This window comes from Chelonoidis abingdonii, chromosome 1 (assembly GCF_003597395.2).
Source record: "Chelonoidis abingdonii isolate Lonesome George chromosome 1, CheloAbing_2.0, whole genome shotgun sequence".
NCBI lineage: Eukaryota > Metazoa > Chordata > Testudines > Testudinidae > Chelonoidis > Chelonoidis abingdonii.
The window spans coordinates 207,146,556-207,253,470 of record NC_133769.1 but is presented as its reverse complement, the minus strand read 5'-3'; the positions used below and the strand labels follow the sequence as shown (position 1 = coordinate 207,253,470).

General features: G+C 42.2%; 1 protein-coding gene across 1 annotated transcript; it reads right to left on the bottom strand.

Annotated features, from left to right (window-relative positions):
* Positions 1-12,537: 12,537 nt before the first annotated feature.
* On the bottom strand, positions 12,538-84,109 carry PCP4 (Purkinje cell protein 4). The gene is made up of 3 exons (XM_032788799.2): positions 84,014-84,109; positions 56,962-57,013; positions 12,538-12,881 (listed from the first exon to the last, which is right to left on the bottom strand). Exons 1-3 carry the CDS (start codon positions 84,020-84,022, stop codon positions 12,754-12,756), a joined length of 189 nt encoding a protein of 62 aa, XP_032644690.1. The 5' UTR covers positions 84,023-84,109; the 3' UTR covers positions 12,538-12,753.
* Positions 84,110-106,915: the final 22,806 nt, after the last annotated feature.

Below are 106,915 nucleotides of genomic sequence, written 5' to 3'. Positions count from 1 at the left end.
AAAAAAACAAAAGAGAGATAAAGGAAAAAATCAATCAGGTTCTTAAAAAGAAAGCTTTTATTAAGAAAGAAAAGTAAAAATCATGCTCTGCCAAAATCAGATGGAAAATACTGTCAAGTGGAATCAGATTTCATATAGCCTGAGGAACCCCCTCTAGCCTTAGTTTCAATAGTACTAGAAGCAAAGTGTAAAAATTCTTCTCAGCTAAAAAGGAACATTCTACAAGTGAGAATAACCAAAATAAATACTAATCAACCTTGCTGGCTGTTACTTACAATTTTTTGAAAATGAGAGACTGATTCAAAAGATTGGAGACTGATATGATGTCTGGTTCCCTTTAGTCCAAGATGCGAACAACCCCCAAACAAAGAGCACAACAAGACTTCCCTCCAACCAAGATTTGAAAATATCTTGGCCTATTGGGTCCTCTTGTTCAGGTGTACAGCCAGGTTTTACAGAGCTTCGCTTAAACCCTTACAGTAAAGAGCATAACCCTTGAACATAGTTGTTTAAGACATGTTACAGTGGATATGTGATCAACGTCACCCTGAAAACTGGAATCCATCTTTACACCTGGTGCTTTCATTGAGGGAGGGCAGAAAAAAAACAAAAGAGAGATAAAGGAAAAAATCAATACAGGTTCTTAAAAAGAAAGACTTTATATAAGAAAGAAAAGTAAAAATCATCTCTGCCAAAATCAGGATGGAAAATACTTCACAGGAATCAGATTCATATAGCCTGAGGAACCCCCTCTAGCCTTAGTTTCAAGTAGTACGGAAGCAAAGTGTAAAAATTCTTCTCAGCAAAGACAGGAACATTCTTACAAGTTGAGAATAACAAAATAAAACTAATCCAACCCTTGCCTGGCTGTTACTTACAATTTTTGAAATGAGAGACTGATCAAAAGATTGGAGAGCTGATCATGACGTCTGGTCCCTTAGGTCCCAAGATGCGAACAACCCCCAAACAAAGAGCACACGAAGATCTTCCCTCCACCAAGTATGAAAAATATCTTGTCCCTTATTGGGTCCTCTTGTTGTCAGGTGTACAGCCAGGTGTTTTAACAGAGCCTTAAACCCTTACAGTAATAAGTAGCATTAAACCCTTGAACTATCTGTTTAAGGACAATGTTCACAGTTGATATGTGAGTCAACTCACCTGAAACTGCGAATCCATCTTTAACCTGGTGCTTTCATTGAGGGAGGGCAGACATGCTGCCCACTTCTTGTTTACAATGTCACCTGAAAGTGAGAACAGGCATTCACATGGCACTTTTGTAGCCGGCATTGCAAGATATTTATGTGCCTGATGCGCTAAAGATTCATACGTATGTCCCTTCATGCTTCAACCACCATTCCAGAGGACATGCATTCATGCTGATGATGGGTTCTGCTCAATAACAATCCAAAGCAGTACAGAAGCATGTTCCTTTTAATCATTTGAGCAGATGTCACCAGCAGAAGGTTGATTTTCTTTTTTGGGTTCTGTAGTTCTGGCATCGGAGTATTGCTCTTTTAAGACTTTGGAAAGCATGATCCACACTCCATCCCTCTCAGAATTTGGAAGGCACTTCAGATTCTTAAATCTTGGGTTGAGTGCTGTAGCTATCTTTAGATATCTCACATTAGTACCTTCTACTAATTTTGGTAATCTGCAGTGAAAGTATACTTAAAATGAACAGCATGAGCTGGGTCATCATCTGAGACTACTATAACATGAAATATATGGCAGAATGCGGGTAAAACATAGAGCAGGAGACATACAATTCTCCCCCAAGCAGTTGAGTCATAAATTTACTTAACATATTTTTTTTTAATGAGCATCATCAGCATGAATGCATGTCCTCTGGAATGGTGGTTGAAGCATGAAGGGACATACGTATGAATCTTTAGCGCATCAGGCACATAAATATCTTGCAATGCCGGCTACAAAAGTGCCATGTGAATGCCTGTTCTCACTTTCAGGTGACATTGTAAACAAGAAGTGGGCAGCATGTAAACAAACTTGTTTCTCTGAGCGATAGGCTGAACAAGAAGTAGGTCTGAGTGGACTTGTAGGCTCTAAAGTTTTACATTGTTTTATTTTTGAGTGCAGTTATTTTTTGTACATAATTCTACATTTGTAAGTTCAACTTTCATGATAAAGAGATTGCATTATAGTACTTGTATTAAATGAATTAAAAAATACTATTTCTTTTATTTTTACAGTGCAAATATTTATAATAAAATATAAATATAAAGTGAGCACTGTGCACTTTGTATTCTGTGTTGTAATTGAAATTCATATCCTGTATTTGAAAATATGGAAAACATCCAAAAATATTTATATAAATGTTATTCTATTATGGTTTAACAGTGTGATTAATCGTGATTAATTTTTTTAGTCACATGATTAATCATGATTAATTTTTTTAATCGCTTGACACCCCTGCTAATATCCATAGATACGTGCATTAATGCTGAGTGGAAAAATAGTATTGTATTTACCTATGACAAAATTATATTCTATGTATTTCCATTCATCTCTTAAAAATGATTGATAGTATTGAGTTATTTACTGTAAATATGGGACATCAGTGAGTAAGTAGATATTGTGACAGAAAAATTCTACTAACATTGCCTTTCCTTGTAAATAATTATTTTATTTTCCCCATATATGATTTATCTAAATCCATTTTTAGCCTAGCTGTAGGGGATGCTAGATCATTCTGCAGAGTCTGGTAGGTACCATATCTCAGGAAAATTCTAGGGACCGAACAGAAGGAGATGAGCGATCAAATATTGAGGTTTTCATTTTTTATTCTAAAACAAAATGTATGTTATAAAGCTGTGATCCTTAAAAATGTGCCAATTGCTTTACAGAACTTTAAAATTTTACAGTACCTCAGGACTTCCTGTGTTGCCTAGGTATTGCCTATAAACAGTACTGCCCAGTTTTGTTTTAGATAACTATGCAGGCAATACTTAGGTAATGCTCTAATTAATGTGACTTTTCCAAAGGCAAAACCAGTATACTTTTAAAGGTGACCAAAGTACTTCCAAACCATATTGAGCTGGGAAGAAGCGATACTTTCTCGAACACAAAGGTCCCATGTAGAAACAGGATAACTCCATGTTTTTTTTAATGTGTTCATGCTGTTGGAAATTGCAATGAGTGTAGGTTGTAGCTTACTATCCTGGCAGCTGGGCAAACCTGTGCTTACTGGGCTGCCTCTTTACCAAGCTTTAGGCAACTGATCTTAACTCTAAGAACATATGAGGAATGAAAGACCCTTGAGAATATGGCTGAACCACTTATCCTGTGTGAAGATGTGCTGAGCCAGATCCTCCATCATGATCCAGCTCTTATACATCACTTTAGTGGCATGAGCGGCCAACAGAAATAGTCCCTGTGGAATACCCCAGCATAAGGGGGGTTCACTGAGCAACATACAACTGCTATAATGACTCAATGCTGTGCGCCCCACTTGCAGTCCCTGACTTAGGGGGCATGCTAGTGTAAATTGGTATCAATCAATTACTGCAATTACACTGATTTATACTAGCTGAGGCTCTGGCCCATCGTAATGGTACTGTAGCCCAAAATTCTACACTTTCTCATCTAGCAATCTCTCACATACAACTTAGACTGTGACCTTGCAGGATCCCTTACAAAACAGCCCTTGAGGGTAAATAAGCAAATACCTGGAACTGCCCTCTGAGATCTCCCAGAAAAGAATAAACAGAGCCTATAAAGAATAACTCCAATTATATATGTCCAGGTCTATGGGCAAATCTGAACCAAGAAGCAATGGGTGACAGTTTTCGTATCCTATTACCAATTGCCTGAGCCATCCCATTCCTTACTGGCACTTGATAATATAATGCATGTATGTTAAAATTAACAATGAGTAAAGCTGTACCCCGATATCTAGTTCCATTTCCCTTATCTTATCTTCATGTGCTGGAGGCGTAGCTGTTTCAATGTCTTTATTCTTGTCATCCAGTCTGTGATTATAGAGCAGTCTTATCTTATATAACTAAATGACATATTTAGTACTAACAGCTTTTCCTTCCTATCTTTTGCTGTTTTATGACCTACTGTAGATAATCTACAGCATTTTTAGCACACTGGATTAGATGTACTCTGTTGGTTTCTGTCATTTTGCTTGTGAAGCGTTCTTACTAATAAGCAGGCACTGACTCAGCCAGTCAACACAGTGGAGCTCTTTGTTCAGGATGTGTTACTTTGGAATCATGAGAAAACAAAGGAGCTTCCTTAGTTTAGCAGAACTACCCCCTTCTACATGGTGGCAAGGTTTTTGTCTGGATTCTGGCCAAAACTTTCCAAAGTGAGTGGCAGTCTTGGGTTTCTTAATTTTCTGAGTGCCCAACTTGAGATACCATAAAGGGACCTGATTTTTCAGACAGCAGTGAGCATCTATCCTCTGAAAATTATGTCCCCTCAAGATGTGTCAGGATGGGCAACCAAAAATTGAGGTATCCAAAAATCAAAAAAATTAGGCCAAACTCTTTACAAGTTAATACTTTTTATAAGGTTTCTTTTTACGCATCCCAAAACATATGAGCTAGAAAATTTTTCCAACTTTCTTCTTCTAACCCCGAATTAGCTGTTCAGCTTCAGTAGTTTTTCATGAGATCTAAAGCCTGCCTGAGCCACCACCTCTCTCTTTATGTCATGCCACCACAGTTATGACCAACAGAGATGCTCTAATTGTGTTTCCCCTTGATTTAAAGCAACAGGCTGGTGGTAGAATTAATCAACTGAAGAGCATAGTGTCTTCTCACTAATGCATCAGTCCAAAACAGCGTGACCTGTGCATGCTGCAAGGTTTATCCATTTCCATGGGCTTTGGAGGCCCTGTTTGTCGGGACAGGAGTGTTGTGTGTGTATGAGTTCTATGGTGGTGTATTGGCTGCTGGTTTTATTTAATTATGTATTTTTAACTTGGTGTCAAGGGCACCTAGAGACTGGAGAGGTGTCTTCTTGTATCTATAAATACAAATACATAAATAGACTTCAAACGTTACTTTGGAAACTAGATGTGGGGCCTCCATTGTTAAGAGAAGTCTAAACAATTAGTGAATCTAAAATATTCAAAACAAATTTCTCCCAACAGATTTTGACTCTAATATCCTGCCCACCTTGCCATGGGAGTCCCACACATGAAGAGAAAGCAGAATATTGGCATCATGATTTATTGTGCAGGTCTAAGAGGAGAATTTAAGCTTAGTATAAATCAGACTTTAGAAATAAATGTCCTCAAACTGAACCCCCAAACTGAACTCTCTAAATTGTGGGGAAGTTTGAAACCAGATCCCAGTGTTCTTACTGGTTCCGGTCACCATTAATGGGCTGAATCAAAACCCTGCCTCTAAAAACACACATCTACAACTTTGGGAAAATTAAGATTGAAAAATTCCAAATTTTGCATCTCTGGCCTATCTTTAATAAGGGCCATTTTAATAAGCATGTGACACAGAATTCCTTCTCTGTCCTCTGTCTTGCTTTCGGTGTGGGACAATGATTTGCTGTTGGACTATCAGCTCAGTTATGCTGCCTGATATGTTGTGCAGAAGATTTAAGTCTCTACCTATTTCTATGATGCACTCTGACCACTCCTTGCCTACCTGCATAGGACAGGAAAAATATTGGGTATGTAGACTCTCTTCCCCTTGCTACTGCTGGAAGCAAGGATGGAGGGATATTAACATGGGCATGGTGTGTTGGGGGACGGGGTGTCCCACTCCCCGTTATGCTTCTGTGGCAGCTGCATGTGGCTCGATCAGAAACTGGCCCAAAGAAAGTGAAGATAAACTACAGTTGATTGTCTGAAAAATATATTGCACTGAAAAAAATAATAATCCTAGTTTCAATAAAAATGCATTTGTTCAATACCAGTCTGTACACTTTGGGGGTTGGGACAATATTTTTTTCTGCCTTTGGAAGTGCTACCACAATTTAAGATTTTGGCTTTGTTGTTGTTTTATTATCATCAGTATTTTATTATCACTATTAATATTCATATAGTAAAGCATTTTAAGTGAACTAGACTTGAATCCCTACTGAAATGTTGGTGATTAAAGAAAAATAGCAATATCATTTTGCCTCAACTCTAAAATAAATGTACCTATTTTATGTATTTTCTGGGGGGACCAGGTCACAATACCCTTAATCAGGTGAAATAGTATCTTACTTTACAAATAGGCCTATTGACTTCGGTAAGGGTATTTACGGTGTAAACTACTATTCATTGTAAATAATAGTGTCACAGTCTGGCCCCTGTACGACAGCATACCACACTGAAAGCGGGTAGCAGTCCTCAGGCTTATTTTATGGGTTATTTTTAGATAAGCATATTCAGACTTTTCCCACCAAGTAACTCATCATTGCAAGGAGAGAACAACCAACTCTTTTGAATAAAAGACGTGATCCAAACCTTTTCTTAAGTTCAAAAAAGTTCATTGGTGTTTCTGCACCTGGCTGAAATAATTAAGTACTCGAAAACACACACAAAAGTGTGATCTAATTAAAATTCCCTCCCAGGTTACAGGGTAAACAGCTGTGGGTAAAGGGTATTTTCCTTGATTCCTGAACTGTTACAGCATTACAAAGTTGTACTTGAGCTAGAAAGATAGAAGAGGTACTTAACAGCCAATACATTCTTTTAAAAATGAAGACAACTGTATAGAGAATGGGAAAATATAGACTAGACACTAGGAACACAGAGAAGCTCTGGGACTTAATGGAAATAATAGTGAATATGAACCAACAAAGTGACACTGTCATGAAAATGCCAGAAACCATATAGATCTGTGGTAAGGGGAGTATCGCATATAGAATAATCAAGGGAATTATTTGGCTGTGCTTGGCATTGGTTATGTTTCAGCTGGATGGCAGCATTTAGTTTCAAGTGTGTAGCTAAACTGGCAGAGTGCACAGGATAGCAACAAAAATTATAAAAGTTTTGGAATATGAGACCTGTGAGGAAGGTTAAGGGAACTGGGCATATTTGGTCTACAGCAAATGAGTATAAGTGGCACAAGGAAGATTTAGGTAAAATACAAAGAAATCTCCATAGCTTTAAGAAAAGTTCAGAATGGAACAAGCGGCCAAAGAAGTGTTTTATATTCACCAGGACTAGAGCTATTGAAGGGTAGGAGTCCATCTGTCAGGGACAGTTTAAGGGTAAGAAAAACAGCAGTGCCACATTATAGGAGATGGACTAAGTAACCAACTCAGAGTTGGACTGTGAGCACTATAAATGTCACTGTTAATCTTGGCTTTCTTTTTAGATGAGTTTTGAGACCTTTTCACTGTGAAGATATAAACCAGTGGTCCCCAACCTTTTTTGTCTGGCGGGCGCCAGACGAAGGACCGTGGTAGCGGTGAAGCACCCGCCGAAATGCCGCCCCATTTCGGCGGCGACACCTCTTGATGATGTCACTTGTAGGCAACAAGCAGCGTCATCGAGAGGCTTCACCACCGAAATGCCGCAGAAATTCGAGGGCGACGCCTCTTGATGACACCGCTTGTTAGCAAGCGGCGTCACCGAGAGGCTTCACTGCCGAAATGCCGCAAAATTCGGTGGCATTTTGGCGGGTGCTCCACCGCCGGCCAGGGCAAATTTAGATGCCCCTGTGGACACTATGGCGCCCGCGGGCATAGAGTTGGAGACCCCTGATATAAACTAATGTAACCCAATCATGAGGCCAAAATATTAGATTGATTTTACCTTGGGTGTGTCTCCATTTGAATTTTTAACACACATTAATTAACAAACATGATTATAATTTCTAGTGTACACAGAACACACACACCTATCCTGGATCCAACATCTGTAGAGTTTCTACAGTAGAATTTACAATCAGGTGAGGTAATGTGTGTTAAAATATGACTAAAATGTCAAGTGTACACGTATCCATTAGAACCATAAGTAATTAACGAACCCTCTTACAGCTTCCTAATAATCAACTTTGTGTCTGTAACAGCCATGGCTAAAGGTTTTGCAACATTTGAGAGGATCCCAGCTCAGTGTCACCCACTCTGGCAATAACAGATCTTAAAGCTGATAAAAACTGTCCCACTGCCACTGCCTGTAACCTCTGGCCAGAAGAGACAACTTTATTTAAGGGACTAAACATGGTACTGAGACCAGGGGACTCCAGCATTTCAATCCTAGCTCTGACAAAGACTCCCACTGTGGTGTTAATCAAGTCATTTAATCTCTCTGCCTTAGTTTGCCTCCTGTAAAATGGGGATAACAATTCTTACTTATTGTTATTACCTCACAGGAGTTTTGTTCTGATTAATGAGATAGGACCGGATCTAAAGCCCACTGGATTCAATGGGAGTCTTTCCACTGACCTCAGCAGGTTTTGGACCAGGCCCCAAATGTCTGTAAAGAGCTATATGTGTTAAAATTCACCAAAATGCACCCAATCCCTCTGGCAGTAGGAACCTCCAGTTCCCTTATTTGTTTGAACAATTTACCCTGAAGGGAAAAAGCTTTTATCAAATATTGGTAACTACACATGGATCCTAGCACATGGGCAACACTTCTGTAACAGGAAACTGGGAGACCTGAAGATTCCCTCTCAACACACACAAAATTTTATTTAAAATGAATCAGCTGCGTTTGGTTGTATCCCAACGAATCATCTAACTAATCTCCCCAAATCCTCAAGCCAGCCCAAAGCATAATAGTGTCATCATAGTAGACAGCAGTTGGGTATTTTTGGAGACTGAAGAAGAAAAACTTGTTTTGCAGACCCCCACAAAAAGGGTAAGAGTAGTTTGTAACAAATTAGCATTTCCGTTCAAATGATTCTGTGAACTTTCACCCAGACCCCTTATTTACTACATTTATTTTCTTTTTATTCAGCAAAGCTCCTCTGCTGTCTGCCACCCTCCTCCCCAATTCATACTTCTCTAAATATCTTTCCTGACATATTTACACTGCTATATTCAGCCAAGATATTTTGGATCAATTTCAAATGTGCTGCAAACTGATGTATTTCTGGCTGAATTAGATTACACAGTCGCTGCTGAAATACATTTCACTAATCAGATTTGATGAAAAGTCTGCTCTGCAAGCAATCCAAAAGAGTATTTATTACTGCCTATGCACTGTGTATATATAGTTGAAACTATCTTTCCAGTTACTCAGTCTCTTAACATTGCACCCTTACATTCACTGGGCTTGATTCCCTGGCTGGTTCTAGATGGGTCACTTTATACTCGAGAAGGTGAAAGCCAAAAGAGGTGCAATTTGCATAGTCTAGCAAGGCTTGTGGTCATCTGCATTATATAAGATGTACCAATACAAAGGGAGACAGGCATATTTTTTACTGCTGCATCCAGAACAACGTCATTATTAATTATTTAGCACATGGCGTGAAATAAGCACAAACAAGACACCTGTCTATCTCTTACTTGGATGCCAGAACTGGGGCCTGGACAGGATATTCAGGAACACTACCACAACCACACATGGGCTGCAGGCTACTTTGTGGGATAACAGGTAGATAACTGTATCAGAAAAACCATTGGTCATAATGCAAGTGAGGCACCCAGGGGTGGCAGTGCACTAGGGTCCCATAAGGCAGAAGAAAATGTACTGTTGGCCTGAGAATGGACAACATGTGCAAGCAATCCAGGAAAAAAATTAATAATGTGAAGAGCACTTTGCAGATCTAGAGGACTTGCCAGATCCTTCATAACAAGGAAGAGACAGGCGTAGGCGTAGTAAACAGAAGGAAGTTCCCTTATTGAGGCTGCTGGGCTCATGCAGACACTGCAGTTCCTTGGCTGTCTAGCTCACAGACATAGGAAGACAGGTTTTATTACCACACAGGGGCCTAGTCTACACTGGAGCGGGGGGAGGTGTCGATGTAAGATACGCACCTTCAGCAACGGGAATACCGTAGCTGAAGTCGAAGTATCTTATTCCAACTTACCTCCCGTCCTCCTGGCAGAGGATTGACGTCTGTGGCTTCCCCGTCGACTCCACTACTGCCGCTCGCTCTGGTGGAGTCCCAGAGTTGACAGGGAGCGCGTTTAGGGATCGATTGCTATCCGCCAATAGGACGGGTAGTCTGGACTTACCCAGGATCTGCCTAAATTCTGATCTGAAGTAAACAATCATGGAATGAGTAGCTGACTATTCCACAAGCCTTCCCCATGAAGTATAGGCTAACAATAAAACGTTTGTACTTTGTCCTAACTACAGTAACCAGGCATGTACACAGCTATCATCATAAAAAATAAGCTGATGGGTTTTTTTTTAAAAAATGACTTAAGCATTTGATCCCTGTCTCCATGACACTGCTGATTATTCACTGATGAATTTGAGGATTAACCGTTTAGTGGGGTCATCTCACAGGAATCATTAATGTTGCAGTCTCTGGAGCTGCTTATGGAAAGATGGTATCTTCATCATTTTCTACCTTGTGATTGTCTGGAGGTTTTATCCATTGAATTCACAGTTAAAATCCCACACATGGCAAGGGTCTAGATCCGCTCACCCCACTGTCTACTATTACATTATCTTTGACCCATTTGTGATAGGTACTTTTTTGGGGCTGATGTCCTTCTATTCTCTTAGAGCCTCTGTTGTGGAACAATCTTTCAGATTACCTGTTGGGACCTGGGTATTTCAGCAGCAACATAAATGTAATTGAGATATTAGCTATTCTCAGCTAGGAAACTCCCAGGGCAAGTGAATTAGAGTGCCAGCTTGGTCTTTGGAAGTAAAAATGAGATACAAATGAAAATTATAAGCATAGCCCCAAGTATAGGGCAAGTTATTGGCTGAATATAGGTCATGTGCTTCAGAAAAGTATGCCTATGTCTGCAAACCCCTCCCACAGCCCAACAACAGCTATATTTGCCTACTGAGGGTACAGATTTGTGACAAGGAAAGCCTTGTTTAAAACTGTTCTGACTTGAACATGAGCAAAGAACCAATGAAAAGCAAGAGTTAGGTGTTAGAATGTTGCCCACATGGATGGGAGTCTGCAATGAAGCTGTGGTATAAAAATACTCTGCTATAAAAGAATTGTCTGCATTAAAGTCTGTAGTGATTAATCCAAATGTCATTCTCTCATGCCTTCTTGATTGTTCCATTGTGTGGCAGACTTTATTTGTGAGTTGCACTCTGATCTTGAAGCTGAAAAATAGTCCTGTTGTTGAAAGGCCAGTAATCCATTTACCAATAGCCCTAGTTGCTGTGTTTCAACAATGAAATGGTTTTCATTCTGCCCCAACCATATGATTTAACCATGTGAGTTAAATTACTCCAAGGGGTAGTGGATAAAGAATAAAAGCCCATTGCTTTGCCCAGAGCTTTTATCCAATTAAAGAACTATTACAAAGTTTATGCTATTTCACATGACATAGCTCACAAGGTTAATGCAATCCTTTATTATTTTATTTTATAAAGACTTATTGACTTAAACAAAATGGTATTACCACAACCCAAAACCCATTACAATTTTAAAATTATCATCCTGAGGCTCTTATTATATGATGTGGTATCTTTCTTTCTTTTGAAAGAAAAATGGGAAATCTGCATTCTCTACGTTCCACAGCCTGAGATTACTAGGCTCATATTGGCAAGTGTTTTGTGAAATTTCTAAAGGAGGTAAGTAACAGAAAGGCATCAAAGCTAGAGACAAAATATGATCTTGTGGTTGAGGCACTGAACTAGGATTCAAAAAATCTTAATTTATTCCTGGCTCTTACTTACTTTGTCAGAAAAGTAGTGCTTCCCTACCTTACAAGGGTGCTATGAGCTAAATGTATTAATGAAAAGCTAACATACTTCAGCGACTGGGTGGCAGGGAGGTGGAAGGATGATCACATAAAGTACCTAGAGAAAGAGAAAACTGTAGCAGGAGGCAAAGCATATGTTGTGCTTTACTTAGCAAACCATGGGAAAATATAGAGGGTCAGGAAAAATACATTCATTGTTTGGATAGGTAATGAACAGTTATAATCAGGAAAGAAAGAGTTTAGAGGGGAAAATCTCCCTCTACATCAAATCTCTGAATGTGTATGTTGGTGGGAGGTGGAGGGGGAGGGTTATTTCTAGAACTGTTGACTTCTGGCATAAGCTGTGTAATTCTGACCGGTAGGATCCAAATGGGGATGTATTATGTTCTCTGTTTTTGATCTTGGGACCCACTGTGGGTGGTGATTTCCTCACCTGAACCATTTTATTGTCCGAATTGTGAGACGAAAAAGAATGGCTCATCTGCCTCCTCCATACCACCTCCTGTCTGTGATTTTTACTTTCACCTCATTACAGGAAAAATCATTTTATTGTCACATTTGACTGGCAGCTGGAATTCTCTAAATGAGGTAAGCAGGGCTCAGACATGTTATATCTTCCCTCAGCAAAAATCTCTTAATATACAGTGCTACATTATGTCTCCAAGCTGTAAGTGAAGAGGAAAATAGGTATCTGAACTGGATTTTTTTGCAACACTGTGCTTGCTGGATTAATATAAAGACAAATAAAAGAAGACATTTTAATTACTTCATCCTAACTTTTTATTACTACATCAAGTAAAATGGTGAGTTACAGAAGAAAAGGGATTGGAGATAATCACAAGGATGAAGCCACTCACAAGCTCATTGTTATATACCTGCCAATAGGGTTTTAAATATTCTGTACATGCATCTTAGTTTTATTTAATAATTTCCTGACAGATCACCTCAGAACTACCACTTTAAACTACAAGGTAGCTACTAAGACTGGGATCCTGCCTTTTTCTTCTGGAATTTTCTGAACTGAGACTGTATCGCCACTGCAGCCCGTTCTGTCTCTGGTGCGTCCATGTCTATGTCAAAGTCCTCTTGAACTTTCTTCTGTCCATCTGTCTCGAGAAAATGAAAAACAAATTAATATTAATTTGAGAATATTATAACCAACTGCACCATGAGATGGAAGTTGCTCCCCCGTTTCTCTCACATAGTCTGTCTATGAAGCCATAAAGGCTATTCAAGAACCAGAAGGCAACTGTGACAGAGTGCTGAGTCCCAGCAGCTGAACTAACATTCTGGTCACAGAAATTCCAATGCTCTAATTGGTGCTCTAATTATAGCAGAGTTCTCATTATAAATAAGATCTATTTATTTGATGTCTGAACCAAAAAAGTTTTGTTTTGTTTTCAAGGTTATTTTAACCTTTAAAAGTATTTGTAATAAAACTGGCATAAAATTTGAAATGAAAAGTCATTGTGAGTTGAAAAGTCAAAATGTTTTCTTTTGAAAATGTCAAAAGGAAACATTTTGACTTCTTTGGAATTTTTGTTTCACTGGATTTGGGAGTTCTGACTGAAACAATATGGCGAATTCAACATGAACGTGCACAGAGTTTCAACCTGCATTCTTGGGAGGTGACCAAAAAAAAAAGCTTCATCCAAAAATTTTCACTGTGCTCTACTTATAAAATGTTATGGCCAAACTTAGCACCCAGTCTTACAATGAACTGCATGCCAACAAATGTCTATGCCTGCATGGAGCCCCAATGGCGTTAGTAGGGCTCTGTCCATATCCAGGGGTCCACTCATTCAGAACAACTTGCCTTGTCTTGCCTCAAATTGTAATCTACAGTATATTCAGGGCAGAGACCATTTCTGGTGTTTCTATATTTTGTAATTTTATCATGAGTTTTACAATATTTGAGGTGTTTCTTAAAGCCCTACATCCTGGAGTCATGGGACTACACCAGAAATTCAGCTTTAATTGAAAAAGAATAAGGAAGTAGCTAGCTCTCACATTAGCAGAGATAAGCTTAAAATATGAATCCTAAAGATGCAAATGTCCTAGAGCAGGGATCGGCAACCTTTGGCACATGGCTCGCCAAGGTAAGCACGCTGGCGGGTTGGGCCGGTTTGTTTACCTGCTACGTCCGCAGGTTTGGTCGATCGCAGCTCCCGCTGGCCACAGTTCTCCGCGCTACAGGAAGCGGTGCAGGCCGAGGGATGTGCTGGCCGCCGCTTCCCACTGCTCCCATTGGCCTGAAGCAGAGAACCGTGGCCAGTGGGAGCCACGATTGGCTGAACCTGCGAACACGGCAGGTAAACAAACTGGCCCAGCCTGCCAGGGGGCTTACCCTGGTGAGCCGCATGCCAAAGGTTGCCAATCCCTGTCCTAGAGCAAATAAAAAGCATGCCAAATATACTATTCTTGAAATCTCATGACTGTATTAAAAATCTTATCGTTAGGGGGTACCTAATTCATAATTTTTGAATACCTGGGGTGGAAATACTTCATGTCTTTTCAACTGTTTACTGAAGTGCCTACCACAGTTTAGACACTATGGACTCCAACTCAGTGATTCTTACACTGAGCAGAACCTTAATCCCAAACAATCGTACTGATTTCAGTGGAACTACTCAAAGCAAGATAATCTTCCTCATGAGTAAGGATGGCACAATAAGGTCTTCTATAAATAATGCTTGTTATTAATAAACAAACGTGTTGACATTATTTTGTTTTTCTTTTTTATTAAGAAAATTATAACAGATTTATAAAACAAATTCTGAAATAAATTATTTACATTTCAAGAGCTCTTTATCTATCTTTTCTTGTTACCCCGTCTGTGATGGGGCCTCTACCCCACACAGGTGAACAAAGAATTAATAGGAGTCAGAGCTCAGTCCACTTTGCTGCATCTGGAGATTATAATGGGCGTGATTTGTTATCAGACCCAGCTGGGGAGAACCTGGGTCTTCTTTGTAAAGGAAGCAAGTGAAAGCTACAGAGAAGGTCCAGGAGAGAGGACGTAGGTAGTTCCCTGACTCTGGAAAGAGTCTGGGAAAGGCAGATTGGAAAAGCCCACAGGGATGGAATTAATCCTTGAGGTGGTCCTGGAAATGGGGCAAGGAATTGAGAGGCAGTCCCGCGGGGTTGGTGTTCTGACAGGGAAAGAAGGAGCTGAGAGGACCTAAAGAGAAACCTGGGAACCAAAGGAGAGGCTGTGTTAAACACAGGCTGTGGGGAGGCAGCATGAGGGACTGGGAGGTAGGATGTGGCCTGCGAACACTGGCAGAGGAGTAGAGGGTGCAAGTGCACGGGGCCATGCAATTTAGAGATTCCCTGAAGGCTAGACATTTTATATCATTTTTAAGGCTGTAAGCTTGTCATGGTGTGAAAAAAAGTCATAGATAGTGTTTTTCCATTTGCTCATGACTTTTGTACGTGTCCATGATTCACCCTGCAGTAGCAGCTCCTTTTCTCCTGTAGGGCTAGAACTGGTGTCCTACTCTATGTATTGTAACCTGGTATGCAGGGTCACAGCACTACTCAGGTTTAGCCCACCCAACTTTCCATCATGAGTGGGGCAGGTAAGCCAAACTTCAGTGAGTGGTTTTATGACTTGGAGCACCTGCTCACAGCATTGCTTAAGTCTGGCTGCTCCAACATCACGATGACCTGTTTGAGATCATACAATAATTTTGGTTCCATACTGCAATCAAAAGGTTAATTAAATTAAGGTTACTTGGTGGAAAACTTAATCCCACTAGTATTACTTTGCACTTCTAAAACCCTTCCATCCAAGAAACTCAAAGCTCTTTACAAACATTCATTCATTGATCCTATGAGATACAGAAACATAATTTCCATGTTATACATGAGGAAATTGAGGCAGGTATTTGCACAGACTCACACAATGTGTCAGTAGGAGAACCAGGAACAGAGCCCAGCTCTCATAACCTCTAAAGGTATGCCTGCCTGGTGATTAAAAAAACGCATGGTGCTGAGTCTCAGAGCCCAGGTCAGCTGGCTCAAGCTTGGGCTGTGGGATTATAAAGATGCAGTGTAGATGTTTGGGCTTGGGCTGGAGCCCGGGCTCTGAGATCCTCCCTCCTCACAGAGTCTCAGAGCCCAGACTCCAGCCCAAGCCCAAACATCTGCACTGCTAGACCCACAGCCTGACTTGAATCAACTGAACTGGGCCACCCACAGTCACCCCACAGGTTTTTTTATCATAATGTAGACATACCCTAAGCCATACTTGCTCCCCATTACAGAAATATGAGTTTCAGTGCCAGGGTCCAGATCCACAAAGCATAGGCACTGACTTTTATTTTTCCCCAGAGATGCTCCACCTCAAGGCTCCACCCTCACTCTGCCTCTTCCTGCCCCAGCCCCAACCCCTCCCACGAGGCCCCCACCTGCCTGCCGCTCTCTGCCCTCTCCAGTCCTTCCTGAGCCTCCAAACAGCTGTGTCTGGTAGGTGCTGAACACTCACTATTTTTTTCTGTGGGTGCGCAACCTCCAGTGTGCTCAGGGACTTGGTGCCTCTGAACAAAGGAAATTAAGTGTTGCAATGTTCACCCTAACTTTTAGGCTCCTAGCCCTTTAGTGGCACCTACAAAGCCTGGGTTACATGCCTAGGATCCCTATACAATGCATGTGCAGAGATAAGCACTTGAAAACGGGATCCACAAAAGCCTGCCTGAGCTAGCCAAGAGCAGGGTCTGACAAGGAGGCTGTGTCCTAAGCTCTGCCTATCTAGGGAAGTTAGGCACCTGTATCTGGGGTCAGTTAGGTACCTATGTCTACTTGGGAGCCACCTGAAGTCAGGTACCTAATCTGTTACTTACAAGAACAGTGGCGTCACATAGTGCTCTGACATGATGTGTCTATGATAACATATATGTTTTGTTTTAAAATCGTTATAAACCCTCAGAATTCTGGGAATTAACCAACCACTAACTGAAGAAGGTTAAGAAGAAATTTCCCCAGTAGGCAGGTTATTCCATAATTATCCATTGTGGGATTTCTAGAAGCTCCCTCTGAAGCATCAGTTGACCACTGTCAGACACTGGATTTGGTATGTCCCTATGTAGAATGAGTCAGATGGACACAGGTGGTCTTGTTTTCACAAGGGGTGGGGGGGAAGGGTGTGTTCTTAACTTGAGCTCGCTAACTCAGTTGAACTAACTCGAGGTAAAATCTTTAACATGACTGACAACTTCTGTGAAAACTACACACTGCATTGTCTTTTGTAGGATTTTACTGTAAGTTGGCTAACTTGGGTTCAGATCACACCATTTTCCCCGTGAAGACACATTCTAAGGGTGTTCTATGGCTGTCAGCAACATTAGACTTCCCATGGAGCATTATGTCCAATCTTAAATGCAACATAACATTCACAAACCACAGACTTCCAGGTTATTAAGACTTGTCCACTACTGACATGCTCAAATGCTGGTACCGATACACAAACTACAAGTTTCCCCTCCTCTGTCCAAAGATTATCCGTCATCCTCACTTTTTTTATTCTATATGGGCAAGTTAAGCTGAGTCTCCCATTTATAACATCCCTCCAAATGACTTCACATAGTGAAATATCTGCCAGCTGCAATACTATATGAGCTGTACTGGGCACTTTAGACAGCACCTCCATCAGTAGATGGTGCTATAGCCTTATCTTAGCATTAAGCTGTTGTCTTGTATATTATGTTGTTGTTGTGATCTGGGGTGATTAGCAAGTTCAGTCTTCCTGCCTGTGTGTGCTGGAGTTGGTACTGGAACTTGCAGAGTTCAATAAATCTCTAATTCTGTAAGTGAGTATTACAGAACTATCTATTCCATTTCCAGAACTAGAATGTTGCCCACCTTTTGTGCTGCAGAAAGTTATAATCAATAACCAATACTAGGTGGATAATGAAACTTTGTCAGACTCTTCCTGTAAAGAGGCAAACAATCCTTGTATACACTGAGGCTTCCCAGCTAACTCCTGAGAAATGTGGTGCAAGTGTAATTACTCACAAATTCCTTTGGCTAACTTCTTTCTTTACTTCTCAAGTCTGTACCAAAATGAATGATGACAGCACAGGAATATGGAAAAACATTAGATTTTCCCCCCAAGCCATGAATACAAAACAGCCCTATGAGGCATTAAAGCAAGGGGGTATAGGGAAATACATGTTTCAAACACTGTTAGAAAATTAGAGAGTTAAACGTAAGAATTTCAATTCACTCTTTGCTCTCAGAATAGCTTCATATTGCCATAAATGAAGCAAAGTTTGTTTTTCATTTCCTCTAACAACATTCGGTATGAAACGGTACTGGAGCATGGGCTGAAAACTATAAATAGTAATGACACTTCAGACCTTAAGTACCACACTCTCTCCTTGTCCCAGTAAGGATCAACAGGAGTTACAGAAACGTGGGTAGAATATACCCCCAACGAATACATTGTTTTCACGGACTGAATTGCATTACTTAGCAACTGGCGCAACTAAGGGATAGGGAAGAATGTCATCACCCCCACAGAAAGCTAGCTCATGTAGGCACTTTACCTCTAGTAGGATCAATACCTCCTTTAGTGGCCCAGTGCTCAGAGGACTACACAGGCTGCACCATTCTTTATGCTCCTCTGACCCCAGCCTGTTAAGCCAGCCAGTACAGGCCCTGGTTAAACGAGACCAAAACTGAAGTGGGGAGCTCCTCATTTCTGATCCCATGGATGTTTCATCCATGTGGTAAAGTGATGGTGCATCATCTTGTGTGATAGGACAAGAGAATACTTGACCAAACTCCACAGCAGTTCCCATGAAGGCTCATACTCTGCCAAAGAGTGTGGATTTGTGCGCAGAGTGTGGAGCAGCACAACAGGCAGATCATGGTCTTCCCAAAGACCCTCTCCATTATACAGGGCCAGGAGAGCCGAGAGAACTGACAAGACCATTCTGTTTCCCCTGGATTCAGGCTAAAGGAGGGAAGCCGGAGACAGACTTTCCATCTGTCCCTGGAATAGAGGGGGAGCTGGAGGTGTCAGACAGCTTCTTTCCTTCTCTATCCCTCTGGATGAGAGAGGGAGCCAGCAGAAGGACATCTGACGAAGGATGCATCTGATGAAGTGGGTATTCACCCACGAAAGCTCATGCTCCAATACCTCTGTTAGTCTATAAGGTGCCACAGGACTCTTTGCTGCTTTTACAGATCCAGACTAACACGGCTATCTCTCTGATAGCAGAAGGACAGATCTTGCAGCTGAAGAAAGGAGGCAGATAGGGGTATCAGTTCAGACAGTTTTTCTCCCATCAGATGCTGGTGCTGATCCACCCACTGGCAGGAAGGTTAGAGCCCGATAAAACCCCAGCCAGGACAGCACCACCTGCTCTTCTGATGCAGGACTGCAGATACCCACCTCATATGTTTCTCATTTACCAGACAGTGAACAGCAGGAGTGATTGGGCAAAACAAATATGGCAGTTGACAATTTAATTGGAAAATTAAAGTAATGCACATTGGAAAAAATACCCTAACTAATATCATACAATATGATGGGGGCTAATTACTACAACAAGCAGGAAAAAGGTTGTGTGAGTCCATCGTGCATAAGTTCTCTGAGATGTCCACACAGTGCGCAGAGGTGGTCAAAAAAAGCAAACAGGATGTTAGAAATCATTATCACACATGGGGGACCGAAAGCCTGATGTCCGGATCCAGAGCTAAAGAAAGGGGATGAAGAAAAGAACTAGAATATATAATTGTCCTTATAGAAATCCATGGTTAAACGCACATCTTCAAATACTGCGTACAGATGTGGGGCTCCTCACTCTCAAAAAATATATTCTGGCACTAGAAAAGGTTCAGAACAAGGGCAACTAAAAAGGATTATGGGTTGGAGAGGGTCCCATATGAGGAAAGATTAAAGAGGCTAGGCCTCTTTCAGCTTGGAAAAGAGGAAGACGAAAGGGGGATATGATAGAGTAATATAAATTCATGAGTGATGAGGAGAAAGTGGATAAGAAAAGTTATTTAACGTATTCCCATAAGAGCAAGAACAGGTGTCACCAAATAATTAATAGGCAGCAGGTTTAAAACAAATAAAAGGAAGTTCTTCTTCATGCAGCACACAGTCAACTTGTGGAACTCCTTACCTGAGGACGTTGTGAAGGCTAGGACTATAACAGCGTTTAAAAGAGAACTGGATAAATTCATGATGGTGAACTCCATGAATGGCTGTTAGCCAGGATGGATAAGGAACAGTGTCCCTAGCCTCTGTTTGTCAGAGGATGGAGATGGATGGCAGGAGAGAGATCATTTAATCATTGCCTGTTAGGTTCACTCCCTCTGGGGCATCTGGCATTGGCCACTGTCGGTAGACAGATACTAGGCTAGATGGACCCTTGGTCTGACCTGGTACGGCTGTTCTTATGTTCTTAGGAGGGAAACTTCAGGAGCTGAGCTCTTCCACGCCCAGAGAGAACACTGTTTCTGGTGTTAGCAGAGTCAAGCTATGTTCCAATATGCTCCCCCTTTTCCTTAACCGCTGCTCAGCATCACTCACTAAAAGATACCGCGGAGCTCACTGACTCAGCAATTCTACCTTGCTGTTCTCGGTGATGTTAGGCTCCTCTGAACTTGATTGATATCAAAGCATGAGCTTCTGTAATCTAACCGGCTCAGCAACTCTAGCTTGTTGGGGGTAATTTCAGGCCACTCATTTCTGAGAGGACTCTCCTTCTATACTTCTAGTTTGGTGGGCTGATGTCAAGGCTCAGGCCTTTATGGTCACCAGGTCAGTAGCTTTAGTGAGTCAAGGAAAATATCTGTGAAACTACTGGTTACCACCAATCTTGCTTGTTTGCTTGGTCAGAGACCAGGTTTTTGTGTGGTTACTGCCTTACTATCTCCACCTTATTGGGCTGGCCTTATCTTCTATAAGTTCTATGGGTCAGCTCCACAGTTGCCACCTTTCACACGGTAAATAAGCACCCTGACTTTCACAATAAGCCAAAAATCAAGCTAATCCCATTTCAAAACAAGTCCAAAACAAGCCAATTCCTAAGAACCCCAACACTCTATGTGACTAGATCCAGCAGGTTGCAGTCTGGGACTATGGTGGGCCCGCTGTGCACCTCTGACTCTCCCCCGCCCTTGATCCTGCTGGCTGGAAACTGATCAAAAAAAAGCAGCAACAAACTACAAGCCAAACACGCAGCAAGCTACAAGACAAAAACTAGCCAACAAGCAACTCACAGGCCAATTAAGCCAAAAACAAGCCCAATTGCTGCGTTTTTTCATGGGTTTGGCATGTCTGGCCAGCTCTTTTAGCTTCCTGAGTTGATATCTAGGCCTAGATATCTGGTTGGCTGATCCGATGTCAAGACACAAAGTTCTGTGAGCTCCATGGCTCAGCTACAGCTTGCTGGGGTGATGTAAAGAGACAGCCCTCTGTGAGATTCCTGGCTGATCTTCTCCAACTTGGTGGACTTATGTGAAAGACCAGAGTGCCATTCTGGCTCAGCTCTTGCCTAGCTTGCTGGTATAATGCCAAGGCATAGGTCTCTGTGAAGTTATTGCCTATGTCAGAGCAGCGTGGCCCTATCTACTCCTTACCAAGTTTGAGGACACAGCTGGGTTGCTGTGCCTTCACATCCCTGCAGTTTGAGAGGTCAGTACATGGATTTGGAGGTGAGGGGGAGGAATGAAGCCCTCTCCCCCAACCCCTGTACAATGGCATATGAGAATCTAATTCTAAAGATGCGCATCAACACAATAATTTCATTATTTTAAAAGAAGGACATCCCTACGAACTGGCTCAGGAGTTAAAGAAGAGCTTTCCTATCCATGCATTTAAAATTCTACAGGGTAGCGTATACACGGATATAATTTTGTTGTAACCATTCTGCTTGGTGAGATGGAGTTTTCTCTGCATGTCAATATATTGGTTCTGATTTCCTTACCTTATGGTATTAATAATTTTACATTTTCAAGTACCACTTTCAAATCTCAAAGGCAACCCGTTCTGTTTGAGAGTATGAGATTGGGTTTTGTTTTATTGTATTTTTTTTGCAGTAGTTGGTTATTTTGAAGGAAACAGGTGCCTGAATGGTATAACGTCCCCACAGTAATCACCGCCTAACCCTGAACAGCAAACCCCAGAACCTGCATCTCTAGTATGACTGCACACTCAGTGTGAAGAGAAATAAAGGTTGTGACTAAGTGATAAGGTTAAATCTACAGCTATTTATCTGACCAGCAACAAGCAACTCTTTAATAACCCTAGAAACAAGAGGGAAAAGGAATTAATATCTTTCTGTTAAAACTGTAAATTATCGTTTGGTATAAAGATGACTTTATTAGTCAGCCAGAATCCTTTTTTCCCTCAGATTGACTTTTACTTTGGTAATGCAGTGTTTTTATCTCAAATGTGAAAAATTAGTTTTGATGTAGGACAAAGATGGTGGTTCTTTTATGTGTTTAAAATGTTTTTTTCAGCATGAGGCCTTTGAAGTGTCTGATTAATATTTTTCCAGTTCTAAAAATGTTAGACACAAGATAAATGCAATAGCTGAAAATTAGGTATAATTGGATAAAATATAATGACACAGAAAGAAACAGTCATGAAGATAAATTTACAAAATTCTATTTTAAACTATTATCTAGCCTGCTAAAGATGATTTTCTTCAACAATTAACATGATGACAAATATTGTTTCTACTGAAACATTAATATTTCAAGTCATTTCTTTCTTCAGCAATAATTGTATTAATACACCAATTATAGACTTCTTAAAAGGCTTAAAAATATGCGATTGTGCTAGCTAGGATCTTGGAGCGGTTGTTGGTTTAAAGTTATATAATTAAAATACCAATATAGGGATTCTACTTCATGCAGTGATGACCAGATAGAACATGCCAATTGTAATGACCACCTCAAGCTTGTAATCTCATCAGATCTTATTAGCTAAGGTTGTGCCTGATCAGTCCTCAAGTAGCTAGCACACAGGAAAAACTCAGGGTGCCACAGGATATAATAATAATTGGAGATATACCAATCTCCTAAAACAGGAAGGGACCTTGAAAGGTCATTGAGTCCAGCCCCCTGCCTTCACTAGCAGGACCAAGTACTGATTTTTGCCCTAGATCCCTAAATGGTGCCCTCAAAGATTGAACTCACAACCCTGGGTTTAGCAGGCCAATGCACAAATCACTGAGCTATCCCTCCTCCAGGAAGTAGTGTTGATGGTCATGTGACAGCACTCCCTCTTCCTTCTGAATCACTACTGAACCAATTCCTGACCAGCAGGTACTATGCTGTTGAAGGTGTTACACTTATGATATGAAAAATCAAGGTTCTCCTGACCACTTTTAATCAGCTCAAGGTCCTGTGACACTCTTAACAGGAATATGAGCATTAGCCCAATGTACTGGACAAGTTTAAACTAGGAATTTTCATGCTGCCTTATTAAATTCCCTGTATTATACTTTCTGCCAAAGCTGTTGTACAGTATTGCTGTATATAAATGAACAGCTACACTGTTCTACCATAGAACTGGCTGCATTGCAGTAATGTGTGAAGTGAACCTCCCTCTCACCCTACTCAGGTGTATTGTAAACTGCACGAAAATTACAAGCTATCACTTTAAATGCAAGAGGTTTCATGATCCTTTATGCATGCTAAAGGGGTCTGTAGGGATGTATGCAGTCTGGGCCGAGCAACACTCTGTCTGCAGAAAGCCAGCCTACAATGTTTCATTAGCAAAAAGTGAGGCTGAATGGAGATTAAGTTGAACAAGAGCACTGGTCTGTACATGTTGCTGAGTGTCTTCCAGCCTAACTCCGCAGGTTCCAGTTTTCCTGGCGTCCCATCAAGAAGTCCCTCCAGGGAACATTGGCTCTCTGGCTTCAGTTCCATTGATCAAGATTCATATTTCCTAATTTTACAAATATTTTTACATAAACACTCAAAACAAATTATCGACACCCAGCCCCCCACTAGCGTCCATAGTGCACACCATGCCGCTCACACTGGGCAAAGCTGGAGACTTTCCACACAAAATGTCAATGTCATATATTGGGCACAAAGTGGAATGACTTCATTTGTAATGTGGTTGTTTATGGTCACTCCGGTCTACAGACTGGAGCGACCATAAACATCCACTGGAGCAGGCATGTCTCTGACTGCTTTGATCTTGTTGGGATCTGCTTTCAGGCTCTCTGCTGTGAGCAAACATCCAATATATTCACCTTCACTGTTTGAGTTGCATTTTTTTCTAGGCTGAGTTTTATGCTCTTTTCCCCATATTACTGTAGAAAAGTTTATAGTCTTCTGTCATGATCTTGTTCAGCTTCTGTATCATTTCTCCCTTTCCCTACAGTGAGGCTAACATCTGCAAGTGGAACCTTGTGAACATTTGTGCTCTGCTCTGTCCATATGCCTTAGTGTCTTCCAGCCTAACTCCCTGTGTTCCTTCCTGGTATCTGATCAATAGCAGTCCCTCCACAGAACATGGGCTTTCTGACTCCAGTTCCATTGAGCATGGTACAGAGAGTAAGGTGGGTTGAGTTGTTCCTCTGTCTGAGGGAGCAGTCTGCTTTGTTTCTCTTAGTTTGGGGTTCTTGTGTGCTATTGTTGTGAATTCTAAGAAATAAAATAGGGTTATGTTGCAACATTCCAGCAAGAGTATTGTATGTTATCTAACTTCACTGTGTATCTATTGTGAAACGGAACATATTCTTTAACTGATTAATATATTATTTCTATAGTGGTAGTGTCTAGGAGCATTAGTCATGAACTGGGACGCCAATGCATTAGGTGCTATGCAAACACAGAATAAGTCTCTGCCCCAAAGAGTATACAATTTTATGAAGTACACTTATACTTTCAGAATGTAACATTTAAAAGTAAGACCTTAGTCCTTACTCAAAAGTAGAATATCGAGTCCTTTGGAAGATTGTGCCACCCTGGACATCTAACAAATTTAATTAAAATGATTTCAAACAAATTATTAATTGCAATGATCAATGGCACCCAAGGCCTTGATGAACAACACCACAAAAGAAGTATTCATCCTCAACTCTGATACAGCTTCCTTCATTTTATGACTTCCACATTTCTCTAAGAATGCCTCTTTTGCTTTGGCTTTCACAAGATAGTACAGTGAATAAACTCAAAGAAATGGAAGTGAGTATGAAGCATCATACAAAAGCAGCAGAAAAGGTGACATACACTGCAAAAGTAAGAAGAGACAAGAAAGATGACACGGGTTACAGGAGAAAACTAGTCAATCAGGAAAATGGGGACTCAGAAAAACTCCAGCATAGAGTCAAAGGGGGCATCTTTAAATAACAAATTTCAGGAAAGAGAGGAGCAAAATGTTATGCTGCTCCATCTTCAAACTACCAAATGAGGACAGTTTCAGGAGACCATTGTACACCAGGATAATTCTATTAGTAGCTAATGAGAAGTTAAGTTATAAGAAAAAGTTAAACTAAGCAATTGTGATATATTAGAACTTGTAACAGTCACAGTGGTATATTTGTCTCTTAGTAAAGGCTATCACTGTATGTTGATTGTAATGTAATTAATTGTACAGTCCATCAGCAGATAGTGCAAGGCACAACACCTCTGGGATTTGTCATTTATAACAAAGTAATTGTTGCAGGGAGTGATTTTATAACCTCTACATTTTATGATATGATATCAATGAATAGCTCCCAAATAAGATTATATAAGGGTATTTCTTTTATTGGACAGATTAAGAATAAAAGTGAGGGGGGAAATATAAGACATCACAAATTACCATTGCTGATTTTAAATCTAAACACTAAAAGTTTGATGTCAGTGACATCAGGCACTGCAGCATGTTGCTGATGTCAAAAAGTTGTCATGGCACAGCACCAGCCTAGAGGAGCCAGTGCTCCAGGAATTATTTTTCTGGAGAGAAACTAGCAGAAGAAGGTCTGGCCATTTCCCCCTGCAGCGCACTATGTCCTGCCAGCTGAACCCAGGAAATATGGACTCGATTGGATTGGCAGCGATGTGATGATGATTACTAGTAAAATCAGTGTCACTGTATCCCAGGCTCCCATTTTGCCCAAAGAATGCCAAATCAGCACCAAGGTGATTTGGTCGCAGCCTGGGCAAAGACTGTGGAATAATACACATCGGTTGATTTGAAATGAACAAGGGATACTCCTTGAATGAGCATATAAACTGACCCCTTTTAAGAAGTTTATTTAAATCGCCTACAGTAAAAATGGCATTCACTAAATGGAGGGTACTGGTTATTAGTTCCTTTAACTCCCTTGGAAACTGATACCCCATAGAGTCTTCTTCCCTAGAGCAAAACAACTTCTGCCTGTATCTTAGGAAAGCGCTAGATAATTTCCTGTGTTTTTCTTTTGTCTTGCCCATTATTTAAACAGATGAATCCGCTTTATCTCGGCCCCTTTCTCAATGTAGTACTAAAAGATGATGAGAAGGAAGCATATAACTAGATAGTATCGTAAGTGGACTCCATGGAAGTTAAGGACAAAATTATGTGCAGAGGAAATGTTTATTCTGTTTAATCTGAATATACTTCACGTTAAAAATGATAATTTAACACTCACAAAAGATTCTATATTTACTGCATTAAAATCTCAAACCCCTTACCTGCCCCAGAAAGGGACAGATTTAAAAGAGACAAAGGTAGTTCATGCTTCCTCATGTTATCCCAACCATGTGCTTCAAACCTAATGCTTGTGGTGAAAGGATAGCTCAGCATATTGACAGTAAGGGGGTTGATTAGGGGAGGTGACTTTTTACCAAGTTCTTTCACACTTACTGATTGGTCAGCATGTTTTGCTGCCTTTTTTGCTGTTGAGCAGTCAAATACATCAGCGCCTTTTATTCTCCTTTCAGTTTAGATCAAGGATATGAAATGTTAAACCTGCTGATAGGATATAGGTTGAGTATTTTCATGAACAAAAGTTATGCTGACAATTTTGAAGTTAACTTGGCAAGTTTTTCATGCTTCTGTAATAGGGGATTAAAGTTAATGGCACAGTGATTAAGAGAAAATACTTCATGTAAACAAGGACCCAAGTGACACTTGTTGTGGAAACAATCGTGGAATTGACTGCCTGTGGTGAACACAAAAGCTGCTGTACTATTATGCTAACATTAGGCCAAATTATGGCTTCTCTTATGCTCATGTGCTGTAGGGTGGAGAGGACTCTGGGGGAATTTTCTTATGTCTAGCACAAATATGGGAAAGGCAGCCATGACTGATTGCAGGTCTGAAGACAGCAAGACAGAGGGGACTGAGTGGGTGTGTCTAGTAGGACCACAGCACAGCCTATTTGCTCACTAGAATGGACATGCTGGGCAGGGGGATGCTGGCTAGCCCTTTCTACATAGGCGCCAACTCCATGGGTGCTCTGGGGCTGGAGCACCCGTGGAAAAAAGATAATGGGTGCTCAGCAGCCCCACCGATCAGCTCCTTCCCTCCCTCCAGTGCCTCCTGCTTGCCGGTGATCAGCTGTTCAGCAATGTGCAGGAGGCACTGGGGGAGAGGAGGAGGATCGGGGACAAGAAGAAGTAGGGGGAAGGGGGGGCGGGAAGAGGGGAGGTGGGAGCTTGGAGGAAGGGGTGGAGGGGGGGCGGGATCTGGGCAGAGTGGCAGTCGAGCACCCTCTGAGAAATCAAAGTTGGCGCCTCTGCCTTTTTAAAGGTACAGCAAAGGATGCTTCTCACCATGGGCCTGATTCAATGCCTATTGAACCAAGAGCCTCATGTGGCCTTTAGATAAGTCCCCATATTGTCCATGTGCAAAGGCAGAGTGAGTACCTCCAAGCACTGCTTTTCAAGTAGGGAATCTTCTCCCGCTCCCTACTGGGACTCAGCCATCCTCCCTGCCATGCAAGGGTACCCACTGAGTTATGCATGGAACATTGCTTGATATTAGCTATAAAAGTTTCACATGAAAATGGTATAAATATTTATCTTAGTTTTTAAAAGCCCAGAATGGGCAAATCATTGATTCAGTGTTAAGTATTGGTAAACTTACACAAATAGCACATGACACATTTTTGACACTCAAAATTCACACAAAATAAAGGATTATTAGTGGCCACGAGAAAGAATGTGAGAAGTATTACTCCTCCACATAAAACACAAATATTAGGAGCTCTTAAGAAGATTAAAATGTATTTCTGACCAGTCTAATACATGCATTTCCAACTGGAATCTTGAGGAACATGCTTTACAAAGAACCCACCAGGGCAAAAGGTAAATTTCCTCCCATAGAGGTAGCAGAGAATACCTATTGGCACACAAGACAATTTATACTTAAGTGCAGGGGGAAAACAATGACAATTAATAGATTCTCTAAAAGACTAGAACATGAATCAAAAAGGGCACAGTGTCCTTCTCAGATGTTTGTTCATTACTTACAGAACGTTACTACATTGCTGGCAGATGCCTGGAATTCTAACAAGTCAATACTAGAGCTCTGTGGGATTTCTCTCTCTGGCCTTTTGTGTCTGTATTGAGTGAGAGTTGATGGTATAGGGTAATGCAATTTTCCAAGTCTTTTTTTTAAGCAAGAGAGACTAATGAGCAAGGTCAGGCACCAAAGGCACTAGACAGAGCTTTCTTCAATCATTTCTTTTTTCCATCTAATGAAAAATAGAATTTCAACTTTTCTTTTATATAGGGGGCATTGAACCAGCATCTTATTTTGAACTTGAGGTTTTTTAGAAGAAAGTATGGTGCCCCAGGGACTTAGGGAAGGATTGTGATTGTTCAAAATACAATGCCTTCCTGTGTTCCCCTTTGGATGGAGAGATTCCAGACTGCCCCAGTGTAAGGTCTACCTTCAAGACACAATCTACCCTTACACTATATACAGGCAAATAAACTGTAGTAACAGAACTTTAAGGGTGATACCATGATCGCCTGTTTTCTGGAGTCTGTCCCTGGTTAGCTTTTACCTGCAACCCTTACACCTTCTCCAGGCACCAGAAAGGAGAATATGCAGTGATGTCAAAAAGGCGGAAGGACTTTCTTAAGCTTTGCTGAAAGTTTAGCAAATGGCCACTGAGCATGACCAGAAGTAGCCTTATGGCTTTTATTAGTTTATAATGGAAAAACGTATTGTTCCATATCTCAAGAAAGGAGGATGGATTTTGCTAGAACCTCAAAAAATTAACCTTCAGGCAGAGAAATGCTATGAAGTACTAGACTAGTAATGCCCAGAAAGGGATTTCTTAGGGAAAAAAATGTCCACTATTTTAGATTCTTGTGGATTCACAATATTTCTGTGATATTCAAAAGGTGAAAAAATCATCTATTTTTCAATTAAAACCTTTGCAATTAGGAAAATGGAAATGTTTCCAGTGTGAAAGGGATAGGAAAACAAAGAAGATTGTGGTGGTTGTGAGTTTTTGTCTATTTGTTTTCACTTAGTTTTGACTTGGTGTCTTTTTTTCAAAACTGCAATTTAAAATCTATTTTATTAGGGAAGAGTGGGCATTGATTTAACAAAGAACTTGCAATCACAATTAGAAACATATTAAACTTAGTAGGAGCCTAATTGAATCCAAGAAATAAAGGCTTTCCCCTCAACTAAGTGGTGTTTGTGTGCGTGTATGGTGAGTAAATACATCAAAACGAAAGTTAAGACTATTAAGGTGGCAAAGTTAAGTACTCAGAAGTTAAGAAATACCAGTATTAAGGATGCCTGGGCAACCTTAATTCAGCTCTCTTGTGCATGTGCATTATGGTTATCTTTAATCACATGATCATAAACTATTCTTCCCAGAACCTCTGCCTCCTACAGTGGACAGGCTGGATGGTGCTCAATTAATGAACAAGGTTTAATATTTTGTTTTATCTTCATTGTTCAATGTGTGGCTCCAGGCCTTATTTAATGCACACAATTAAAACCCTGCTTTGAAGACAGAAGTATTAATTTCATCCTGGCCTTTTCTGTGGCACTCATCACTATAGTGTGTTTAATTAATGAGTGTTTAATTAATCTTCACAAAAGTTGGGTAAGGTGAGGGGATGGTATTATCCCCATTTTACAGATAGGGAGCTAAGGCACAGTCAAAAGTGTCTGCTAATTTTGGATGCCCAATCTGAGACTCTTAGCATTATATACGTGCAAAGCACAGCTCCTATTAACTTCAGTTGCCATTGTGAGTACTAAGAACTTCTGCAAGCCAGACCCCAGGATTTCTAGTCAGGCCCTCAGAAAATGAGGAACAGACACTTAGTGACTACCTGGCACCACACAGGAACTCTGTGGCAGAGTAAGAGAGTAAATTCCAGATCTCCAGGACAACGGTCAACTGTCTTACCAATGAGACCCTCTTTCTCATCCTGCAGTGCCCTACCTCATTCACTAAAAACCTTCCAACTTATATAACAAATAAGGCAGCCACCCCCATTGTATGACTCTGATTCATCCCCTGAGCTGAGTGAGGCTGGGGAACTGTGGAAAAAATAGTATGTGATCATTTAATTAGAGACTGTATCATGATGCATATATATAAGGGGACTGAATTAGGGTTGCATGGGCAACCTTAATTCTGGCTTTTCCTAACTTTTTACATGGCAACCTTAATGTTCTTTTAACAAAATTTGTGTGTATGTGCACACGTGTGCTATTTCCTAGGGGTTTTTTTTAAATCAAACAGAAATTCTATCATGTGGAACCATTTTGACATCCATCCAGATCATAAGCAAAGTTGGAACATTTGGCTCCACCACCCTAACCTCCGTCATTTGCGCTCACAGAGTGACTGAAAGCAATAGTAGGTTGTCATCCTCTACTTGGATCACCACCAGAGGATAAAGCCACACTGAATAAGGGAGCATGAAAGAGAGAAAATGTTCTTGGATTCTGCTAGAGCTGCCTCCCAGCTGCTAAGCACTTTGTTAATGGTCTTAGACACCACTGATCCCTATCTGAGAACTTGGCTGGGATTGTTAAACAGTGGACACTGCAAACTGGCAGGGCCAGTGCTTCCATTAGGCGACCCTAGGCAGTCGCCTAATGGAAGCACCTGGCAGTCGCCTAGGGTGCCAGGATTCGGGAGGTGGCATTTTGTGCGCTCCCCACGGGGCTCACTGGAGCTTCCAGTTCCGCTCCCGTCCCGCCGCCGAAGAAGGACCTTCTGCCAACGTGCCGCGGAAAACAGCGGCAGGCACTTGAGCAGCTCAATGACTGCCGCTGTCACCTGTGGCATTTCGGCGGAGGGTCCTTCTGCGGCACGATGGGAGTGGAACCGGAAGCTCCCGCACACCCCATGGGGAGCGCACAAAATGCCGCCCCCCAAATTCTGCCTAGGGCACCAGAAACTCTGGCACCGCTCCTGCAGACTGGTGGCAGCTCCAAGGTGATGTCCAGTGCACAGTGGCACTGACAGTAGTTTCTAAGTGATAGATGGCTCAGAGCAGTGGCAGTATCTTTGAGGGGATAGATGATGTGGAGCAGTGGCAGAACTAGACAACTTAGGTTGAAGCCACAGAGAGAGCGGCAGCCCACTCAAAGGGACTCTGATTCAGGACTCCCTACCCATCAATTAAAGCTGAAATCACCCCAGCTGGATTAGGTAGTAGAGCCTCAGAAGCAGCCCAGGTACACACTGAATTGGTCTTACCAGCTGAAACTCACTACCTGATGTAGCCCACAAAAGCTTACGCTACAATAAATTTGTTAGTCCCCAACGTGCCACAAGTACTCCTATTATTTTTGCAGATACAGACTAACAGGGCTACTACTCTGATACCTGGTGTCAGTGAGCCCCTTCTTGGCCTCTGCCACTAGAATGCTCTTAGGGTCACACTGAGGCCAGAAACACCTGTTTCCATCTTCTGCGGGGCAGGAGACTCACCTTTCCTCTCTGAGTCAGACCTTGCTATGGCCCTCCGTGCTTTTGTTACCGGTAGACTAACTGCAAAGGTATCCCAGAAATTTCAGCTCGCGAAAAATACCTGCCTGCTTTCTAAGCAGAGTAGCCTGGTGAATGTATATGACTCCAGTGCTGTGCAGTAGCTGCTAGTAAGTAGTCTTTTGGCTGATCCTGGCTACCTCAAAACCCAGAATGACCTGGACTCCACCTAGCTCAGAGATCATCTCCCCATTTCTGACCTGCTACATATCCTGTGCTTATATGGAATGTTTAAGCTAATGGTTAAAATAAGGAAAAAAAAGCTGAAGGAAACTGGAGGCAGAAGCCCTGACCTTCCAGTATGTTCCAGATGAGGTAGCCCTAAAGCGGGCTTCCCCAGTCACATGTGATTCCTCCTGCAGCTCCTACTCCACACTCTCTGCCTGTGACAGGCACCAGGGGTGTGTTCAAGGAAAACAGGTGTGGCCAGGACATTGGGATCTGGCCATCCTTGGCTGCTACAATGGAACCTTGGGGACATAAGCAGCCAGTGTAAGTTAGCTTATTTTTCTGACTGCTCAGATTTGTATTGGGAGTCCATCCAATAAAAATTAGCCCAGGATCAAAAGATAGCAAAGGTGGCTTAAAGCCACCTTGTATTTGTCACTGTCAGAGATTCCCCAAGTTCCACCTGATCACTGTCACAAAGTATTATAAGCCACACCTCTTGCTCTGGGCTTATTGATAAGTACTAGTTCCATTTCCTCTGTTGTTTGGTCTAGTGGCAGTGTCTTCCAATTGAAAATTTTGTTGCTGAGCTGGGTCAAGGAGTGGTAGTTTCTCATATTATATATAGAAGAATGGTTTTTGCTTTTAACCAAGCCACACACAACGTATGCAGATACTATGGTGCCATGTAAATATTTATAACAATTAAATGAAACACTGATATGTGTAAATTACAGCGCAGTGTGAAAAAACTTGCAAGTAAAATATCAGCGTACAATTACTCTCATAAAAATGAAATTATTTTGTGCCTAGCAAGATAAGATTATAATAAATTAATATGGTTTGAATATACAGTGAATCACAGCTTCTTTTTAGAAAATATTTCCTAAGTACAGTAACTCTTCACTTAAATTCATCGAGCTTAATGTTGTTCCATTGTTATATTGCTGATCAATGAGGGAACATACTCATTTAAAGTTGTGTAATGCTCCCCTCTTACGTTGTTTGGCTGCCTGCTTTCTCCACAGCTGGCAGCCTCCTTATACCCCCCCGCCCCCCGAAGCATCTCCCGCCTGCTGGCAGACCCCCGCAGATCAGCACCTTTCCCCTTCTCTCCCCATCTCCTGCCTGGCTTGCGCATTTTGGAGGCAGGAGGGAGGGGGGAGGAATGAGAGTCCCCCTCCCTCCCCTGCCTCCTGAATGCCACAAGCCAGCTGATTGCCCTGGGCAGGGGGAAGGCGCGAGGACTTGGCGGGCGTCCCCCCTCCCTCTCACGAGAGGCAATCAGCTGGCTTGCAGCGTTTTGGAGGTATGAGGGAGAGGGGAGGAGCGAGAACTCAGCGCGCAGGCTCCCTCTCCCTCCCCTGTCTCCTGAATGCGGCAATCAGCTGGCTTACGACATTTAGAAAGGAGGAGAGGGAGGGGTAGGAGCAAGGACGCAGCATGGGAAGTAAAGGGGAAGGAGGATGGGGGGGGAGAAGAGGCAGGTCAAGGGTGAGGGCTTGGGGGAAGGGATGGAGTGGGCGGGCTGAGGGTCGAGCCCTCTGCCCCGGTGATTGCAGAGTAGGGGAAGCTGCCCTGGAACCTAACACCCCCCCCCCCATTTACATTAATTCTTATAGGGAAATTGGATTCACTTTACATCATTTCACTTAAAGTCGCATTTTTTAGGAACATAACTACAACATTAAGTGAGGAGTTACTGTACAGGAGCAATGATGATCTTTTACTCAGAGAAATCCCATCAAGAACTACTGTAACAAAGCAAAGCTAGCCTGAGCTTCAAACTACAAAAGACAAAGGTCATGATGCTTAGGAAGTTAACGCACCATTAATGTACAGTATAACTGAAGATGTGCTGGTAAAAGAGTCTCTGACTCAGATTTTGTGTGAGAAAGAGATGCACTTGTTCCAATACTTTCTCAGATATGAGGGCTAGGGGGAGATTTGTGAAAGTAGAAACTATTTGGAAGAAATTGTCCATTTGTGATTATAAAGGCTAACACTCTACCATGAATAGCAATTTGAGATCTTTAATTTAGATTAGAACCTTGATTGTTTTTGGACTGACTAGAATAGATAAGGAATAAATTCCAAAATCATGTATAAACACATTGTGTCCCTGGATATAAGCCCAGCTTTTAATATGCTTGAAATTCAAACATGACTATTTTTTATATTGCCCCATATTTACTGTGTTACTAATAAAGAGTTTTCTCAATTGTCTATTGGGAAGTATCAGTTGTTTCACTGATAACTAATCAAGAATTAACAGTTTCCATATGCAGAGCAGATCAGTAATCTATGGGACCATATGGATTATTAAGACAAATATAATGCTGATGGAATTCAAAGCGCAGAAACAGAACTCAAGTATCTAATTTATTGTTAATTATTACTATTAAATAGTATTAGTGTCATTGCACACAATTGCTGGAAGTTCTGATCTGCCAGTTCCACACTTCGGTGTGCCAGCTATCTCCTCACACAAGCAGCTCTGTTCCCTCTCTCATGGCACCTCTTACACCTGCAGTGTCATCCCTGACTCTGTAGGTAGTCAAGTTTCCTCCTCTTTTGAAAATTCTACCTCAAAACCATGTTGTTTCTACAGTCCCTCCTACTCCAACCCCATTGCTCTAAACTCTGACGCAAGTGAAATAAAATTGGAAATAATGTACAAAAGCTAATAGAGTCAGAACCTTTTTGTATTGCATCATGTTGAGCACCAGCCCCAGCCCTGCAAATGTTTACACACAAGTGGACCCATTGAGTTCAGTGGAATTTTTCGCATGTGGACAGTTATTCGTGTGCATTGTGTGTGTGCAGGGTCAGGGCCAGAAATAGTAAGCTTACTTTGTTAAATTAACAACAACGATAATGGTACTGGGGTGGTGGTGGTGGGTTATTTAGTGCTTATGAAAACAAAGAAATAAATATATTGGACAGAGACCAACATAGTATGGGAACAAATTTTTCCTGTACAAACTTCCCACTGTATGTGAGAGGCAATATTATGGGTAGGCCACTGTGTAAGGTGCCATGTCCACTGAGGAAAGCCACTCTTCTCACTGCCATGGTGATGCCATCTTCTAACTACCTTCTCTGTCCCACTTCAGTCCTTCAGCTGCAGCAATACATGGGGCTCATGACCACCCTGGCCAGCCCTCCCTTCGGCTGGCTCTCTAAGCCTGTGAATCTGCCAACCACTGGCAGCAATCCCTTGACATGATGTCTTCCAGCATGTGCTTGCCCATTCTCCTTCAACCACACACACATACTGCCAGCACCTTCCAGCCTACTCCTTTTGGAAGCCTTCTGTTCTCCTACATTATAGCTTAAGTCACAGCCCTTCAGTTCGCCTTTTTCTACTTTTGTATACAAGGATTCACATGCATTATAATGGACTCAGTCATAGTTTTGCCATGAGCACCGAGAAAAGGACAATCCATGGTTGCCCTGCCCCTGGATCAGACCAGAAGGCAGCTAGTGACTCTGAGTAGCTGTGCTTGTCAGCGTGGTGAGGGGGGCGATGCAGCCAAGACTCTGCCCACTTGCACCAGGGCAAGGGCTGTAGCAGCCTCCCTAAGGCTTCTCTGTTTCCCATGCAGTGCAATTTGGGATTAACAAAAAGGGGTGCTAAACACAAGCTGAGCTGCCCTCTGAACTTATGTCAGTAGCTGGAAATATGCAGTTTTCCACTTAGCTTAGTGCAACTATTGGCTTTGGGACTCACATGCAAACTTAGTATCTTTTGTGCTGGTTACTCCAGTACCTCCTCTAAAGCAAGATGATAAACACTGGGAAGGATTTTGGGGTAGATCTGGAACTAAACATGATTACTCAATGACTGAGAGGGGGAGCGAGAAGATAAAAAAAAACTCACAGGTAAGTAGCTGGAGGGTCACTGAGTCAAGAGGGAATAATAGAAGACGGGACCCAACCTACGATGGATCGGAACACTAAATCTCTTCTCTGTCCAGGACACCAGTCCAACTGGAAATAGCCTTAATTTCAATTCTAACCTGTCGCACTTATGCCATTTGAAATGCTGGCACTCCCTTGAGCAGGGACTTCCAATTATACCAAATTACATAGTGATTGTAGAGCATCAGGCTAAATGCATTATGCCAGCAATATGCAATATATTAGAATCATAAAAACCTTTAGAAGATGATTAATAGATTATCAAATTATTAACAGAAGAACTATATAAATGGGGAGGCATTTTTCATTTCCAAAAACAAGTCTTCTGTGGGGAAAGAGTAGTTCTATGAATTAGTTCATGTATTCAAAATAAAAGTGATGTTGCTGTTTTAGAATGTACTGGTAACTAGTGTTGTGTACTGATTTCTTTCCTTCCTCATTTTTCACTTCCACTAAATTAGAAAGTAAATTGCTGGGCTGCTCCACTTTTATCAGGCTTTTCAGACATATGCTGTTAGAGGTTTTGAACCCTGAGAATCACATCGTGTGCTAGTGTAAATCAACTTAGCTCCATTGATTTACACCAGCTATGAATCTGCCCCTGATTCTGCATATAAACTCCCATAGAGTCCCTAAAGATACTGAGCCAAATTCATCTCTGATGGAATGCCATTGACTTCACTGGGTTTGTCCTATGGATGAAGTTGGCTCATACTCCCAAGTCAGCAGCAAGACAGAATCCCAACAGTGTGTGGTGGGAAGGTTTTTAAATGTTACCTCTGTCATTTGAAAGGAGCAAGTCAGTAGGTGTCAGGTATGTGCCAATCACAGGAAGCGGTCTCATTGCTTCTGGTATGTGGTGAAGCAGCACACTGATAATTATAAGCTGACTTCAAAACGAAATATGGTACTTGTCAAGGGCATAATTTCAGTTACACCCTTACTCACTAACATTTGACAGGTACTTAAACACATTTCTGAGTGAGTTAAGCAGCAAAAAACTGATGACATGTCCAAAGTTTCCTTTATTTCAATGTATAACTACTATAAAAAAATGCCCATTCTGGGCTCTAAGGCCCAGATTTTTAATATTGCAATGCCCAACTTATTTAGCAGCCTGAGTCTCATTTTCAACGTGATTTAGGGACTTACGTGTCTAAGTCTTACTGAAAGGCAATGGGACTTAGGTTCCTAAGTCAGTTAGGCACTGCAATGGTGTGACTAACAATGCCTAAATATCTTTACAATCTGGGCCTAAGTGACTGACATAATTAAAAGTACAAATGAACTAAGACAGACTCTTACCCAGAACAGATTCAGTCACCATGAATTAGTGGGGAAAGCTGAGGCAAAGAGCACAATGCAAAACCAGAGTGTGACAGAGGAGAGACTGAGAGAGAGGCACTTTCTGCTCTAATTTCTGAAACACAAGGGTGTGTGAGAAAAGACAGTACTTGAGAAGCAGTGCGGTCTAATGGCTAAGGCACTCAACTGGAAGTCAGGTGACCTGGATTCTATTCTTGGCTCTATGCTGACCTGCTGTGTGACTTTGGGCGAGTAACTTGACCTCTGTTTCTCCACCTATCCTTTGCCTGTCTTCCCTATTTGGGGGAAGGGGTGGCAGGGACTCTTTTACTCTGTGTAGGTACACTATCTAGCACAATGAGGCTCAGTTGCACTAGACACTTTCATAGTACCGTCATAAGTAATAATAATTAATGAAGCTATCTTCTATCTTTCTATAGGCTGCCTCCCACCTGTGTGCTGTAGAGCCACTGCAGTTCTGATTTTCTCACTCCGTAACAATGGTGCAGGGACCTGAGCCAGGATTTCCCATGAAAAGTGCTCCTTATGACTCTCATTTTTCAGAAACGGACTTGAACTTTTGCGTATGCCTGACTTGCAAGCATGCAATGGCCAGTAAGCATTTACAGAGTCACATTCACATAGGTATGTATGCATTCAAATCTCCAACTTGCACGCATGCCTTTGGTATTGAGCTCCCAAAAGTGTGGCTAATTTCTTTGAAAATGTGGACTTATCTGCTCCTCTGTGCCCCATTTTAGATCTCTTCCAAATACAACCATACACACAAGCATAAGGAAACAAACACAAAAATCTGTATAAACTAATCAAACTATTGCTCCTGCAGTCTGAAAAAAAGAGAGAGACAAAGACAGTTATTGTTATCTCTATTTTTAAACACTTGGAAGGCACTCAGACACTATGATCTTGAGGGCCATATAAGTACCTACACAGATTTGCTGCAGGAGCATCAGATGTGAGGATTTTTTTCTGTCCCATATGTTCTAGCTAGCTGGCTTTCTGCTGAGGGGGCCTTTAAAGGAAGAATGATAGAAATTTCTTTTAAAAGGTTTAAAATTTCAAATAGAGTTTGGGGAGTTGAAATAGTTCTTGTGTATTTTTTATTCCCTTGGGAACTTCTGAGTTTGGTGTGCTTGCCTGGGAACATTTCATCAGATGAAAAAGGAATCTTTCTGTTCCAGTGTGTTGGGTTGGGTTTTTTTTTAAACAATGTCATTAAAAGTCACATCAGGTAAACATACACACACTTTATATACAATGCTGTATTCTTTGTATTAGGGGGTGTATTTATTTGATGGAGTTACTGCAATCCATGATAAATGATACAAGAACTGAAAACTTCCTGTGCAGAGAGAGAACACTGAGCAGACTATACAGTCACTGCTGTGCTGATTTACTTGATGCAACTTTTAATAAGGTACTGGTTAAGAAAAATGTGGAATTCAGAGTTCTCTTTATTATTTGATGAAATATTCAGCTGCAATGTAGCAATAAAAAGCAAAATGACACTAAACATGTCAAAGAAGAAAGAAACAAGAGCAGTATCTTCTCTCCCAGATGCTATATCAATTTTTTAAATCATAGATTTTTTTCATATTTTTTCTTAATATTCCCTCAGTCCTCTTCAAAAAAAACACATCATCATTTTGTGTATGTGTGTGTAATTTCAGAAGGTGTGGATTGTACCCCAAAACTTGTGTTAACACTGAATAAACCATATATAAGCAATTGTTTTTGGTTTAAAAGTTTTGGAGAAGATTCTTGACTGCTGATTTATCCCTCTAGGTAACTAAGCACACAGTGCTCCTCTGATCAGAAACTGTACCTAGCCTTGCATCTCAGAAGTGGAAACTCACCTAGGAGAGGAAATGCAATTCATTTGTAACTCCGTCACACATGGAAGATGTGAGAACAGCCTAAGAGCACTAATATAAAGGACAAGATTGGCTAAATCTAAGATATGCTGGCTGAGGTGAGGAGATAGGAAGGAGGAAGACAGTGGAGATACTGAACATCTAGTTGAGGGATCAGATCGGATGACTAAAGGAGTAACAGTCATGGGGAGGACATAAATCTATAAAGACCTGTTTGGTTTAGCACCTGGTTACCTGCGTGACTGGCTGTCCTCCTAAATGCTGTCTCAGCAGATAAGTCACCTGGAGTGTTGTTTCTATGGTCCCTAGATATGAATGGCTGGTGGCTCAGTATAGAGCCCTCAACTTTGGAATTTGCTTCCCACATTGGTCTGAAAGAGACTGAGTTTGTGGACCATTAGAGCATGGGTGCAGGGCCCATCTGTACTCTCGACGTGCGACTGTTAGGAATTATATACATAATGTATGGTTAAGTTACCTATGGCAAGTATTTAGATACTTTTTTATGCACACTTAGTTAAGGTGTTGTATAATTGTAATTGATGTCCATGTGCCGATGGATGTTCTTGAGAGGGTATTTTTGCAACTTTAAAAGGTGGGCTTGGACATGAGGCCAAATTCTGTGCTTACTGACACATCATGCATCCCGATTGACATCAACTGGGCTTGAAAGGGTATAAGGTGGTGCAGAGTTTGACTGCTGGAATCTGTGAATCAGAAGTGGAAAGGAGGAGGAAGATATGTGTTCCTGATTTGGACATCACATTCTGGAAAACACCACTTCTAAGGAGAGGGCACTAGTAAAATATAATGATGAAAACAGTTGAGGACATGTGTACTGCATGGTCACTTCCCCCTGCAACTTTACCTAAGACCCAGGAAGCTCAATATTAATTAGTTTCAGACACTGCCACCTTACCTAATTAGTAACTGGTGCCATGGGGTAAAATGCCAGAGATATTCTTTCCAGACTGAGGCTGTTTTACACTGATTCAGCAAATGCCTTCCAGAACTTTTTTCACATGAGCAGCATGAGAGAGAAGGTCAAAATAAACAATGCTGTAGTATATAATGCAGTGTGATAGCTCAGTCATGAACCTCCCTTGTGACAAAAGGACATGACATCTATAGCTAATGTGACAAAGTTCCTCCTCTACCTTGGTGGGTCCTGTGCTTATTGGCAGATTTGCTCACCTCAGTGATCTTTCCCTCTGCTGGAACTCACAGTCTGATCAGGAGTTGCGAGGTTTGGGGGGAACTCGGGCCTGCCCTCTACTCCGGGTTCCAGCCCAGGGCTCTGTGGATTGCAGCTGTCTATAGTGCCTCTTGTAACAGCTGCATGAATTACAACTCCCTGGGCTACTTCCCCATGGCCTCCTCCAAACACCTTCTTTATCCTCACCACAGGACCTTCCTCTTGCTGTCTGATAATGCTTGATTGTCTGATAATTCCTCAGTCCTCCAGCAGCACACCCTCTCAGTCTCAGCTCCTCGTGCCTCTTGCTCCCAGCTCCTCCCTGCCTGACTGGAGTGAGCTCCTTTTTAAACCCAGGTGCCCTGATTAGCCTGCCTTGATTGGCTGCAGGTGTTCTAATCAAAGTAGCTATCTCGACTGCCTTCTAGAAAGATCTTAATTGGCCCCAGGTGCCTTGATTAACCTGGAGCAACTGCCATTTGGTTACCACGGTACTAGGGATTTGTTAAGCCTGGGGCTAACATACCTGTTCCTCAATACTTTACTGTAGCCATCTGGCCTTGCCCCATCACACTAAGCAAATACTACAAAACATATTCCATGAATATTCAATGTGAATATGTAAGCAAATTAGCTTCAGAGGTGTTCCCTTCCCTTTTGAGTTCATTTTCCACAAATAACAAGGTTACTTGCAGGACTGCACCCAGAAATAATAAGTGTTGAGTGTGTATTGGACACAGCAATTCTGTAGCTGTCCCTGGTTCTCAAGCTCTCCTACGTTGTGCAAGTACTCCCTAAGTCCTTGTTTGGACCAAGCCATTACAGAATGGAGTGCTGACTACAGTGCATGGGAATAGCTGGTTGGAGAGTTATGATGGATATCTCCATGCCTATTAATAATTCACACAATGATGAGAAGCACAGCATGATGACTTCTTTGCATGTGTTGTAAAATATGGCATATAAGCATTCATATTTCAGGGAGTTCAGATTGTGTTGTTTCAAATATGAAAGAAGAAATATAGATAAAAACTGAAACAGAAGTGATGGAATGCAAAATAGCCCATAGCCTGAGTTCTTTAAGCAAAAGTTCAGTTGTGGCCATGGCATATCGTAACCCTTGAGGACTATGAGATCCAGACCACAGTTCCACTAGCATCTCTATGGACACACTCTGAAGCAGAGACCATATATCAAATGAGTATTTGAGAAAGGAACAGGAAGTTGGAAAGAAGAATGGCATTTGTTAAATGATCATCTTAGCCCCGCAGGATGGGTCTACTCTACCTGCCAAAAGAGTTAACGAAAACTGTCCTGCTTTTCTCTTGACTCAGCAGCCCCAGATAGCTGTCACAATAGTCACATGAAAATACATACAATTTGCATCTGATGAAGTGGGTATTCACCCATGAAAGCTCATGCTCCAAAACGTTTGTTAAGTCTATAAGGTGCCACAGGATTCTTTACTGCTTTTACAAACAATTTGTAATTGTAGTTATTCATAATGTTTGATGGTAGAGTTGAAATATGGAGAAAGTAATTTACAACCATACAAAAATAATAATTGTGTACCTCATGCGCTTTCAGAAGATAAGTAGGGGGTTTATTAATAGCAAAAAAGGATGTTTCCAAATTTAAAGACAGAGCCCACTGGTTCTGATGCAATTATTCCCCTGCAGAATGTGCTAGGTTGTAAAGAGTTGTTTGTATGGTGACAGCTTGTAATTTATATAAGAAGAATGTAGGATGATGTGAAATGAGGTGAGCGGTGACAAGTGCTGAGCTATGGAAAACCTCTTTGTGACATCCCAAGACTACTAAGCACAAGGAGGCCATGCACCTGGAATGGATAGGAAATAAGTAGTACTTCTTTGACTACTATTTTCCACTAGAATAGAAAGGACACTTAAAAACACACTTTGACAGATTCACCAACATTGGTAAACAAAATGTAAATTACACCTCCCTGCACTAGACTGGCTCCATGTGCCCAGGTGAGATTTATACCATGCGATGGCAAGTGGTGATAGCATTTCTGTTTTCCACCATGGGGGAGCAGCTTTAAGTTATGGCAGGGGTGCCATAGCAGCTCTGCTAGTAGAGACTGCTGAAGGAATACCATGAATCAGTAAATCTCCTGCCAACAGTGGCAATGCTCCCTTCTTAGCCAGTGCCTCCCTCTGTCTGGGCTGTGCCTGGCCCTCTGTACATCTTCCAGTCCAAGGCTGGTAGTTCAGGCTGCTTTGAACCTTCCTACTGCCAGGGCTCTATGCTTGAGTTTACAACAACTGAAGCTGGTGTAAACCAAAGCTTAATCTGACTTATGTCTCGGAGAGCAGTGCCACAGTCCAGTTAAACATTGCTTTCTTGCTGGTGTCCTCAGTTTATCATCTCTTGTTCCCCTTTTTCTATGGGCAGACTGGGGACCTTGTTCAAATAGTGGCAGCTGTGCTGAATAATGAGGACATCAAACATGCTGACTTCACAGGTAGCTGTGTTTAAGATGATATGCTAGTTCAAGTCCTGCAGTGAAGACAGATATAAATTTAGGGCAAAAATTTCAAACATAAGTGAATATATTTTTAGGTCCTTACACTCATATTTAGACATCTAAACTAATGTGGCCTGGTTTGCAGAAATGTTGAGTACTGCCAACTCTCTCTGAAATCTGTGGGGAGATGCATCTGCTTTCCGCACCTGTGCAAACCCAATCATTTTTATTTAAGTGCCTATAGGGTTTAATAGGCTATTTGGAAAGATTACTAATGACAAAATATCAGTAAAACAGAGAATGATTTTTTTCACTTTTCTGTGTATGTAGCACAAGCAACCTTGTCTCCTAAGAACATTAATTTATTGTGCCATTTTCCTAATAATGTTATTCTTCCCCACTCTTGGATAACAAGCTGAAATACTGTAGCTTCTTAATAGCACTATTGTAAATATTGGCCAAGAAGGCTACTCGGGCCTTGTCTAGAGACCACTGAAGTCAATGTGAGTCTTTCCATGGGCTTCGGATCAGTCCATGATGGTATCACAATGGTAAAATTTCAGTCTTCAGCGTGACTTGATCATAACCTGTAGAAGGACACTAAGCCAAGCCACGGCTACTTACAATTGTCAGGCAAGATAAATATCTTTAATGATCTAATCATGCTGCCACTGAGGTCAATGTGACTTTTGCGACTGGGCTCCAGCTGAGTGGTATTATTATTTAATATTTCTATTTCAGTAGGATTCAGTGGCCCACTTTGTTAACTGCTGCACATACACAAGAGGAGGACATGGTGTTGTGTGTTACACAGAGAATTGCCAACTTGAAATGTTCTGCAGAGAAATTCTGTCCTGTTTTGCACAGGTAGCCTGGGAGAAGAGACCTTTTTCTCCACACCCTTCTCTGCTGGACTCACAGAGCAGCGTGATAGAGTACTAAAGAGAGCAGCAGAAGGGAAGTCCAGCTAGTGCACCATGATTCCATGGGGGTCTAGTCAGGTCCCTAATTTGTTAGGAATATGATTTATGCACATGATCTCCCTCTGCTACAAGCCATCCTACTCTGCACTGGCAAAATAGTTCTTGGAACTACTCCGCACTGCTCCACTGCATCCTTCCCCAAATCAACACAGCTCACGCCAGTGTTAGGTGCTGGGAGGGGATCTACTGCCTTTTCTGAAGCCCACATTCTGCTGTTGCTCCTCTTCAAGAACCAACAAGCAATAGGGTCACCACAAAGCAGTCCCAGATGAGTGAATTTGAGGCTGTGACTATATTTCTCAAATGATAAAGGAGTCTTCCCACTGGGAGATTGGAACATGAGAAGTCTCAGCTGAGGAAGTCAAAATGAGATGTTGCTATTGCAATAGGGTTGCATCTAGTGGAGATCAGACCAGAACATACTATCATGAGTATTTACCAAGATGTCCACTAATATAAAAATGAGTTTTTAACACAGATTTCATTTCATTGTATGAGTTGTGCTGAGAGCAATGCCATTCATGTCTTCAAGGAGAGAGAGAGAAAATACAATGGTTCTTATTTCTGTTGGAAAGTTTTACACAGTTTCCATTAATTGAAAAATGAGCACCTTGTGATTGAACATAGAAGCAAAGTCTGTTGTTCCAGTGCTGGAGTGATGTGTTGCACGTGTGTTATACATTTGTACAAAATGAAGTTAATAGGCCTGCAACTGTCCCATTAGTTTTGCTTATAAACAGTTGGTAGTTACTGTAGTTACTGTTGGTAGTTACTGTAAAAGACAATAAAAGACCAGATGGGCTTGAAATACCTCCAGACTTAGTATTGTTTTTCTACCCATAGAGAAGGAAATGGATGGATAGAGGGAGCTGATAGAAACAAAGCTTTCTGCTGTGGTGGTAGCTTTCTGGCAGCAAGACTGAAAACCATAGGAAAGTGAGGCTTTCCACTGGGGAGGGGGTAGTGCTCAAACATTTAAAGGGACAGGACATCCACACTTAGTACCTGTGGGTCCAATAAAAATACCTCTAAGAAAATCAAACTTGCACAGAACTCAAAAAAGGTGTTTGCTAATCAAATAAATTAACCTTCAAAAAGAGCAGCTGGAACCAAACTAAATCTTGTCCCATCACCATGCCACTGCAATCAGTATGTAAAGTATGAAGAATAAGAAAATGAAAGGAAAGCAGAGCAAAGAAATGGGCTTATTTGTCCCACAAAATGCCCTTTCTTTATTGGAAACTGTGATGGGGAGTGAAGGGGTTAATCTGGGCCTGAGAGGCCACTTATGATACCTGGCTGCCTCTGGAGGGAGAGGCAGGCTTCACTGATCATGAAGCCCAGCAAGGCAAGAATAGACTGGTTAGTATAAAGCCAGGGAGTTTAGAACAAAAATGGGTTGCAGGGAGGGAGTCTGCAGTCACTCTCTGGGAACAGAGAGGTGGTGAGGAGAACACCCAGGGTGGAAAATAAACCCTGGGATTCTAGGTCTGAAAGAAGGGTCAAACCACAGAAGTTAAGTGGAGGAAGCCCAGGGAAATAGCAGGAAGCAATGGGATTGGGTAGATCTTGGCTGCCAGTTATAGGGTCCCTGGGCAATGCAAAATGGTACAGGATGGATTTGGAACAGAAGACTGCCTGACATGGCATATGGACAGTTTGTCTGGTGGGACCTTTGTTATCCCAGAAGGAGGGGGAGTACAACTATATAGTGACCTGACCAGAAGGCCAAGTAACAAAGAGAGTGCACCCCATGTCACGGAGAGAGAGAAGGGTCACAGATTCAGTGAGCGTAACCAACAGAAGGGGGCACCAGATGGCGCACAAGCTAATTCACAGACCTAGCCACAAAGAGGCATACCTGTTTCACATAAATCTTTCTAAGCATATGACACATCAACAAATAGAACAGCAACAACATGCATATTGTTGTATACTTCTGCTATGGGCCCAAAATTCATTTCCCACAAACATTGCAAGAACAAAACTTCATTTGCACCAGTGTCTGCAAACAGGGATCTGAACATGATGAATCAAAATTCCACTTCTAATTCATCAGAATGCTTGAAAGTAATTATTTCTATGATTCACCCAGTGCTAGTTTCCAGTACATCTTCCTGGTCCTCTTAACAGATCATTGGCTGGTGGAGGAAGAAGGGCAATGACTCAAGTTCCCTCTAAGCTGCACAGTTGCACAGCAGGCTATACAGGCGCACAGCCACATGGGCCTGGAAACGAGAGAAGTAAGGGGGTGGATGAGGAGGGGAGCAAGTTGGGGCATGTTGGGTTGCTACAGGCCTGTCCCCTGAGCTCCTGCCTCTGGGAAGAAGCACCTTTCTCCCGGAGCTGCTGCCGGCAGAGAGAGGGCTCAGGGGGAGTTTTCTGGCCCCAGCCCCAGGGCAGCCTGCACCCCAAATGCCTCATCCCCAGCCCTACTCCAGAGCCTGCACCCCCAACCAGAGCCCTCACCACCATCACACCCCGCAACCTAACGCTCTGTGCCAGTCCTGAGCCACCTCCCACCTCCTGAACCCCTCATCTCTACTCCCACCACAAAGCCTGCACCCCCAGCCAGAACCCTCACCCTCTCCTGCACCCTAAGACCAACTCTCTGCCCTTGCCCTGAGCCCCCAAACTCCTTATCCCTCATCCCCCAGCCCGAGACCTCTCCCTCCCCCAACACCGCAACCCTCTGCCCCAGCCCTGAGCCCCTTCCCAAACTCTGAACCCCTCGGCCCCAAACCCACCACACATTACCTCCATATTAGTGCACACAAAATTAATTCTGCATATGCATGGGAAAAAATAGAGAGAACATTGGCAATGACTGGTTTTAATGTGCTGTTTTCTTAGCATGACTCCACAGCAGGGCAGCCTTCAATAAAGAGAAGGGGTTTCTTCCTTTAAAATGGAAAGCATCATCTTGACCCTGGAGAGAGCATCAGCAGAGATAATGGATGGCAGCAGCAGCAATGGAAACATGCTTAGGGTGTTGACATTTTCCAGACTTCCAGCCAAAACATATTAAAGGATGCTGTATAGTGTGTGTAGGTATGTATACAATATATGCACAGCTTCCAAAGGAATAATTCACATTTGCTTAATTAACTAGGAGTACCTACAATACACAGTTTATGGAGCAAGATCTAAAGTTGTGGGTCCAACTTTCATTTTCATATATTTGCTGCCTCGTTTTTGTTTAAAATTGAATTCCAAACAGGCAATCAGATTGTCCGTGACCCTCATGCAAGTGTGTGAGGTTGAGATGACACAAAGGACCTTCACCCATCTCCTGGGGAGCCCCTGAACTTTGTTTTATAGACAGGACACTCTGTTATCATTACATTAAACAAAAAATGTTCCTGACACTGAATTTGCTTACATTGTACATAATAGATAGTCAACACCATACATAAAAAAGTTTCGTTTAACTAAAGATCTAATTTACTTTTGAATAAACCCTGCAGTCCTTATTCAGACAAAATTCCTGTTGAGATCAAAGGACAGCAGGATCTGAGGCTCTGAGTCTGTATTAATTTAGGAGATTGGACAGTTTTATTCATGATGAAACACAAGGAAAACAATCTCAGTTCACAATGTGCAGCAACAGCGAAGAAAAAGACCTCTCCAATAACCTTACCAATAACTAAAATATTTTCTCTGACGTCCTTTTAGTTAACTTGAGGGCATGAATGACTTTGCTGTGTGTGTAAACTTGTGCAATGAAACAAAATCTGTGCCTAATGAGTCAATGTGTTAAAAAACTCTAGCAAAATATGTATTTCTCTTTCTTCTTTAATTTTTGTTAACCGTATAGTTTTAGAATATTTGGAACCTAGTGTACTGATTTCATTTCACTATAACTTTATATAAACAACACTGATGGGAAAGTCATCTATCCTTAATAGGAAAGTAAAACAGAAATAACATCTCAGGATGAGTTAATCTCAAGAGGTACAGAGGTTCACTTCAGAATAACAAAATTGATAGGCATATCCAAACCTTATCTGAACAATCCAAATCTCTCAACTCTTGGGGGAAATGAGCTTGAAATCTTGTGAGAACAGGCTTGTTCATGCCTTTTTTTCAATCCTTCCTTCCTTCAGTTAGTTCAAAAGTGGGTGAGGAATATCTTTTATTGGACCAACTTCTGTTGGTGAAAGAGACAAGCTTTTGAGCTTACACAGAGCTGCTGGGACAGTGTCTCTTGTGATTAGATTTGGGCAAAGAATTTGAAATGGACAATTTATTTGATAAGTTTGGTCCTTTTCCTGTTCATGAATTGTCCATAAGCTGATAGTTGCCCCATTTTTCAGCTGCGTTAAAGCAAGGGTTGGTTAAAAAACATTCTTCAAAAGTGTTAATAGATGGATAATTGGGTTTTTGAATAAGCAAAATTTTTGCTTTCTGCGGAAAATTGAGTTTTCAGCCATAAACTTTCAGGGAGTCGTTTGGTTGGTGGTTTTTTGTTTTGTTTTATGAAAAGTCAAGCTTTCCATAGGATAAAAAGAAAAACATTTCCCAATCACCTCTATTTATAGCAGCTTTGTGCTTGTGATGGGATGTAAATCTCTTATTGGCAGTGAAAGGGGTAAGGAAAGCTAGATATTCAATTAGTGCAGCTGGAGTGGGGACCAGGCCCAATTAAATAGGAGTCTTAGGCCCCATCTACACGACGCGTGAAATTCGATTTTAGATACGCAATTTCAGCTACGGGAATAGCGTAGCTGAAATCGAATATCTAAAATCGAGTTACTCACCCGTCTTCACCGCGCCGAATCGATGTGGCGCGCTTCGCAATAGTGAATCCGGAACTCCGTTTGTTTGGTGGAGTTCTGGAATCGATGTAAGCGCGCTCTGGTTCGATATATCCCCGTCTAGACGAGAGCGATATATCGACCCAGAGCTTTCGATTTACACGCCGAAATGGCGCGTCGTATAGACGTGGCCTTAGCTGTGCAAGGATGGTGTTACATAAAGAGAGGAAGCCCAGAGTAGAAGGGACGTGCAAGAGAGAGAGACAGAATTCTGCAATCCCACTTGAAGCACTAGAGAATGGAGAGACTGGCAGGCTGAAAGAAAAGGCCCGGGAGAGTCTGTAGAGAAAAAATCAACATTTTTTAGGTACTCCGCAAATGAAGGCTAAATAAGCAGCACAAAAAGACACTTATTTAGGCCTATACTCCAAGTTAGTTATTCTCATACTGGAAGATATCTGGAAATGAAAAACACACACAAATACAAGTCTGGCTTTAGAAAATGAAAAGAAAAAGATTTGTTGTTGCAAACTGCCTCCAGAATCCTCAAAACTATTACATTGTAAACTTCCTGATCAACCCCTTCAGTCTGAAGTAGAAAGTCAAGACTGCATCTCAGTTCAGCAAGCGTGAATCTGTTGTTGAGTCACAAGTAAGTCAGGAAAACTATTAGTGCAGTACCACTGAAATTTACCTGTAGTGTAGCCAATGATATTTCCAGAGAAACTTTGCTTGAACCAGCACAGCTGAAGACCGAAGATAAGCCGCAAACCAACTAAGCCAAAGATCCACAGATGATCTTAAAACAGAACCCCAAAGACCCGTAGGTGATCAAGTCAAAGAAACTTCCTGATGAAACACGTTGACGTTCCATCTGATAAAAGTCATTTTCAAGATTCAGTTTATTCAACTGAGCAACTGTGTATGCTGATATGTACTGGTCCTTGACAGCCCACTAACACTGATATGCCAAATGAACAGTTTAATTCTTCCCTACAACCCACCATTTCCTCTTTCATTTTACAGAATGAAGAATGCACTGCATGAAGATTTGCATATCAAGTGCTAGCATACTCATATCTTTCAGATTCTGCATACTGTCACAGTGTTGCGTATTTGAGGATACAGAAACTCAAAGACTAACTTGGATAACAGGTTCTAGGTACTGGAAGATGTCTGTTCATGGAGGAGCAGGCAGCAACTCAGGACCAGCGCTAGGTTTCTGGCGCCTTAGGGCGGGACATTTCGTCGCCCCGGCAGGTCTCGCAGCTCCCTGACCCCAGGGCAGGGGCACCCTGGGCTGCCGGGCTGTGGTGGCAGCTCCCTGACCCGGGGGTGGGGCGCCTGGGCTGCCGGCTGCAGCGGCGGCTCGCTGACCCGCGGGGGGGGGGGCCCTGAGCTGCCCGGCTGCGCGGCGGCTCGCTGACCGGGGGGCGCGCCTGGGCTGCCGGGCTGCGGCGGCTGTGCACTGACCTCAGGGGCGCGCTGACTGGCGGCGCCCTGACCCGGGGGACGCCTTGGGCTGCCGGCGGCAGGCAGCTGCTGCTGCCGGCAGCTCAGCCCCTCTAGCAGCAGCAGCTGCAACCATTTAAAAATTTTGGGGGGGGGCGCCACTTTTTGGCGCCCTAGGCAACCGCCTAGTTCGCCTAAATGGTTGCACCGGCCCTGAGCATACTCAGTCACTTGTGGCAGCTTTACAGCTCATGAAGGGTCACAGTATCAATGTATGTTTTGATAAGGAAGCACATGAAAACATCAGGAAATGGTATGTACTAAAATATTGCTTGACACAATCAAAGCTTTAGCTATTTTAGGTCTCCCCTTCCACAGCCACAGTGAAGTGCTGGAAAGTAATAATTGTGGTATTTACTTGAGCATCAATAAACTACTTGCCAGATGTAATATAACTTCCCCCCCAACATATTAGTGACACCAAGATAATCAAATACTTGAGCACAACAATTACGGATGAACGTAAGTCTTTTAACAACAAAAGCCAGGGGGCACATACTTAATAGCTGCAAATCAGCTGTTTTTCACTGCCGTTGTAGGTGGAACTCTGGATATTAGCTATGTTGATCAAATGTCCATTTAGCTTCACTTTGTTAGTATTGATTATATTGAAGGGAAAAAATAGATATAAAAGAGCATTTTGTAAGCTTTGGGGCAATAAGTGACACAGGCAATGCATCCTTGTGTGACTAGTTAAGTAATGTTTTATTCTGGAAGTATGTATGAGACTCCAAATACCTGTCTGGACCAGGTTATGATGGGGCCAGTACAATGAAACAGAGCTTGTGTAGGATTCCAAACAAAAATGAGAAAGTTTCTTTCAGGAAAGGGAGACAAAGTATATGCAACATACTTCTATTGCCCACCACATCATTTTAACCTCATTTTGGTGCATGGTGATAAAGATACGACCAGTTTGGACCAGAAGGCTGTCTTTTCAACTTTGCAGGAAATACATATTTTGCAAACTCTTCCTGTCAATGGGAAAAACTAATGCTTAAATCTAAAAATAATTTTTATCTTCAAATTCTTGCTCAAGAGAGCAGTTTTTCAAAGAGAAGAGGAACTTGATGATGCATTTTAGACCCTTGAAGAAGTTGACGGCATTGATGCAGAAGATGAAATTGAACAGGCTTCTGAAGAGTGAAGGAGATTCTAATGGCATATATTCCCCACAGTGGCTCTGAGAGAGTGAATCAGGCCAGGTAGGCCTAATTAAACAGTAGAGGAGAGACGTAGACTACAAGAAGGCCACTGATTAGAAGCAGGCTCAACTGGGCAGGAATAGGAGGGGCTTGTTTGGATTTTTTTAAAACAGTTTATGTTTAAAAAAGCCTAAAGTGACATGGCAAGGTGGGTGAGGTAATATCTTTTATTAGACCAACTTCTCTTGGTGAGAGAGACAAGCTTTCAAAACTACACACAGCTCATCTTCAGGTCATGTGTCATGATGTCACATAACCATTAGGCTGCATGTTTGCTGATCATGCTCTGACCCTTAAATCTACCCCGGAAGAAGCCCATACAGATATCAGGGGGTGGGTCTGAATAGACCTTGCCTGCTCACTACTGGGTCTCTGGGTTGGAACCCAGACGAAAGAGGGACCTAGGCTCACCTGCCAGTCACACAGGAAGGTGGCATGGAGCCCCTTGACACAAGGGGATAAGCACTTTTGAAAGCCCTGAGACAACAGGGTATAAGACTAGACAGGGCCTAAAGACCTGATGTAAAAACATTAAATTTTTGTTTCTTGGACTCTGCTACCCTGGGAGATGTGGGACTATAAATGATTTGCCTGGATAACTGAGTCGTAAGAAAAGGCGATTGCCACAGGGCTGGAACGGCTGTTGGCAGGGAGTGACAGATGAGGAAAGCTTACAATGCCATGCCCTGACACAAGGGGGCAAGCCAGCAGTGAGTCAGCTCTTGTACAGCTGCATTCAAATGTCACAAACCTATACCTTCCTGCCTCTTTTTCAGTGTCCAGCTCCCCAGAAGGGCATGAGAACCCGCAATTACCTGCTCCCCAGAATAAAAGCACAGAGAGACTATTGTTGACATGAGCAGTCCTGGGACAGTTGGCTTGTCTTTACATACCCTGCTCAGTCATATAGCAGACACTGACGACCCAGTCCATAATATTGAATCACCTCTAATCAGGGCCAGCCCACAACATTTTGCCACCTGAGGCAGGGAGCTCAAATGATGCCCCTATTCCCCTCACTTGGGTCAAAACTATGAAAAGTCTCAATTCTGCCTTCTTCCTGTTCTACTCCTCTCATGGTACTGCTCTGCTACGTGCCCTAATAAAGGAGAACTAACAACTTAAAATGCCTTGTTCAATAATTTTAAGTAACACTTAACTTTCAAATGCCTGAACAGCAAATGTAACTTTCCTTGTCTGCATAGTAAACACTGACATTTTTATCTGTTTGAATAATCAAAGTGGTGCTTTCTGTGCCTTCTTGGTTGCAAAGATTTGAACTGCTTCCTGCTGAAGGCCCACAGTCTGGGCCAGCTCATGCTCTGTTGAGATGATTGCAAGTCCAACCAGCCTCTCCTGTGTCATTGTGGAATGTAGATGTGTTTTTATTAATTTCAGCTTGGAGAAGCTGCGTTCTCCACTGGCAGCTATTACAGCAAGTGTTAGAAGTAGGCGCAGAACAACAAAAGCATTTGGAAAGAGGGTGGTCATCTTATTTGTGCACATATATTCCAGAACAGCCTTTGGAGTTGATCCTGCTGAAATGTATCTTGAAAGGGCTTTCAGTTCATCACCTAAATCACTCGCATCAATATCACCCATGTCATCGAGTGTCAACACTGTCTCTAGTGCCCTGCATTGCTGATGTAGGGCTTCTTCAGGTATAGTGAGGAGTTTTGGAATATCATACAACACCCCAAATACACTGCTGTGTCCTTGAGCTGCATGAAACGTTCTTCAGCTGGCTGTATTGCACAATGTACTACCTTGTAACAGGGTAATGACTCACCCTTTGGCGCCTCCTGCTGGTCATCTGGAGAATTAGCTCTCCGGCCTTTGGAGTGCCTTATGCAGGCTCGAGTCTCGCTTGTTGCTGGCTCCATGTCCCTTCCAGACCCCGGTGCTCCTTTTTGTTGGATGCTGCCCCCTGGCAGTACCCCTTTAGCTCTCTGGGTCTCCCCTCCCAGGGGAACCCCCAACTCCCTATCCCCACCTCACCTCAGTCTTTGGCTACTGCCAGTCACCATCAAGCCCCCGCTCACTGAGGTGGACTGCAGTATAATTGCCACTCATCATCAGCAAGGAGGGTTTGGACCTGCTGCCTTTGCCTACCCTGGGCTGCCCCTCTGCAACCCCAGTACCCTGCTGGCCTTTATCAAGGCCTGCAGCCTGAGGAGTTTCCAGGCTTGAGGTCCCAATCTCCTCTAGCCTTTCCTCATCCCTGCTCCACTCACGTACCCTGCTTAGCTCCCAGCAGCCAGGCCCTTCTCTCTCAGCAACTAGAGAGTGACTCTGTCAGAGCTCCTGGCCCACTGCCCTCTTATAAGGGCTAGCTGGGCCCTGACTGGGGCATGGCCCCAGCTGTGGCTGTTTTCCCTTCCAGCCTAGGCTTGCTGCTTACCCCAGCAGCAGCCATCTCGCAGCCTCTGTCCCTTCCCTGGGCTGGTTTAACCCCTTCCGGGCCAGAGTGGGGTGACTATCCTGCTACACACCTGGTTAAAGAATTCAACTTTAAATTGTTGTTTGGGGTCTCTTGTGGGACTATCCCATGCCTCATAATCAAAATATCTTCTTCTTCTTCAGTGACTCTTGTATTCTGGAATGGGTGGGAAAATAGCTTCAGTGTGAGTTCCTCTGCTAACTTCTGTGCACTCTTCAGAACATTTTGAAATCCCTCATCTGACTGGTAAGACTGTAGATATGACTTTGCTTTGTCCAGTCAGGGCCGGCTTTAGGAAGTGTGGGGCCCAATTCGAACATTTTCGGCGGGGCCCTGGCAGGGATGACTTAAAAAAAAAAGTGGTAAAAAAGCCTTTCATTTCTTTCATGTATTATTTACTTTCCATAACTATATGAATAATAAAAATATATATTATATACATTGCATCATATATGCTGTTGATTGGTTATTAATGACCGCCGTTTCACACGTGTGGGTCCCTGCCACTCCCTGGGGGTGTGCACATGTGTTGGTCCCAGCTGCTCCCTGCCCTCCTCATTGAAGCAGGTGGTGCAGGGTTACTGCCCTGGAACTGCAGGGCACCAGTGGACATGGGGCTGGCTGGAGGCAGGCAGGGGCTGACTGGAGGTAGGGCCTGGCTGCAGCAGGGCAAGGGTCGGGGCTGGTTGAGACAGGGGGTGTGGGCAGGCGGCTTCAGGCAGGGCGCAGGGGGGTGCAGCAGGGGTTTGCAGGGCTGGAGACAGAGGAGTGCAGGACTGGCTGGCTTCAGGCAGTGGGTTCAGCAGGGGTTGACTGAGACAGTGCGGGGTGCAGGCTGGGCAGGGTGTGCAGGGCTGATGCGGGCAGCAGTGGTGGGGGCTGGCTGGCTTTGGCAGGGCTGCAGGATTGTGCAGGCGTTGGATGAGAACAGGACAGGGGTTTGGCAGAGGCTGGCTGGGGGCACGGGGTGCAGAGCTGGCTGCGGCAAGGGGGGCCGACTGGTGTGGCAGGTCAGGGGTGCAGCAGAGCAGCTGAACCCAGCCCTTTAAGTAGCCCCCAACCCACTTCTACCCGCCCGGACCTTTTAAATAGCTGCGGAGTGCTGGGGAATGCATGGGGGAGGCAGGGCTCCACGGCTATTTAAAGACTCTGGTGGCAGAGCAGCTGGAGCCCGGGCCCTTTAAATAGCCCCCAGAGCCCACACCCCCCCAGCTCTGGGGCTATTTAAAGGGCCCAGAGCTCCAGCCGGGTCGCGGGGCTTGCGCCTCTGGCCGGAGCTCCAGACGGAAAGCGGGCGCCACGCCCCAGCCGGAGCTGCTGGCTTGCCACTCTCCGTGAGAGCTGCAAGCCTGCACCTGCTCTCCCGGCTGGAGCGCAGCAACCCGCTGCCCGGCTGGATCTCTAGCTGGGAGAGTGGGCTGCGCTGTGCTCCCGCCAGCACTTCACTCAAGAGCAGGACCTGGAAGACCCGGAGCAAACCGCAGCTGGACCAGGGTAAGTAAAAAAAAAAAAATTAAAAAAGGCCTAAGGCGTGGGCCCTTAGGCGCGGGACCCGATTTCCCGAATTGGCCGAATCGCTAAGCCGCCCTGTGTCCAATTGTTCCATGCTCCAGATATGTCAAGGTCAACACCTTGGTGTCTCTTGCTTACATTATTTCAACAGTATGTCAAGCCACAACACTAAGCCACAAAGAAATTTGAAGTTATGTATATATTTCTGGGGATTCCATCTTTCCTCTGCCACTGTTCGCCCATGAACAGTTCCAAACATGCATTATCCTCATTAATGGCAACTTGGCATCATCTATCTTCCCAATTTGGTGTTGATAGGCTTTATACCTCCTCAAGGTGTAACTCTTGGTTCCATGTCTGCCATCCTCTGTTCTTTCCTCTCATGTTGGCCCATTATCTAGCCTTGACCTCTCATGTCAGCTATCGCAATTTCAGTATCTTCCAGCTTTTTCAGAAGCACATTTGTCAACCAGCTCCTGTAGTATCATCAATGTCAATAACTTAGAAAATGCTCTCTGACAGTCATCATGCAAGGACACTTTCACTAGTTCTGTGTTGTTACAAAATGCACCATTAAAGTCATATTGTTCCATATAGCTGATGTCAGGTGTGCAATCCAGAATAACAGAGTAATACTTGCTGACTTCAGATCTGCCACAATCTTCGTTTGACTTTTGGTTCCCAGAGTATCAAGTGGGTCCACAGTCCTGGATCATCTAGACTTAAGGAACTAAACTCAGCAGCAGCTGTTTCTTGTGCCTCCACCACACTCTTCTCTGATCTACACTTTTCTTCAGGAATGTGCATGGTTACATCCATTTGAGATGGAGATATGGATGCTGCAGTAGCTGCCAGGTCACCTGCACTCTGACTAACTGGAAGATCAGGCATCTCCTCACCACTCACATCCTCACTGGGGCCGGAAGGCTCACCGTGAACATTTGTGTCTATGTATCTCAGGAGAGCTCCTTCCTGCTTAGATAGAAAAGCTTCCTTTGCTTTCTTTCTTTTTCTGAATGCTGCCCCAGAGGGGCGTTTTTCTTCTTTCACTCATGACTGCTGTTCTGTGCCAGCTATAGTGGCTCTCAACACTCATTGAAGGGGACAAATAAGCAGGCTGGTAGCAGGGCCTGAGTGAGGGAAGATATCAGCGTCTTAAGGGCCTAACTGCTCCTACTACTTCAGTTGACTGCCTGTTCTCCTCAAGTGGGTTCAGGGAAGCAGCAGGAAACAGGAAGCTCCCTGAGAACCTGGTGTTAATCAGTCCAGGCTCCTGAGAGGTACATAAGAGGCTCCTCCTCTCTCAGTCCCTGCAGCTCCTGCCGCTTTCTGTTATTCCCTCTCACCTTTTCTCCTGCCTGCCTGTTTTGTCTCTTGTGCCCTCCTTCCTCCAACACAGCACTCTGCCATCTCTGTGCATGTAGAGCAGAGAGAATACATATGCACCAGCAGCAGACACAATTTTATATATTCTGGGTCCTAGTGGCGCCCCTCTTGCACTCACAGTCTGGCACCTGAGGCAGCCGCCTCAGTTCTCCTCATGGCAAGTCCAGCCCTGCATTTAATCTCCTTGTCCATGATGGCATATATATTTGGTACTTGATTCTGTTTTCACTTGTACTAGTTTATACCCATATAACCCATTGACTGCAGTAGAGTTACTCCTGTTTGACACTACTGTAAGTTCAAAATCAGGGCTTTTGTGCTCACACTGAAATGCTAAAAACATAAATGTGAAGACAGCAATCACAAGTTTTCAAATTGACGCAAAGGAAAAGGCTGATGTATGTCAATATTGTAAATGAAACATTTTGATACAAGAAAACAACTTGTCTTGATATTCTGCAAAATGAAATAAAATCTAGTCTTACCATTCTCACCAGATGTCTTGTCTTTTCCATTTGTTGCTCCAGTACCCTGTCTCTGAGAGAGAAATAAAAGGGATGTTATTATATGAATTCCCTGGGTTTGCAGACTTCTGTTTGAATCATTATTAGAGCCTGGTTCTCTTGACTGGCTCATATTTGTGAAGTCATTCACCCCAGTACAAAGTGGATTTGAAATGCTACAAAATCAGATGGGTGCATTTTACACCACCTGTGCAGAAAGGCAAATCTCCATACAAGGTCCAAGGGAGTGAAGAATAAGGACCTATGTTTGGAGGGAAGACTCCCTTGTCCCACCTGGTTTAATCCCCTATGGAGATGGAACATTTCCCTCCGGTTTAAATTCAGTCAAAAATAGCAGAGACTATGAGTCCAGTGACCATGTGTGAAAGTCATTTCAAAATGCATTTAATAGCTTTGTCTTCCAGCTAATGGCAATGGATTCAGGAGGAAAGGGAAAAATCAATCTTACCTTAACAGGGGCACTGAAACTCTTGTAAACAAGCAGTATCCACTGCCATCAACCCCCCTGCAACATATTCAGCCTTAACCTAGTCCAGTCAACAGTCCTATTTTTTCAAAAAAAATTGTACTGTGCTGGCATTATTAACTCTTGGAGTCTTTGTGTTCTTCTACACTCTTTAATGATGCCATCATGGTGTGCAACACAAGGAATAGCTTTTTAATAATATGATCAAGTATGGAAGAACACACAGCTGGAAGTAGTTAGTGCAGATATTGTCACAAATTAGTAGAACATAGCCCTGGGAAAGAAATAGCATAAATTCTCCCTGCACACAGCAGAATCAATAAAATCAACAAACTAAATGAATCACAAATTATGCTGCAGATCACAACACTACCTTTTCGTATCTAGACAAACCCTGAACTATATACCATATTTTAAGAGACAAAAGCAGTCTTCTATTCAACATGTCACTTTTGGCCAGTTTTACTATTTATTCCTTCTGGAATTTCCCCAGGATTTTCTAAGGAAAACACCAGATATCATCAGACAATAGAGGCATTACATACGATATTCAACATAAAATGAATATAAGTGCAAAACCATAATGATTATACAGTAAAACAGGAAAAACAGTTTTGTTACTAGCATGTGTAGGAGGAAACATAGTTTATGAATGCTTGGGGCCATATGAATTTTTAATGCAGTGGTTCAGCAGAATATCAAAGGCACATCATTAAATGTTCCTCCAAAATCAAAGTCACTACTCATTTGTCTGAAGAGGAGGGAAAAGGGCTACAGAATATGCCAAATATTATAAGAAAGGAATGGGTTTACTTTTCTGCCCCTGATATTTTTCTACAGAATTCTCAGTGCAATACACAAAATATCTAGTTAATGTGGCATTTAAAACAGTGCTAATTTAATCCCCTATATGTAAAAAAAGGGTCAGAAGTGAATTTTCAGGCAGGAGTGGGTTTTTTTGAGACTTAAATTAAAATTATAACATGAACCTTTTCAATTTATTCTTCAGCCCCCAAAAACTTCAAGGCTTCAATTTTGCCTCTGATCTCAGATTCTTTTCCTATTTTGTATTTTACTGAGCTTTGCTATCATACTGTACCAATCCGCACTGCTATGGTTAGGGATTGTGATCAGGTATTAACAAACATTTGGAGGAGAAAGGCTTTTTTAAATCACTGAGCCATAGAAATTTCCTTTGAGCTAAAATTTGGCTGATGGAACTCTCAGCCTGAAAACTATTTTTTTAATATTTTGTTTTTGTTAAATGTTTTAATATTTTGTTTTTTAAATTATTTCCTCTTATTTGAGTTGAATATATATTTAACAAATTAAATGTATTACTTTCTGATCTCTTCTGTATTTATAAAAGTAAAGAAATGAGGGGAGAAATACATTCACTGGTCTAGTGAATTGGGGGGAAGCAGTAGGTGTGATATATCTTGATTTTCGTAAGACTTTTGACATAGTCCTACATCACAGTCTCATAAGCAAACTAGAGAAACATGATCTAGGTGAAGTCACAGCCAGGGGGCTCCACAATGGGTTGAAAGGCCATATTCAAAGAGTAGTTATCAATGGTTTACTGCCAAACTGGGAGGCTGTATCTAGTGGGGATCCAGAAGGGTCAATCCTGGGTCCCATACTATTGAATATTTTCACTAATAACTTGAATAATGGAGTGGAAAGTACGCTTATAAAATGTATTGATGACACCAAGCTGGGATGTGTTGAAAGCACTTTGGAGGACAGGATTCGAGTTCAACAACCTTGACAAACTGGAGAATTGGTCTAAAATCCACAAAATGAAATTAAATAAAAACAAGTGCAAAGTATTGCACTTAAGAAGGAAAAATCAAAAGCACAAATACAAAATGGGGAATAACTGACTAGGCAGTAATACTGCTGAAAAGGATCTGGGGGTGTAGTGGATCACAAATTAATGAGAGTCAATATTGTGATACAGTAGCAAAAAAGGCTAATATCATTCTGGGATGTATTAAAAGGAATACCATATATAAGACTCAGTAGATAATTGTCCCCCTGTTTTCAGAACTGGTGAGGCCTCAGCTGGAATAGAGTGTCCAGTTGGAGGTACCACACTTTAAGAAAGATGTGATATTGGAGACAGTCCAGAGGAGAGCAATAAAAATTATAATAGGTATAGAAAAAACCTCACCTATGAGGAAAGGTTAAAAAAAAACTGACTGGGACCTGCTAACAGTTTTCAAACACGTTAAAGGTTGTTATAAAGAAGACTGTGATCAATTATTCTCCAAGGCTACTGGATGTAGGACAAGAAGTAATGGGCTTATTCTGCAGCAAAGGATATGTAGGTTAGCTATCAGGAAAACTTTCTAATTATAAGGGTAGTTAAGCTGTGGAAAAGGCTTCCAAGGAAGGCTGTGGAATCCACCACTGCAGGAGGATTTTAAGAACAAGATGGACAAAAACATTTCAGGGATGGTGTAGGTTTACTTGTCCTGCATCAGTACAGAAGGCTTGACTAGATAACCTCTTAAGGTCCCTTTCAGCCCTATATTTCTATAATTTTACAGTGAGTTACAAGAGAAATCCAGCTTTTAAGCCTTGCTTCCAGTATGGCCATTTGGGTACTCCAGTTGGTACCTAGGCACCTAAACTATGTATTTGGGTACTTAACTGCAAAACCGGGGACACTAGCTGAGGTACACAAGTTGTAAAATGGGACCCCATGTGTGAGCTTGTTGGGTTTTTTGGTTTGTTTAACTGATTATTTGACACGTAGACAGGTATACTGTTATGCAATTAGACAAAGGAAGAGGGCATGCAGCTTCAAAGAAAGAGCTGCCAGCGGGGAAAAAAGGGAAGGGAAGACAGGCAGAAGTGAAGGACAGGAGGTCTTCCATGGGGTATTCAGTGGATAAAGAACAGGTCAAGTGGAAGTGGGATACAGGCATTTATAGTACACAATTGGCCACTCATTGATCATCCATGTCAACATCTTCCAAATTTTGAGTTTTTGGTGATTTTATTTGTCCAAAATTCTATTTTTGATGAGAAACCCTGCAAAAAAAATTTTGGTTGAATATGTTTGTGTTTTTGACCAACTATAGAACTGGTCAAAATTTGTTAACGTTAAAAATAGAATTGTTGGGATTTCACCATTTTTAAAACATTTTTTGGATGTGAGTGAACTGCTGTGATTTTTTAAGGGTAGGAAGAGAAAAGACACTGTTCTTGTTTTCAAAATTAAAATCAGAAGCAATGGGAGTAGATTTGCTTGCACTGACAAAAAACAGTCATATTTCATTGGCACTTAGTAAAGAGGAAATATGTTATAAGAATGTTATAAGTAGATGGGGTGAAATTTGTCCATGTGCACAGAGGCAGAACAAAGTTTATGCACCATATAGGTCTCATCTAAGCCCTATTTCACTGCTAGATTACAAAATTCACTAACAGCAAAGAAGTTATACACAGCACTATGCCTTCACTGCAAAATATATAATATAGACTATGCCTTCACTGCAAAAAAAAAAAAAGCTAAATTGTGTTAGCTAATCCTTGTTAGTTAACTTAGGTTAAAATATTTATGAATACACAGCAACCCAGCTCTTAACTGCTCAGATTAGCAACTATAGGAGCCTATGGTTGAAGCTGAGCTGCACACTCATTTAAAAGCTGAGTTGCTATGTCTTCACTGCTATCTTAACCTGAGTTAGCAGAACTGAGAGTGGGAGAATGCATGCTGATGTGATGTGGCACAAAGGCAATAGCTTCATGAATTTGGAGTGTCATTATTCAAAGCCATGAGAGAGTTATATGGGTCATGCCAAATTGGTAGCTGGGAAGCCTTTATACCACACCATTATATATTCTGTATCAACCTCATATTTTACAGAAAAACTATTGCACAAATGTCTTATGTCTATTTACTATTTTTCATCTCTCTGCCTGTAAAACCAGTTGCCTTGGTTACCGTGTGTCCAACTGCACAGATCTAAGAGGAAGAGACAATATATAACTCATGCATTTTTTAAATTTCTACAAATTGTATAAAAATAGCTTTTCCATACATAAAAATGTTACTCCTTTAATGTCTAATATCTGTGGATCTTCCATGACTTCCAAGCAAGGAAAGCTTGGGATTTCCCATATCTACTACTGAATGGTCATGAGATACCAGACCTTAAACTTTCCCCTTGTCTGTCCAGAACTAAGTATTTCTTGTTCAGCACCTCAGAAAAACCTAATTTTGGAGGAAAATTTTTACATTTGAGTGGCAAATGAAGTACTTCTCTTGCAAGCTGATTTTTAAACATTGGTGACTTTTTGAAACTGCTCAGAAGTTTGGGATGTTAGAATAAGCCCTGGTGAAGGTAAATTAGGAACTGGGCAGGTGAGGTCAAAGTACATGATAGACGCAATGTAGCACATGACTATTACTACCATATGCTACAGTATAAATTTAATATAATGTTTTTTTTAAAATCTTGTACTCAAAATGCCCTATATTCTATCACATGGTCTTTAAATTGTACAAAGTATTTATGATAAAGTATAAGAGAGAAGTAGATGGTAAAGTATAAGAGAGAAGTCTGAAATAAAAACCCAGATCTGACTACCCTGAGCACCAATAGCAGGATCCAGCTCTTCACCATGACCTCCTTCTCTGTTACATACGTAATCTGTACACACACACCCCTGTACTCCCTGACTCTGGAAAGTTTTCAAATACTCTAAATTTTTCTGAAACCAGATGAAAGTTTTCTATTGATTACAGTTGCATTTGGTTTTAAATTGCATTTAAAAATAGGCAGCTGACACTGGAGAAAATAATGCATCTTAGATCAAAATCCTTTCAAGTGCCATTTAAAAATGACTCTGTTTAACTCAATGGGAGTTTTGCCATTGATTTCAGTGGGGTCACAATTTCACCCATGGCCTATAAGTCCAGAGAACACAAGTACCTTGTTGGAATAGTAGCCATTGGACTCAAACAGCCCGCAGACAGGAAAAACAGAAAGACCAATATACAACTAAGGAGTGGTAAAGCCAAGCAACTATGAGTTGGAGCTGGCAGATACATCCTGGAAAATTTAGGGTGACAAGTACATTTGTGTATGAAAGTTGGAAGATTAAATTTTTCCTTAATGAAAGGTTCTTGTTAACTATGTTTGGCCATGCTAGCATATGTTCAGAAGTTTACCTGTAATTGTAGCAGTCAGTACTTCCATATGTAGCTAGAAAGTTTGTTAATTTTTGTCTTTTACTTACCAGATCTTTATCTTCTCCAAGGATTATTAGAAAGTCATAATGATGTTCACTATCTTCCCCTGGCAAAAAAATCTTTTAAGGGGACACTGATGCTGATGCCCCAGCTACAGACAGAAGGACCTTCTGCTTAACAAAGACAGTAAGGAGCACCTGACTTTTAAAAGATGAAGCTAGAATTTATTTTAATACTCTTGCTTCTTGACCATGTACTAGAGAGCATAACGCAGAACTGGAAGACAGAGAGCAAGTACTGACTGGTAGCTGATAACACACACATATGTGCTTTCTCTCCCTTCTCCTCTGAAAACTCCTTGCTGAAAAAAACATTGGTGTTGCCTCCCCAAAACCTGGCTGCCATGTGGCCTGCTGCCATATACAAAATCAAAACCTTCCATGCCAAATCAGCTTATCTGTATAGGTGGCATTGCTTATCTGCAGAACATGTATTATGTTACTATTTTAGGATTAGCTAGAGGTCAGGGATCCTTTAGAGAATCTCTAATATCGTTAAGAAATCTTTCTTCTTCTCGTTGCTCTTGTTTTACCTCCTCTTCATGTTTCTCTGCTTATTTCCATGCTAGGGAAGTGGTGCTGAATATTAATGAGACAAAACTGTCATTCCCCATTGGTCTTTTGGGGATAATTTCATCAAATGCAGAACATCCAGCCAACACTGGATATAAATACAAGGTGAGTCAAGCTACCCAATTATTTATGTCTTACATATGGATGTAAAAAAAACATAGGCAATGGTGCCTGAGCACCTTACAGTAAACATAAGCTAAAAGTAAAAAAATACTTGAATATACAGTTGCTTGGGTAGACAGATGTGTCTGAGCTGTAGGCACCACAACTCAGGGGGAGGGGGCATATGTCAGTTTATGCCACCTTTGTAGCTGCTAGATTCTGGGACTTACCAGAAATGACTCCAGTCTCTGACATAAGATGGAGAGGCACAAAGGCTGTTCTAACTTATACCCGGCTGATCACTCCTCCAAGATCTCCTTTTTCCTGGCTATGGCCCCTATGTATGCCAGTTTTTCACTATCCCCGGACACATTGGGAATTCACAAGTACCAGTGGAGCCAATTTTCTGGCTGTTTTGTGCTTTTAGAGCAGTGTAAAATAGCATGCCAGAATCTGGCCCTCAGTAACAGCACCTGCCTGTCAAAATAAAAATTTTCTATGAACATTTTGGCAGTTCCTCTCAGTAGCTACATGGTCATGTAGTATGCTATTTAACCATCTCTTGGTTGTACTGATTTTTGCTGGGACAGTCATTTTGACTGGGAGTCTCCCATTAGCTTTATGAGTGAAAGTGCTGCAGGTGGGCTACAATGGAGTGACCTGACCCAAACTGCAATGACTGAAAAATTGCATCGCCAGTGGTAATGATTTTATGCACTTCTATAACCACCAACCATATAGGTACATGATGAGATTTCAATGACAGATGTAATATTTTCAATAACCAGCAGAACTGACCAGGAGACATGGAGCAAACCTGCCTTCTAGATACAGTGGACCTGCTTCTTCTCCTGATTCTGCACCTTATGAATTCACTTACACCTATGTAAAATGAATGCAAAGTGGATCTAAAACATTACCAAACTAGAGGGTAGCTTCTTACACCTTTTTTGCACTAGTGTACAGGTCTATAAAGGGTGGATTGGAGTGGGGAATCAGGCCACTTAAACCTCATTGGAAAAATAGACCACACAACATCCATAGGTGGAATACTTTAGTCTACAAACAAGCAAAACTCCCATAAAGTCAGGGCTGGCCTTACCATGAGGCGAACTGAGGCGGCCACCTCAGATGCCAGACGGTGGGAGGGGGGGCGGCACTAGAACCCAGAGTGTATAAAATTGTGTCTGCTGCTGGTGCATATGTATTCTCTCTGCTCTACATGCACAGAGATGGTGGAGTGCTATCAGGGACGTAACCTAACACTCAACGTTTTTATTCAGTCCATACACTACAGGGCATACACTCTACTGACGAGTGTTTTCCTTTGAGGGGGGACGGATAATATTGGCCGAAAGAGCGAGAAATAGCATGAGTAACGCTAAGTCCGCTCTAAAAATTCTGACTACCAAGAAAATACCAAATGTGTAAATATGAAAACCAGACACAGCTTCCTTCCCTTTTTGTAATTTCTAAGATCAAAAACTCCTGTACAGCACAGCGGGCACTCACCACTGCTAGCTTCAACAGTAATAGTGAATAAGACCAGTGCATCTTCTTCTAAGCATAAGGAAGAGCAAGCCTGAGGGGGAAATTGGAAATTTCAGTCCGGTAAAGAAATTCGATATTTTGAAGTTTGAAAAACAGGACAAAACATGAAATATTGAAACTTTATGAGAACAACAGGGTCTGAAAATTTTGATTCAGAAATGGCAAAAAGCATTCCATTATGGCACATTTTGATTGAAACTAAAAACCTGTGATATACCAAAACAAAAATAATTTTGATATTCAGTCTGTATGAAACGGAACCAAAACATTCGAGTAACAGTTAAACATTAACTGCATCTCCCTATGGTGAATACAATACATTGGATTCAGAGGCATGGTCAATTTGGATGTCTGAATAGCCCATTCTTTCCCTATGGCTTAGGACTGTCCCTGGCAGACTATATCACCCATGTCAAAGGTCAACAAGCCAACTTATTTTGAATTCATGTCAAACCAACTGCTTTGGTTTTCCCAAGGAAAATTTAAAAAATTCTCTGTGGAAAAATTTTTGATTTATAAAAGAAAACTATATTTCAAATTGAAAGAAATCATTTAGAGGTAAGGTTTCTCTAAATAGAAAATACCTCAGCTCTGATTAAACGCCTGGAGACAAGACTGTTCAAGCTTGTGAATGGTAATGAACTGTAAAATGTCCAGTGGGGAGTGTAATCAGGGACCTTGGGCGTTGGAGGGAGGCATGCAGAAGGCTATATTTGGAGTCAGATGATAGGTTCTGATATTACCCAACTATAGGCCCACCCCAAATTGGAATAGTATCCGAAATCCAAGTATAAAGATATGACAGACTTTTTGCATCTGCTAAGTCCAAATGCATACTGGTGGGTATTTGATAACAGATGTTGCTTCATATTTCATTTTCCACCCATGAAATCTAGAAATAATTAATATGGCTAAAGGGGAGACAAACCCAGCTGTAATTAGTTTTAAGGCTGTCTTCAAGGACAGTACAAGTATTATAGGCAGAAGTTTGCACCAACAAATTGTACCATATCTGAACATATTGATCCTAAACATTATTAAGACAGACTTAGCTCTTCACATGCCCTGAAGAGTGAAAGTATTTTTTTCAATTGTAACACTGAAAACACATTTGTCTTTCTTTCTCCTGGACCCCCTACAATATTTCACCGGAGACAGAAATAAAACAAAAAGGCATGTCTGTACATTTCAATAACTTTCGGTAAATATATTGTATTAGCAACTAGTAACTGACCATCAACTCTGAACAGATGATATTTGAAGAAATTAATCAGATTGATACAATGCGGCTTCCTGTTATTCAATAGACCCAAACCACGGACAAAGTTATTCAATATCCAGTACAGCTCCAAGGAGAAGCAGCAAAAGTGAGCTATATTACACCTTTGCACTCTTGATGTCTAGGCTGCACAGTATCAGTATCAACAAGGACAACTTGGAGCAGCCTCAAGGCTTGTCTAAGAAGATTAAGCCAAGCTGCAGGACTTCACAGGGGCAAATTCCACAACTGGGGATTGAGGGTGAGTCAACTGCTCCAGACCCCTTGTCCTTGTCCATGATCCTTATGCCCTGGCAGCTGACAATGAGAGATGATGCCAAGAGCTATTATTGCTGTCCATCTAATGCCACTGGAATGATCACCCTATACAAGGAGAATCTTCAACTGGCCACTTGGGTGGCTTTTACATTTGTTTAGAGACACGAGTGGCACAAATCAGATTAAATCGGACAGAAATCCTGGCCCTTATTAGTCAAAACGTATTGAAATTGAGCTAGGTAAAGAAAACTTGGAGAAGCTTGAAAAGTTATGTACAAGTCAAAAGCAAAATCCTGGTTGATCTGGCTTGGCTATGTGAGCCTAAATGAAGCCAAGCTTTTTGGAAGTGAACCCTGCCATGCGTGCGAAAGAAAATAGACAAGGGTGAAATGTAAGGTTATAGTGACATGCCAGAAAGTAGTAGTCAAGCATTTTCACTTACATCAACTCTTATCTACATTCAATAGACACAAAGCTGAAAGAAAGCCAAGAAACTAGTACCAGGACATTTCACCTACATTATCTGTGTGCCATCTGGGCCAAACTCACCGGCTCATTTCCTGCTGCTTGTATCTAGTGGCAAGTCATTTGCACCTGTCAAAGTGGATTTAAAATGCTATCAAATATCAGATATTTTTATACTACGCTGCACAGGTGAAAATGAAGCTGATGGTGAAAGGCAGACAAAACCAGTCCTATTATGTGTTTCTCTTAAAAATAAATGTAGGTATTTAATAAGTTCATTGTTTGCATTGATGTCCAAAAAAGTACCTTTCCAGAGTTCACAGGAAAGCACAGTGGGCCAGTATGATGAGTTCATTTATTCCTTGTTGCTTAGATCCGCTTCTATATTCCATCATTGTCAATTTGTAGACAGCTGGAGGGAGGGGAGGAAGCACAAGGAAAAAACCCCACTGACCAAACGTAACTGGCGAGAATGCATAATTATTTTCAATATACAAGTTTTTGTAATTTTTAAATCTTATTAAGCCCAATGCTTCATATCAGCTATGCGAGCTGACATTGTGGCCGTTGTCTATCGTGCATCTATCCAGATAATCAGCTGAGGAATCTGCCAAAAAGCCCAAATCCAAAGATTCAAACATGTTTGAACTTTCACATGAAACAAAAATAGTCACCCTCAAACTCAATGATTGATGATAGAGTGCCTCCACCAATCTTACTGGAAGAAAATAATTCAAACTGCTTTGTATTAGTACTGTCACCTGGATTGACAAAAGCTGATTGGATGAACTAAAGGAAGAGTGGTAAAACAGCCAAGTATTAAACTGATGGACATGGCTTGCATTTGGCTGCCCTAGCTTAAAGTGCAGGATGTGCCTCCATGGATATGCATTTCAAATTGTGCTAGTATCCCACATTTGAGCATAAGCTGTCGTGGGCTACAGCCCACTTCTTCAGATGCATGGAATGGAACATATATTGAGGAGATATATATACACATACAGAAAGCATGAAAAGGTGGGAGTTGTCTTACTAACTCTGAGAGGCCAATTAAGTAAGGGAAAAAAACTTTTGAAGTGATAATCAAGATAGCCCAGTACAGACAGTTTGATAAGAAGTGTGAGAATACTTACAAGGGGAGATAGATTCAATGTTTGCAATGGCTCAGCCATTTCCAGTCCCTATTCAAACCTAAGGTGATTGTATCTAGTTCGCATATCAATTCCAGCTCAGCAGTTTCTCATTGGAGTCTGTTTTTGAAGCTTTTCTGTTGCAAAATTGCCACCCGCAGGTCTGTCATTGAATGACCAGACAGGTTAAAGTGTTCTCCTACTGGATTTTGAGTGTTATGATTCCTGATGTCAGACTTGTGTCCATTAATTTTTTTGCGTAGAGCTTGTCCAGTTTGGCCAATGTACATAGCAAAGGGTCATTGGTAGGTAGCAGAGCAGTACCATGAGAGGAGTAGAACAGGAAGATGGCAGAATTGAGACCTTTCAAAATTTTGGCCCAAGCGAGGGGACATGGCGGTATCATTTGAGCAACCCGCCTCAGGTGCCAAAATGTTGTGGGCCGGCCCTGCATGAAGTCAATATGGGCCCTATACTTAACTGATTAATTGGCAGATGTAGCTTTTTAAAATTACCATTTTAGGTCATATTTCCACTGAAAATATGTTCTTATTTTATTTTTACAATGGTGTAATTAGTAATAGTTATTTTTGGAAATCTCAGATGGGATGAGCAGTCAACCTGTGGAACTCTTTGGCTGAGGATATTGTGAAGGTCAAGAGTATAACAGGATTCAAAAAAGAACTAAATACATTCATGGGGGATAGGTACATCAATGGCTATTAGCCTGGATGGTCAGGGATGGAGGTGTCCCTAGCCTCTGTTTGCCAGAAGCTGGGAATGGGCGGCGGGGATGGATCACTTGATGATTACCTGTTCTGTTTATACCCTCTGGGGCACCTGGCATTGGCCACTGTCAGAAGACAAGATATTGGGCTAGATGGACCTTTGGTCTGACTCAGTATGGCCATTCTTATGTCTGTTAATAGTTTACAATTGCAAAGATTTGCCATAGAATTCCACAAATTTTATAAAGTATAGAACAGCTTTATTCAGGGTAAGGGAAATATAATAGTCATGTTTTAAGTCTTGTAAAGGTACAGAGGGAAAAAGCTTTCTTTCTCATTCTCTTTTACCATTGCAATCCTGGAATTTATAAACCAGCACAGTGAGAAACCGCTAATTTTGTATTTAAATTCAGTGTAATTTTCTCAACAAAGAATATTTACACCAACAGCAAATGTAATCGACATAATTAGCACAAACTGTAGCCTGTCTAATATTTGGTTTATTGGCATATTTTGAATTAAAACATTATTAAGCAGATATTTCTCCAAAGACATTGTAATCACATATTTTTCTGAGGGGGCAGGAATTAATGGAATCTTTGCAGTTAATTTTGAAAGCAGCTGCAAGAATGTGCTGTATTTCCCTAAATCCTGTTAATTACTGTGCAGGCCTTAAGAAGATATCCTTCATTATTTTGGTGGAGGCTGAGGGTTTGATCCTGCAAGACGTATTTATGTAGTAACCTTTACTCAGAAACGCAGTTGTAGTGACTTTAATAGGATTACTTGCAAGAGTAAGAGAAGTAGGACCAAGCTTTTGGTGTGCTAATGTGAAATTCCTTTAAGCAACATATTAAATTTTGTTTAGCAAAGGGCAAACATTGTTCAGTTGGCCAAAGAACAAGCCTCACCACTTTGCTTGCCAAAAAGAAAAAAATTACCTCCCCTCCAGTCTACAGTAATACAGCCTGTACCTAATTATAGCTGAAAAAAGATGTCAAGGTGGCCTAAGAGAAATGCTCTAAATCTTTTTAATTGATAAATCTGGTTGACAGAAATAAAAAAATGGCAAACCTCTTAAGCAAAACCTCTTACTACTATTTCTTATCTTAGATTTAAGACGATCAATACATATTTCCTGACCTGCAAAATGTATATAGATTGGGCCAGACCCAGAAGTCTGGATTCAGGTCCAGAGGTTTCTGTCTTCCCTGGAGAGAGGCTGATAACTCCACAAGGAGTTTCCCTTAGACAGCACTCTAAGAAGTCAAGATTGTGCACCAAAACGCTCCTAGAGACCTCTGTCTGAAAGAGAGGGATGATCTGGCTGTATTCATTTTTCTGAATAATATCCGTGGAGTTGGTGGGGAGATTAGATGGGCTCTCCCTTGTTATATCTCAACACATCTCCCCTCATTCCTTCACACTTTCTCCTTCCAGGGAAAGCCCTCTCTGTAGGGTCTCAAGAGGCAGTAGGAAAGTATCATATGGGTTGCTGAAGCCCAGCCAACACAACGAAGGGATGGTATCTGTCTGATGAGGGCCCTTCCATTGCTGGATCTCAGGGACGTAACCTAACACTCACTTTTTATTCAGTCATCACTCAGGGATACACTCACTGACTGAGTGTTTTCTTTGAGGGGGGACTGAGTAATTTGGCCGAAGGAGCTGAGGAAATAGCTGAGTACGCTAAGTCCCTCTAATTCTGACTACCAAGAAATGCCAAATGTGTAATATGAAACCAACCAGCTTTCCTTCCTTTTTGTAATTTTCTAAAGATCAAAACTCTGTACAGCACAGCGGGCACTCACCACTGCTGCTTCACAGTAATGTGAATAAGACCGTGCATCTTCTTCTAAGCATAGGAAGCAGAGCTGAGGGGGAAATTGGAATTTCAGTCCGGTAAGAAATTCTGATATTTTGAAGTTTGAAACAGGACAAAACATTGAAATATTGAAACTTTATGGAGAACAACAGGGTCTGAAAATTTTTGATTCAGAAATGGCAAAGCATTCCATTTGGCACTTTTGATTGAAACTAAACCTTGTGATACTCCAAAATCAAAATATTTTGTTTCAGTCTGTTGAACGGAACCAAAACATTTCGAGTCAGTTAAACATTAAACTGCATCTCCCTATGGGTGCTACATTGATTCAGGGCATGGTCATTTGGATGTCTGATAGCCCATTCTTCCCTATGGGCTGGACTCCCTGGCAGACTATATCACCCATGTCAGGTCAACAAGCCAACTTATTTTGATTCATGTCAAACCAACTGCTTTGGTTTTCCCAAGGGAAAATTTAAAAAATTCTGTGGAAATTTTTGATTTTAAAGAAACTATATTTTCAATTGAAAGATCATTTAGAGGGAAGGTTCTCTAATAGGAAAATACCTCAGCTCTGTTAAACGCCTGGAGACAAGACTGTTCAGCTTTTGATGGTATTGACTGTAATGTCCAGTGGGGAGTGTATCAGGGACCTGGGGCTGTTGGAGGATGGCATGCAGAAGCTGATATTTGGAGTCAGATGATAGGTTCTGATATTACCCAACTATTAGGCCCCCCAAATTGGAATAGTATCCGAATCCAAGTATAAGTATCAGACTTTTTGCTCATGCCTAGTCCAAATGAATACTGGTGGGTTTTTGTAACAGATGTTTGCTTCATATTTCATTTTCCAAACCCCCATGAAATCTAGAATAATTTAATTTGCTAGGAGACAAACCCAGCTGTAATTTAGTTTAAGGCTGTCTTCAAGGGACAGTACAGTTATTAATGGCAGAAGTTTGCACCAACAAATTGTACCATATCTGAACATATTGATCCTAACATTATTAAGACAGACTTAGCTCCTTCACATGCCTGAAGAGTGAAAGTATTTTTTTCAATTGTACACTGAAAACACATTTGTCTTTTCTTTCTCCCTGGACTTCCTACATATTTCAACGGAGACAGAAATAAAACAAAAAGGCATTACTGTACATTTCAATAACTTTCGGTATATATTGTATTAGCAACTAGTAACTGACCAATCAAAGTCTGAACAGATGATATTTGAAGAAAGTTTCAGATTGTCATACAATGCGGCTTCCTGTTTTCATAGGACCAAAACCACAGGACAAGTTATTCAATATCCAGTACAGCTCCAAGGAGAAGCAGCAAAAGTGGCTATATTTCACCTTTGCCACTCTTGATGTCTAGGCTGCCAGTTCAGTCACAAGGAGCAACTTGGAGCAGCCTCAGGGCTTGTCTAGATTATGCCAGCTGCAGTGACTTCACAGGGGCAATTCCACAAGCTGGGGATTGAGGGTGAGTGCACTGCATCCAGACCCCTTGTCCTTGGTCATGATCCTTATGCTGGCAGCTGCATGGAGAGATGATGCAGAGCTATTATTGCTGTCTCTATGCCACTGGATGATTCCCCTATACAAGGAGAATCTTCAACTGGCCACTTGGGTGGCTTTACATTTGTTTAGAGACACTGGAGTGGCACAAATCAGATATAAATGGACAGAAAATCTGGCCCTTATTGTTCAAACGTATTGAAATTGAGCTAGTAAGACTTTGGAGAGCTTGAAGTTATGTACAAGTCAAAGCAAAATCCTGTTGTCTGGCTTGGCTCTGTGAGCCTAAACTGAAGCCAAGCTTTTGGAAGTGACCCTGCTGCGCTGGAAAGAAAATAGACAGGGTGATATGTAAGGTTATAGTGACTGCCAGGAAGTAGTGTCAAGCATTTTCACTTACTCAACTCTTTCTCATTCATAGACACAAAGCTGAAGAAAAGCCAAGAAACTAGTACCAGGCATTCAACCTTACATTATCTGTGTGCCTCTGGGTCCCAAAACTCACCGGGCCTCATTCTCTGCTGCCTTGTATCTAGTGCAGTCATTTGCACCTGTGCAAAGTGGATTTAAAATGCTATCAAATTATCATGATATTTTATACCTACGCTGCACAGGTGAAAATGACTGCTGATGGTGAAAGGCAGACAAAAACCAGTCCTATTATGTTTCTCCTTAAAAATAAATGTAGGTATTTAATAAGTTCATTGTTGCATTGAATGTGCAAAAAAAAAAGTACCTTTCAGAGTTTCACAAGGAAAGCACAGTGGCCAAGTATGATGAAAGTTCATTATTTCTTGTTGCTTAGATCCGCTTCTATATTCCATCTATTTCTAAAATTTTGTAGACAGCTGGAGGGAGGGGAGGAAGCCTACAAGGAAAACCCCCAAACGGTACTGCCAGAATGCATATTATTTTCAATATACACTGTTTTTGTAATTTTAAATCTTTAAGCCCAGCTCCTCAGCTGATGCGAGCTGACATTGTGCCGTTGTCTTCGGTGCATCTACTCCAGACTACATCAGCTGAGGATCTGGCCAAAAAGCCCATATCCAAGATTCAAACATGTTTGAACTTTCACATGAAACAAAAAAAATGTTCAACCCTCAAACTCAGTGAATTGATGATAGAGTGCCTCACACAATCTTACTGAAGAAAATAATTCAAACTGGCTTGGCTATTAGTACTGTCACCTGGATTGCAAAGCTGATTGGATGAACTAAAGGAAGAGTGGTAATAAACAGCCAAGTATTAAACTGGAGGGACATTGGCTTGCATTTGGCTGCCCTAGCTTAAGTGCAGGATGTGCACTCCTGCATATGCATTTCAAATTGTGCTATGTATCCAACAGGGCTGGCCTTACCATGAGGTGAACTGAGGCATCCACCTCAGGTGCCAGACTGTGTGGGGGAACCACTAGGACCCAGAGTGTAGAAAATTGTATCTGCTGCTGGTGCATATGTATTCTCTCTGCTCTAGATGCACAGAGATGGTGGAGTGCTAGAGGAAGGCAGAATTGAGACTTTTCAAAGTTTTGGCCCAAGTGAGGGGGCATGGGGGCATCATTTGCACTCCCCGCCTTAGGTGCCAAAATGTTGTGGGCCGGCCCTGGAATCCAATGTATTTGCTCTTCCTTTTCTCTCCTTGACTGTATGTCTCAGTGTCTCATTCCTCCCTCTTCCCTTCAAGTTTGTTTCTATTGTGTATAACTTTTCCAGCTTTCCTTCCAGCTCCCTCCTCCCTGTTATGTCCGTGAAATCCAATAAGCCAGTCCTGGCTTTTCAATTTACTAAAGATTTTATTTGACTAACAAACGATGAGAAAATGAAGCCACTCTTACATGCACACATATGCATGAAGTTTGTAGTGTGGGAGAGTTTCAACCAGTAAGACTTCTTTGTTAAACTCTGCTTCCAGAATATTCCAGGCTTGAATCACGAAGTAGGATTTAACCCTTGGGGGGGGTCTAGAGGTCTATTAAATTGTAGAACACTTTTTCCATGAGGTGTAGCAAAAGACCCATTACCTGAGACATTTAAAACAAGACTGGAAAAAGCACTGGAACTAAACTGTAGGGGGCAATTCTGTACCAGCAGGGGAATGAACTAACTGACTTACTTTGTTTTTCTATCTCTAATTCCTGTGATTAGCAGAATTAACTTTTGAGACAAATATTAAAAGAAATAAATATCCCAGATCCTCAGCTAGTGTAAATTGGCTGTGTTATATTACGCCAGCTGGGGATCTGGCCCACGCATATAGCTTGCCCAAACCAGAACTATGAGGAGATACGATAACCAGTTTTGAATGTTGTCTATGAAGCATACAGACATCAAGTGTGTGGAAGAGTTGTGATCCAAGATCTTGCCATTAGACAAAACATTTGCAGTTGTAACTGTTCAGTGGCTGCATAGCTTTGAGCCTTTTCCATAGATGCTGCCATCCATTTTCCTGCCTCAGCAGGAAGATGGCCTACATGATCTAATAGATCTTTTCCATCTCTGTGATAAAGAGAAATCAGAATAGAAAGTCATTTTGCATTGGAAGTGGGAGTCGGCAATACTGGAACTCAATTTTAGGTAAGGTTCAACATCTATTTCAAGCAAATGTCTGGATACATGTTGTTTGAGTTTTAACTTAACTAGCATGGTTTTTTTTATTTTATTGTCAAGAGAAGTGGAGAGAAAGATCAGTAGAATACTCTCAGATAAGGGGCTGCAGGTTATCCATCTTCATTAGAGCATCCTGGACAGTGTAGCCAGTATAAGGATATTGGTTTATGGGGGCTCAGAATGATGTGACAGCTCTGTAGCAACAAAGATAGTAGAAAGAAAAAGACAGTCTCACACATACATACACAGTTGGATGCTTCTTTCTCCTAGTTTTCTTATCTGGAAGGAAAATGCTCCCCTTCCCCTTTCTGTGTTGTGGACCTGGGTCTATTCTCTATCTCAGGGATCAGCAGCCTTTGGCCCGCAGCCCACCAAGGTAAGCACCCTGGTGGGCCAGGCTGATTTGTTTACCTGCCACGTCCGCAGGTTCGGCCGATCACAGCTCCCACTGGCCGCGGTTCGCTGCTCCAGGCCAGTGGGGGCTGCGCCCTGAGGGATATGTTGGCCGCCGCTTTCCGCAACCCCCATTGGCCTGGAGTAGCGAACCGCAGCCAGTGGGAGCCGTGATCGGCCAAACCTGGGAACACAGCATGTAAGCAAACAGGCCCTGGTGGGCCAAAGGTTGCCAATCCTTGCTCTATCTTTTGCCACCCACTCTGGTTCTAGTGGTATTACAGGTTCTTCTTTAGAGCAGGGGTTCTTAACTTTTTTCTTTCTGAGGCTCCCCTAACATGCTATAAAAACTCCCTGGCCCATCTGTGCCACAACAACAGTTTTATGGCCTTCCCCCCAGATTCAGCCTTGCTGCAGTGGGACCCAGCCTCAGCCCTATGCAGCTTGGCACTTGGGCTTCAGTGGTGAGGCTCTGGCTTTGGCTTTGTGCCCTGGGCCCCAGGGAATCTAACACTAGCTGTGCTTGACAGACCCCCTGAAACCTGCTCACAAACACCCCAGGGGGATACAGACTCCCAGTTGAGAAATGCTGCTTTAGAGCTCACAGTTATAGATCATAGGTAAAGTCCACTTGTTCTTCTGAGGGAGACAGATATTTTCCTGGTCATCATAATAGCGGAACAAGAAAGTCAGGCAAATGGTGGCACAGAAACCAAATACATTTTATTCAAATCAGTAAGCAAATGGCTGGTGACTTTTCCCTATGATAAAAAGACTGACCTGTTCCCATTGAAATCAGTGGGCTTTTTGCCATAGGTTTCAGTGAGATCTGGATCAGGCCCAAGATTTAGAAACTGGGAGAAAAAGAACTGCTCTTTTAAATAGAGCTGATTGGGATTTTTTTATAAGATGTTTTTCTGTCAGAAAATGCCAGTTAGTCAAAACTGAAGCTGTTGCAGAAACAGATCAATGTCACCAAAGTTGTCATCTAGGAGGTTTCTCAGGTCCAGGATTGAATTTCTGGTTTTGACAGGAAAGTGAGAGATACTAGGGGCTGGTCTACACAACGGGGGAAAATTGATCTCAGATACGCAACTTCAGCTACGTGAATAACGTAGCTGAAGTTGAAGTATCTAAGATCGAATTACTCACTGTCCTCACGGCGCGGGATCAATGTCCGCGGCTCCCCCTGTCGACTCCGCAACTCCGTTCAGGTTGGTGGAGTTCCGGAATCGATATAAGTGCGTTCGGGGATCGATATATCACGTCTAGATGAGACACGATATATCGATCCCCAAGCAATCGATTGCTACCCACCGATACAGCTGGGAGTGAAGACGTAGCCTAGGATAGTATGGGGGAGGGAACTCATCTGGGTGGTGAGAGCCCCAGCTCTGCCTGATTCAAAGTAGGGGTTTGAAGTTGGGTTTCCTATATACCAGGTGAGAGTCCTAACCACTGGGCTATTGTGTGCTTAGTTGCTCACTCTTGTTTCAAAAGGGCTCCATTTCACACCAATGCAGAACAAAAATAAAATTTCAAAACCTCATAATTCTTTTACTAAATGGAATGCTTCTTTTCCAGAAACTTGACTACAAAATAATGTGTCTTCATGACAGTTAATCCGTTGCCAACATTATAACCTACTAACCCTCATCAGACTCAGGCATGGAAGGAATCTGTCAGGGTTTTTTTTCCCCTTTAGAGTTGCACTAGTTTGTAGTTATTCTGTCACAAGCAAATGGAAAGATATGAAACCGAGTAATAAATCTCTAATTAATTAAATGTATTCAGTAATAATACATTTATATGGTATTGAAATGTGCAGTAATTACACACCTGGCAGGAAGACTCATGCTTTTCTTTTTAAACTACATGGTCACCAGTCTCTCAAACTTAAGCAGAACTTGACTTCCAATTTTCTAACTTTTAAGGGATATTTTAAGAGATGCCCGATCATGTTCTGATGCCACACTGAAGAAGAAAGCAGGCAAACTGACAAGTCTAACACATACTGTTCTCCCTTTTCCCTCCCCTTTTGAGCTGCAGTTTGCCACCCAGCTAATAAATGGGTGTAAGTTAAAATTAAAAAGTGCTGTGCTTTCCTTCCCCACATCCCCAATCCATGCCAGCTGCAGAATTCTGCCCTATATTACCTCTGTAGTTTGCATAAATATTTATTTTCTCCTGATTTTGGCTACAGACAATTTGCTGCTCTGAGGCAGATGTTGAGGGGGGAGGGTGTAAAGAATAAATTGCAGACGGCAGGCCCCAGAGAATTTTAGCAGCTCAGCCAGATTTCCTCCTGGATCTTCACACAGTGCAAGTTCAATCATTAAAAGGGAAGGAGGCAGCATATATTCCCTTTCCCCATGCACACCCAGTTTTGCTAGGCATTGTGGAGGGGTTAAGATATCACGGCCCTGTCCTTTCAGTTCCTTCAGGGAGGTTAGTTTCCACTCTAGTGTTTGAGTTCCATGCCTGGATTATGCTTCGATCTGGGAAAATAATGGATTTTTTTAGTTTGCTAGCAATTATATAAAATTGGAGGAAGGGAACATTTTGGCTCTAACTGGAAAAAGAATAATTTTGGGTCAAACTAAATGTTTTCTTTCAGCAAAATTTTAACATTTTGTTTTGATTTTAACCACCTGTAAGCTTTTAATATTTTTTAAATAAAATTAAGGGATTTTTGAAACAAAAAGTTGTTTTGAACAAAAAAATCAAAACATTTTGTTTGGAAAATGTCAAAATTAAATGTTTGTTTTTTTCTTCTGTGTGTGTGTTGTTGTTGTTGTTGTGACAGAGAGAAGGGGGAGGTTGACCAAAACAATTTGGCAAAATAGACACAAATTCACAACACCCTTTGTATCACCAAATCTGCATTTTTCACCAAAACCATTTTGGCCGAAAAATTTCACCCAGCTCTAACCATGCTGTTGCAAGCATATAAGAAAAGGAAGGCTCCTTGTACTCTAGCTCTCTCACCTTCTGTACCTGGACAGGGCCAGCCTCAGTCCGGTCCTTTATATGTCTTTTTAAAACATCATCAAGACAAATCCCTGCTAAAGCGGTTTCCAAGCTGCCACACTTACTTCAGCTAACGCTTCATCACAGAAACAGCAGCAGGACTGAATGACAGTGCTCATGTTTTGGGGGACTGCAACATCTTGCATGACCTTTAATGGGAGACTTCTGCTCATGCCTAGGTCTGGATCTCAGATTCCTAACAGCCTCACATTTAATACTGGAGACAAATGTGTCCGTGACTGTTGTAAAAACCATGTGATGAACTGTCTCCAGTGAACCCTCATGCCAGAAGAAAATGTCGGCATGACCAGACACTGCCCATGATGTGTCACATAATTCAATGTCTGTGATGAGATGCTATGATTCCACTGATGTGTGTCAGGTTTATGCCAGATTTGAGTCTAAAGGCTCAATGGTAGGGCTATTCAGAACTCTTCAGTGTGAATAATTTATCTCATGTATTTTGGCATTTTTCTGTGAATCATTTATTTACAATTTTTTGTCATTATTTGACCAGCTCTATTTAACAGTAAAGAGCTGGAAAACTCTAAGGAACTCAGACTAAACCTCTAGGGCCTGACCAAAACCCATTGGAGACAACTGACAAGCTCCCATTGAGCCAACGATCAGGCCCTTATTGAACAAGTATTTGGGGACAGATTTACAAAAGGCATTTAGGTGCCTAGAGATGTAAATAGGTCGGTGCCCAGTGGGATTCTCAAAAGTGCCTAAGCAGGTTAGGTGCTGAACTCCCATGGAAATCGGTGCGGCTTAGACACCTATCCTGCTTAGGTACTTTTGAAAAATCCCACCTCCAGGGCCAGATTTCCCATTAGGCACACTAGACATATGCCTAAGGGTGCTAGTATTCCAGGGGCCCTACAAATTCAAATTTTGCTGCTCCTGGGTCCTGACAGAGAGTGGGGCTGGCTGAGGGGCAGATGGAGGGCTCCTTGCTCAGCCCAGCTGACAACATCACCTCCCAGTGAGGCCAGTGAGTGTGGGCGGTGGACAAGGCTTGGGAAAATGGACCTCTGTGGGGGATTGTGGGGGGGCTTTGTGCAGAGGGGGTGGGTATGCTGGGCTGTGGGGTGGGGGGTTGTATGGGGCACTGGGAAGTTGTGGGGGGCAGTCTGTGCTGCCTGGTGGAATCCTAAGCCTCAAATTATATGTCCAGGCTCCCGATACAATGCATGGGGAGAGTTAGGCGCCTCCGGATGAAATGCACAAAAGCCTCCACACTGAGCAGGGAGCTGTCTAAGCTAGCCAATAAAAAATGCGGCTGAATGGTGTGTGGCCTAAGCCCCACCGCTCAGTGGTGCCTATTGCTGCTCAGGATTCACAGCCATGAACCTGCTCCTGGAGTTAGGTGCTTACGCCAGGTCAGACCTTTCACACACAAAAAAAAACCTGAGAAGGCAGGCGGCAGCACTGAAACCCCCTGTATGTGCCAGTGGTTTGAGCACACACCCACGCTGTGGGAGATGGGTTTAAATCCCAACTCTGCCTGCTATGGAGCAAGGACTTGAACCAGGTCTCCCACAGGAATGCCCTAAACAGTGCCCTATGGCAAGCTCAATCCCACTTTGTATGATACTTAAATATTCATTGGGCCAGAGAGAGCAAGCACAAGTGCTTCCATATCCCAGTGGTTAAGACATTCCCCTGGGATATGGGGGAGTCCAGTTCCAGTCTCTGCTCCATTCTATAGTTAAGTATCAGAGGGGTTAGTCTGGATCTGTAAAAGCAGCAAAGAGTTCTGTGGCATCTTATAGACTAACAGACGTATTGGAGCATGAGCTTTCGTGGGTGAATACCCACTTTGTCGGTTAAGTATTTCCATGCAGAGTGGAGCAGCTTCAAGAACCAAGATGAAAGGACTCTGCCCTGGATCTCAGTGGTTAGGACTCTCCTTATAGGGCAGCGGTGGGTGAACTATGGCCCGGGGGCTGCATCCGGCCCTCTAGATGTTTTAATCTGGGCCTCAAGCTCCCACCCTACCCTACAGGGGTGGCGCCTGCTGATGGGGCAGCATGCAGAGCTGCCTGGCTGTGCTTCCGCATGGAAGCCAGATGAGGCACATGCTGCTGCTTCTGGGAGTTGCTTGAGGTAAGCGCTGCCTGGAGCCTGCACCCCAGACCACCTCCCGCGTCCCAACAACCTGCCCCAGCCCTGATCCCCCTCCTGACTTCCAAACCCCTAGTTCCCAGCCTGGTGTACCCTCCTGCACCCCCAACCCCTCATCCCCAGCCCCACTCCAGAGCCCACACCCCTAGTTGGAACCCTTACCCCCTCCTGCACCCCAACCCCCAATTTTGTGACCATTCCTGGCCCGCCATACAATTTCCATACCCAGATGTGGCCCTCATGGCAAAAAGTTTGCCCATCCCTGCTATAGAAGGTGGGAGACCTCCATTCAAATCCCCGCTCCCCATCAGGCAGAGTAGAAATTATGAACCCCAGTCTCACACATCCTGGGTGAATGTCATGACCAATGAGAATTAACGGGGGCACAACCACTGCTTCCTGTTTTTTCTGGGGACCAGTCCAGTAGATGTACTCACAGGGTATGTCTACACTACACTGGCTTGGGCTAAGGGGCTGTTAATTGCAGTGTAGATGTTTGGGCTCAGGCTGCAGCCTAAGTTCTGGGAACCTCACACCTTGCAGGGTACTACAGCCTGGGATCCAGCCTGCACCAGAATGTCTATACAACAATTAAACAGCACCTTAGCCTGAACCCCACAATCCTGAGTTAGCTGGCACAGGCCATCTGAGGATGTCTAATTGCAGTGTAGACATATCCGGCCTAAGGTGACTCGTGAGCAAGCAAGATAGGTGGGAGAAGGCCTAGTTTGTGAATCCCATTGGTTCTTAGGCAGGAGCTAGGTACTGGGCATCAGTACATAGGTAGCTGTGTGCATGCTCAGTGATGGAAATTTAGGCAGCAGCTGTGCAGGAATGTTGAGGATCTAAATTTTGATTTAGGAACTTAAAGTGGCAGTTAGGTGCCTAAATCCTTTTGTGGATCTACCCCTTAGTGTCATAAACAAATTTGCAGTTGTCAATATTCCACAGTAAAGCCTTGTTGCTTTTTTCTTTAAAACCTCTATCTCTTCCCCCCAAAACCAAGTTAAATGTAGAGAAATTAAAAAATGGCATGATCACATTGACGACTATTTTATGCTCCTCGGCTTTTTTCAGGAGTTGATTTATAATGATGTGGCCAGAAAGGGGAAACAAAACTGATGACTTTTGTGCAGCAGTAATATGAAAAAATAAAACAAGGTGCAGCAAATAGGGTTTGAAGGGTGTCATTTTTGTTCAGTTAAGGGGAGATGGATGGCAGGAGAAAGATCATTTGATCATTACCTGTTCAGTTCACTCCTTCTGGGGCACCTGGCATTGCCCACTGTCGGCAGACAGAATACTGGGCTGGATGGACCTTTGGTCTGACCCAGTACGGCCATTCTTATGTTCTTATGTTCGTATGTCTCTAAGTCTGCATTCTAAGCTCCACTAACAGTGTGATAACGATTAGCATAAAAAATACAATCACTGGACCATCCTCAACATCCTACCTGCTTTCCCTCTCCCACTTCTGGATATTTGACAGCCATATTTGAGTCTGGCTTTTCATTCATATTATCCTCTGGTTTCGTGGTGGATAACAAAACGATCTGGTGCAAATATATATCTTAAACATTTCCAGTTACTATGTTTGAGACAAACTCCATCAGGAGCCACTTCAGGAGTCTAAACACTGCACACTCAGACAATTAAAGTGATTGTCTTCTGACAATCTTTCTTTTTGCCTCAGTTCTTTTAACCAGAGCCCTTCTGGTTAAGATAACCTGGGCTGCTCCATTTGTTTTTCTGTCCTGAGAGGGAAATAATCAACTAAAGAATAATTAAAGGCATTCTTCCCTAGTGCAGTTTGTGAAATAAGTGCTCCATCATCTTCTGTATGACAATAACAGCAGCTCTGTCCCTCAAAGCATCAATGATAAGAGTTAAAAACTGTTAAACAGATACTTGGCAGGGGCTTGAGAAATGTACTGGGAAGGAAAGCAGTATCCTCTGTGATGGGGACTTGCTAGAAGTGCTATTTTGTGTGGGACAGGTAAGTATATTAATAAAAATATGGGATCCCTGTTGTTGTGTAGATGTGATGACTTTGATGCTCATGAGAACTCTTAGCTCCTTGATTAGAAAAAAAAGAGGTTACGTCAAAGAGGGGAACCTAATGTAAACTATTGCACTATGAACTACTATATGAACAGCTGCTGAAATGGCAATGTAATACAAAACTGCATTGGCATGATACAGATATAGACAATAATAATCAACCTGTCATTGTTTTATGTTAGGAAAAGTTAACATTTTACCAGAATAATGATGCCACAGCAGAAAAAGTATTTCTGATAATGTATATGACAAATGGACACTTTGTATATAAAAGCTACAATATGAACTGTATCCAGTTTATTCAATGTAGACATCCAATCAGCAGATGAAAAGCTGAGGAGTTACGGGTGCCTTATCTCAGTATTCTATGTACATTACACATAGCAGGAACACATGATGAGGATTTCCCATTTCTTAGCCTGTTCAGGTATGCATAATGGAAATGGAAATATGCCTGCCATATGACCCTTTTGCAAAGACCACCATTCTACATCTCTCCTTATGTCTCCTCATTGTGTTTATATCACAAGTCAGTCATTTAAGATGTGGTAGAAAACATAGCAATAGCCATAAGCAGAAACATATTTTGTGTGGTTGTTAATTTTACCCTGACTGCCAAGAAAGGAACATCCATCTGTCAAAAAAGACAGTGATAGAAAAGAAACCTCCAAAAATAAGTGCTAAGTAAGACATAATTACAACTAGCTCAATTGATTTGGGATGAGGTAAAGAGCTGAACTATAGTAATCAGGGTTCTACTAGCTGAACCTGCCCGATATTTGGAATGAATACACTTTTAAAAATAAAAATATTGGCTTGTCACTGCCAAACTCTTTTACTGCAAATAGAGTAAGTATAGTGACTGAATTTTCAGCTTTCTTTTTCGAAATACACAAAGGTCCTTTCATGCTTGATGTTATTTGCATTTTTCCTTTGCTGGTTATAAGGACAAGTGTAGATGTAATCTTTCCCAGGACAATAACTACCCAGTTCATATCACTGGCAAACTACAAACAAGACATTTTTCAAATGAGGTTTATACTTTATTATTTAATTTTTGCACCACTGACCTCTCAGCTCACTTCTTCTACATTGAACAAAAACATAAAATGAAACCTTAAAAGATGATCAAGCTTGTCTTATTTAATATCTCCAAAGTACAATGCACACCTATAGAGCTATACTTAGTAATAGATAACAAGAATTAATAATAATCTTTGTTACAAACTGATGTATTTCATATTTCACACCCAGAGATCAGATGTTTCATATGTCTGCGGGCTATACTAAGAGGTACAGTGTGATCTCATTCTGTTTTTAGTTAAATAAAAAAATAAGAACTACCTGGTCATTTCCAAACAATCTTATTTATAAGAGTAAGTACAATATTTAGCTCTGGGTGCTTTACACATTCAAACAAAGCATTATATAATCCTGTTAACTATATGTATTCATTAATTTACTCAGTTACGAATGTCTTCATTTCTCAAACTTTTCATTCCATAGTTGATTTAAATTGACTTTAAAAAAACTCATCTGATTGTTCTTAAGCTGCATTTCCCCCTTACTGGTGTTATTCCTGCTTCAGATACCTACATCTCTCTCTCCAGATAATAGGTTTATCCACTCACCTCACTCATGTTTGTTTTGAAATGACAGCTGACAGATTTCCACTTCTTCACAACAGGAAGACTGTACAAAAGCTCTTTCCACTGTTCCTGGCTTTTCTCTTAAAAAGGGCTGCCCAGTGGCATCATGCCGCTAGTAAACCAATAAGATGTATTCACCTGCTGAACTCCTCAGCATGCATCCGAGAGCACAAAGGGCCACCTAGTGGTACAAACTGAAAAGCAGATTCAAACTCCAGGTTGGGTCATTCCAACTAAATGGAATGTTCATAGTTCAGGATCATTGATAAGGGGAAAATATGTGATGAGAATGGAAAACATAGTGAGTATGAAATGTTTCTTTTAATTGTAAGATGCAACTATCTCACCTAGAGACAAATGAAAATATTCAAAAACATATAATCTGTAAGAAAAGGATTGAGGAGACAGCAAACCAGTTTATAAATCAGTATTCCTGAGAAGAAGAGTGTCTGTGCTGTCCCATATTTGTATATGTATATATTCATTACAGTCGCATACTTCCTGCTCATACCCAGCTTTTCTGTGTGTTTCTTGGAAGAATGACTTAGGCGTCTGCCTCATTGCACACAAAGCAGTTAGTGGTTGTGCCCATCTTATAACTTTTATCGCCCAATGGTTAGAACACACGTATGGGATGTAGGAGAGCTAGGATCAATTCCCCCCTTTGACTGAGAGGGAGAAAGGATTTGAAGAGGAGTCTCCTACAGCTCTCAGGAAAGTGCTCTAACCGCTGAGCTATGGGATATTCTGATGTGGGGCTCCCACAAGCTGTGCTGCTGAAACTTTTCCACTGTGGATAAGTAATTAAAAAATCATAAGAGCCGGGGACTGGACACTGGGTCTTTCACATAAGTGCCCTAACCACCAGGCTACACAAGTCATTCTCACCCTCTTTCTGTCCAATGACTCTCTAAGTATTTTTCCAGTGTGCTCCAACCACTGGGTTAAATATTATAAGTTAGCTATCACCACCACATCCTTTTCCTGTCAGATTTTGAATGGAACCCAATCCAGTAGGCGTGGTCAGAGGCTTCCTACCAGATAGGCCCCACATGCCAGTTAGGCAGCCAAGCCAAACAACTCTCTCCCCCGGTTTGTGGCTCATGCTTAGAGGCAGGCACCCAGATGCCTAAAGTGTGGCAGCAGTGCACATGCTCAGAGGCAGAAATGTAGGCAGTGAGGGAATGTGGCCACCTACAGGGTACAGTCGGAGTTTTGTGGATCACAGTGCAGCCTAAAAGTGTGACTTAGTTGCCTACGTATTTTTGTGGTTCTGGGCCTTACTGCTTTTTATTCCCATTAATCCTGTAAACAGCAGCCTAGGCCTAGGGTGGCAAATTTGCAGGGGCAGCAAATTTGCTCATGAATCCTCCCCAACTCTGCCCCTTCCCCAAATCCCCGGCCCGCTTCCTCCCCCAGAAATGCCGTGCTTCCCTCCTTCCACCTCCCTTCCAGGCTTGCCACACGAAAGTGCTGGGAGGGAGGAAGAAGCAAGTAGCAGCACACTTGGAGAAGGCAAAGCAGAGGTGAGCTGGGGCCTGCGGCATGGGGAGTAACCCGGGGGGGGGCATAAACCACTCCCCACCCCAGCTCACCTCCGCTCCATCACTGCCATTCCGAGCATAGTGCAACTCCCCTTCTCCCCACTCTCTCCCAGGCTTGCCACGCGAAAGCGCTGGGAGGAAAGGCGAAGCAAGTAGTGGCACGATCAGAGGAGGCAGAGCAAAGGTGAGCTGGGGCCGGTGGGTGCAGGGAATGACTCTTGGGGGTGAGGGGGCAGGGAACTGCTCCCTGCCCCAGCTCACCTCCACTCCACCGCTGCCATCCCCCAAGCATGCCACAACTCCCCTTCTCCCCTCTCCCTCCCAGGCTTACCGCAGCGGAGCAGAGGTGAGCTGAGGGGGCGGCAATTTTTTGAGGGCCTAGGGGCACCAAATTTGTTAATCCACCACTGCCTGTAAGCACAACGCAGCTAAGAGAGCGTGAGCTGTATTCTGTTCCATTTTGTCCATCATCAATAGCAGAGTTCACTAACTTCCAATGACTTTCACATATGCAACAGTGTGAAGGCAATTATATTATGCACATGTGAGTAGGGGCTAATTGGAAGACAACACGTTACACATGTGCAACTAAAGGGCTCACTGGTCTGGAGCACTTTTATAACTAGTGATGATATGTAAGTTGGCTGGAATCTTGTTTGATTTTCAGAACCCAGTGGAATTTGCATGGCTAGTAACTGAGTGCATTTTAACATGAAGTCAATGAGAGACAATAGCTATCAAACTCCATGTGCTGTTTTTTATAGTCACTTTTTAGCATCGAACTGTATTTTAATGGCAACTGAAAAACAAGACAGAAGAGTTATCCAAGCTCAGCACAAAATTTCAGATTGGCACATATGGGGAAAACATTCTTCTTTGCGTTTTCATGCTTTCTTGCTAAATAAACTCAAGAGCAGCTGAACCAATTTTGTTCAAACTTTCTTTAAAAAAAAAATCACTTTGGGGCTGAAACCAAACATGGGAACTTCAGACAAGAAGGCTTTTGTTTGAAGAAGGTATGTGTCTCACAAAAGGGAAGGTGTAGAGAATGGAATTTGGAGCTCTGCTTAATTTCTCTGTGCATACTATAATTATAGGCTTTAATTAATTCCTTAATAGTGAGGGGTTTAACACGCATATCTCCAATCACTGTATGATTTGAGACTGGTCATCCAGATTTACCCGGTAGCTTACCCAATTAAAACATGAAAAATATAAAAATAAACCAAATTTCAAAGGGGTGAATGGCTTAAAATATAAAATAAGCTTTAATCACTTGGGACCTTAAGTTGCAGTGTAACCTCTGGGCCCATGCAAGGGAAATGAGTCAATGGTTACAGCAGAGTCCCACAACTGTCAATGTCACAAAAGAATCAGACGCAATTTGGAAAATTGACAGTCTTACATCAGGAGACATGTGGGATAGAGCTTACTGTATAATATGAATCATCTCCCCTTCCTAAAAAAAACCCAAAATATAAAACTCTGTTTCTAGGTCAGCCTAGAAAATAGTGACGCAGGTAACAAGTAGATATCTGCTCTCTGATAACCTGCGTGTCCCTCAGCAATGTCCAGCTTCAGTCATTATAAGTCCCCTAAACCTTTAGAAACATAAATAATGCTTCCTTGTCTCCACTCTGACTGGTTGCTTATGGCAGAAGAGAGTATTTGAAAATACCCAGCATTCAAATACTACCTGGCACTTACCCGTGGCAGTTAACTTTTTAATTAAAATGTAAAAGGCATATTAATTATCAGTTTAGAATATTCAATCTCTGTTCAGGCAAAGGAATTAATGTGTTTGAAAAGATGCTCGGCAGTTATTCTTCGAAGTTTGGGAAAAGGATGAAGTTAAAAGTATACCTCTTTCCCTACTTCATTTTACTGGTACTGGGAAAGTTAAGGACAAAGTCTTCATGTTCCGTGTTTGTTTCTTTCTACTCTGAATTTAAAAAAAAAAAAAAAAAAGCATCAGGTTGTCAACAACATGTAGAAATGAAGGATTTCTCCTCAGCCTCACCTGAGAACCTTCACCGTTTAACTGCTCATGAAAGTGTGTTTTTGAATAAGAAGACATTTAGGACAAGATCATCATGATTGTCAGTGCACAAGAGAGGAACAGGGTGCAAATGTGTCTCTTTCCCTTTCACATATACCCTGTGCAAAGGATGGTCACCAAGAAGAGCCTCAGCAGTCAGGGTGTTGAAGTACACTATCGAGCTGCCAGTGTTCACCTCTCCACAGAGGGAAAGGGTCAGAATCCTTTTTCTCCCAACCCCTGACAAGCTGATTTGGCCAGGAACAAGGGGAGGGGAAGCTGCATTATTATGGTGGCACAGTAGTTGCATTCCCCTGGACAGTCTAGTGTCCTTAATGTGGTGGCTGTGGCTATTAGCATTCTTCCTCCTGATCTCAATAAAGTAAAGTCTTGGTCTGGTTACTGTTCTGCTTGCTCTTTCTCCTCAGATGGGCAGTGGCTTCAGAAGAGCTGCTGCTGCCTATGCTGTAGAGCTCCTTTGTTTTGTCTGAAGCTGTTCACGGGACAAAAATAGAAAGGCAAGGCACAAGAACCTTGCCATTCTATTTGTCCTGAGAAGTATCTAGTATATTTGGTGCTGTATAAATAATAATTACATACCAAAAAACTACATTAAAAGAATGTTAAGTTTGCAAAGCCAAACGCTGAAAAGTTAGGAAATCCCAGAATTTCCTGGCCAACCTTAATGCCCACCCCCTTGTGTGTATGCATTATAATAGTCTTTAATTACATGATCGTATACTATTTTCCCATGGGATTCCTGTGCCTGGGGATGAATCAGCACATTGCAGGAAGACAGAGGATCGTTAAGGAAGTTTCTAACCACTGTGGTTGTGGAGAAAAGCTTGAAAACATGAGCACCGTAAAGGCTCAGACACCAGAAAGAAAATAAAAAGAACATGACATCTATTTATTTATTTATTTATTTTTAAATCTTCTGACTTTTGAGGCCTGACTCATGATATGAATGCTTGGGACTGGAAAGCCTGGAAACTACTATGCTTTTTTATTTTAGCCTCTCTAAAGTAGTAGTCATTGAGAAATCAAGCTGCTTGAAAAGAAGCACAGACAGCGCCTTTATAATCTGCACCAATCAGTTTGAGATGCAGAAGCCTGGGTCTGCTCAGGCTTCTAGAATTAGCTACTCATAGCAGATGTACTCAGAGGCCCATCACAGCCATAGCCACACTGGCATTACATCATCTTATTAGCATGGCCACTCCCATATTTGTAATATAATATCTCTTTGCACAAGGAGGAATGGCTGGGAAAGAGAGACCAGGGAGCCAAGAGAGGGTGGTCAACAGGAAAGTGGTATATTTACTAGCACAAAGGAAACAAGGCCTGAAATGATATAGTACCAGCAGAACAGCTCCTGTTGGTGAGTGTGATTTTTATAACTACTGGTACATTTTTTTAAATTAGAAAGCAGAGCAGAAAATTAAAGCAACCCTTCTGACTAATGGAACCCCAATCTGACTAATGGAAATTCCTGGTTTTTCACATCCACCTCATTTGCCACACAGGGGAAAAAAATTCTTTTGTTTGCTTCAAGCATTATGTTACAATGATTTATAACAGCAATAATGCTGTCTAGTTTGGGTATTTCCTTTCATTTAATGATGATATTGTGGTTTAAGAGTCCACAACCTTACCTTAGACCCAGATTTCCCACAGCCTATGCTAGAATATCCTCTCCCTGTGACCATTAGTACTTTTTTAAAGATATTAAGACAATAATACTTGTAACAGATGAATATAACCCACATACCTCCTGGGTGTGGTGTTCTGTCCCATCTAGTCACGCTGAGACCACTTAGAGAGAGATTAATGAGTCTGCTCTACAGCCTTAGCTAAGGGTCCATATGGCTTTTAGCTCATACAGTAGAGGCTCATGCACTAAGCTCCAGAAACCCCAGATTTAAGCCCATCTGCCGACAACCAGGATCTGTCAGTGTTACAAGTGGTGGCTCATCCAGGATTTCAACTGGGAAGACTCTGAAGCTTGGGACGTGTTTCCTCAGCTAGGGGAAGTATGTAACCCACACTCTTCCTGGGTGTGGTGCTCTGTCCCATCTAGGGATACTGAGACCACTTAGAGAGCAATAAATAAATCTACTCTAGAGTCTTAGCTAACAGCCATATGGCTTTTGATTCATGCACTAAGCTCCAGAGGCCACAGGTTCAATACCACCTGCCAATGACCAGAATCTGTCGGCGTTACATTAACTCAAACCGTGAATTATATATGTGTATATGACAGAGACATAGTTCCCTATTCTGAATCATTGCAATGAAACCATCTACAGTATTTTGTATATTCTGGGAAGGGTTTTCCAAGGCACTAAGAGCTGGCTTATTTGTTCCCATTCAAGACAGTAGGAGTCCGAATTATCAAACACATCGATGAAAATAATTTGCTGGGGAAGAGTCAACATGGTTTTTGTAAAGAGAAATCATGCCTCACCAATCTACTAGAAGAGGGGTTGGCAACCTCTGGCACGTGGCTCACCAGGATAAGCACCCTGATGGGCTGGGCCAATTTTTTTATCTTTCACGTCGGCAGGTTCGGCCGACTGTGGCTTCCACTGGCCGTGGTTCACCGTCCCAGGCCAATGGGGGCGGCAGAAAGTGGCGCAGGTACGGGATGTGTTGGCCGCGGCTTCCAACCTCCCCAAAAGGCTCTTAAGCAAAGTAAGCTGTCATGGGATAAGAAGGAATGTCCTCTCATGTACTGGTAACTGGTTAAAAGATAAGAAACAAAGGGTAGGAATCAATGGTCAGTTTTCAGAATGGAAAGAGGTAAATTGTGGTGTCCCCCAGGGATCTGTACTGGGATCAGTCCTATTCAACATATTCATAAATGATGTGGGAAAAGGGGTAAACAGTAAGGTGGCGAAATCTGCAGATGATACAAAGCTACTTGAGATAGTTAAGTCCCAGGCAGACTGCAAAGAGTTACAAAGGGATCTCATAAAACTGGGTGTCCGGGCAACAAATTGGCAGATGAAATTCAATGTTGATAAATGCAAAGTAATGCACCTTGGAAAACATAATCTGAAGTATACATATAAAATGATGGGGTCTAAATTAGCTGTTACCACTCAAAAAAAGTGATCTTGGAGTCATTCTGGATAGTTCTCTGAAAACATCTACTCAATGTGCAGCGGCAATCAAAAAAGCGAACAAGATGTTGGGAATCATTAAGAAAGAGATAGAGAATAAGCCAGAAAATATCATGTTGTCTCTATATAAATCTCTGATATGCCCAAATCTTGAGTACTGCATGCAGAATTGGCTGCCCCATCTCAAAAGAGATATATTGGAATTGGAAAAGGTACAGAAAAGGGCAACAAAAAGGGTATGGAACAGCTTCCATATGAAAAGAGATTAATAAGACTGGGACTTTTCAGCTTGGAAAAGAGACGAGTAAGGGGGAATATGATAGAGATCTATAAAATCATGACTGGTGTGGAGAAAGTAAATGAGGAAGTGTTATTTACTCCTTCTCGTACCACAAGGACTAAGGTCACCAAATGAAATTAATAGGCAGCAGATTTAAAACAAAAGAAAGTATTTGTTCACACAATGCACAGTCAACCTGTGGAACTCTTTGCCAGAGGATGTTTTGAAGGCCAAGACTATAACAGAATTCAAAAAAGAATTTGATAAATTCATGGAGGATAGATCCATCAATGGCTATTTGTCAAGATGGGCAGGGACGGTGTCCCTAGCCTATGTTTGCCAGAGGCTGGGAGTGGGCAGCAGGGAATTGATCACTTGGTGATTGCCTGTTCTGTTCATGTCCTCTGGGATACCTGGCATTGACTGCTGTCGGAAGGCAGGATACAGGATTAGATGGATCTTTGTTCTGACCCAGGATGGCCATTCTTATGTTCTTAGTCTCCCACGGACTGTAATGGGAGCAGAGAATGCCAGCAGTAATTCCCTCTGAAAATCCCATCCCTTAAATCCAGGTCATTGGATATGTAATTTGTACCATAAAGCCTTATGTGATATATCACAATGTGATCTGGCTGAACCAAAAATACAACATTCATAGAAATAATCATAAAAAGTCAGGTAAATTTAGCTCGGAGTAAAGTAGAAACTCTCTTTTAGAACAAACTTTGCAGGTTAATGAAATATGGATCATGGTTGGTTAACAAATAGTTTTATTCTCTAATGTAAAACTAATTAACCCTGATTTGTATGTGTTTTTCTTTTTCAAGTAGTAAGTAAACTCATCTATTGTAAATTACTAGGAAGAGTTCCTGAAGGTCAGAGGAATTTAATCCTAGCCTCTCTTAAATATTTAGCTTACCGTCTCTTTGTATTTAAAGTTTCAGAAGCTAAAACTTTAATGGTGTTATGAAATAGTACACAGATGATTTCACCTGATATACAGGATGAGTGTTGGATAACATACATTTGATTCATGTAAGGCCAGTAATTTGCTGGCTGCTCTTTTAGAGCATATCACTCTGAATAAAATAGGAATTGCTAACGAGCATTAATTTATCCCTTTTGTGTTGTATTTTACCGGTGGGTTGTTACATTGCCCCAAGAAATGGCTGCAGAGTGGAGCCTTGACTTCTGATTAGACCACAAAAGGTATCTTAGTCCAGCCTTTCAAATTAGATTGTAGAGAGCATCACACCAATGATTCTTGTCTAGAGACAGGGTACATTGTATTTTATTAGTATTTACCCAATCTGTGAATTTATAAAAGCATTGTCATATGGCATGCAATTAGGGATATGACCACACCTTTCTGTTGACTTGAGGTGAGTGTATCCCCTTCCTCTATCCTTCATATGTTTGTGTTATTAAATTGCAAGCCTTCCAGCACAGGGATTTGCTCCTTTCTGTGTTTGCACATGGCCCAGCACAACAGGTTCAGGCCTTGGGTTGCTATCATAATATAAACAATTAGTACTGCTCCTAATTATACTAAAAGTAAGAAATTCTCCAAATCTCAAACCAAACTCACATACTTTTCTGTCTGTAAAAGTTAAGGTAAATATATCTCCCTCTTTCACCCTGCATCCGAAACAGGCCTGCTATTTTTTGCAGAAATCCATTGTAGCATCTCAGCAGGTCTAGCAGACATTATTGAGCTGCCAGCTTCTTATTAGTCTCAGAAATTCCGGAATTTCTTCATGTTGGGGTTGGTCTACACGCACACACTCATGTATAGAATCAGACTGAGATAAGCCCAGCTAGCAGGCTATACCAACCTTTCTCTGCAGGGCAGGTTTACACAACAGGGCACAGTCAACCTAAGTTACGCAACTCCAGCTACCTGAATAACGTAGTTCGAGTTGACATAGCTTAGGTCGACCTTTTGCGGTGACTACACTGCACTGGGTCAGCGGGAGAAATGATCCCATCAATTTATCTTATGCTTCTCGTTCCGGTGGAGTACCAGAGTCGATGGGAGAGCGATCAGTGGTTTATTTAGCAGGTCTTCACAAGAACCCCTGTACTATATCGACCCTCTGTGGATCAATTGCCAAGCATCGATCCCTCAGTAAGTGGAGACAAACCCCTGGTAGCCAGTGGGACCTCTGAGAGACATTGTGTCTCAACAAGTCACAATGTCTCTTAAGCTTTGAGGTGTGCAGGAGAAGTGCAGCTCCTATACCACTCTTGGAGAGCAGGCAGCACTGCTTCTTCATCTGGCAAGCTCTGCTGGCCAGTACAGATGAGGCAGGGCCCTGGCTGTGGGAACAAGTCCTGTGTAGTGTCCCCTGTACAGGTCCAGGTACAATATGAACCGTATTGTACGGGAGTGGCTACTAACTACTATGGAATAGAGCTGTGCAAAAAATGTATGGTGAATCTGAACTTACTTGAACTGAGCCTTGGTTTGGGGTTCTTCTGTACTTTGTGAACCTTATGGCTAGGAATTTCACACAATTAGGAAAATTTGCAGATATCTTCCCCTCAGCCAGCTTCCCTCAACTTTATCACCCTATCAGCGGGCATCACCACCACCTCCCTGAAAGACCTGGGACACTTCTGGCGTCTCCTCATTCTTCTAGCTACCTCCTGGTGGCTCCATTTCTGAAATCTTTGGGAAGGGTGAGAATGGTCACCAGATTCCAAAAGACTTCTGAGGAGAAAAGGGCCAGGAAGGAGTTTGATCCTTGCTACACATAGACCTTGTCTACACTGGTGGTGGCGTGTAAGGTATATGCAGCTCCACGCTGCGGTAAAAAGCAAGCTGCATCCATACTCCACTGTGTAGCTACATTCAGTAGTGAAAGGCTTAGGCAGGGGGATGCAGCAGGACACTACAGTACTAAAAATAGCCATATAGACAGGGAAGGCACAGCTGCAGCATGTAAAGAGCCGGGTAGGATATATTCCCTAAGGTTCTGGCATGTCTTTACTTACCTAGGCAGTGCATCACCATCTACACTGCTATTTAAACATGTGCTGGGGTGAGTGTCGTGTATGTACTCTACACACCACCATAAGTGTAGACATAGCCCTAATGGGAAATTAAAGGTCTTACCTGGTACAGCCAGTTCTTCCCTAACTGGTAAGGTTAACCTATAATCCATGAACTAAGAAGTATGGGGCTTCACTGGCTGGCATGCGGTTTCTGTTCATTCTTCAGAGTTCAAGACACTGAACCCATAATCAGTATAAGGACTGAGAATTAGATGATATTACACATACTTTCAGGCAATTGGGTGACACCCGCTATTACCTAGTTAGGTCAAATATTTAATTATGCTTCGAGTTCTACTTTTGTTTTCAGTTTGATACTGATTTAATTATACCAAATTTGAATTCACTATAAAATATCAAAATACTATTACTAAGATATATATACACTCTATATGGACCATGATCAAATAAGGAAAGCTAATTATGAGCAGAAAACTTAAGTGCAGAATTTGGAAAAAAGCAATTTTTACACCCTAAAGCATATTTTGATTTGTTGTTGAGATTGTTAAAATAATGGGCAGAAATCTCATCTCAGCTACTCTGGAGTACATCTGGAGTTATTCTGTTGGACAAAGTGGCCTCAGTGGAGTTATTCTGGATTTAGAGAAGCAAAACAAAGATGAAAATTTTCCCCAAAACTGCTACTGTCATTTTATTCTGTGGAGTCATATGCATTTATCTCCCCCCTAAAACTGTGGCACTATTTCTATGCATTTCCGAAAGCTTTGTCAGAATGTTTTTGTTATTTTTGACTAATATTACATAAACTGATGTGCAAGTACAACCAGAATCTACCCCATCCCCCTAATAAATCTATTCTATTATATTAAAAAGAATATATATGACTGATCAGAGTACAAAGTAACCATTGTGTCCTTTTGAGTTTTTTTATTATAAATTACTTTGGCAGTTATGCACGCTCAGAAGCATACCTGACTGTTGGGAAAAGTCATTCCACTAGCACTGAAATGCCAATTCTAACCCCGGGGAAGGAGTCATTAGCTGAGGTAATGAAACTGAAAGAATGATAATAGATTTATTACTTAAATTGTTGATTTTGCCAATTGACCTTTCAGTCAGATCTTTAAACCATCATAAAGTTCACTTGCTTCTTGACAGGAAAAAAATCATATCCCAGTGCTAGCAATTATTTGAGAACTGTGTTTGCAAAGCAGAAAACAGAGCTAGAGGAGCAAGCTGAGTTCAATGAACTATTATCTCTGAGCTCTGCAGCTCCAGCTGACTCTCTACTCTGGACTGCAGCTTATGCTGCCATATATGCATAGAAGGGGAAAATACAGTAACTGCACTTTAGGACCTTTCATATAAATTGCTATAATTATAGCCACTTTAGCCATTGCTTTGGATCATCACGGGCAGTAACCCACTAGCGTGTGAGAAGAGTGCTGCAGAGCAAGAGAACTATGAGGATGGAAGTTTCAGTGTTTTACCTTTCAGATGCATTAGTCTAGCTACGTTATAATAACCATTCATTGTGTAAAACAAGAGTGGAAAAATATGTTTGATGTCTGTTAAGCAATTCTTATCCAGTTGTAAAATTAACAAACACAAGCAGGTGCATATCTCAGTAATGTAACATTGGTAACTGTAGCTCCTGGGATCTTCTTACGGTTTCTGTTCTAGAGCACCCCTAATGACCTCAGAATGCATCTGCTGTTAATTCTATCTTCCCCCACCCCATGGAAAGGGATTAACTGATGAATTTAAGGAGTCTAAAGTTTATTAATTATGAAGTTGCTGAGTCTAGTGGTATAAGAGGGTGGGAAAAAAGCTGAGTTTGGTGGACAACCTATCAATACTCATTAGAAGTTCTTCATTAATTATTTCTGATTGAGTTCATTGTGATAAATTAACAGCCTCTGCAATGCAGGGCAAACTTGTCAGCAGTCTGGTCAATGAGGGTCAAGTGATATAGATTTCATTACTTATGCTTATTATTTCTGTAGCTCCACATTGCTGTGTGCAGCACTTTGCAGCCCAGTAGGAAGACCAGAAGCCTGCTCTGAATGCTTGTACTCAGACAGATAACATAATGAGAAGTGAAGTGACAATAGACCAAGGATGGAGGGAAAGAGGAGAAGCATCAGGAAACAAGGGATAAGGGAACACTGCTCTAGAAAGAGGCATTTTTTACAATGACCCACATGTTTATGGATGCATAATTCAGAGAAAGGCTCAAGGAGCCTGTCATAAACAGATAGCTAAGGGTTAATGTTTCTTTTACCTGTAAAGGGTTAACAAAGGGAACCAAACACCTGACCAGAGGACCAATCAGGAAACTGGATTTTTCAAGTCAGGGAGGGAATTTTTGGGTGTGTGTCTTTTGTCTCTGCTCCGGCTCTCTCGCTATGAGAGTGATTTCTATCTCCAGGCTTTTCTAATCTTCTGTTCCAGAGTGTAAGTACAAAAGGTAGAAGACAATAGGTTTTTATATTGTTTTTGTATTACATGTGTGTAGTTTGCTGGAATGTTTTAAATTGTATATCTTTTTGGATAAGGCTGTTTATTCATTTTCTTTTAAGCAATTGACCCTGTATGTCAACCTTGATACAGAGACCAGTTTATGGTCTTTCTTTCTTTTTATGTAAAGTTTTCTTTTTAAACTTGTGGATTTCTTTTCTAGTGAGGCTCAGGGGTAGGAATCTCTGTGCCAGGTTACCTCTCTCAGGAAAGACTGGGAGGGAAATCTCTTTGTGTCTGAGTTGCAAAGCTTACCTTTGCAGGGACTCTGACATGAGGTGAAAGAAATGGATCTCTCTGTTTTGCATTTCAAGGAATTGAAATAGGGTGATCGTCCGGGCCATCCAGGAGGAAAGCCGGGGAGGAAATAAAGAGGAGACAAGGGGAGGGGGTTATTTCCCTTTGTTGTAGACTCAGGGCATCTGAGTCTTGGGGTCCCCCAGGGAAGGTTTGGGGAGACCAGAGTGAGGCAGGCACTGATTCCTGTCTGGTGGCAGCGCTATCAGATCCAAGCTGGTAATTAATCTTGGAGGGTTCATGCAGGCACCCACATTTTGGACGCTAAGGTTCAGAATTGGGACTTATGCTTATGATAGAGCCTGCTCAGCAGAAGGGCATAATTGCAGTTCCTGTACTTCCTGGAGCAGAGACTGCTTCCTGCAAGCAGCCCTTGGAAGCACACTATAGTAAGATGGGAACTAGTAGGGCCATGATTCTATGATGACCAGAGTCCCGATAAAATTGGGACTGTCCTGATTTTTAGGCGTTTGTCCCGCGTCCCGATCGATGTTTGGTCGGGACGCAATTTGTCCTGATATTTCACACTCCTGGGTTTTTTTGTTTTGTTTTGTTCCACCAGTGGGACTCTGTCTCCCCCGCCCCTCCCCTGCCAACAGGACTCCAGGACTCCGTTTTTTTTTTCCCTCTGCCGGCGGGACTCCGAGACTCCGTACTTTTTTTTTTTTGCTCTGCCAGCGGGACTCTGCTTTTCCTTCTTTATTTCTCCATTTTTTTTTCTTTCTTTCTTTTTTTTCCTGTCTTTGCCGGCGGGACTCCAGGTCTCCATTTTTTTGTAGTTGTTTTTTTCTCTCTGCTGGCGGGACTCCGAGACTCCGCACTTTTTGCTGTGCCAGCAAGACTCCGCTTTTTTTTTCTCCACCGGCAGGACTCCCTCCGGACCGCCACCCTCCTGCACGTGTCCCGATATTTTCTTCATCCCATCTGGTCACCCTACATGATTCTTCTACCCTTTCTGTATTGACCCAAAAGAGCTGGCCCAGTGAAGTAGAGGAGGCTTGTTGCAACCCAGAAGAGTATAGCATCAGGCCTGTGCTACCACTGTGTTCTGGAGAGCCCTAGGAATTCTTGAGGCAGAATTGCACTAAGGTTATGCAGCTCCACACCACATCAGTTTGGGGCTGTGCTTAAATAGCATGAAAAAGCCTAAATTAATTCAATTTCCATATGCTGATAGGAGCTCTTTGTTCCCCCGTAAGGGAAACTTAAAAAGATGTATCCAGATAATTAGTTTATGGGATTTCCAAAAGCAAGCTTTAAACCTGTTACAAAAACTGACCTTTTAATTATCTTCCTTAGGGCTTGAAAAATCTATGCACCCATTCACCAGTTGCTGTTTTATGAAGCAAATGCCAGTTACACGAGTCTAGTAGTTACTCAGAAAGAGCCGGATCCAAAGTCCACTGAAGTAAATTGAAAGAAATTCATTGACGTCAATGAGCTTTGAAACAAGCCCAAAATCTGGGTTCATGTTCATGAAAAAAAAAATCATTCTGTGGAATCTCCCCAACCTTCAGCTGAATCTACCATGTCTGAATTAAATGCAATGAAATTTTGTATTTCAGTTACTTCTTTTCTCCTCCATCCCCTCCTTTCAGAACCTCCACTTCCTGTGGTATTGTTGTGAGTAATAAATGTAAATAATCTTTATATGTTTGAAAGCATTAAAAAATGTCAATCCTGGATGCAATCTGTTTTGGCCCAATCTTATAACAGCTGTAAATTCAACCAGCTTATATCTATTTAAATTATTTTTCAGTATGATCAGTTTTACTCATTGAGGTAGATTTTCAAAGGTACAAATGGCTCTTATGTATGTGCCTTTGAAAATCTACCTGTTTTGACTAGATCTATACCAGCCTTTGAGCTATATCCTGCTGCTCTTACTCACTCTAAACTTCCACTGAAGTCAAAGGAACAAAAGGAGCAGGATCTGGCCTTTTGCTATATCCTGAAATGAGTATGACATTATACATTCTTCTCACATTAAGTTTACATAATGCAACATGGAGCGTCATACACTTTTAAGGATTCTAAGGCAAAATGTATTCAGTGAACTCTGTGTTATGTTTAAATTACTGAGATTGCTCAAGACCTTATATTCAGGTGTTATTTTTCCTATGGTTTTCACTCAAACATTTGCTGCCTTGGCAACTAAGTGCTATGGTAAAGCACTATCTCACCCTTTCAACTCTCCTACAATTCAGCTGTAGCCTCAATATCCTGAAGCTCTTCATAAGATGCAACTTTTACAAAGACAAGGTATATATTAAAAAAAGACTTTCACTAGCTGAATTCTGTTTGATAACCAAGTACCATACACCCCATTTCATAAATGTTTGAGAGTAAGTATAACTGAAAGCTCGATGCCATCTTATTAGGGGGAGAATAAATATTTAGTCAATAAAGTGAATTCCTTTTGTGGGCAATGCTGAGACTTTGCATCTGTTACTTCTACCCAACTCACTCAAATGTGAGATGCTTTCTTGTTGTAAAGAGAAACCGGTGCAAGAAGTCAAGGCTATTTTTAAATAGCTATGACTAGGTGCGTTCAGGTAGCTTATTCCTAATACCCTGTGAAATACAAAACTGAAGGAGACAACCTTAAGAAACCTTACTCTGGTATGAAATACCATATGTCCATGAAATACTTCTTTCCAGGCCTATGTGTAAAGAAGTCAAATCACAGCACTTAATAATGGAACATGGAGTGGTTTTACCAAGTTGGCAACCCTAGCCAATGTCCTTGAGAATTTTCATTTTACCAGTTAATACTTTTAAAAGATATTGTTGGTATTAATGAACCTTACACTAATGCTATATAAAAACCTACTGTAGCTGCATGATTGAACTACAGTTTCTGACAGCAAAGCAAACAGATGTAGTCTGTCAGCACATACATTTTGTGATTGCACTGCACAGTTCTGAAAAAAGTAAATTTTTTTAGTCTGTGACATTTACAATACCATGTAAACATCATGTTATGTAGGCATAATTCATATTGCTGTGTCCTGCCGTCTACTACAGAATGAAAAGAAAACTACAGAATCTGCTTCTGAGGATGGCTGTGTTTTTAGGGCTGGAGCTCAGTGAAATAAATGACAAGATTCCTTTGTATCACTCATGTGCTACAAATGGAGAGGCTCTTGTAACTCTGCTCCTGCAGGAGCACTTGACAGACATGGGCTGATTCTTGTTCCCTTCTCCCTGTAGACATTAGTGCATGCTGAGGTAGTGAGGGGAGTGATTGGAGTACACTGTGCTCTGTCCCCTCCTGGCAAATGGTCCACTGGGCTCCCATAGTCAGCTGCTGCAGTTTAGAACAGGGCCTCAGGCTGAGTTAACCTGCACCTGTGATAAGAGCCAAGCAAAGAATGAGGGAGCCATAACTGGCTCTCTCACAGCATCTCTTCTCTGATGTGCCCAGAAGAAATGACACAACAGACCAGTTGGTCCTATATAGATTAATAGAGTCTAAGGTCAGAAGGGGCCCTTGCAATCACCTAGTCTGACCTCCTGTGTGGCCCAGGCCACAGAACTTCCCCAAAATACCATGTACCATACCTCAAGTAAAAACTTGAACTTCCTTGGATGAAAGGCACCATATAATTGTGAAAATATTCTTAATCTTATATCTTGTAGTAGAACAATAGAATCCGCATGTTCTTCACTATTATGCATAGCAGTGCACCTTTTTGATTACTATGTTAGATTATAGATTAGTAGGAGAAAAGGTAAAAATACAGTTTGAAAGTCCTTACATTATGACATAAAAAACACTTATACTTCCCCCATTCCCTGCTATTCCACACTGTAGATCACAGCAGTAGTGTTTTTAAAAAACTGTAAATGAATTAAAAGCATTTTTAAACAATAGTACTAGAGATGACCTTCTCCTGCCCTTTAGCCCATCATCTGGAGCCGAGTCATCCTGCAAATATCCACAATCTTTGTCTGTCTGAGGCAGCTCTAAGGTCCACCTGTTTACCATCTTCTTTGATGCAGTCTATCCATCACTTCCTCAACTTTTCTCTGAGTCTCTTTCCTACCACCCTCTCCTGCCATGCTAGCTTCACCAAGTCGTCTTCATTCATCCTTTGTGTGTGTTCAAACTAGTGAAGTCATGCTTCCTGGATTCTGTCAGCCACATCATGGACTTTTACTTTCATTTTGTAATCTCTTCCTTTGTGTAACTCTCTTTATTGAGTGAAGACATCGCATCTGTAGGTGTTGCAGCTGCTGTCTCTTTGTTCTCCATGCTTCTGCACCATACAGCATTGCGAGCCACACCATTGTTCTATATAGTTGGAATTTCAGTTTCAGTAGCACATGCTTCTCATACACAACACCTGAGATATTATTCCACCGTCTTCCAACTCCCCAGTCTGGACTGTATCTCACGCCCAAGATCTCCGTCTTCTGTAACCCAGGCACCAAAGTACTTGAACTATTCAGTCTGGTTTAATCATACTCCATTAATCTCTATATCCAGTTTCTCTGTGGCACCTCTACTGACTCACATGACCTCAATCTAAGTCATGTTCATTTTCATCCCATGGCTGTTTAGATGGTCATACCACTGATTTATTATTTCCTCTAGGTCTTCTTTTGAGGATGCCCTTACTGCTATGTCGTCTGCATATAGCAGCTTCTCACTTTGTTTCGGTTGTGACTTGGTCTATCAATGTGATAAACAGTAGTGGACTGAGGGCCAACCCCTGATGCAGTTCGACTTTTACTTCAAAGGGGTTTGTTATTCCAAAACATGTTTGGATCGCTGTTTTAGGTGATCTATACAGGGCATTCACCATAGTTATTAAATACTCACACAGTCCATATTTCCTCAGCACTGGTGTGAGCCTCCTTCTGTCAGCTTTATCATATGCCTTTTCTAGGTCTATAAATGCTCACAAACTTTTATCCTATTGGTACTCTAACCATTTCTCTATCACTTGCTCAATTACAAATGTGGCATCAGTGGTTCCTTGTCCTTTCCTAAAGCTGAACTGTTCTTGTTCAAGAAGGGGGTTCCTCCATTCTCCTAATCCTAGAATCCAAGATGTATTCCAGTATCTTCATCACATGAGACAGTTACTTTATACCTCAATAGTTTCTGCATTCAAGGATGCCTTCTTTCTTATGTATTGGGACCAAGACAGACTTGACCTAGAGTTGACCAAAAAATGTAATTTCCATCCTGCATGAAATCTGGAAATTTGGTTTTGTCCCAGACTGGGGTGAAAAGTCAAAATCTTGGAATTTTGAACAAATTGAAAAATTCCAAAAATATTTTATTTCAACCTCAAAATGTTTCTTTTCAGCTTTTACATTACATAATAATATAATATTCAAAATGATAAAGATTAAACATTTTGACTTTATTGAAATGAAACATTTTGATAATTGCCCATTGAAATTGTCTATCATGCTGCTATTTTCGCATGAAACATTTCAGTTTTGTCATATCAACATTTTCTAGTGGAGAATCTGAACTGATCTAATGTCATAATTTCTGTTCCATGGGAACTTCTGACATTTCAAAATTTCCTATCACTGGAACAAAAAATCAAAATTTCCCATGAACTGAAAATTCTGAACATTTTTGTTTCAGAAATATCAAAGTGACCATATCAAAGTGCCTTTTGAGTGTTATATATATATATATATATATATATATATATATATATATAAAAATTCCCCATCAGTCTCGAGGATTGACTGTAGTAGTTTCTCCATGATCTTATGCTCATATCAGCTGCTGTGCTCTGCAATGGAGGGGGTGGCAGTGAAGTTTCAGCTTCAGGTGTGGGCTGTACATCCACTTGTTCTTCCAGTCTTCTTGAGTCTGGGATGTAATGTGGAGTTGGTCTATCTCAAGCTGTGAGAGCAGCTTCCTCTTTACTATGTTGAAGCATTGGGTAACTAGCTGTTTCTCAGTACGTGTGGATGTAGGTCTTTTGTCCATCCATAGTCCCCTCATACGTTTCATATAGCCCCTCTCATTAGGTCTACTGTTGTAGTAGCATCCATCAATTCCAGTTCTCTGTTTCTCGTCATGAATGGTTTCCAGTAGCCCACTTATTGTCAGATTGTCCTCGTTCCTCAACATCTGGCGCAGACCTTGTTAATCCGGGCGATGCCCGAGCTGGCATGACTCTCCTAGTTCATGTCACTCTCATATTTGAGGTGGCAGGGGAAGCATTAGGGGTCTTTTGCCCAAGGACCCCTACTGGAAAGTTGGGTACCAACCAGGATTGAACCCCAGTCTCTCATATCAAAGGGCACGCTCTTAACCACTACGCTATCCAATCGTGTGTGTGTGTGTGTGTGTGTATACAGACCAGCTACAAGTATAGATAACATATAGATATAGATATCATCAGATTACATACAGACCAGCTACAAGTACCTTGGCGTCCCACATCACATGGAAACCATGATGAGGAGGCAAGGAAGACAGCAACATCCAAGTATCACCAAAGGATAAGACAGGTCCTGAAGAGCCAGCTCAGTGGGAAGACAAGATCCACGCCATCAACGGATACGCCCTGCCAGTCATCAGATACCCTGCGGTATAGTGAGCTGGCCAAAGAGGACATGGAGGCTGCCGATGTGAAACCCGGAAGCTCCTCACAATGCACGGAGGTTTCCACCCCAAGTCCAATACCCAGAGACTGTATACCAGCCGGAAAGAAGCGGGCGGGGCTTGGTGAGCGTCAAAGCCACTGTCCTGGATGAAACCCGGAACATCCAGGAGTACATCAGTAAGATGGCCCCAAGATGAGCTGCTGAGAGAATGCCTGAGGCAGCAGCAGACATGGGAGGAAGACCAAGCAGAAGAAGTGCCATGGCAAGACAAGGCCTGCATGGGATGTACCATCGACAGATAGCTGAGGTGGCTGACATTGGGAAATCTACCAGTGGCTGGAAGGGCTGGACTAAAAGACAGCACTGAGGCACTGATCATAGCAGCACAGGAACAGGCACTGACACCAGATCCATTGAAGCAGGGGTCTACCACACTAGAGAGGACCCAAGATGCAGACTGTGCAGAGAGGCCTCAGAGACAGTCCAACACATAGTGGCAGGATGTAAGATGCAGGCAGGAACAGCATACATACGGCACAACCAAGTGGCTGGCATTGTGTACAGGAACATCTGCACAGCCTATGGCTAGACCCTCCCAGACCAGATGGAGATTCCACAGAAGGTTGTGGAGAATAGCAGGGCTAAGATTCTGTGGGACTTCCAGATCCAGACGGACAGGCAGGTACTGGCCAATCAACCAGACATGGTGGTAATAGACAGGAGCAGAAGACAGCGGTGGTGATAGATATAGCAGTGCCAAGTGACAGCAACATCAGGAAGAAGGAATATGAGAAGCTGGAGAAGTACCAGGGCCTGAAAGAGGAACTAGAGAGGATGTGGGAAGTGAAGGCCAAAGTGGTCCCAGTGGTGAGGAGCACTCGGGCTGTGACTCCTAAGCTGGTGAGTGCTCCAAGTAACGTGACGCTCTTGTGGTACTTGTACTGAGTGCGCGGAATGGACCCGATATATCTGCAATTATGTGACTAATGACCTCTCACTATACTTGTAGTTGGATCTTGTAGATCCATACACCACCACACTCATAGTTTAGGTAGGCCCACAGTCGCGAGTATAGGCAATATAGGGCGGTTAGTGGTTATGCGAACCGAAGGGCACCGCCCTACATCGTGAAGAGATTATGTGGGTACAAAAGACTGGCGTCAAAAATCACCGAGGGTAGTTGAAACAACCCAGTCTCTCATATCAAAGGCAGCGCTCTTAACCACTACGCTATCAATCGTGTGTGTGTGTGTGTGTGTGTATACAGACCAGCTACAAGTATAGATATACATATAGATATAGAATATGCATCAGATTACATACAGACCAGCTACAAGTACCTTGGCGTCCCACAGTCACATGGAAACCATGATGAGGAGGCAAGGAAGACGCAACATCCAAGTATCACCAAAGGATAGACAGGTCCTGAAGGACCAGTCTCGGAACAAGAATGGGGAGAGGGTCAACTACATGATCCAGGACACTAGAACCCCTAAAAATGCTTCCCGCAGCTCTACGAACGAAGATACGCCCTGCCAGTCATCACAGATACTCCTTGCCAAAAGGATTATTAGAGAGTGAAACAATGAACTAGGCCGTCCTGGCCAAGCTCGGGCATCGCCCGCTGAGTATAAGCAGGTCGCGGTCGGCAGAAAGTAGATTGAAGCGAGATCGGAGGCTCCCCGCATGGTGAGAGAACAAATCACTGCCACAAAAGCTTCCTAGTGGAGAGCATTAGCTGACACCAACGAGCCATGTGCTATGTGTCACAACGCACCAAGAGACCCTGAGAATGATGGAATCGCTACTAGAAAACAGTCCATCATAAGCTCCAATTGGAGAGGCAGGGCAGAATCTATATATAAACGTACCAGCACGGGAAAAGCTAAGGTGGAGTGGACAAAAGGCGCTGAGACATGGAGACACCCACGAGACACAGGCCTCAGGTCACCAATAGGAATGAGAACATTCCACGCGCAATCAATGCCAAAAGGAGTAATCAGTTAGAGGGGACCCCAATAGAGTGCAGCTTGACCTAGAGAGAATGCTGAGTGAATGAGCGCACCGACACATGCAATCGAGCACATTAGAGGGAGAAGAATGAGCACCAAAGAGTCGAGAAAGAGATGTGCCATGGACAAGCACACCACCACCTGAGCCAGGGGAACACCTGCACTGGGATCATCCCCACGACACATCAGCTTGTGGCAGGAGCATCAGCATAAGGCTGCGTAATAGACAATTAGGCATAAAGGGGAATACAAATCCTGAGAGCCAACTAGGCTAGCCTGTCGAAATAACAGGGCAGGGAACTTGATTAAACCAGAGGTCTCTAGATGGCACAGGTGAGAAGGCATTACCTAGAGATACCTTAGACAGCACGAGGGAACTCAGGCACTTAGAAGCACTGCCAAATGAGACTCCCTTATTGGAGAAGGAACAGAAGTGTCCTCTAACACCACCCTATCAGAGAGGACCCATAAAGATCGAAAACGCAAACTGGACTGCAGGAGTAATAGAGGCCCTCGTACTGCTCTGAGAATCGCTGGGAACGATGTAGTGCGCATACAAACGCTAAAGAAAGACAAGGGCGAGCTATGATGGACCATGTAAGACCACTCCTGGAAGAATGCAGGATTGGGGCAGGAAGACGGATCAACAAGCAAGCGCGAACATCGGAGAGAAGTGAACGGACACAGTCAGCTGGTGGAACAAAAAGAAGGTGTAGAGATAAACAGATAAAGACTGCTACTGAGAAAATGACAAGAGCTGAGCCCTAGATGAACTGGCTAACATGGCTCTGCTACAGGTACTGGGCTACAGACATCTAAGCGAGGCACACACTAGACGCACAGCAGAAGTGGCGCAACATAAGTAGAAATGCCCCTCACCTGTTACTCCAGAAAACGAACATACTCGAAGGGAAGCTCCCAAGTTCTTGCAGCTGCCAACAACCAATAAAGAGCAAACGCCAGATCACATAAAGCTGAACAGTAACTGGAGGGAAGCACATATTATGGGAGAGAGAGCCAAAGCTGACTTAACACCAGTGACAAAGGGATTCTCTGCAGTGACCCGTGATCTTTGTGTAGACAAACAAGGAAAATAACAGACAAGAGACAGGAGCACGCAATCTGCCAAACAGGATAACCTAGTCGCAAACTCCAACACCCAAGTGTAGAAAAGCAACTGGTGGTATCAGACAGGACAGGCAGGTAAGACATGAAGAGCCTGGAGACAGACACTGGAGCCAGCACTCATCAACGTACTGGCCGAGAAGTAGAGATGTAATCAGATATAGCAGTGCAAAGTGTACAGCAACAATCAGGACAGAAGGAATATGAGAATCTGGAGAAGTACAGGGCCGAAAGAGGAACTAGAGAGGAGTGTGGAAGTGAAAGGCCAAAGTGGTCCCAGTGGTGGTAGGAGCACTCGGGGCTGTGACCCTAAGCTGGGTGAGTGGCTCAACAGGTT

Coding starts and splice junctions, on each gene's coding strand:
- PCP4 (XM_032788799.2), bottom strand. Junction 12,882..56,961: donor CAAGACATCTGGTGAGAATG/GTAAGACTAGAT, acceptor TTCTCGAGACAG/ATGGACAGAAGAAAGTTCAA.